The 144,179-nt window shown below is 39.3% G+C and overlaps 1 long non-coding RNA gene and 39 other non-coding genes across 40 annotated transcripts; all 40 read right to left on the bottom strand.

The window, feature by feature from the left end:
* Nucleotides 1–75,361: 75,361 nt before the first annotated feature.
* trnap-ugg (transfer RNA proline (anticodon UGG)) lies at nucleotides 75,362–75,433 on the bottom strand. The gene has a single exon. It is a non-coding gene; the product is annotated as a tRNA-Pro (tRNA).
* Nucleotides 75,434–75,809: 376 nt separating this feature from the next.
* trnap-ugg (transfer RNA proline (anticodon UGG)) lies at nucleotides 75,810–75,881 on the bottom strand. The gene has a single exon. It is a non-coding gene; the product is annotated as a tRNA-Pro (tRNA).
* A 505-nt stretch (nucleotides 75,882–76,386) lies between these two features.
* On the bottom strand, nucleotides 76,387–76,458 carry trnap-ugg (transfer RNA proline (anticodon UGG)). Its single transcript has one exon. It is a non-coding gene; the product is annotated as a tRNA-Pro (tRNA).
* A 529-nt stretch (nucleotides 76,459–76,987) lies between these two features.
* Nucleotides 76,988–77,059, bottom strand: trnap-agg (transfer RNA proline (anticodon AGG)). The gene has a single exon. It is a non-coding gene; the product is annotated as a tRNA-Pro (tRNA).
* A 654-nt stretch (nucleotides 77,060–77,713) lies between these two features.
* Nucleotides 77,714–77,785, bottom strand: trnap-cgg (transfer RNA proline (anticodon CGG)). Its single transcript has one exon. It is a non-coding gene; the product is annotated as a tRNA-Pro (tRNA).
* A 1,111-nt stretch (nucleotides 77,786–78,896) lies between these two features.
* On the bottom strand, nucleotides 78,897–78,968 carry trnap-ugg (transfer RNA proline (anticodon UGG)). The gene has a single exon. It is a non-coding gene; the product is annotated as a tRNA-Pro (tRNA).
* A 1,145-nt stretch (nucleotides 78,969–80,113) lies between these two features.
* Nucleotides 80,114–80,185, bottom strand: trnap-cgg (transfer RNA proline (anticodon CGG)). The gene has a single exon. It is a non-coding gene; the product is annotated as a tRNA-Pro (tRNA).
* Nucleotides 80,186–81,193: 1,008 nt separating this feature from the next.
* trnap-ugg (transfer RNA proline (anticodon UGG)) lies at nucleotides 81,194–81,265 on the bottom strand. The gene has a single exon. It is a non-coding gene; the product is annotated as a tRNA-Pro (tRNA).
* Nucleotides 81,266–82,979: 1,714 nt separating this feature from the next.
* trnap-agg (transfer RNA proline (anticodon AGG)) lies at nucleotides 82,980–83,051 on the bottom strand. Its single transcript has one exon. It is a non-coding gene; the product is annotated as a tRNA-Pro (tRNA).
* Nucleotides 83,052–83,719: 668 nt separating this feature from the next.
* On the bottom strand, nucleotides 83,720–83,791 carry trnap-ugg (transfer RNA proline (anticodon UGG)). The gene has a single exon. It is a non-coding gene; the product is annotated as a tRNA-Pro (tRNA).
* Nucleotides 83,792–86,123: 2,332 nt separating this feature from the next.
* Nucleotides 86,124–86,195, bottom strand: trnap-agg (transfer RNA proline (anticodon AGG)). The gene has a single exon. It is a non-coding gene; the product is annotated as a tRNA-Pro (tRNA).
* Nucleotides 86,196–86,571: 376 nt separating this feature from the next.
* trnap-ugg (transfer RNA proline (anticodon UGG)) lies at nucleotides 86,572–86,643 on the bottom strand. Its single transcript has one exon. It is a non-coding gene; the product is annotated as a tRNA-Pro (tRNA).
* A 529-nt stretch (nucleotides 86,644–87,172) lies between these two features.
* trnap-agg (transfer RNA proline (anticodon AGG)) lies at nucleotides 87,173–87,244 on the bottom strand. The gene has a single exon. It is a non-coding gene; the product is annotated as a tRNA-Pro (tRNA).
* A 376-nt stretch (nucleotides 87,245–87,620) lies between these two features.
* On the bottom strand, nucleotides 87,621–87,692 carry trnap-ugg (transfer RNA proline (anticodon UGG)). Its single transcript has one exon. It is a non-coding gene; the product is annotated as a tRNA-Pro (tRNA).
* An 822-nt stretch (nucleotides 87,693–88,514) lies between these two features.
* Nucleotides 88,515–88,586, bottom strand: trnap-agg (transfer RNA proline (anticodon AGG)). The gene has a single exon. It is a non-coding gene; the product is annotated as a tRNA-Pro (tRNA).
* Nucleotides 88,587–88,962: 376 nt separating this feature from the next.
* Nucleotides 88,963–89,034, bottom strand: trnap-ugg (transfer RNA proline (anticodon UGG)). The gene has a single exon. It is a non-coding gene; the product is annotated as a tRNA-Pro (tRNA).
* Nucleotides 89,035–89,563: 529 nt separating this feature from the next.
* On the bottom strand, nucleotides 89,564–89,635 carry trnap-agg (transfer RNA proline (anticodon AGG)). The gene has a single exon. It is a non-coding gene; the product is annotated as a tRNA-Pro (tRNA).
* Nucleotides 89,636–90,011: 376 nt separating this feature from the next.
* On the bottom strand, nucleotides 90,012–90,083 carry trnap-ugg (transfer RNA proline (anticodon UGG)). The gene has a single exon. It is a non-coding gene; the product is annotated as a tRNA-Pro (tRNA).
* Nucleotides 90,084–91,188: 1,105 nt separating this feature from the next.
* Nucleotides 91,189–91,260, bottom strand: trnap-agg (transfer RNA proline (anticodon AGG)). The gene has a single exon. It is a non-coding gene; the product is annotated as a tRNA-Pro (tRNA).
* A 376-nt stretch (nucleotides 91,261–91,636) lies between these two features.
* On the bottom strand, nucleotides 91,637–91,708 carry trnap-ugg (transfer RNA proline (anticodon UGG)). The gene has a single exon. It is a non-coding gene; the product is annotated as a tRNA-Pro (tRNA).
* Nucleotides 91,709–92,530: 822 nt separating this feature from the next.
* On the bottom strand, nucleotides 92,531–92,602 carry trnap-agg (transfer RNA proline (anticodon AGG)). The gene has a single exon. It is a non-coding gene; the product is annotated as a tRNA-Pro (tRNA).
* Nucleotides 92,603–92,978: 376 nt separating this feature from the next.
* On the bottom strand, nucleotides 92,979–93,050 carry trnap-ugg (transfer RNA proline (anticodon UGG)). The gene has a single exon. It is a non-coding gene; the product is annotated as a tRNA-Pro (tRNA).
* A 529-nt stretch (nucleotides 93,051–93,579) lies between these two features.
* Nucleotides 93,580–93,651, bottom strand: trnap-agg (transfer RNA proline (anticodon AGG)). Its single transcript has one exon. It is a non-coding gene; the product is annotated as a tRNA-Pro (tRNA).
* A 376-nt stretch (nucleotides 93,652–94,027) lies between these two features.
* Nucleotides 94,028–94,099, bottom strand: trnap-ugg (transfer RNA proline (anticodon UGG)). Its single transcript has one exon. It is a non-coding gene; the product is annotated as a tRNA-Pro (tRNA).
* A 1,105-nt stretch (nucleotides 94,100–95,204) lies between these two features.
* Nucleotides 95,205–95,276, bottom strand: trnap-agg (transfer RNA proline (anticodon AGG)). Its single transcript has one exon. It is a non-coding gene; the product is annotated as a tRNA-Pro (tRNA).
* Nucleotides 95,277–95,652: 376 nt separating this feature from the next.
* trnap-ugg (transfer RNA proline (anticodon UGG)) lies at nucleotides 95,653–95,724 on the bottom strand. The gene has a single exon. It is a non-coding gene; the product is annotated as a tRNA-Pro (tRNA).
* Nucleotides 95,725–96,253: 529 nt separating this feature from the next.
* Nucleotides 96,254–96,325, bottom strand: trnap-agg (transfer RNA proline (anticodon AGG)). Its single transcript has one exon. It is a non-coding gene; the product is annotated as a tRNA-Pro (tRNA).
* Nucleotides 96,326–96,701: 376 nt separating this feature from the next.
* trnap-ugg (transfer RNA proline (anticodon UGG)) lies at nucleotides 96,702–96,773 on the bottom strand. Its single transcript has one exon. It is a non-coding gene; the product is annotated as a tRNA-Pro (tRNA).
* Nucleotides 96,774–97,878: 1,105 nt separating this feature from the next.
* Nucleotides 97,879–97,950, bottom strand: trnap-agg (transfer RNA proline (anticodon AGG)). The gene has a single exon. It is a non-coding gene; the product is annotated as a tRNA-Pro (tRNA).
* A 376-nt stretch (nucleotides 97,951–98,326) lies between these two features.
* On the bottom strand, nucleotides 98,327–98,398 carry trnap-ugg (transfer RNA proline (anticodon UGG)). Its single transcript has one exon. It is a non-coding gene; the product is annotated as a tRNA-Pro (tRNA).
* Nucleotides 98,399–98,927: 529 nt separating this feature from the next.
* trnap-agg (transfer RNA proline (anticodon AGG)) lies at nucleotides 98,928–98,999 on the bottom strand. Its single transcript has one exon. It is a non-coding gene; the product is annotated as a tRNA-Pro (tRNA).
* Nucleotides 99,000–99,375: 376 nt separating this feature from the next.
* On the bottom strand, nucleotides 99,376–99,447 carry trnap-ugg (transfer RNA proline (anticodon UGG)). Its single transcript has one exon. It is a non-coding gene; the product is annotated as a tRNA-Pro (tRNA).
* A 680-nt stretch (nucleotides 99,448–100,127) lies between these two features.
* trnap-ugg (transfer RNA proline (anticodon UGG)) lies at nucleotides 100,128–100,199 on the bottom strand. The gene has a single exon. It is a non-coding gene; the product is annotated as a tRNA-Pro (tRNA).
* A 529-nt stretch (nucleotides 100,200–100,728) lies between these two features.
* trnap-agg (transfer RNA proline (anticodon AGG)) lies at nucleotides 100,729–100,800 on the bottom strand. The gene has a single exon. It is a non-coding gene; the product is annotated as a tRNA-Pro (tRNA).
* Nucleotides 100,801–102,249: 1,449 nt separating this feature from the next.
* On the bottom strand, nucleotides 102,250–102,321 carry trnap-agg (transfer RNA proline (anticodon AGG)). Its single transcript has one exon. It is a non-coding gene; the product is annotated as a tRNA-Pro (tRNA).
* Nucleotides 102,322–102,697: 376 nt separating this feature from the next.
* Nucleotides 102,698–102,769, bottom strand: trnap-ugg (transfer RNA proline (anticodon UGG)). Its single transcript has one exon. It is a non-coding gene; the product is annotated as a tRNA-Pro (tRNA).
* Nucleotides 102,770–103,920: 1,151 nt separating this feature from the next.
* Nucleotides 103,921–103,992, bottom strand: trnap-ugg (transfer RNA proline (anticodon UGG)). The gene has a single exon. It is a non-coding gene; the product is annotated as a tRNA-Pro (tRNA).
* A 223-nt stretch (nucleotides 103,993–104,215) lies between these two features.
* trnap-agg (transfer RNA proline (anticodon AGG)) lies at nucleotides 104,216–104,287 on the bottom strand. The gene has a single exon. It is a non-coding gene; the product is annotated as a tRNA-Pro (tRNA).
* Nucleotides 104,288–105,246: 959 nt separating this feature from the next.
* On the bottom strand, nucleotides 105,247–105,318 carry trnap-cgg (transfer RNA proline (anticodon CGG)). The gene has a single exon. It is a non-coding gene; the product is annotated as a tRNA-Pro (tRNA).
* Nucleotides 105,319–117,395: 12,077 nt separating this feature from the next.
* Nucleotides 117,396–118,326, bottom strand: LOC131982066 (uncharacterized). The gene is made up of 3 exons (XR_009395349.1): nucleotides 118,281–118,326; nucleotides 117,619–117,701; nucleotides 117,396–117,531 (listed from the first exon to the last, which is right to left on the bottom strand). It is a non-coding gene; the product is annotated as an uncharacterized LOC131982066 (long non-coding RNA).
* Between the last annotated feature and the right edge of the window lie 25,853 nt (nucleotides 118,327–144,179).

Raw genomic sequence — 144,179 nt, 5'->3', positions numbered from 1 at the left:
ATTAGGACAGCTGTGGCTCGGATGGTAGAGTGGTTGTCTATTGATCGGAAGTTGGTGGTTAGATCCCCGACCATGGCAGCCTACATGTTGAAGTATCCTTGAGCAAGATACTGAACCCCAAATTGCTCCCGATGCTGTGTTCATTGGTGTGTGAATGAATTCCCAATGGTGGCAGGTGGCACCAGTGTGCCCTGGTAGCCTCCGCCACCAATATGAATATGTGTGTGAACGAGTGAATGAGCGTAGTGTGTAGTGTAAAGCACTTTGCATAAAAGCGCTATATAAGTGCTCTCCAAATAAATAATGAGAAAGGGAAACAGTGGTGTGCATCCATTTACTTGTAGTTCTGATGGGTAAGGGGACTTTTTATTTTTATTGTAGTTCATACAAATACACACACACAGGAAATGAGCTTTGACTTGTGAAAAAATAAGTCGGCCCTATGTTCTGCAGAGACAACAAGCTCCTGCAGGCCTCGTCCTGGGTGTTGACTTCAGGTGCTCCGGCTTCCTGAGAGTGAGAATAGCTTGACAGTAGCTGTGTCACACTCTTCACATGTGTGGGTGGAGTATCGCAGCGTGTGTTCACCTCCATCTTTTTCTGTGCTACATGGTGTGTATGTGCACGTGTGTTTCGCTCCATGCCTGGAAGACCTGTGACTCGAAAATAGACATACTTTCCTCCCCCCATTCCCCAATTTTAAATAGCTCTGTCTCTCTACCTTATATCACCTGGTTTGTGTTATGTGTGTGAGATACTGTGGTGTTGGCCCAAGGTACTAAAATAGCTTGACTTAATCCCTCAGGTTTCAATAGCTGTCGCCATACCTTATATCACCTGAGCTGAGCTGAGCAGGGGGAAGAGACGCAGGAAACAAAATAGAGAAGCGTAGCGGTGCAGGCATGGTGAAGAGAGGGAAGACAAAAGCAGATGGGAAAGAAGACGACAGGCGACGTTAGGGCATTGGAAAATACACAACTAAACAAGTGAGTAAAGTTAACAAAGACAAAAAGAAGTTGTTGGAAAGTCCTCAATTTGAATCCCCCTAGTTCTCTTGTAGGAATAAAGAATATATTCGGATTGGCTGAGTTTCTAAATTATGACCAGGTTACTTAAGGACAAGAAAGGTATGTGTATGAAAGCTTCAGCAGACAACAAACACGCACATAAATTGAGAGGTAAATGAGATGTTAAATCCCCAGATGCTCGGTTAAGGGTGGTAACCAAAGCATCCCACAAAAACAAATTGACCAATTGCGTTAAAGAGCCCACCCAAATGTACGGGGTTTTGCCCAAACCCTGAAGAATATACACTACTGGTCAAAAGTTTTAGAACACACCAACTTTTCCAGAGTTTAATTGAAAATTATGCAGTTTAATGGCTCAGTGTACTCTGAAATTAATGCACATTTGCAACATTTAAAATTATTTATTGAGCATGATAGTGTTTTGAAAGTAAAAAAAAGATTCAGAATCACATTTTATGTTGGACTAAAGGACTAAAAAAAGACACAAAATGACCAAAAAAAGACACAAAATGACAAAAAAACACCAAAAGACACAAAATGACTAAAAAAAGACACAAAATGACAAAAAAAAAGACACAAAATGACTTACAAAGACATGAAAAGAATTCAAAAAATGGACAAAAGTGAGTAGAGTTCAGTTGTTAACCCATTTCTTGTTCCCTGAAAAAGGCTTACTTGTATAATTCTGAAATGTACATTATTTTTCAGTTTTGGTTAAGCTTACCTTTTTTTATTTACCTCTGGCAGTTCACCACTTACCTTTGTACCCTTTCAAGCTGTTCATTTGACTTGAACTGCTTGAATTTGAATAAAAAACTGGAAAAATTGGGGTGTTCTAAAACTTTTGACCGGTAGTGTATGTAAAATTAAGGCAGTTTGTAATCACTCTGTCTTGTGGTGCCATCGAGGTCACATTGCAGAGTCCAGCGCTGAGCATTGCATTTGGCTATTATTCTTTCAATAAATGGTTAACCTTATTCATTTGTTCTGAGTGTTTTGTAAGACCAAGTTTAGGAAAAAAAACGCGGGTGAGCGTTGGAGGCTTTAAATGCCCAAGCTCTAACACTCTTGATTCGTCTCCTTTTCTTTCCCTTTGCAGGACAGTCAGTCACTCAATCCTTCAAACAGTGAATCTTCATCAATTATTTACCCTCAGCCCTTGTACTTTCCACTACAGATTGCAGGCTTATTGCAGAGCCCTGTAATCACATCTCCCCTGAGCCAGCGAGGGCTGAAATAGTAATGGAGGATACGTAACATCTAAAGCCTCGGCATGTTGGGATGTCATGCACATTGTCAAGCCATCAACACCTACAGGGTCATTCGTCCAGCTATGACTCACTCGCAGTGGCCTTGCCTTTAAAATAGCTTCTAATGGCCTGCAGAAAGGCCTGTTTAACAATGTCACACACAAACAAGCACATTCTGCTTATGTACAACAGTAAACAGAAGCCAGGCAGATCAGCATGGTTACATCTCTGAGCTGTGGACAGGCAAGGGGAAAAAACACCCTGCAGAATTTGTATTATTTTAACTAAGGACGATGATCCATTCATTAGCTGTACACGCTTATCCTTCAGTGCTGGAGATGATCCCAGCTGACATTGGGCAAGAGGCGAGGTAAAGCCTAGACAGGTCCCCAGTCAACGGAAGCTGTAAGTCTCCACAAAGCAGCAACCTCGGGGCCTGAAAAGTAGTGATGGCCAAATGAAGCTTTATTGACCGTATGTAATTAATTGTCCCCATTAGACAAAACATCTCGTGGGCTCAGGAATTAAAGAAATGATTTGTGAAGCTTCATTTGACCACCTGAAAGGGAAGTCAATACGAAAGTGCCTTAAATCGTTTTTCTTTATAATGACTAGCAGGGGGCCACACCACTGCTGGATAAAAGAAGAATGTATAGAAGTGTATGAGAAAATGACCTTACTCCTCACTTGATTTATTACCTCAGTAAACAATTTCTGAATACATTTCTGATCTCAATCACTATTTTCAATTGAGCATTGTGTTCATTTAGTAAATTATGGTCCCATTTAGGGCTCCACGGTGGTGTAGTGGTTAGCACTATTGCCTCACAGTAAGAGGGTCGTCGGTTTGAATCTGGTCTGCAGCTCTTCTGTGTGGAGTTGCATGTTCTCCCTGTGTCAGCGTGGGTTCTCACCGGGTTCTCTGGCTTCCTTCCACAGTCCAAAAACATGCAGTTTAGGTTTAATTGGTGACTCTAAAATGTCCGTAGGAGTGAATGAGAGCGTGAATGGTTGTCTGTCTCTATGTGTCAGCCCTGTGATAGTCTGGAGACCTGTCCAGGATGTACCCCGCTTTCGCCCAATGTCAGCTGGGATCGGCTCCAGGCCCCCACGACCCGGGTATGGATAATTGGTTAACGATAATGAATGAATGAATAACTAGCAAGGAGCAACACCACTGCTGGCAAAAAAGAGGAGCAAGAAGAATGTATGGAAGTGTATGAGAAAAAGACCTTACTCTCTTACTATTTTCAATCCAGCATTGTTTTCATTATGTAAATTATTGTCCCATTTAGAGTAAAGTTGACCCTTCCAAAATGTGTGTTAACCGTGATATTTTGGTTGCCTAAGACGATGTGCCAACGAAGCCTCATGAACCATTTGCTTTATTTTATGAGCCCACTAGATGCCAGCCTTGGTCCAATAAATAAGCTTTAGCAATGGTAATCAAGTGTGTTTTCAGCCCTTTGTTGATCAGAGAGCTCCATCTAGTGGAGTCAGAAAATTAAGAAAATGGTTCATGAGGCTTCGTTGGCTTCGTTGGCACTATTGTTCAGTGTTCGGTTATACTAAAACACACTTGAAGAAGTTGGCTGGGGAAAAAGTGTACAGCCATTTGATTTTCTGTGGAGAACAGCAGACAGATAATAAAGTGACTGTACATGTAATTTGCTAACTCAAAAAAAAGTGGACTTTGTCAAGTTTCACTGGAACAGAGATTTTGTTTTTCCAACTTTGCCTTAAAGTTGCAACTCAACCCACACAAACAATGTCTGTGCATCATCTCCCATCCAGCCCTGGAACCCTGTAGTGGCTTTATGCTTCTTATCGATAGGGATGGGGAATGTGTGCCAGGCTGAGCTGTGAGCAACTGCAACCATTCAAGCTGAGCTGGCACAGCACGAGTGATTTCCTTCTGGATAGCGGAGCAGATGAAAGGCATTGTTTACCTTGATGACGTGTTGGACGTGTGCTGCTTCACACAAAGTAACAGCATGTGTCCTGTGGATCTTTATCTTACATCTCCCCGCTCGTCTTCTTGTTCCGTTCCCCAATGCAGTTTTTAAAATTGATCCACGGAGTGAATTGTGACGGAGAGCCGGCACGTACACATGTACTTTTAAATACACACATCATTAATGACCATATTGTAGGCAAGTGTGTGTGTGTGTGTGTGTGTGAGTACGAGTCAGCTGATATGGTCAGTGCAGAGTTACACTGTTGATCATGTGTTAAGGTTTTGTTTGAGGTTCTCTGGAAGGAAGTATACTTTTACACAGACAAAAAACTGTGTGTGTGTGAGTGTGTGTGTGTGTGTGTGTGTTCTTGTACTTCCTACATAGTGAGGACCGGGACACGTTTTTAACCGACAGAGTGAGGACATTTTTGCAAAGTGAGGACATTTCACTTCTTTAAAGACTTTGTTTTAGGGTTAAGGTTACAAAAAAATGATAATTACCTGAAACTGTATTTTGTAGTTACAAAACTAACTAAAATTATAGTGAAAATGTCCTTCGTTTTCGTCTTCGTCAACGTTTTTCATACATAATGAAGATGGATAATAAAAGGAAATAAAGGCAAAATTTACTGTGACCTCCTTCAATCTCCCACTAAAGCATCTCAGCAAGCTCACTCTAAAAACTCATTAAAACTAACTGAATTTGAAAACAAAATTAAAACTAAAACTAATGAAAAATCCAAAACTATTATTACCTTGCAAGGTAATTCACTATTACAATGATGGTCCTCACAAAGATAGAAGTACAATAATGTGTGTGTGTGTGTGTGTGTGTGTGTGTGTGTGTGTGTGTGTGTGTGTGCACTTGCTTTACTGTACCCTTATCCTGTCTCTAAATATTATTTAAATTAAGTTGCTGTAGAACAAATTACACTCCGAAGCTGTTAAACTCTCAGCAGATTTGTCATCATAATAGAGGCTCCGTCTCCACCGTGTTGCTTTAAAGGAGGAGCCGCGCAGCTTCCTTTGAATCTCAAATTGCTTCGACAAATCAGTCGGGGAGGCACTCAGACAAACTTCAAAAGCAACGTGAAAGAAAAATGACAGATTTTGAGAAATATTGGAGCAGTTTAAGGCTGAATGTAAATAGGAAAGTTGCTAGATAATTCAGTTGACGTGATTGTCCTTCACCTCCCTCTACTTAAAATTTCAATGAAAAGAGCACGACAGCACTGAAAAGAAAGCTTCCTCCAAGAGCTGAGATTTATCATAAGTATTCCAAGGTGCAAGCTCTTTTAATCTCAAGTTGTGAACCACTTAACAATGACTGCTTTACACAACAGACCTAAGAACCTTCCTATATATTTTATCAGCAAAAGCAGCACAACCAATTATCTCCTCAGCAGAGACACAACACACTGTTGGCTACAACTTTAAATAGAACACAAACTCCCTAGTTTTAATAATCAGTTGTATCATGAATGTTTAATAGCAGAAGAAGAAAAAAACCTGAAGCTCAAATTTATACAATAAATTAATAATAACACATAACATTACAATCAGCCCAATTAATGCCTAATTAATGGAGGGTTCAAAGGTTCAAATTTTGAATATAAATTTACAAGTTACTGCTTATAAATGTAATTACATAGGGGCGGCTGGGGCCTACGTGTTAAAGTATCCTTGGGCAAGATACTGAACCCCAAATTGCTCCCCATGCTGCGTTCATTGGAGTGTGAATTAATTTCCTGATGGTGGCACATGGCACCGTTAATGGTAGCCTCGGCCACCATTATGAAGGGGTGGGTAAAGCTCTTAGAGTGGTCGCAAAGAGTAGAAAAAAGCGCTATATAAATGTCCATTTTTATATATTTACATGTTAGTTTATGGTAGTTTTTGGTCACAAAATAGTAGTGATGTCCAAATGAAGCTTCATGGACCATTCCATGTACTCTTAGTTTAAGAAAGGGCTTGAGTAATGGAAATTCAGTGTGTTTGTTGCCATCTAATGGGTCAGAAAATGAAGAAAATGGTTGATAAAGTTTAATTTGGCCATCACTACCGAATCACCATAGACTGTATGGAAGTTTATATTAGAGTTTGGCATTTTGGGCATCACCATCTTGTTGTTTTGGAGCCAGAAGTGAATATATTTGGATGATGGTGTATCTGATTGAGAACCTGAGGACCCAATGCACATCCACCTAAACAGTAGTGATGTGCCAATGAAGCCTCATGAACCATTTGCTTTATTTTCTGAGCCCACTAGATGGCGCCCTTGGTTCATTGAAAAAGGCTTTAGCAATGGTAAGCAATTGTGTTTTCAGCCCTTTGTTGATCAGAGAGCTCCATCTAGTGGAGAGAAAAAATAAAGAAAATGGTTCATGAGGCTTCATTGGCACATCACTACTAAACAGTAGTGATGTGCCAATGAAGCCTTATGAACCCTTTGCTTTATTTTAGTCCACGAGATGGCGCTCTTGGCTTTAAAAAAAGGGGCTCTAGCAACAGTAATGAGTATATTTTCAGCCCTTTTTTGAACAGAGAGCGCCATCCAGTGAGCTCTGTTCATGAGGCTTCATTGGCACATCACTACTAAACAGGCAACCCGACTGCCTAGCCACTGCTATCAAAGTTAGATTTCATAATTGGAGGTAAACCAAAAACATGTTCACAGTTATTTAACTATCCACTGGATGCAAAGGTCACTGCAGTAGCAGCTTGTCAATCACAAGGTAGCTACACCTGCTTTGTTTTGTCTATTTTACTCTAAATGGGACCATAATTTACAAAACGAACATATTGCTGTATTGAAGTAATACATGAAGTGAGAATGAGGGTCATTTTCTCATAGACCTCTATACAATTGGTAGTGAGGGCCAAATTAAACTTCATGAACTATTTTTTCTTACATTCTGAGCCCACTAGATGGCACTTTATGTTAAAAAAGGGTTGATAGCACAATGAATTGCCATTCCTTTTTTAAACCAAGAGTACCATCTAGTGGGGTCAACAAATACAACTAATGGTTTGGGAAGCTTCATTTGGACATCACTAGTTTTTGGAATATCTGCAGGTTATGAGAAGTTTCAACCCATAACCAAGTGAAACATCTGCTAGAACTGTGGTTCACTGATTGACACATTTAATTTAGACTTGATTACCAAACGTTTAAAAAACGATTGTGCATATTGCATATTTAACGTCATTATTTCCTAATGCGTGTCTAGTATTCTGGAGTAAAAGCAAATATCCCCAAAATACTAGTAATGAGACTGAAAAATGACTATCAAGAAAGTACTGCAGCAATTTGAGAAAAAAACAAATACACCCAGCAATGTGGAAATAAATAAATATGAGTGTCCAGATGTGAAACATGCTCTGAACTGAAATTAATTGCCAGGCAGCTGCAGAAAGTAGAGTAAACCCTCCAAGTGTGCGTCCGCAGTGGCTTCAGGTAACAGGGCCGTGACATTCTAGAAAGTTCAGAGGTGTCTTAATGAGATTGAGGTCTGCACACAGGGCCAGCGGGAGAGGGAGGAGTAAGTTACACACACACACTCACACACACACACACATTCTTGTACTTCTATCTTTGTGAGGACCCTCATTGGAACAGTGAATTCCCTGCTAAGGTTATAATAGTTTGGGATTTTTCATTAGTTTTAGTTTTAATTTTGTTGTGAATTTTTGTTTCCAAATTCAGTTAGTTTTAATGAGTTTTTAGAGTGAGTTTGCTAGTTTTAGTTTAGTATTTTTTTAAAAATGCTTTAGTTTTAGTTTAGTTTTTATTAGTTTCAGTTTTTTTGTAATGGGGTATTTGTTTTGTTTGAGATTAAAAGAGGTCATAGTAAATTTTGCCTTTATTTCCTTTGTCTTATGCATCTTCATTATGTATGAAAAAAGTTGACAAAGACAAAAACGAAGGACATTTTCACTATAATTTTACTTAGTTTTGTAACCACACAATACAGTTTCAGTTAATTATCTTTTTTTTTTTAAAGCTCTCATTTTTATATCAGTTAACGAAAATGTTTTTTCAATTCTAGTTTTCATTGTTTCGTTTTCATTAACTATAATAACCTTGGTTCCCTAGCCCCTTAACCTAACATAAACATAATGTAACCTTTAACCCTAAAACAAAGTCTGAAATCTCAAAAAAGCCTTCAAAGAAGTGTGGACCGGCAGAAATGTCCTCACTTTGCAAACATGTCCTCACTCTGTTGGTTGAAAAACGTGTTCCGGTCCTCACTATGTAGGAAGTACAAGAACACACACACACACATAGTGGGTGGAGGTGTGGCTACAAAGACACAAGATAAGAAAGTAAATTAATTACTCTCCGTATTGTTCAATGTGATCCAACACCTCGCACATACACAATAACAAGAAGACACACAAACACAAGCCAACAGTATCACATGATGCTAGAGGAAGCACAGGTGATCCGCTCAGTTCCTTTTTGGATCCACTTCCACTGTAAAGGATAACTATCAATTGAGCAGCGGCTGGTCAGATCGAATGTTGTTGTTTGTGTGTATGTGAAACCTGCGTCTGTGAACGACCACGTGCTCATGTTTGTGTCTACATCTCTATCTGTGTGTGTTTGAGTATTCATGCTAGCGTGCAGCGTGGGTGTGAACGTGTGGAGACGGGGTCTGGTTGGTCCTGCCTGCTTGTGGTCTTGCAGAACAACCTTATGACAATTTAATGAACTAATCAAAGCTTATGGGTTTCTAGTTGTTGGATCGTGTTCAGCTTGTAGCAGGTGATCTGGGGCCAAGAAACACTGACCTAAAAATAACAAAAGAAGTTGAGCCACTGGCACTAGGCTGGAGCTATCATGTTCAATTGCTGTGGATTGAATGGTAGAGATGGCAGGTGAGACCGTGTGTCGAGGCTATCACGTTAAAGAACAATAACTGGAGGCAATCTTACTGTTTACCTGCTACTAGTGATGTGCCAATGAAGCCTCATGAACCATTTGCTTTATTTTCTGAGCCCACTAGATGGCGTCCTTGGTTTATTGAAAAAGGCTCTAGCAATGATCATCAAGTGTTTTCAGTCCTTTGTTGAACAAAGAGCTCCATCCAGTGGCGTCAGAAAATTAAGACAATGGTTCATGAGGCTTCATTGGCACATCACTACTGTTTACCTGCTACTAGTGATGTGCCAATGAAGCCTCATGAACCATTTGCCTTATTTTCTGAGCCACTAGATGGCGTCCTTGGGTCACTGAAAAAGGCTCTAGCAATGGTAAACAAGTGTGTTTTCAGCCCTTTGTTGATCAGAGAGCTCCATCTAGTGGAGTCAGAAAATAAAGAAAATGGTTCATGAGGCTTCATTGGCACATCACTACCTGCTACTGTCTGTATTTCAGGAGCTTTTTTAGAAGGAGGACCAAAGAATGATAATGTAAGTCTGACCTTTGTGTGTTTCTCAGCAGGATTACGGGAAAAAATCTACTATATAAAATTTCATTAAAATGTTATGGTTTCTTTTATGGCCCATGCTTTAAATGGAACTGAATCACAGGAGTGGATGCACAAATAATTATTCATTTGAACTAAAATTGCGAAATAGGTCATGTTCACTACTTTACAGTGGTGTGTCGTTCGTGAACGTATTGATGTATGAATGAAGCTTCATGGACCGTATTCGTTGTAGTGATGTACCAATATAGTCTCATGAACCATTTGCTTTATTTTCTGAGCCCACTAGATGGCGTCCTTGGGTCACTTAAAAAGGCTCTAGCAATGGTAAACAAGTGTTAATTCAGCCCTTTGCTGATCAGAGAGCTTCATCTAGTGGAGTCAGAAAATAAAGAAAATGCTTCATGAGGCTTCATTGGCACATCACTAATTCGTTGTATTTGTTGACCCGACTCGATGGCACTCTTGGTTTAAGAAAGGGCCTGCGTAATAGCAATTCATTGTGCTTTGAGATCCTTTGTTGAACAGAGATGGGGTCAGAAAATAAAGAAAATGGTTCATGGTTTGAATTGGTTGTGACATTTGTGTATTATACTATTGTCGACTGAAGCAAACCATGTTGCCTTCAGTGTTTGAGAACCACGTCTTTTTATAAATCGCCCTCAAGAAGGCTTCAGCACTATTTAAGATGAATGGAAAGATTTTTGTCAACTTACTGTCCAATAGTCAGAACTTTCCAACACTACTACTTTAAGAATTGTATTTGTTTAACTTGGTTCAAAACTAGACATAGCTTTTCTGTGTTTTGCATGAGAAGCTGCTAGACACAAAGATATATTCATATTGGTATGTAGTCATGGTTTTCAATGGCCCATTGACCCCAGCATTGGCTGAAACGTGTGTTTTTTAAAGATAGTCAAAAATACACCATGGCTTTTTGGTCTAAAATTTGAACTTTCCAACAGTCCTTGAATGGATCATAGGTCAAGAAAGTTTCCGCTAGAAAAAGGAACCAAAACAAAGCTTAAAACTTGTAGAATAAAATGTTTTTGACAGAAACAACACGTCTCATTTGAACCAACCCCTAAAATAAACCTTGTAGATCCCATTAAAAACATTAACTTCTAAAGAACCAGAAAAATGTGATTTGTTTTGTGACACTGTTAGTAAGAAGAAGAATTCTGCTGAACTGGAAACAAAAAAATCCTCCAGTCTAGTCTCAAGCTTTAATGAATGATGTAATGAAACATTTGCAGTTAGAAAAAATAACATTCACCCTGAGAGGTAAAATAAATACCTTTTACACAATATGGCAGCCATTTATGGACTATTATACTAACTATAATCCCATGACAAATTAACAGCTGTAAATTTTAGAACACTTGACATCCTCCAAGTTGTACTATTACTATTTAAATATCTTTCTTTTATTTGTTAAACTTTAATATTATTATATTTGATTTCAAGCATAAATGAACATATACCTATTTTTGTAAGAGAATGAAAGAAAAAAATATTTTGCTGAGATGCATGGAAACATGGAAAATATTTACTGAAAATCAGACTGAACAGCAGAGACTAGTGTTGAGTCACATTGTTGGAAGTCATATCTGGAATAAGAGCCTAATGTCATGTTTGACTGGCTAAATTACATGTGCTGGTAAGACTGGGCATTGGATCAATGCATTGTGAGTCATTTCTCTGCCTGTATGACACATCGAATGACACGCTGCTATGTAACATGACTATTGTGTGTTGAGCTTAACCTTTCTTACCAACTGCTCGTATTATTGCTCATAACATCTGTGCCACACAAAGGTTTATTATCTCCTATTCTCAATCTTTCTTTATACGAACTGTGAAAATGTTAGCTGCAGCTAGTTAACAACACACACGCTCACCACTTTGTACCTGTAAAATTAGAAAAAATGTCAAATCAAGTATATATACTGTCACTCTAAATCTGTAACTCTCTGATTTCCCCACTAACCTACATTCCTGAACAAAAAAGTAATAATTGTATTTACCTGCTTCTGTCATAACAGCTGTCATGGAGGCGGACTTGAAGGCATCATGTGATTCACTCTTCTGACCTTGTTCTGGCATGTGTGGGTGATAATTATCTTTGGATACTTTTGTTTTGCTGTACTTCACTTTCTCTACTGCATGAGCGAATGTTACTGTTGTTAACTGTTGAACAGTGGCTTTAAAAGTGATTCAATCATTTATTAAACGAAACATTTGAAGGCAATTTGTGTATCATTCGTTCTTTCCATTTTCAATTGGCAATCGAAAATCAAATAATGAAAAATTGACTGGTTATTTTTGTTATTTGTTTTTACACACAATTTGTTTTTGCACATCAGACAAGCCTCCTAACTGTTCATTTTTAAAACTCATCTTAAAACCTATTTTTATTCCTTGGCTTTCAACCACGCATGAGACTCTGCTCTTGCTTTAGTGTTTTATGGTTTGCTTTTATTAATTGTTTTTTAAAAGCAATGCAACTATTTATTTTAGTGTGTATTCCTGTTTTATTTATTTTCTTGTTTCTTGTTTGCTTGTTTATGTACAGCACTTTGTTGCAGCTGTGGTTGTTTTTAAAGTGCTTTGCAAATAAAGTTGAGTTGAGTTTATTATAACACAAAAAAACAAAAAAATGCTTGTTTTTTCATATTTCAATATAAGGCTCAGATCAAAAACACGAAATGGAAAAACGGGCACCAGAACTGAATTTGATTTTAATATGTAATTGGTGAGGTTTACATGAACTGAAAGTTTATTATAACAATTTGGTCATTTAAAAATGTCTTGTTCGGTGTTCGGTTGTATTAACAGACAATCCAAGAAGTCAGCTATTCATTTTGTTCTCGGTAAGTAATGTACATTTTGTTTTAGCTTTAACAGTTGTTTTTTTTTAGATACAGAGGCAACAGATGAAGAACAAGATGCCGACAGCCGTAACGCAGAACTCAATGCTTCAAACAGGCAGTCCACAAACCAATGGTCCATTATTTAGTCTATGATGCACATTCATACAAAGACCTGAGTGGACAATGAGGATCAAAATATCAATCATATTCTCATCCCAGCTATCAGATACCAATGCTTACTCGTAGGCCTCAGCATTAGATACAGTACACCAGCTACCGCTGGCATCAGTTTTGGACATGTCCCTTTCTGTTGCTATTTACATACTTTCAAAGGTTCTTATAGAAAAGACAGTTAATGTCTAACAAGACAAATAACTCAATAAGCTAAATGGCATTTTAGCCTCTGTTTTAATGTGTTACATAAAGTCCACACAAAGGTAAACCACCATTGAAGAGTTGAGGAGACCTGTTTTCAACGATTTAGCCTCTATAATAAATACTGTGTGTGTGTGTGTGTCTTTCCTCCTTTGATAATCTTTCTTATATTTTGAAGTGGCTCGATTGCATTCCTGTTGAACCATTATTCTTTTCTACTTGTGTTGGAATAACAAAATTTTACAATAGTCATCCATTGTGCAACATGTTCAATAAGACACCTCATTTTCAAAGCATTAAGAATGGGCTTTTCAAGTGGAGATAGGAGGAGAATACCACTGATCTGAGTCCTAAACGACTAACAGAATATATAATATAAAGAAAAATCTATTTTGCAATATATTTGCTTTGTAACACATTTGCTATTGGAAACTGGATTTTATTTGGAGATGTAGTGAAGTAGCCCCTGAGTGTCTCTTTTGTGTCCCAAGGCCGGATAAGGAGAGAGAGATAAGGACAGAAGACAGTGCATTTGTAGTTTTAAACATATTTACAGCGTCCATTACAATTGCATGCAACATGGTCAATTATGCAAATAAGATGTTGACATTATTTAGTGACTTCTAGTGACATTTAGTACAGCCAATAGCTACTTTCCTTACTGAGGAGCTGGCAACACTGCTCTTTCTCTCTACATCTGCTTCATAATTTATTAAGAACACATTGGTATGCATGGCAACGCTCTGCTCCTGCTTCATTCATTTTCACTACACGGGTACAGCAAGAAGAGGGAGAGAGATTGGGGGGATAAGGGAAGAGAGAGATGGATATATGTACAGTGGGCCCATCAGTGTGTGTGCATATGTTTGAGTGCCATTTACATAAGAGATATACAGTAGATCAGATACTGGAGCTTCTACCTGAGTTGACCTGCAGATCAGAGTGGATGGCAGAATAACTACTCTCATTCTGGTTTGTTCTGGTTTAGTTGGTTCTGCCATTGCTCTACTATGTACTGGTCACATTTTTTTTAATTATACAGAAGACTCAACCTATTTGGTTCTTTGGGTTGGAGGATTTGTTGTTTGTTCCTACCGTCAAATACGTCCCACAGGAGCATTTCCTAAAATTAGCACCCCTAGCTAGTGATGTGCCAATGAAGCCTCATTAACCATTATCTTTATTTTCTGATTCCACTAGATGGCGCTAGAAGGGTTAAAAACACAATTGATTACCATTGCTAGAGCCTTTTCCATTAAACCAAGGACGCCATCTAGTGGGCTCACAAAATGAAGCAAATGGTTCATGAGGCTTCATTGGCACATCACTACCCCTACCACACATTCGTGTACCTAAATGTAACAGTCACAATTTTAAAAACATGGCTAAGGTTGTGAACAGTTACAGTCTGGTTAGGTGAAGGTACCACAAGTACTTGTTTAAGTTTAGGAAAGGATAATGGTTTGGGTTAATGTGTACGTTCATAAGTATGTGACATAGTCATGTACACAACGTAGGTTCCACAAGGGACATGAACAATGGTGTTCTGGGTCAACAGGATCTCCAACCTAAATGACAGAGTAAATAGAATTTTTGTCAATATCACCCAAAACGACACATATGAGTGTTTGTCAAAAGCGGCTAGCGGTACAGTGGAGCATTCAAAAAATAACACACACTCGTTATATACATACATGTACGGTACGCAGTAAAAAATGTCTGCAGTTTCTGTAAATTCAGGCTACAAAACCGCTGACATAATGTTACACAAAAAAACGGGATTCCCAAACCGAGAGCCACGGAAGTTACATTAAAAATAAATTTAAAAAGAGGTAAAAAAAAAAAAAAAAACGTAAGTTACATGAAAAATGTAAGTTGTGTGAAAAAAAAAAATTGAATCACAAACCAAGAGCCACAGAAGTTATGGAAGTTATGATTTTTTTTTTAAAGAGGTAAAAGAAAAACGTAAGTTACGTAAAAAAAAAAAAAAAAAGGTTATCCACAAAATGTGAGCCACAGAAGTTCCGTAAAAATCATAAGTTACGTTAAAAGTCTACTTTTGTTTTCACAAACCCTGTTCCAGGGTTGACGAGAGACCAGTCTGTCTGGGTCAAAGTCCTGTGTTTGTTTAATCCATCTAACCCTGACCTCTTCCCTACGTAGACTTCCTCACTCCTTGTACTCCATCAACTGACTGTCTGTCAGCCCACCTTGGCAATGATAGTGTTAAAATGTTAGCAGTAGACACTCCGGTTGGGTTTGATAGCTGCCAGGTTAGCCTGCATTGTAAAACTCATTTGATCATCTGAGAGTTTTGCACCATTTTGAACCCCATCTGACATGCTTTGTGCCCTCCGGTAATGACAGATACCTGTTGAAAACACAGCCACTCACCCTCTTTGTTATAACCCCAAAGCGCACAGCAGGTACGCTGTAATACACAGCAGTGCTGGGCTCCCTCTGGGGTAGAGGGAGCCACTGGTTCACTGAAGGGGAAATAGATTTGCTTCAGTGCCACATGAGGGAGACTGCACTACCACCCAGGGAGGGCCTGCAGCATTATTAGGACGTGCAGTCCTACACAGTCCTGCCATTAGAAATGGATCCCCCTTTCCCAGTGAGGACCAAAGGCTTTATGACCCCCATGAGCTTCAACAACAGCAGCAGCTATCCAACTGTGTATTACTGCAATGCACCAACTTTAATAGCTTAGGATGGCTAAATTGTATAGCACAACTACCTGGCACGTGTGACCCGTAAAGGACAGGCTTGATTTTAATGCTTAGTTGTGTCTCTCGACCCAACACACTGGTAAACATCATAACCTGCACTTCTTTCAGCTCAATAACAACAACTTTTAATATTTCCCTCTGGTCCCCCATCACAGAATCTGTTGTAAAATGTCCCTGTGGTCAAAAATCTCCATCTGCAGCCAACAGGGCTCATTGGACTACTGTTGACAACCATGGCACCTGGACCAGGACTTGAGTCTTCCAACTTACCTGTTAATTAAACTGAAGTAAAATACTCTAGACTGGCCTGTGATCAATCAGTTATGTGCAAAATCACTGACACAATTCAATGCACATGACAGCAGCTGAAGTCAGGATAAGGAAATGTTATAAGGTCGAGAATTGGTATTAGTTATCTCTGGCATTGGGTTTTGGATCTCCCTTTTGGAATCAGACCAATTTTCTTTTTCTTTTCTTTTTTTAACCTTATTCAAAATCTGAGTGGAATGATTGGCACAAACCCCACTTGGTTAGAGAATGATCACTTCTTCAGACTGTTTGGCTGACCAATGGGCCATTGGAATAATGGCACCTCCATGCAAAAGGTTAGAAGAACATCGGCTAAGCACCCATGGTTCAAATCTATTGTTGCAGGAGGAGGATTTCAAGTACTTGTTCTTCCAGCTTAGCAATGTGCCTCTTTCTTTCTTTCCACTTGTTCTTCTCCAGCCACTTCTCTCTGCTGTATTTAAGAGTCTCTGGTAGTAAAACTACATCCTAGTTGTGCAACACACTCCAGCATTGCTAGGGTTGTATCGGGTCATTTGACTCAAGTCAATTGATGCTTGTAGCCCACACTGGATGCCACATAGAGACAGAAGTAGCGACTGAAAAAAGCCAAACTGGAGAGCTAATCTGATTAAACTAATAACTTTTAAAAATGTTGAAGCATTCTGGTTTGAGAGATGAAAATGGAGGGGACAGTTATTTTCGTTTTTGTGTCGTGAATAAGTTGCAAAAGATAAAAATTTGACATAAAACTGATTAATTCACTTCAATTTCATGATAGTAAAGCACATGATTTATAATGTCACTGAGCCATGTACCTCCTACTTGCAACTTTTGCTTCCTCATCCACTTTTCTCTGCTGCATCTGACAATCCGGTAGTAAAAGTACATATTTTTAGTGTGCACCATGCAGACAGAGGAGGTGGGAAAGTTCAGTAGCTGAGATATATGCCAATCCACAGGGCTAATGTGAAAAAAGACTGCTGTTGCTTGGAGAGCTGATGCAGAAAATAAGCATAGAAAAACTTCACTCCTGTTGCTTTGCCAAACAACGCTAAAGTTAGTTCACTTCAGTGTTCAGTTGATGCGGACATGACCTATTTAAAGTTGCAGCAGTCGTGTTTTTGCTTCAACTTATCATTATGAAGTAAATAGCTCATAATGTAGTGGCTATAGTATGATGACACCATCATTATTTAGTTTATAAGCGTGCTCCTACTCTGGAATTCTATCTATCACCAGGTCAGGAAGATGAAAGATCCATCAATGCAGAAAACAGGAAGAGGATAGTGCTTGAATTGTGCCTGGAGTGATGAAAGTAAAAAATAATAACACAGAGAATCCATAGTCTGGACCAAGAGCAAAATCTCTCGCATATAGTTAATTGCATATCATTAGCATATAGCCTATAGCTTGAGTCCTTCTGTTCTTACCTTTCACTAGTGATGTGCCAATGAAGCCTCATGAACCATTTTCTTTATTTTCTGAGCCCACTAGATGGCGCTCTCTGTTCAAGAAAGGGCTGAAAACACACTCAAAACCATTGCTGGAGCCTCTATTTAAAAACCAAGGCCGCCATCTAGTGGGGTCAAAAATAAAGAAAATGGTTCATGAGGCTTCATTGGCACATCACTATCTTTCACAATAAAATACACAGGCCTATACACTTCATGATAGAGAGCCTTCTACTGAGAGGCAACTTAACAAAATAGCTAAAAACTAGTCAAAATAGCTTCAGTTGCTATCCACAGGGACAGGAAATGGCGGACGGGTGAACAACCAGAGTAACTGATAAACTTTACCTGGCAACAAAAAGAGCCCCATTGAAAAAGGCAGAGAGTGATAAAAACAGTCTATTCTACTAAGCTAAAGTTGGCTGGTAACACAAAATGTTTTCTTATAAATACGATGATTTGCTCTGTATCATAGTTTGGCATTTCTAGTTGTTGGGGGTCTTTCAGTTGATTCTTGTTTTGGACAGTAACGTTAGCAAGGCTGCTAGCAGTAGCCGTGTGCTAACGACATAAAACAAGCAGATAGCCTGACTGTATTCATCTAGTACTTGTTCATATGAAAGTCAAAGGGCAGAAAATATGTTATCATCATTTCCGTTGCACCGGTGATTTGGAAACAAATGCAGTGTGTCTTGTGTTATTGGTAGCTTGTAGGAGAAAGAAAGCAATCCGGTGGTCTTGGTGGCAGCGACACCAAAAACACATGGAGACATTTTCTTCACTTTTAACAGCAAACTTACAGTAGAAGCAACTGAAAAAAACAAAAGCACTTTGCATTACAACAGATTGTTACAGACATTCATCTTCCCCTCAGGATTCATTGTAACAACACTGACTCATCATTAAGTCATTTTTATTTAGATGGCATTCCCCGAGCGGGGAACATAGGTCCCCGGGAACATAGGGATAACCCTCAAATGGGGTAATCACGTTATTTAGCGACTTCAAGAGACTTTTAGGACAGCTACTTTCCTTAGTGAGGAGTTAGCAACACTGCTAGCTAGCATAATAAGCATAATACATGTGCAAGCATCTTGTCAGCATCATGTTAGCATGCTACCATTAGCATTTAGCTTAAAGCACTGCTGTGTGTGAGCAGAGTGCTGCAGAATCTGTCAAGGTTACTTCACTTCCAATACAGTTGTGGAATTCCCTCTCTGGTTTGACATTTTGCCTTCCAAATGAGCTGAATGTGATATTAATAGCACTCAGGTTGATTGAGGGTGTTTCAACATCCATTTATGCCTAATTGTAGGAGTAAACATGAACCGTATTTACATTTGCATAATTCTATGTTGACTGACTCATGCTGTGATTTATTACAAGGAGGTGTACATGGTGTAATAAAAAAATATATGATGTAATATAGAAACTATCTTAGCCTTTAATCTACACAGCACCATTATGCTTTTCAGGCCCTGGATGTTGTTATGCAAATCACACCCACAGAGTCACCAAGCAGAACCAGGACCTGGCAGGAATACAGTCCACGGGGCATTCTTGTCATGCCTCTGAATGGATGTCATAGTCTGGGAAAAGTTTATCTTGAGAAATAATCTGAAATTCTGACACAAGCCCCGGCAACATGAGCACCCCCAAAAAAACATCAACTGTCAAGCAGTGCAACTTTCTGGTTTTATTTTTTAACAATGAGAACAAAATCGATGATACCAACCAGCAGAATACTTTCAATTCCATCACTTCCTGGAACAAGCTGACACATAAAGGAAGGTGATTAAGAGACAACATTTCAAATAATGTTTAACTGCCCCTTTAGTGACCTCATAACCTCATTCAAATGTCAAAAGTCTTGTGAAAAGTTCATCTCTGAAAGTGATGTATGACTTCCTCCGCCAGTGACACTTCCTGTCAAATTCTGTTTCACTCTGTTAGTTTTTATGAATATATTTTTCTCACAATATCTGTCTTACAAGGTCTTTTATAGAATATGTTTCTATGGTTTGGCATGAAAACAAAAGGTCTTTTTTTTCCTAATGTTTATCTAGTTGTATGGTTATAACGTGTGTTAACTCTATGGAGTCTGGGGCTATTTTTTCCATTTTTGAATCCTTTTCATGTCTTTTCGTGTCTTTGTAAGTCATTATTGTGTCTTTTTTTTACTCATCTTGTGTCTTTTTTTGGTAATTTTGTGTCTTTTTTTGGTCATTTTGTGTAATTTTGTGTCTTTTTTGATTATTTTGTGTCTTTTTTTAGTCATTTTGTGTCTTTTTTTAGTTATTTTGTGTCATTTTGTGTCTTTTTTTAGTAATTTTGTGTCTTTTTGCGTCTTTTTTTGGCCATTTTGTGTCTTTTTTAGTCATTTTGTGTCTTTTTTTGATAATTTTGTGTCTTTTTTAGTCCTTTAGTCCAAAATGAAATGTGATTTTGAATCTTTTTTTTAACTTTCAAAACACTATCATGCACAATAATTTTTTTTAACTGTGAACAAAGGTTGCAAATCTAACATATAAGAGGGTTCCATCCAGTTCTATCATTTTATACTAAATCTATTTGAGCTTGTCTCCAGTTTTACTTGGTATATCATCATCAAACTGAAACTGGCCTCATGGAGTTTACAGCCAGAACTTTAGAGGTAAATTTACAGTAGGGCTCCACGCTGCTTTGTTTTCTAGTCTGGATGTCATGAAGAAGTCTGGATTTGGAGCTTTTGGAGACTCCAGCGGGTTAATAACTTGGTGTATTTACAACTTAACAGCAGCATGATGCTGACAGAAGGTTCACTGTCTGCATGTTGGATTTACATGAGCACAGGAAAGCAGGTTATTGGGAGGAAATTGGAGGATTTGCTTACAAGCACTTCAATAACCTGGTTACAAACCCACATTTTCTTGCAGTAATCAGATTTCTCCGACCCCCTGCTATAACCTGGGATATTTCAGTCTCATAGTGATATATGACACTGCAGCCTGAGCTGAATGCCCAGCATGTGTCTGAAGTCTATAAACTTTCGATTTTTAAATTAACATTTACTTTGGGATTTCTTTATTTTAATGCAACTCATATAAAACTCTGATTAGAACTTTTAGTGCAACACTATCCAGCAAAGTGCTGCTAATCCAATAAGTGTTCCTGGTACATTACTTTAGAACATTAACGGTGTATTTTTACTGTTTACTGAGATGATGATTGTCACAAGAGGAGATAGAATTACAAACTCCTGTGCTGTGTTTTGGTGCGTCTAACCTAATGGATTTATTGGAGGAAAGTGGCCTTCTGAACTGCATTACTTCCATTTACCACTTTTCCTTTTACACAAGGTTGTGTTCAGTCTAGATATATCAGCTTAATGCAGAAAACCAACAAAAACAGGCTACATGAGGTGGATGTAAAGGCAGTGGCTGTCTTGTTAATGCATCAATCTTCACCTCTCTCAGACACGGCTCGTCAAGCTGCAGCTTTCCTAAAAACACACTTCACAATTAATTGTATAGTTTAGTGTCATAATACTTGTTAAAAAGTGAATATGAATTCCTTTAAAAAAAAAAGTCCAGTAGGGGTGGACGCCCCCGGTTGCAGAAGAACTCCATCATTTGTGTCCTGCTCAAATGTGATGCAATCACCAGTGATGCTCTCATTTATTCAGTGAAGTTTTTGCAGGAGTGCCCTGATAGTGGCAGCAATGATGAAGTGGTTATAGTGCTTTTTTGATTTCCTTCCCTGGCACTGTTCTGCCAGTCTGGGATTCCAGTCACTGGTCCCGTGGTCCCATTTAGAAGAAAATAGATGATAAAGCATGGTATGATTTGAGGCGTGGCTAACCTGTGATTGACATTGACATTACAAACTCCTTTTCCTGACCTACAAATTAGTGATGTGCCAGTGAAGCCTCATGAACCATTTGCTTTATTATTTGACCCCTTTACATGGAGCTCTTGGCTTTAAAACAAAGGCTGTAGCAATAATAATTGAGTGTGTTTTCAGCCCTTTGTTGAACAAAGAGCTCCTTCTAGTGGGCTCAGAAAATAAAGAAAATGGTTCATGAGGCTTCGTTGGCACATCACTTCTACAAATCCCTCCGTGTGTGTGTGTGTGTGTGTGGTGTGTGTGTGTGTGTGTGTGTGTGTGTGTGTGTGTGTAAACATAGGCAAGAAAGGAAGGTAAGCTGCACAATTCTTCAATTCAATTTGCCAGAAGCAGATATGATGCTATGCAGTGTTGAAGGACAATTTGTTGCACAAATTACTGCACATTGCCAGCATATTTAAAAGGAAAAAATATTGCACAGTAATAAAGTCCATATGAAATCAGTGCATATGAGAGTTCAGGTTTGTTATTGCTTATGGGAAGAAACTGTTTTTGAAACGGTTTGTTTTTGACTTGATGCACCTGTAGCGCCTCCCTGAGGGCAACAGGTCCAACAGGTCAGAGCCGGGTGGGAGCTGTCCTTAGTGATGGTTCTGGTTCTGCGGAGGAAAATGGATGGATGGATGGAACCCTCCAAGCCCTGTCATCAGTGCCCACTTTCTTTATCTTTCAACTACGCCTAATGTAAAGCATTGTTGGGTTTCTTGAAAGGCGCCATATACATTTTTAGTTATTATTATTATTATTATGGCGATGGTGGAGGAGGCTGTAATGATGTACCTCTTGAGGAAAAAGCAGAGGCAGCGTTGCAGAGAGTGGCAGTCTGTGTGGCCTTCAAATACATTCACTATAATTGTTGCGTGCTGTTCTGCTCTTTCAAATGTCTTCTTCGTGTCCTATGGTTGCGTCTAGCTTGTTCCCCTCTTTAAAATGTTCCGTTTTTGTGTCCGGCTTTTTTCAAACTTGAAGTTTTTGCACAAGTGCCCTGATAGTGGCAGCATTTTTAAAAATTGTTTCCCTCCCCACTATTCTGCCAGTCTGGGATTTCAGTCACTGCTGCCCATGTGCTGGTTAATACCAGATATAAATGGTCCTGTTGCTGATGCGTAGTGATACAGATCACTGTCCACTCTGCTCAATTCTCATACAAAAGAAGATATAAACTGTCAGCCAGACTCATCTATCCTGACACTATAATTACAGCACAGTGACGAGTGGGTAAGGGTTGATATATTGAATAATGAACACCAGATAATGATCGGTTATGTGGCATATATATGAAGCTGGAGTGGGGCCACCATCTACAGCGATAAATGTTATAGAAAATATATCTACAACAAGATATTGGGTAACACTTTACAATAACCATCATTTATAAATGGTAAACAGATAGTTTATTAATGTTTAATCATCATTTGTAAACCATATATAGGTCATTTAGGACGGTAAATACATAATTTTACGTTACTAACGTTATGTTAACTAACTAAATAATTTATAAATGGCAAAAATATGGTATATTAATGTAAGTTTATAGTTACTTTGCCATTAACAAACCAATAAATTATAATTAATAGTTAATTGATAGTTTTAGTTGCACTCATTATGACATTTTTAACACCCTATTAAGTATTTTAATGATTTTGAAATGATTCATATACCTTTAAGAAATTGGTTGAAAACATTTAAAGATTAAATATGTATAGCACTTTGTAAATGGTTAATAATTGGTCTATAAACCATCTATAAACATGACTTAGTTGGTTATTGTAAAGTGTTACCAGATATTGACACGTGAACATCAGTGTGACCAAGTGTAAACATCTGTCCTGTCTGTTTAATTCACCATTTTCAAAAATAGTCTTGTGGTTTTAGCCCTTTCTCCAAGATGATGAGTCATGGAGCTAGAGGGCGAGACTTTGACTCTCTCTGTCCATTCACATTTAACCAAACATGACAACCAAATAACCAGACAGTGAAAAACACTTTTTTACTGCATTATACATAAGTGGTAAATATTTGGAAGTCCTGCTAGAGCTGCAGTTTAAAAAAAAAAAATAGTCCTTTGCCTCTGTGCTTCTTAAAGTCATAAAAGGCAAACTAGAAGGGAGTGTGCATGTGTGTGTTTCTAAAAACATGTGCTAGTAATGAAGGGAAGATTAGGTAAATCCTCTAAGGTAATTATTGGCTGTTATTTTGGAAAAAGGTCAGGGATGAGGTTAAGAAGAGCGTTATCAGCATAAACATGCTACAGGACTGTGCATGCATATTTTTGAGAAAAGCTGACTCTATTTTTACTAAATCTGTGTGATCGCTGACATCTGCAGGGCAGCAACACACACACACACACACACACACACACACACAGTCTGAGGATGCTCTATCCAGTCATATTCTGTCTGTGACCCTTGCCATATGTTGTTGAAGTGCAACATATTACCAGCTAACATGATTTAAGTATACACGAGGGATGTGCCAATGAAGCTTCATTAACCATTTTCTTTATTTTTTGGTACTAGTAATGTATAAATCACGCTCCATTAATAAGTTGTATTTGTTGATCCTCTCTTGATTTAAAGAATAATGCTGAAGGAATGGCACTTCAGGGGGATTCCAGCCCGTCAGTGGAGCCGATACTCATTCATTATAATCACTGTGTGAGATTCCACCGACTCCGTATCTGCTGCGTAGTGAGTCCATCGTCACACGGCCATCTATAGATATATATATATATATAAACAATATAACCTTTTATATAACCTTTCTTATATATACCTATAGGGCCATCCGTCAGCCCTCCAACACTTGCGCAGAGCTTCTATTTTTGACGGAGCACGGAGCATTAATTCAGCACAGATCGTTCGGGACAGGAAGTCTTGCACAGACACAAAATAAAACATCCGGTATATTTTCAAAGTAAAATACCTTGGGTTCACGGCGGATCGTATTTCACAGCTTGAAGACGTGATGATGGGCGGGGACAGACCTGGATGAGGAGATGTTGATTCTAGAGGTCCAAAATCATACAATTATCTATGACCCATCACATCCTTTATATAAAGACAACCATAAAAAGAAGTGGCTTGGAAAACCATTGCAGGAGTAATGGGAGTGGATGGTAAGTTACTAATATGGTCCAATAAATGTTGTTTGAAAGCAAATAATCTGTTCTTCTACATTAAATCGGACATTCTCTCGTTATACATGTAGAAAATCCAGTTATATTACTTGATTACGCGTGATTTCGCCAGATCTCGTGCGTCCTCGGGACTCCGCTGTCCGCAACAGCTCGACACGGACGGATCCGGTGTGTGTTGACGCACTGCGGAGATACGCAGCCGTTGCGGATGGACCCGTTTCGGAGTCATATCTTGTCCAGTGGAATCCCGGGGTAAAAGGGGTTTACCAAACCAACCGATGGCTGCCATGCAATGGTTTCGACATCCCATTGGTCCGTAGCCCCAATAGTATGAAGAAGTGATCTTTCTCTAAAACCCTAACCAAGTTTTGTGTGTATTTTTGGACTGCTAACTTATTATTTTCTTAGTAATTATTATCTTAGAATTGTTTGTCTTTGTTTTTTTCACACTGTGTTAATTGATTTCCAGGCAGTAAATCATCTCCAAAATATCTTTAACCTTGCCTCTTTCTGCTGAGGAGTGCATGGGTCCAACACTTCTCTGCTTCTGTGTGTGCTTGGTGATTAAAAGACTATTTTAGGTTGATGATTCGTGACAGAAGCATAAAGACATGTTGTCAGTAGTGTCCTTGGTGCCGAGCACAATTATGTACAATCTTTCTCCGTGGCTCCATCTCTCTCCATTTCTGCACCTCGTCTTTTTCTCTCCATGGAGTCTCTCCTTCACCTTTGCCTCTTTCACTGCAGATTTCTGCAATGTTCTCTCACAGTCTGTACAATCTAAAAGAAAGCATTTGCTTTTCAGCTTTTAACAAAGACATTTTCTATAAAACAGTATTTATTCCAAGGGGTTTCTCTCGTTCAGCCACGTATTGGATGAAATTTCCCAAGGTAAACTGGCAGCCATTACCATGGTAGTACATGAGTGAATACAATGGAATAATGTGCTGAATTTGTACCTTTAGGGGTTCCCAAGCCAATGTGAAGGGTACAACAGCTGTACCTTAGAGGGGACTGCCCCAGTGACACACTGTTTTAGCCTTGACATTGTCTTGGGAACATATATGTACCTTTTTGGCCCTCAGAAAGATACATACCCTGAGGTCCAATACCAGCCCTATCAGCAGTAGGGGTACAGTGTTAGTCCACTTCTGTCCCCTAAGGTACAATCTACATTTAATTTACCCCCAGGGGCTAATTATTGGACTTCAACTCACTATGTGTAAGTTTTTAAGGGTTAAAAAGGTATCCTTGGTTTTGGCTTGGGAACACATACTCTATGTACAACTGCTGTACTTTATGTACAAATTCAGCACTTTATTTCTGACTCAGGCTTACTTTAGTGGTGTCCGTCCTCCAGGTCTTCATGGCCGTGGAAGTAAATGGGAATTCTTTGTATGTTTTTCCTCTTACTTTTTCACTTCAGTTCATTGATCCAAAGCAAGGCTCCAACCCCCAAAATTACATTACATTACATGTCATTTAGCAGACGCTTTTGTCCAAAGCGACTTACAATAAGTGCATTCAACCTGATGGTACTAGACATAGACCATAGGAATCAAGTAAGTACAGAACTTTAAGAGCTAACTGTCATCGATAAAGGAGTGCTATATGTTAAAGAAGAAAAGAAGAGAAAAGAATAAGAGGGTTTTTTTTATTTTTTATTTTCCACCAGGCCCATCATGAGTAATACACAGCCAAACTGAAATAAAAATTAGGATTATTTTTTAGAAACAAATCTTGTTTCTCCTATTGGTCAAGGAAATATTTGATTTCTGCAACTTCTTTCTTGCCTCAACTGGATTACGGTGATCTGCTTTTCATGAATGCAACTAATCCTGAGCCTGAAGAAGTTGGACTGTGTTCATCATTGTGCTCCGCGTTTCATTACTGGTTTGGGAAATCGTACACATCGTTGTACTCTGAAATGCCGTCTTTGTATGTTCGCAGGCTCTCATTGGTTAGTTTTTATCTATAAATGTATTCTTGGGCTGCTCCCCTTTTACATATGTGCGTACATGTGTCAAAACCAAACTCAACATGGTCTACGCTCTCAAGATATTGTCCAGATGCTGGAGCCAATAGTGAGAACTGAGTTAGGTAAGAAAGCTTTTAGTTACTCTGCCCCTTTATCATGGAACAATCTGCAAAATGAATTGAATTTGTCTGAATTGATCACAATTGGTGAGTTTAAATCGATTCTAAAGGAAAAATGAATTATTTCTCTTGGTCATAAATGTGACATAATTTACTCATTTGGAGACATCGTCTCTTAGTGTCACAGATGTGATGAGTTATCCACACTGATGAATGTCTCATTGGTTTGTTGGGGAGAAAAATAAAGAAAAGTTTTTCTTTCTGGTGACCCTCTGACATGTCCGTGTTGTGCTCAGGATGAACATATTCCTTTCGCTAGTTTCATGCTATTCAGTTGATTGACAGTTGCCAAAGGCAGGAGAGAAGAACAACAAATATTCATGTAAATAATGCATTTAAAAAAGGGGCCCTTTATGTGAGTAAGATGTTGTAAAATGCTGTTTCAATATGACATATGTTGTCATGTTTATTTCTCTTTACTTAGAGTTCTAAATATTGTCTATGTCTAATGTGAAATCTGCAATTAGTCAGGCCAGTCTAGTACCTGCACTCTATATATTTTATACTAATTATAATAATCAGTTCTAGCTTTATAATAGAGACCCACATATGTTTATAGACCATTTACAAATCATGTGGTAATCATGACATTATCAATGATTTTTGTAGTAAATAAAATGTAAAATGACATAAATAATATTAATAATAATATTTTTTCTTTTTTATTGTTATTATATTTTTGTTTATTTATGTATCTTTTCCTGATCTTTATTATTTTATTATTATTGTCGTTCTTGTTATCTAATTTTTATTTTATTTTTTCTCTCCTTTTTTAATTTTAATTTTTTAATTTTCTTCTTTTTTATTATTATCATTATTACTATTATCCTTTTTCTTCCCACTCTTGTCCATGGGGAGGGAGGGGGGTTTAATACCTAATGATAATTGTACTGACTCTGAAATGTGGTACTTTGTTTGAAATTTTCAATAAATAAATTGTTTAAAAAAAAAAAAAAAAAAACAGTAAACATTTTTAATGATCAATTATCAGATTGTTGTTTTTTTTCTTTTTTTTTTTTTTACTGCAAAATGACTATTAACCAAGGAATAATTAATTATCAATATGTCATGTTAATGGCAGTTATTAAAAAGTGTTAAATCCCTTTTTTCCATTTTGTCTCTGAGAATAAAATGGAAAAGCTGTGAAATGAATAAAGACCCTCTTATTAAATTTTATAAAGAAAAAGAATGTGTGGATTTATAATATCTTTCTGAGTTTCGCCTCTGGTAATACCAAAAGACACTGCAGCATTAAGTACAACGCTTTTCACTGGAATTGTTTCATTTTTGTACAAACAAATCAGAATGGAATGAAATCCCAATTATTTGCTATGAAATGCTACAGTTATACATGTTGTGGCCTCTTGGGAACAAGCGGTAAACACGGTTGGGGGGCTAATTGCTTATCTCCAGCATAAACATTTCTCTTTGCTCTGAAACACTGGAGCATTGGAGACGCAGAGGCTGTCACTCATCACAAATGGTCTTGTTTACTGTAATTAAAAGAACATTAACACAAAAATTACACTGATGTTAAAAGCTTCTACCAAAATAAGAAAAAAACAAATACACATATTACCTTGTTATATTGTTTTCAAAACAACCACCCATTAATTTCAAGATCAGCCTTCTTCCTTTACCCTCCAAACAACCCCAACAACAACACAAACAAACAAGCAACAAGTGTATTGAACCAAGTGTAAAACTTCACATTAATGATGTGTCAGTGAAGCCTCATTAACCATTTGCTTTATGTTTTGCAGTTATGGATATTCTTTGGGACACAACTGTAGACATGATGACATAGCAATCAGCTAAGTCCCAATGGCTAATCATGATGGCTAACAAAATAGATATTTGCCTTTAATTCACCAAATACTGTGATGTACAGTTGGTGTATTAACTCTACCCACTGGAAATTAAAGCAGAAGTTATGTGACTGCCACAGAGATTAAGCAAGACAAGTTCAGCACCTAAACTTATTATAGCCACCTAAAAGCCCATCTGATAAATCAGCATCAGTTTAAGTGTCCGTTATACTAAAAACAGTTTTGCCACTTTATATTGCCATTGGACAGCCCATTCCATTTGTGTCATGGAACTGAAGCCATTATGTTCATCTATACCAGGGGTCTCAAACTCAAATTACCTGGGGGCCGCTGGAGGCAGTATCAAAATGACCAAAAAAAGACACAAAATGACAGAAAAAAAACTAAATTACTTAAAAAAGACACAAAATGACCAAAAAACTACTAAAAAAAGACACAAAAATGACCAAAAAAAGACACAAAAATGACCAAAAAAAGACACAAAATGACAGAAAAAAACTAAATTACTTAAAGAAGACACAAAATTACCAAAAAAAAGACACAGAATTACCAAAAAAGACACAAAATTATTTTAAAAAATACACAAAATTATTTTAAAAAGACACAAAATGACCAAAAAAAAGTAATTAAAGGGACCATTTTTTAGCAAAGGTAAATAAAAAAAACCACCTCGATTAACATGATTTTACTTTTTTTGCAGGAGATTTTTCTAATTTAGCTTTGTGTATTTAGCATTTGTAATGCAATCTTTTATGTTTACTGTTTTTTTTGTAATTTCATCTATGTTTTTTGTAATATCTTTGTTTTTTGTATTTTTATTGTGATTTTGTAGGTTTTTTTGTAATTTTGTGTGTGTTTTTGGTTTGTCTTTCATGTTTTATGTGTTTTACGTGTGTTTTTTGTGATTTTTTTTTGTGTTTTTGTGTTCAAAATGTTGATCCAGTAAGTCAAAATGAAAAAAATAATCAGGTCATACAGGTGAGGTTGTTTTGAAAACAATGATACCAACACGCCATGGTAAAGATTTTTATGTGGTTTATACAGGCAGAATGAAAAGGAGTCAAAAACCGACAAAATAGCCCCAAACTCCAAAGGGTTAAGTAATGTGAATGCTTAGACTTCTATGGATTAAGGTGTTTAGTTGGTCTTTTATTTCCCAATCGCTCTATGAAAAAGGGTAAGCACACTTTAATGTTATCATGGAAGATGCCAGTTCAGGTTCAGCAGGTCGTCATGCTAATAATTCCTGCAAGGTATCATGGGAGCTCGTCAGAGGTGGATGTGTTTGAATAGAATGTAACTGAACTGAGTCCACAGGCCTTGTTACGGATGATGGAGATGGACAGAAACCAACATATTTCACAGCGTTTATTTCTGTTCAATGTTTGATGTTGGAAAATTGGAAGCAGCCATGGCAACAAGAAGAAAAATTCCTGTCTTCCAAGCTTGGTGTGTGCGATGGACATCCCTCCCTGATCTGATGCCTGTGTGAGCCTTACACACACACACACACACACACACACACACACACACATTCTTGTACTTCTATCGTTGTGAGGACCCTCATTGGAACAGTGAATTCCCTTGCAAGGTTATAATACTTGGATTTTTTATTATTTTTTGGTTTCAAATTCAGTTAGTTTTAATGAGTTTTTAGAGTGAGTTCACTAGTTTTAGTTTAGTATTTATTTTTTTGAAATGCTTTAGTTTTAGTTTAGTTTTTATTAGTTGTAGTTTTTTGTAATGGGGTATTTGTGTGGTCGGGAGATTAAAAGAGGTCACAGTAAATTTAGCTTTTATTTTCTTCGTCTTATCCATCTTCATTATGTATGAAAAAGGCGAAAATTAAGGACATTTTAACTATAATTTTAGTTCGTTTTGTAACCACACAATACAGTGTCAGTTAATTATCATTATCATGTAACCTTTAACCCTTAAACAAAGTCTGAAATCTCAAAAGAGCCTTTAAAGAAGTGAGGACCGGCCGAAATGTCCTCACTTTGCAAGAATGTCCTCATTCTGTTGGTTAAAAACGTGTTCTGGTCCTCACTATGTAGGAAGTACAAAAACACACACACACACACACACACAGACTGATCTAAGGTGTTTGTACTGTAGATTAATACCAGTGACTGGAAACACTCCAATATTTATTCAGTGAAATGTCAAGAGCAGGACATATGGTGGTCCTGACACACACCGCTAGACGTAGTAGCTCCTTAAACCTGGCAGTCAAGCACAAACATGAGTGTGTGTGTTTGGATGTGTGTGTGTGTGTGTGTGTGTGTAATCCTGTAGAATTGGCTCTTTGTGTTTGCTGCTTGCATACAGTATGCCCGTGTGTCTGTTTGTGGCCTTCTATCTGTCAGTAACATTGGTAATGTGAAGTGGCAGGAAGCTCAGAGGTTTCCTCCACTCGACCGCTGACCATATGTCACCACATGATAGAGATGGAGTGGGAATGGAAAGAAAGGCTGAGGGAGCAAAAAAAAGGAAATAATAGTGCTACCATTGGAGGTTTACTACACTCACATGTCAAGATGCCAGTAGAGACTGGGATAGACAGTTGATTGCTCCTTCTCTCTCCATTCCGCTCCTGCTCCCCCTATTCGATATATATGGAGCGGAGTAATGGTGTGTTGAGCTGACAATGAAATCACACTTCCTGTGTGTGCTGGCCTGTTAGTGTTGGAGTCCTGATAAGTGTGTTCGATGTATATACATTGGTTTTTGTCTGAGATGCTGGTGCTCTAGTGTGACATTAAGTTGTTCTGAATGTAGTCTATAGTCAGTTTTAGTCCTTGAAGACCTAAGACCACGTCTAGTGTTGATGTGCTGATGTGGTTGACCAGTTATTGTTTCTCCTATGTGTCCTTGAAGGTACCATTAGCAGATTGCGGATTTGGAGCACCTGGTTCAGGCTCCTAAAAGGATAAAAAACCCTGTTTCACCCAAAAACACACTCTAAAACCTAAGGATTGTTTCAAAACCACCTCCCAAAACCTGAGGGTTTTCAGAAAGACTGTTTTTGTTTCAAGTGTGGGCATGAAGTACAATTTGAAAGCTTAAACCCTTGGCTTTAACTGTAGATAACTGGCTTTGTTCTTAAATACATTGAGATTAAAAAACAAAAATCTATAATCATCATAAAAAGAATAGGAAAAAAAATCTAAATTCTCAGTCTCTGCAGTATGTTGAATATAAAAGAGATAGAAAAATAAAACATCTGAAAGCTTAAACCCTCAGCTGTTAACTGTTAATCATTCCTTTGCCTTAAAGTTCTTTAACATTAAAAATGATAATAATAACAATTAAAAATGTATTACACTGTGTGTCACACCAAGAAAAAGGTGATTTATTTCTTTATTTCATTAAAATAAACTATCAGTAGTATATCACAGTTTGTTCACAGTGAAGCAGTTAGTGTAGGCTCCATCATTGTCCTATCTACAAATGTTGACTAGTGGGTCTGTAGGCACATTATAGTCTGGGTCTTAATCGGGTCTCTCTGTTGCTCCCCTCGCTCACGTCGTCAGTCAGTGTCCAACTTTATTTTTTGTACATTCTTTTTCTTAATTCTTTGACCCCACTAAGGCTACGTTTACACGAGGACGGTCTGAACAGAAGATGCAAAAGTGGCGTCGCGTTTTCACTTTTTATTCCTCGTTTAGACGAGCATTTTCGGGAGGAAATCTGCTGCATACGGTGACGCAAAAGTGTGTGAAATTCGATTGTATGCAGCCAGGCGGCATCACTTAAAGCGCTAAGAGCATCTTTGGGCATGTGGAAGTTTTCACGCCACACATTTTCATCAGCTACTCCTTCCACAAAGTTCTCCACCATCACTAGATCTCCCAGGTCTCGTTCACAGCCGTCTGGCTAGCCTCCCACCAATTGCTGCATCCAAAATGTGATGGAGGTAATTCCAGATCCTTCTCTGTTCACTAATACTATCTGTACATATCCTGTACATTTGGTGGAAAGACTCCTGTAAGTTTATTAGAGCTGCCAGAGCAGCTTGAAGGTCCAACGCATGGAAATAATCCCACATGTTTGTTTATTTTCCTGTACTGGAGCATGTATGTGACGTAAACACCTACGTGACGTGAGCAGATCTGAGCAGAGTTTTGTGTCTTGTCAGTGTAGACGACACGCTACGGCGGAGCGGATTTAACTTTTCCACTTTGGGTGGTTTCAGATTTTTGCGTCTTTAAGCCCCCAAAACGCCGTCACCGTCTAAACGAAAGGCACTTCCGATAAAATATTTTGTCGTTTTTACCCGCGAGCGTCCTCATGTAAACGGGGCCTTAATGGCGCTCTTGGCTTTTAAAAAACGGCTCTAGCAATGGTAATTGATTGTGTTTTCAGCCCTTTGTTGAACAAAGAGCGCCATCTAATGGGCTCAGAAAATAAAGAAAATGGTTCATGAGGCTTCATTAGCACATCACTACCATTCGGTGCTCATGGTACTTAAAACTGTTTCATCAATATGAAAAGGTTCTATGCCCGGCTGCCTTTGTCTATCAATGAATATGAATTTATTAAATCCTTTCAGTAATCTGAAAGCAGCAGGACAGATATTTTGATAAATCTGCAGCCTCTGATTTGAGAGGTGCTGTTATACACTGTGTCTTCTCTAAATCACTTGCAAATGACACCAGGCTGCCAAAGAATAACCACACACACCTCAACACATCATGGACAGAATTTAAGTGAGGTGATATTGGATTATCAATCCTGTGCATCACTGCTTTTTTTCCAACTTTCTTTCCAGCAAAAATGGCATTTCCTGCTTTATTTTTTACATAAAACGCTGCAAACGCCGTCGTGTCACATTTAACGGTATGATGTGACCATTTAAAATGTAAATACTGACTGATTGATACTGATTAATGGGATCATATAAACAGCTTCAAAAGCATTTATATTTATTTCTGTCATCATTATGCTAATTAACTGCTAGATAAACACCCACACCATCTGCCTCTGGCTGCAGATTAGCGCTGCTGTGAAACATCCACACAACAATATGATTTCCTGAAGAAGAGCCTTTCCATTTGTTGAGCTGTTGTCGTCGTGCTTCGCTGTGATTGGCTCAGCTGTTTCAGAGCAATAAGGCCGGTGATGTGATTGGCTGAGGGTGTATTTAATTATCATCAAACCTTCTGAGCTATATTTCACTTCAATCACACTTTGCCCTGCTGCACATACATGAACCAAAATAGCAGGAGAGCTTAAATGTGCCGTCACAGTCTGTGCACCCAAGACCCACCACTGTGCACTCACATGATTATAATAGTGCCCACTCTGGAGGTTTTAGCATATAATGCTTCTGTGATCTGGATGGCACCAAAACCAGGCTGGTATCATGGGACGCTTGAGAACAAAGGGCTCCAATAATGTTCTGGGTCATATTAATGGATCTAAATATAAATTAAAACAACACAAATACACAGATCAGCAGGAAAAGGATAGAGCCTGCAATATGTAGCATATCCTTAAAGAGACAGTACACCCCAAAATATCTTTTTCTCCTATCTATTGTTCTATGTATCAATCAAGATTGTTTTGACTTGAGTTTCTAAGTGTTGGAGATATCTGTAGAGATAGTCGCCTTCTTTTGGAAATAACAAATCTAGATGGCACTTCAGTTGTGGTGCTCAAAGCAAAAAAAATGCAGCTTAAAACCTGAACAGCATGAAATCAGGACCTGGTAGCTCAAGACAATGGACAGAAGTTGTTGTTAGATATAGTAATGTGCCAATGAAGCCTCATGAACCATTTTCTTTATTTTTTGAGCCCACTAGATGGAGCTCTCTGTTCAACGAAGGGCTGAAATTAGTGATTTTATTTATTTTATTTGTTTTATTTGATTTATTTGGCACAGTTTTCAAAGAAAGAAAATAACGTAATAACAACAACAATAATACCATTTATATATTCCATATACATATTGAAGTAAATTAAAGACATGCCAGGAAAACCCAAAAAACCCTCATGGGGCTTTAATAGTGCCCCATAGTTTAATAGTGCATTTTAGGACAAAGGCAATTCTTTATTGTACGTGGTGATATATCGCTAAAACAAAGTCTACCAGGACAGTGTTCAGAAGCTCAGACTGGTCATAACACTTAAGCCACCTATTTATTTTGAGTAAATGAACCCAAATTGTCTAACCTTCAGCATAGTGCTCTCGGTCAAACTTGAACCAGGAGTGTGATGAATGTTTACAACAGACAGTCTGGATGATAATTTTGCCATTCATCTTCTTAAATGATCTTCCATATGAAGTCTACAGGTTTGTTTAAGACCTTTAAGAACGTGTGTGTTTTGCACAGTCTGACTTCTTTTTGGTGGCGTTGAAACATTCACATATCTCAGCAATTAATTTATTGAGTACAGTGGTATCATCACAGATGGCAAAACCTACCAAACTAATTAGCTTAAATAATTGCTTGCTATTTTGTCACCACTGGTGCACTGCTGGCCAGTGTTAATGACGATTACATGTAATTTTGCTGGAGTTCAATGGCCATGATGCAGCATGACTTTATCAAAATTAATTTGGTATTTTTGTAAGGTTGCACACAAGGCAGTTAATCCTTAGAAGTCTAAGCATTCACATTACTTAACCCTTTGGAGTTTGGTGCTATTTTGTCGGTTTTTGACTCCTTTTTATTCTGCCTGTATAAACCACTTAAAAACCTTTACCATGACGTGTTGGTATCATTGTTTTCAGCACAACCTCACCTATATGACCTGATTATTTTTTTCATTTTGACTTACTGGATCAACATTTTGAACACAAAAAAAAACACAAAAAAATTACAAAAAACACACGTAAAACACATAAAACATGAAAAACAACCAAAAACACACAAAATTACAAAAAAAAAACACATACAAATAAAAGCTCTCACCAATGACTAACAGCCAGTCTGTGATTTACTCTTGTAAAGCAGCTTCTTACTCGGTCACTTTCTCCTTTTCTCTTCTTAGCTTAAAAACACATACAAACACACTCAAAACACACCAAAATCACAATAAAAAAAATTACAAAAAATACACATAATAAACGCAAAGATATAACAAAAAACACAGATAAAAACACAAAGAAATAACAAAAAAAACCCAGTTAACTCAAAAGATTGCATTACAAATGCTAAATACACAAAGATAAATTAGAAAAATCTCTGCAAAAAAAGTAAAATCATGTTAATCGAGGTGTTTTTTTTAACCTTTGCTAAAAAATAAGGGTTAATGCATTAAATTGGACATGGAAACTTGTGGAAAAGCCAAAACGTAGAGAAAAGCTGACAGCAGGGCTCCATGCTGCTGAAGTTTTCACGTTGTGACATCATGAAGAAGTCGTGCTCCGGAGCTTTCCTGGACTCCAGAGGGTTAAGGCTTTATTAGTAAAAAGGCTGAGAAGCAGTCGGACCAGAGAGACAGGGAAGGGTCCAGCATTGTAATTGCAGTGCTTGCTGGTAAAAAAAGAAGGATTGGTGGAGAGAAAGAGCAATGAGACAATCAGAAATAAATACACAAGGAAGGTACCAATGCTGAGAAAAGAGATGTGACTGCCTAAAGAAAAATAAATGAGGTTCGGAAAAGGTTCCGTCATAATCTCCAAACTACACCCAGGTTCTTGTTTGGTGCTGTCACAATCACATTCATTTCCCTGTCCTCGCTGTCTATCATTTTCTGTTACGTCTTCTCCCTGTGTGTCATCTCTTTCTCACATTTGTCTTTGTTGTTCATCCCTATTGCTTTCTTCTTTCCCTTCCCTCTCTGCGTCTCTCACACACAGTCCTAATACCCCTTCCAGACAGACGTTGTTATAAATCCAGCTCGGATGAATGAATGCACAGCTGGTTTTTGTTGTCTGAGACCTCAGACTAGCGAACCATTGTTTGTATTATTTCTATGTCCATGCACAAAATGAATTCCTCAGCATATGAAATGTTGATTGGCATAGAAGTCTTATATTGTGACTAACCCAACATGTTTATATTTGCAAGCTGAAAGCTTTTGAAGGCTATTTTTGAAGGTGTATGGACTTATATTAATACACAAATACTACTATGTAATAAAAAACTGGAGTAAATCTACTAATCTTAAAGCAACTATGCATAATTTTGTTTTCATGATTGACAGTTTCAGAGTACAATTTACTTCTTCATCTGTACACATGCTTTTGTTAAAAAGCTTTTTGACTTATTAAAAAATCTAGCCACAACTTTGCTAACACAGCTTAAAATCAAGCTAGTCCTGCAACACAAGACATAGCAAGCCAGCTTATATTTCTTACTAGTCCAACAGCAGGAAGACCAACTCAGCATATGTTTGCAGCTTTTATTTGCAAAGCCCTCACCAATGACTAAAAGTCAGTCCGTGATTTACTCTTGTCCAGCAGCTTCTTACTCGGTCACTTTCTCCTTTTCTCTTCTGAGCTTTATTTAATGTCCTTTTAATAATGTCAACGATGGCCCAGTTTTCCATGTAGTAGCATCAGAATTGTTCCAAAGCTGCAATTAATAGTTAAAATATTAGGTAATGTTGCTTTAAGATGCCTTAGTTTTAATCTCAACTTCCAAAAACTCAAGTGTTCCCAAGAAGTTCTCTTTCTTTGTAACAGATCCTGTTTGTTTTGGGAAACAAGACATCCTTTGCACCGCATCAGGTGATCCGTAAAAACACCTATCACATTTGGCATTTCAAACAAGCCGCTTCATTTATGTTGTCAGTTCCACAATCACCCCTGCTGTTCCTGCTGTGCTGCTGTTGACTGTTTGTTCTGCCTGTTGTCAAACTCATATTTCAATGAAGATCCAACATTTCTTCATTATGTGTCATGGCAACTGTTGTTTGTGGTGCCTTCAGCTCTCTCTTGTTCTCAGGACGTCTTGCTTTAAGCCTGTTGTAGACTGTTCCAAGGCAGGAGAAGTTATTTTAGGTACTTTGGTGAATGAAAAACCTGCTGTTACAGCTCTCGTCTGGCAAATAAAAGTCCCCTCCTACCGTCTGGAGAAGGCTCTGTCAAAGCAAAGCGCTGCAGTCTCGCTGATTCCGCTGCTGCTACTGCCACTGTTGCTGTGACACCCGCTAAGAGTGAGAGTCCAAACTTTTATAACTTGAACCCTGAGAGCTGTCATAACATCCAGACCTCACATGGTCATGCATTCAATCCGTGGAAAAATGCTTTTTACACGGCGCTGCTCCATTTCCAGCATCTTTTCACACCATGGCATTCCAAAGGAAGACTTACATTTGACATTCTCATCCAGAGCCTTTCTATCCTGTGCAAAGGATATCAAGTCATGCTGGAATCTGCAGTCCAAGCTTCCCAAGCTCGAGCCCAATGCTTCCACCACTACTGAGTATTAACATTGAATTGTTGGGCTATTGTCTATTTATAGCGGAGAGCACTTTTGACTCAGTCTAAATCATTCATATAAGGTCGGCTTCATTTTCAGTTCCAGCTACTTCTCGACAGTCGGTGTGTATTTTGGCCTTTTCAATGGATATTCTGACAACCCACTTGTTGTCACCTTAGTTGAAAGCTTGTCCATTAAGACTGCAGCTCCCTGGGCTGTCCTGAAGGCCTGTCTGTGTGTAGGGCACAGCATTTTACTGTGAAGGTCTTGTTCAAAATATGGCCTGTGATGTTAAGGGGTGTAAGCACCCTGCCTGCTCACCTCGTTGGCTAAAAGCAGTATTGAAACATTGAATGGCTCTTTGGGTGCATTCACACCAAATTAGGTGATGCAGCAATTAGCAGTGATTTGCCAATGAAGACTCATGAACCATTTGCTTTGTTTTCTGAGCCCACTAGATGGCGCCCTTGGTTAATTGGAAAATGCTATAATGGTACTCAAGTGTGTTTTCTGTAGTGATTTGCCAATGAAGCCTTGTGAACCATTTTCTTTGTTTTCTGACTCCACTAGATGGAGCTCTCTGATCAACAAAGGGCTGAAAACACACTTTGCTAGACCCTTTTTGAATAATTCAAGGGTGCCATCTAGTGGGCTAAGAAAATAAAGCAAATGATTCATGAGGCTTCATTGGTACATCACTAGTTTTCAGCCCTTTGTTGATCAGAGAGCTCCATCTAGTGGAGTCAAAAAATAAAGAAAATGGTTCACAAGGCTTCATTGGCACATCACTAGCAATTAGCGCAATGTTGTGTAGCTTTGTGGGGGTGTCACTTAAAATGGTCCATTTTTGTGACATCATGTTGTTAACCCTGTCTATATAAATTTTGCTATTGAGTGTTTTGAGTTGATTTGTTTTTGCCCCCCATCCAATGGAGGCTTAAAACAGGGATGTTTAGGGTTAGGGTTAGTACTTTCACCAACTTGCTGAATATACGATTGGCCACAGCTGTGTGACATCAGGCTGCTTTTCTCCAAAAGTTGAGTTTGTTCAACTCTTCCGTGGAAGGCTTTTAGATTTTATTCCAGCCCAAATGTTCCACTCCTGGTCACATAAATAGGAAGAGCAATGTGAATGCAAACTATTAAGAATGCTTGCCACCAACGCTGATTGTATAGGCAAAGCGTTTTAGCTAGTGATGTGCCAATGAAGCCTCATGAACCATTTGCTTCATTTTTTGACCCCACTACATGGCGCTCTTGGTTGAAAAAAAAGAAAATGGCTCTTGCAATAGTAATTGAGTGTGTTTTCAGGCCTTTGTTGAACATCTAGTGGGCTCAGAAAATAAAGAAAATGGTTCATGAGGCTTCGTTGGCACATCACTATGGCATATTTTAGCAATGCAAGTATTTGATAATCAAGTCTTTGTCAGAAGTGAACATCAGCAATAACATTTTCATTGTGAGCCCACTAGTATGCTGACATTAGTACTTTGGTCAAAGCAGGATTGTGTTTAGCATCTAATTGTAGAGTCACTAGCATAACTACTTTGTCACAAACCCAACTAGTGCAAGCAAAAACACCCCTCAGCATGAATGTGGTTGTATCTCCCTTGCTGCTTAAATCAAGATGTCAAAACATGAACAAAAGTCAACCTCCAAACACTAATGCTGCTGGTGGTAAAATTACTGAGCACAAAGAACCAAAACACAACACGAGTTCACATCACTTAAACAAGGTGTTTTATTTAACCTGTCAGCATCTCCTTCTTCCCTGCCTGCTGCAGCGCTGCTGCCTGCCTGTTGTTTACTCCCTCCTCCTCTGCTGCTTGCTTTCTTATCCGTCAAAAATATACCATATGTTTCTGTAGGCTTGTCTCTTGAAATGATGTATTTTTCATATCTCTGTGATTAATGCTTGTCTTCTGGAAATCCCTGGGGGTTTGATTGCTCTCCCCGCTGAATCTTTAGTATGCTTAAGCATTGTGAATGCAGAAACTGTGCCACCAAAACAACTGCATGACTATTGGAGCACAATCTTGCACAATGGTTTACTTATATGTACCATGAAAGACACATTACTACAACAAATACATAACGCATAACATAATAATATACAAAATATATAGAACTTTTCTGTGTTGTTTTGAAGGAGATGGGGAAGGAAGTGATTATTGAGTAACAAGCCAATAATCAAAAAGATGCTGCAGCCAGATGCAATTACATAATTGCAGAGGCTTCTGGTAAGCAGAGGCCTGAGCCTTAAAAACATGCTGAAAAAGAGATTAAAATAGATAGCAGCACTGAATGTATTGTAAACAGGGTTCATACGGATGCTTGAAATCCTTGAAAATGCTTGAATTTTAATGTTGAATTTAAAGGTTTGAAAATGCTTGGATTTTGGATTAAGTGCTTGTAAATGCTTGAAATTCTTACTGTATTTCTCTTGCAATCTGACTATATTTCAATGGAAAAATATATATAAACTGAATAGCCTATAGCCTATCTGAAATGAAGACCGCTCCGCCTGCGTCTTCTTGTTTCAGAGATGGTCTAAGGAGCTGGTTCTGTGGTTGGAGCCAGGTTGGACACACTGGAGGAGGTGGTGGAGACAGCCACTGTCAAGATGTTCCAGGCCATCTTGAAATACCCAGATCATCCGCTACACAAAACCTTTATGGACCAAAAAAACAGCAGTGGACGGCTCCTCAAAAGATCCTTCTCTCCTACAGTCATCAGACTGTCTCATTCTTCCAGATTTACCATACTAACTGAATTAAATAAAGTGATTTTGATTTGATTAGATTTGGAATTTGTCTTCTAGTCCTATTCTGTTTCTACGGTGGAAACCATGAATGCTTGTACCAGATTTTGTACCGACCTAGATGATGATATATTTCAGTGTGAACCAAAGTGGTGGATCAATCAACCTTCATTACCAACTCTAGAGTTGCTATGAAACTTTTAATAAATTCAACCTCTGCATTTCCAAACAACAAAAACACAAGGAGGCATATGGCACTTTATTGGCAACTAATTTGCTCCAACAATCAGAAAGAAAATCACAGCTGTTGCAAAGTTTTGTATTCTCAAGTTAAACTGTTGGAGTTTCTGAGAGTTTAGGAGTAGTGTTTGCTGATCGTTGCAAGCTCAAGTTGTCCTCATATGAAAAGAAACTGCTTGGCTTTACATGATCAGCACAAAATGTGATGGAGGCAGCTTCTTTTTCCCTTTGCCTCTCTTTTGGCAAAGTAGAGTGTTGTGGACATGCCCCATGAGACCTAAGTCCAACATATCTAAAATAGGATCTTTCAAATTTGAGACGTTGAGATCAAGGTTGGATTTGACCGCCGCCACCACCTCACCTCTTCTGGACGTTCTCCCATCTCAGGAAAGTCTTGGAGCCGGTAGCTGCTCTATCTCCCCTGTGACAGCAGCAGGAGTGGCTGCAGTAATCCAGTTAGAGGGAAACTCGCTCACTCTAAATAGCAGCCACAGAGATTATTCCTCTGGGTAAAATGGCACTGCGCACATTTTTGTGTGTGTGTGTATGTGTGTGTGTGTTGCGGCATGTGTGTGTAGGTCTCAGGGGAACATGCAATGTAATCACAGGAGGCGATTACTTGGTAGCAGTCAGGTGTGTGTCGGTGTGTGTGTGTAAGTCCTCGGAGAGCAACACAATGTAATCACAGGAGACTGTTACTCAGTGGCATTCAGGTGTGTGTGTGTGTGTGTGTGTGTGTGTGTGTGTGTGTTATTTGGTTGCAGCGATAAGAACGTATGCACTAAGATAAAATTACTGCTCAGAAGATGGGTCGGAGAGGCTACAACACTACACACACACACACACACACACACACACATTCTTGTACTTCTATCTTTGTGGGGGCCCTCATTGGAAGAGTGAATTCTTGCAACGTCATAATAGTTTTAATTTTGTTGTGAATTTTTGTTTTCAAATTCAGTTTTAAGAGTGAGTTTGCTAGTTTTAGTTTAGTATTTATTTTTTTGAAATGCTTTCATTTTAGTTCAGTTTTTATTAGTTTTAGTTTTTGTAATGGGGTATTTGTTGGGTGGGAGATTAAAAGAGGTCACAGTAAATTTTGCCTTTATTTCCTTTGTCTGATCCATCTTCATTATGTATGAAAAAAGTTGACAAAGACGAAAATGAAGGACATTTTCACTATAATTTCAGATAGTTTTGTAACCTCACAATACAGTTTCAGTTAATTATCATTATCATGTAACCTTTAACAAACAAAAAAATGTCCTCATTATGTTGGTTAAAAACGTGTCCTTGTCCTCACTATGTAGGAAGTACAAGAACACACACACACACACACACACACACACACACACACACACCAGATCTACCCCCATCAGCACTTTGTGTCTAAAGTGCACTTCTGTTTGCAGTTTGGATTGAAACTTTCTCTTTGAACATTTTACTGAAATGACTCAAAATGACTCGTTCTGAATCCCGGTTGCATAAGGTGCGATGTGTGCATGATCATCAAAAGTGACACAGCCCTTCTGTTTGTCATCAGAAAAGCTTTTCTGGGATTTTCAGATTTCACCTTTTCATAAAGACAGAAATTGGATAGCACTATAGTGTTTGAAGCGGCTGGATTTGTCAAACAGTTCTCAACTAGAAACAGCAGCTCTGGCATCACATTTCTACTATAATTTAACTCTTTGTACAGTGATGTTCAATGAGAGGCCGGAAGAAATAAAAGAAAATGCATTTTCAAAGATATTCAATTTACACTTTCTGCTTTATTTTGATTTATGGTGATGCATTTGTGTTATACTGCACAAAAGACTACAACTAGTCGTGGTTGTACTGTTTCCATAGAGAAGCAGCACTTACTGTATATACTGCAGTGAAACATGGGGCCACAGCGAGCAGAAAACTGAAACTGCTTGTGATTCAGAGGGTTGAATAAAATTATTCTAGAGTTTTTTATAAGTATTTTATAAAGACAAAGACTCATGCGTGCATCAAACAGGCAGTCCATTAAAAAAAAGTGGATGACATCACGATGACTACTTCCGTTAATTATATACAGGTGCCACTCAATAAATTAGAATATGATGAAAAAGTCAATTTCCAGTAGTTCAAGTCAAGTATTGAGTCATATAGATGGACATACTTTTCAGAGGCCAACATTTCCATATTAAACATACTTTTTAAAATTGGTATTTTGTAATATTACATTATTTTTTGAGACACTGAATTTTGGGTCTTGTAAGCCAAAATCATTATAATTAGAACAAATTAAATAATTCAAGACATTAAATGTTTCATTCTGTGTGTAATGGATCTATATAATGTGTTATTTCCACTATTTGAATTGAATTACTGACATAAATAAACTTTTCTATGATATTCTAATTGTTTGAGCTGCACCTGTACAGTCTATGGTTTTATTTTAATGCCGTCATTGCTCCAGAAAACATCCAAAACATGTTTTTGGGAAACGTGATGGACTGAAAGGCTTGTAGTTTTTATTTATCGGCATTATAAAAACCCAAACAGTTTGTCAAACTGTTTTAGTGGCTCTTCTGTTACATGAAAAATACAAAACATTCTTGTGGCTTTATAACATACCTTTGTATGTAATAAATTGCCTGGTAAAAATGGGCTTTATGTTCTGTGAAGTTGAAAAGTTAGGAGAAAGTACCAGAATGTCAATAGTTTCTATAAAAGCCTTTTCCACCACCTACGGCCTCTGTAACCAAAAAAAATGCTACAAATTCATGGATTTGTCTGTGAAATTTACAGCTCATTCTTCCTCCACCATCACTACTTAGCAACACCTGAAATTCTGCTTTTTTTTCTTCTTCTGCATTTCTTTCTGTTTGCTTTTTGAGAGCACGAATGTCAGTTATTTTCAGTTTGCACGATTCAAAGCCTTGAAACGTGACTCTGAGAAACGTGGTTTTCACTCGTGTTGTCTCCTGTGTGTTGTTAGTTTGGGGTCCTTTTCTCTGAGCGAATCACAGCGCTATTTTTGATATCAAATAACATGAATAGCTCTCGGTTGTGGCAGTGACTGACGTGTAAAAAGCCCTTTTTCTTTACTTCTAGCTGTCGACTTTCATCTCGACTTTAATATCTCATTTTTATCAAACTTTCTTGCTTCTATTCTATTCTTTCTTTTCCTTTCTCTCTTCATTTCTTTTAATGAACAAGCAATAACACATCCAACCATCTTCATCATAAATAGAGAGTATTTTCTTCCCTTAGAACAGTTTTTACTCTCCCCAGATGAGTCCAAAAAGCACAAAAAGCTAAGGACAACTATTCACTCTGTTGCTTCCAAAAAAAAAGTAATAAAAGTCAGAAATAAACCAAGAGCCCCAGTGAAAAATAAGGAGATTGCACAACTTAAAAGGACACGCTGTGGGGCAGAACACAAGTGGAGGAAAACAAAACAGCAGCTGCATTATGACATTTTAAAGGACATCCTTGCAAATTTCAGCATTAGTGTATTAGAGCTTGCAGGCAGAACATTCTTCACCTCGGTGGCAGAGTTTTCCTTATAACAATGTGTCTGAAGTCTTGTTTTATTACATTTCCTGTCCATCTTTTACACTCCTTTTTCAGGGAAGCTTTTAAAGTGTTAACGTAGATCCTGGAAACATCTTGGCAGCTCAGGTACAAGAAGAAAATCTACTCTGCTGGGACTTGGTGTGCCTTTATCAGAGGCAGGTTTAGAAACTTTTCAATGGCTTTCGGGACTAAACTGTCACACAATTTTAAAGAAGCTGAGTTGTGGGAAAAAATATCTGTAAGACTCATTTAAAGTCCTGTTCTTTGGCAATATTAAATATACATTATCAATAGTCCAAATGGACACACCAGGGTGTCTTCAGGGGCATTTTGCATCTTTTTATGGTTGTTTTTTGTCTTTATTTTCTTTTTGTTGTTGGTTTGTGGTTGTTTTGCATCCTTTTGTAATACATTTTTGTGATTTTGTGGTCGCATTGCTTGTCTTTGTTGTCTTTTTGTGTCATTTTGTGTCTTTTTTTGTAGTTGTTTTGCATCTTTTTGTGAAAATGTTGTGTATTTTTGCACTAGTTTTATGTCTCTTTGGGATAGTGTTGCTTGTCTTTGTAGATGTTTTGTCCAATTGTACTAATTTTACATATTTGTGTTGCCGTTTTGTCTTTTTTTGGTCTTTTGCATCTCTTGCTCGTTGTTTTGCTTCTTTATGTCATCATTTTGCTTCTCACTGGAGTTGATTAGACCTCTGTCATTTCCAAGATATTTCTTGTATACATTTAGAAGAAAATGAACTGTATATATATACTCATATTATACAATTATGGAACATGTCATACTTGTTGTTATCCAAACTTTATCAGATCTGGAGGACTTAAGGGTAGGAGTTTACAGAAAATGAAAAATATATAACTTGTTGACATAACTAGTGTTATGTAAAAGATGAAAACAGAATATAAAGACAGTAGGCAAGAGTGTGAGTGTTTCCTGTCACAATGCTTTATAGAAGCAATCACAATAACAAAGCCAACAATAGTTTAAGTTATATCACCAATTATGACTCATTATGGGTGGCCGTTGGTACAATTATATGTAATGAGTAAAGGCAATTCCAGAACACCTTTTTAATCAAATTAGTAAAAGCTTTTGTTGCGCTGTTGCATTATGTGAAACAAATGTATTATATTTAGCTGAACTACATCAAAATGCCTTGACTTATCAAGTTCTTGCTATGTGTCATGCATTAAGTATGATTGAATATAATTGTTAGAGTACAAATTAAAACTAAAGTTTCATGTAACTTGCAAACAAACACCTTGTTTGATATCTTAAAAGACTTTATGCAGTTACTGTTTCTACAATGTACATACAGGTAGTGATGTGCCAATGAAGCCTCATGAATCATTTGTTTTATTTTCTGACTCCGCTAGATGGCGCTTTCGCTTCAATAAAGGACTGAAAACACACTAGAGTACGATTGCTTTAGCCCTTTTCAATAAACCAAGGGCGCCACCTAGTGGGCTCAGAAAATAAAGCAAATGGTTCATGAGGCTTCATTGGCACATCACTACTAGTAAAGCATTCCTGAAATACCTGTTGGTACATTACTTTTTTGTAGAAGATCAGTCTGAAATATTATATTAATGTAATTAATATATTAATTAATTTTGTATATCATAGATCATCTACCGGATTTGTTGCAACAAAAAAAAATTAAAAATTTGAAATTTCCAATTGGGTCCAGCTAGTGATGTGCCAATGAAGCCTCATGAACCATTTTCTTTATTTTCTTACTCCACTAGATGGAGCTCTCTGATCAACAAAGGGCTGAAAACACAGTCAATTACCATTGCTGGAGCCTTTTTTTTTAAGCCAAGAGCGCCATCTAGTGGGGTCAAAAAAATAAAGCAAATGGTTCATGAGGCTTCATTGGCACATCACTAATAACTACGTGTCTAAGAGTAGCTATGTAGGTTTTGCACCCAATTTCAGTATGATCTAGTCTAGGACAGAAACGTTTTAGCTGATATCTATTAAATCCCCTGTTTAAAGAGACACTATTCAGTGGCCTGACATGTTACTTTGTTCATCCTTCTCTGATAGAAACAAAGTATTTTCTTAAGATAGAGAAAGGCATCCTCTGACATATAGGGGGTCTGGAGGACAAAAGACAGAATACTCAAAAGTAAAGGATTCCACTTGACCTGTGTCTCTTGGCCCATATGACAATAAAGCCTCTGAGCTTGGACAAAGCAGCGCAGCATGGAAGATGGATTGGTGTGGAAAGATATTTGGTTTATTTCAAAGCAATTCACTGCCAATTCACAGGTACCCAGAGAAAGAGCCACGCTGACCGTCCGATGGCAAGCTGAGAAATTCCCATCGGAGCAAGAAATTCACACTCACACATTTACTCTTGATTGCCCTTAGTCATCCATGCGAGAGCAAACACACACTAGAGGAAATACACACAGACACACACACATTTGTCTGTTCATCCTGGTGCAGCACGGCCCTGAAGGCATTCAGGAAACACACATACACACTCTCCCCCCACCTACACCATCTCTGTTGGTATCTCCAGACTGTGGGGGAGTCTGTCTGACAAGGTGCCATGAGTTCACTTGTCTCACATCTGATTGGGTATCGGGGGTGGCGAGGGCTCTGCAGTGGTTGTTAATTTGTCTGGAGAGCTGCACATGAGTGCTAATAATCTCCTTTGAACCTAAAACAAGTCTAGTTTAATGTCAAACCCACTGTAGCCATACATCTGTAGCAGGGGTCTCAAACTCGCGGCCCGCAGGCCAATTGCGGCCCTCGTGATGATATTTTGTCGCCCTCACCTTGATATGAAAGTTTAATGTGAGTTTTATATGAATGGCACTTTACCGTGTTGTGTGTGGAAAGTCTCTTAAATTACCTTTTTGGGGTAATTTTGTGTCTTTTTTATAAATAATTTTGTGTTGTTTTAAATAATTTTGTCCCTTTTTTAAATAATTTTGTGTCTTTTTTAGTAATTTTGTGTCATTTTTTGTCTTTTTGGGGTAATTTTGCGTCTTTTTAAAATAATTGTGTGTCTTTTCTGGTAATTCTGTGTATTTTTGGTCATTTTGTGTCTTTTTTTGGTCATTTTGATACTGCCTCCAGCGGCCCCCAGGTAATTTGAGTTTGAGACCCCTGATCTGTAGCAATAAAGTTGAAGAATAGTATTCCTTTATTATGTTAAACGAAAGTAAGTCGTCTATATTTAAAATCCTTTGGAAAATACTGCCCATACAGATAGATATATACACAATGAAAGAAAGACACAATGAACTTACCTGAAGTGGACAATAAAGCAGAAGCTTTTAGCTTTTAGCACAGCACTAAAATCTGAAATAGGCCCACTTATCGTGACTTCAACCAATGTCTCCAGTTAATCTATCAGAAGTACTTAATGGCCACTTGATACTTGGGCATTGATTTATTTACCTTATCTTCTTAGTTTACATAGGCTACATAACTTATTTTACTTAACAAATTGACTTATTTTAACCAAAACTATTATCTTTTCCCTAAATATAACCATTCGGTTATACCAAGTAATTTTGTTTGAATTCTTATTAGTGATGTGCCAATGAAGCCTCATGAACCATTTTCTTTATTTTCTGACTCCACTAGATGGAGCTCTCTGATCAACAAAGGGCTAAAAAAAAACACACAATTGATTACCATTGCTAAAGCCTTTTTCAATTAACCAAGTGTGCCATCTAGTGGGCTCAGAAAATAAAGCAAATGGTTCATGAGGCTTCATTGGCACATCACTAAATCTTATACAGTGTTTTACTTAAATTGTATTATTTCAAATATTTTTTGTACTTAGCCTCTGATTGAATTTCTGCTTTTATTGTAAATTTATGTTTGTTTTGCTCAATAATTTCTCACAACTAATAAGTTTGCAGCCTCTAACTTGGTTTCACTTGGCAATAGCAAGTGCTCTACTTTCTACTTTCTTCTCCCTAATCGATCGCTGTGGTTATAAATGTACCTCATGTTCGGCCAGGTTGGCTCACAGCTGCTCACACCTGCATCTAATATTTGTCCAGCTGTGGAACGAATCGATACTGTCAGGTTCGAGCTTATTTCACAGCACTGTGTCACTCTGTGCTGTAAGACACGATCACTCAGAAAGCAGCATCAGAGCAGTTATAATGGCACAGTTGTGTGATCCAGTGCACTGGTCTTGTGTCCACATGATCAAGCCAAATGATGACTGTTATCACTGTTGGAGACTTGATGGGTGTGACACTCTGCTGTGTGAAAGACTTAACTGGCCACTAGACTGCTCTGTCACCCCCCACTTCCACTTCCTGGAAGACATGCTATTGTAGGAGTGAAGAGGTTCCATGTAGAGCTACAATTACCAGCCTGATACATCCATAGTAGTTCCCCCAACTGCCATTAAAGTAAGAGTTGTGGGATATAATGGTCTACAAATGGTCAGAGAATTTATTTTTAAACGTGAGGATAGAGTACACTATTTTAAAGCTTGAAATGAGTAAATTAGTGATGTGCCAATGAAGCCTCACGAACCGTTATCTTTATTGGCGCTCATGGTTTAGACAGAGGCAATTCAGTGTGTTTTCAGCTCTTTGGTGAAAAGAGAGCATCATCTAGTGAGCTCAGAGATATAAACAAAAATAAAACAGTTCATAAGGCTTCATTGGCAGATCACTGGTAATTACTAGTGATTTGCCAATGAAGCCTCATGAACCATTTGCTTTATTTTCTGAGCCCACTAGATGGCACCCTTGGTTCATTGAAAAAGGCTTTAGCAATGGTAAGCAATTGTGTTTTCAGCCCTTTGTTGATCAGAGAGCCCCATCTAGTGGAGTCAGAAAATAAAGAAAATGGTTCATGAGGCTTCATTGGCACATCACTAGTAACTACTGTCAAAATTGTGTACAGGTGCAAAAAAACTTTGCAGTGTTCTCAAAAATGTATAAGAAACTTAAAAAATTTAGATTAAGGCCTACACCCATGCCGATATTTTACATTTTAAGAAACTATTGCAGTGGATGGGTCCCTGGAAAGTCTGTTTCCATCCCAGGAGAGTTTATTTGCTCAGTGGAGGCACAGAGAGCAACAGCCCAGCAGAGAGGGGTCACAGGCGGGTGCAATGTGGAGTCGGGTGTGGGGATGTTGCTGCCTGGTCTCCGATATCACCATGTTGTCTTTGGTGGTTCATAGTCTGCAGTCACATGGAACAGTAACTCCCATGTCATGTTAAATACATTTACTGTTTCTGTCAATAGAGTCTGGTTACTTTGTAAAGAACATAGGTAACAGCTTCAGTTCTGGAACAGGGCTGTCTGACAGCAAGGTAAAGTGGTGAAAATTTTAATTCTCTCTGTGCTTTTTCTTTCTTTTTCTTTTTTAAGCTGTCCACAGCAGTACATAGCTACTTAGCTTCTGTGTTGGTACTCCTGCCCACCAGGAGCAATAACCGCTATCTACTGTAGGTAATACACTGACTATAAGTTTAAAAAAAAAAAACATACAATATGGCCAGATGCAATTCTGACTTATTTCCCCACTGTCAAAATCTCCTGTTCTATTTTCACTACCCATTTACACTTAAACCATTAACAGTTACAGTTTTTATTCAGAAACAGTTAAGAACTACTTTTAATATTTGAAGGTTTGGTGGAAATGCAAATCATGCTTTATATCTTGATTAATTTACATAAATGATTAAATTATTATGTTAGTCTACGTCCTTTGAGTGGCCAAACTTAGAAATTAACATGTTGGAAGTGAAAATTGCATCGTGGCACAATTTAGCAGAGAAAGTGAAGCAGATTACATCATAATTAACAACGCCTTTACTTCTGGTATGAATGTGAATACAGATATTTTTGTGCAGGAAACACATACAGATTAGTGTTGTTTTCCCTCCTTTGTTTTATTTGCATAGTGTTTAAAAGCCTGAAGAGATAAGACAGTTGAGTAATGCATGAGAGAAGCACAAAGATTTGAGAAAATTGAAAGTCAAACACATGTTAGTGAGAAAATGCAAGTTAGATATATGCAGTAACAGATCAGTATAGTTTATCTTAGTGGGGGTTATCCCCAAGTTCCCTCAGCTCTATGTTCCCTCAGCCTTATGTTCCTTCCGCCCGTTTCCTCAGCTCTGTTTCCTTAGCCTACGTTTCCTTGGGCCTATGTTCCCTCAGACCTATGTTCCCTCAGCTCTATGTTCCCTCAACCCTATGTTCCCTCAGCTCTATGTTCCCTCAGCCCTATGTTTCCTTGGACCTATGTTCCCTCAACCCTATGTCCCCTCAGCCCTATGTTCCCTCATCTCTATGTTCCCTAAGCCCTATGTTCCCTCAGCTCTATGTTCCCTAAGCCCTATGTTCCCTCAGCTCCATGTTCCCTCAGCTCTATGTTCCCTCAGTCCTATGTTCCCTCAGCCCTATGTTTCCTCAGTCCTATGTTCCCTCAACTCTATGTTCCCTCAGCCCTATTTTAGAAACATAGGCCCTACGTTACCTTGGGCCTATGTTTCATCAGCCCTATGTTCCCTTGGGCCTACGTTCCCTCAGTCCTATGTTCCCTCAACTCTATGTTCCCTCAGCCCTATTTTCCCTTGGGCCTATGTTTCCTTGGGCCAATGTTCCCTCAGCCCTGTTCCCTCAGCCCTATGTTTCCTTGGGTTAATGTTTCCTTGGGCCAATGTTCCCTCAGCCCTACGTTCCCTCAGCCCTATGTTCCCTCAACTATATGTTCCCTTAACTATATGTTCCCTCAGCCCTATGTTCCCTCAACTATATGTTCCCTTGGGCCTATGTTTCCCACAGCACATAACCTACTGTTAGGATTAACCCTAAACATAGGATTGAGGGAACATAGACACACTCATACTGCGCCTATGAACACACATGTAGCCAGTAACTGAGCATCCATAATATTTACTTTTGCAGAGAAAAACATAAAAGTCACAGTGATTTATAACAATGGACTATATGAACATTAAACTCCCTTCCACGGAGATTTGACTTGGGAAGGATTTAACAAATCTATGTTCTGACACAAACGATATTATCTCATCTTTGCATCAGTATTAGTACAATCTGTAATCCTTTTTCCCTGTCTATCATCCTTCTCTCGGCTTGATCTGTTTGAATTTTCCTCCCACTGTTCGCTTTGACTCTGTGGCTTATTCAAAAACTCACTGCCAATTATAAGAGATAGCGTAGGAAAAGAACACGGGAGTTATTTGCTTTGCACAAAATGAGCAGAGAAAATTCTCACTGATATGTGAGGGGCTTGGGATTGATGGGGAGGGCAATTATGGCAAGGCAGGTGGTGGAACAGCATTAGTCAGGGTTTAAGTACAGTAAACATTGTGGCTTGACATATAATTACAATGGACGAGACAGGGATGGTTGGAGGAGGTGTTTGAGGTGGCGGTGAGAGATGGGGAAAGGTCATTAAGGGATGGAAGCAGGAGGAATTGAGTCAATAATAAAGAAGGGAGATTCATGAAGAAATATTAAAAGAGAAAATTGGAGTGGGAGGGAGGGAGGGGAAGGGATTAGAGATGGAGGACATGCAGTAAAGATATATATAAAAAGAGATTAAGACCCTGCATTGGCTTCTGTGTAGTTTTTTCTTTATATTAGAAGTCAGTTCGGCAAATTCAAGAGAGATGACATTTTTATTTTAGGCAATTTGGTGTACTTTGAGATGAAAACAGAAGGGTAGGTTGCAAAAGGTCAAAAGAACATGGCAGTAGCACCCACCAGCTCAGTATTGAGCTGCCTGAGAGCATTTCAGTTCAACTGTTTTAAGTTCAAGTGTCTTCTGTCTTTTGTCTTGAAGCAGGATTTCAGCCACTTGTTGCTGTCGAAGCACATGTCTTTTACTTGTTACTTTTTCATCCTCCAGCACTTCCCTCTCTGCTCCAGTGAAATTACTTTTAGTTTCTCTCCAGTGGCACATGCTCGATACAGACAAAGGAAGAAGTCAAGGTAATGGGAGCCAGAATGTGTTGATCTGGAGAGCAACTTTTACACGAGCAGGAGAATACCCTGAAAGGCAACACGTTTAAAGGTCACACATCAAGTTTTACAGAGTTATTCAGAATTCACAGACATTATAAATGCTGCTTGAAAGGCCCACCTGAGCTCATTCAGACTATTTAGTAGTTTTCTGCAGGGGATGGTGACTACCTTACATTTACATGCTTATCCTGCTGCCCCCGCGACCCGGCCCCGGGTATGCGGACAAGAATGGATGGATGGATGGATGGATGGATGGATGGATGGATGCTCCTATGCACGTAGGTGTTTCCATCAGGACATGATCATTATGTTAGTGCTGAAAAACAAGTATATTATAATTTGTAAGGGTGTCAGGATTCTTAAAATCACGGTTACAATTAGGCTTTTAATTTTAATGTCACAATTCAATCCAATTTTTGATTTGAATGTTTTATTTCAGCACTGGATATTATTCCATGATCAAGAGATCATTGGTTTTAGGCCCTGACAACTGTCATTTATAGTTTGATATACTTTAAAAATATAGGCTAATATAATCGCCATCTGTTTAGGAAATGTGCACTTAGGCCACATTGCAAAATTAATTTTTTTTTAATTTAAATAATTTAAAATGTAATTACAATTACAAACTTTTTGAGTCAATTAGTAACAAATTCTTAAACAACCAAAAATATCTAGATGGCAGAAGGATACTTAACAACAACAGCCTGAGTGTTCACAAGGGTCACCTGAATGCACCATGAAGTCCCTGTGGTTGTTGTTTATATATGGTAAACTCATGGAGAAGGCAAAATTGTTCAACACTCCTGTCTTCAGGGAAGCAGGAGGCTTCTCAAGTTTTGTTTCTGTCGGCTACCAGTAAGCTGTGCTGTGTCGTCTTTCAAGTGTTTTTCGTTTCTTTGGAAAATTGAATGTTGAAAACCAGGACATTTGTATGTTTTACACTTTTGTATGGACTCGGGACACTCATTTTAAAAACGGGTAATTTGGCCCAAGTCTCATTTAAATAATTTTAAGGTAATGTTCTCTTATTTGGCTTTGCTTTTTGAGTTTTTTTAAAAACTCTGCTTGATTCTGGTCTGCTTTCCTGTGACCCATACCCTTACTTCAATGACTTTTTGATTCTCCCAGCCTTTGCCTCTTCTGTCTGTTTATACCACCGCCACAGGTAACTTTTCAGCAAGTCCTTATTTCCTTATATTTATGGCTGTGTTGTGACTCAGCTGACTCTTCAGCAGCAGAAAATTTCAGAAGGAACTAGGACAGAACACACCTGTGTCACAGTGACCTAATTTTAGACACAAATTTGCATCATCGGAGGATTCACTTCTACTAAGAAAAGGACTGAATTGACTGGCATCTGTACATCTAGTACGAGTATCTGGCTTTTTCCTTGCTCTGTGTTTTTTTTTTTTCTTCTCAAAGCCATTATTCTGTAATGAACCTCCATGATGATCCTGGCTGTGGTTGCTAGGACACTGTGATGCAAGTGCAAGGCCTCCATAGTGGGCTTCTCAATAAATAACTTGGTGGAGTGGGTGTCTGCAGCCAGCCGTCCACTGTGCTGTGTCATGTCTTTGCCTTGGCTGGTTGGAGAGAGTCAACTGTCACATCAACACGGTGCCCACTCATCCAGAGAAAACAACTGTCATGTCCTTTCAAATAGAGGAAGGGGGTACACACTGTATAGGTGTGTGTGTGTCCAGTAGTGGATGGATGTGATTGAGACACTCTGGTGTCAGAAGAACTGCTGGACTGTATGATTATGCCTTCAATCTGCTGTCCAGCTGCACTTCTGATAACAGATGTGGTGCTGCCTTTGTCACTGTGTGTTCATCTCTGTCTTCATCTGCCTTACTGATTCATGAAGCGCAGTGTGACTGCATCTATTTGTCTTCTCAGTAGTCCGTCTTGTGGCTTTATCTTTCCTGGAATATTTTATTTTCCTTGACAAAAAATACAAAGCTGCTAGATGCAAGTTTTCTCACCCAACTCTCAAAAAAAGGATTTATTGTACAATTCATTTCAGCAAACACAGTCATGAACAAAAATAATTGAATAAATAACTAGTGAATTAGTTGAATTTATTTATTTATTCTGAGTTTGTAAACTGTCTTCCAGTTTTCTCTTCCATGTAGGAAAACATGTTGATACGACGAATTTTGGACAAATAATGAAGCAGACAACAACTAAAACATCTCTCTGTCTGTGCATTTATATATTTTTTTTATTTTTTATTGTGACTTTTAATCTAAGTCCTTTGCTATAAGTTTAAAGGTCCATTCTGACCTCCTGAGTGTGTAACAGTCAGCTTCAAGCCAGAGACTCCTTGGAAAGTAACAACTTGATACTTTGGGATTTGTCAGAAAAGACACAAAATTACCCAAAAAAGAATCAAATTGACCACAAAATTACACAAATTGACCAAAAAAGACACAAAATGACAAAAAAAAGACACGAATTTACCACAAAATGACCAAAAAAAAGACACAAAATGACTAACAAATGGAAACAAATTGACCTAAAAAGACACAAATTGACCAGAAACAACAAAAAATGACAAAAAAAGACACAAAATGACCAAAAAAAGACACAAAATGACTAAAAAAGACTGATTGACAGCTCACACTGTGTTCTGATTAGGTCTTGTGTGTGTTTTGGGCGGGAACTTGGTACCATTGGCTCACTACTGTGCAGACTCTGGCTCCAAATGATGTCACCAGTGCAATATGACAGCTTCCGTATCGGGGGAATTTTGGCTTCATTTTTTGCACAGTGGGGAGAAACTCTTTACAGTCTATGGTTCCATTATTTAGAACAAAAGCAAAAAAAAACAACATTTTTGTGTCATTACCAAGCACACACATTTCATGTCAGCTAACAACACATTTGCATAAGAGTGACGACTAAAATAAATTAGAACCTTTTCGTCCTTTTCATTGACATATTATGAAATTATAAATGATTTACACTGTTTTCACTCATACCAGAAACAAAATGATCCTAAAACCAATGTGTGAACTGCATGTATTCACAATGGTGGATGTTTCAAATACAAAAAGAACAACAGAAAACATATATAGCATTGTGCAAAATGCACAATCAAAGACATTTCATTTCCAGTTCTACTACACACCATGTTGTGTTCAACCCCCAGCTGTTATCCTTTTATTTGCTTTCAGAAAGAGTTGAAACTTGCACTAAACCAAACTTCTAATCCCCTTCACCTCCGTGTTCGGAGGCAGTAGGCTTCTCATTTTCACTGCACTCATTAGAAGAAACACTTTTTGGCTTTGTAAAAGTAACTTTGAGTCGATCCCAGGGTATTTATCCTCCTTCACCTCTGTGCCATACGGGGACTCACAGCATGGGAGTAGAGCTTTAATGAACCAATTAATTCATCAGTTAGAAACATGATACACTTTAATTGGATCTTTGAAGTTTACTTTTTCCTTTGTCGCATGGCCTTTTATGTCACAACATGTTTGTGTGCTTGCTGGGAGCTGATAGAATTTGCATTTGTATCCCAGAAAAGGCAAAATTGACAACAAATAAAACATAAATACATAAAATACAGAGGACAGTATAAAAAAAAAACTGAAGCTGTCTCATCTTATCGACTCCCTCTCTATCCTCATCCATCAGACTGATTCATTTGGGTTCATGCACTTGGAACTCCAGATATAAAACTTAAAAAAAAATAACAGAGGAATAAATGCATTTAAACAGAAATGAAATGCAACTTCTCTTCAAAACAATTTGCACTCCAGAGTCATTTCAGCTATGCAGCTTTGGCCCTGGGGCATAGCGTGCTCTCAGTGAAAAATAACCCAAGAAGAGAACTCGGTCTCAACTCAGCTATTCCAGCAACCCGATGCATCCACATTAAGTTCAATCCACAGACTGTATAAAAAATGGGCGACATGAAAGCACCTCTAAAGTTAAGCTGAGACACTGTGATCGCACTTGGTGACTGGCTGCAGCAAAGGTCATGGTTTTTGATAAAGATGTGTTTTTGTAATTTTAAAGGCCCCAACACACCGCCCAGACGGAGACGAGCTCTTGTCTGACGATTCTGTCGCCTCTTGTCGGACACAGTCGGGTGAAAAAAATCAAATCAAATCAAATCAAATCAAATAGTCTTTATTGTCATTATATAGTTCACTATACAACGAAATTGAAAGTGCCACTGCATAAGGTGCATAGTTATGACAATCATAACACAAACAACATGAGTAAAAACATTTTTTTTAAAATACGGAGCTAAACAAGGACAAAAACAAGAACAAGGACATGTGATGTAATAAATAAGTATAAAAATAAATAAATGGCTACTTAAAATGCTATAATTTATACATGAGGTAAATTGAGTGTTTTGCACATATCAATTGTATTGCACATGCCCGTTTTATTGCACTTTTTAATTAATTTATCCTGTGTTGGTGTTGAGAGTTCTGAGTGTTAAGAGTTCTGACAGCCCAGGGAAAGAAGCTGTTTTTCATTCTGTTAGTTCTTCATTTAAGGCAAAAAAGCAGTGAAACACGTCGCCACGACGACTGCCGACTACACAGCAGCCTGTACGTTCTGCACTTGCGCGAGATGCAATAAGTCTCCCTGACAACGGGTGGCGCTCGTCTCGTGACTGTAATCCAAAACATGAAAACAGGAAATGACATAACGGAGAAACCATAGAAGTAACCATGGAGATTAAAACCAAAGCGCACACAGCATTAAGCTTGTTATTCGTTTTGAGAAGACGTTTCGGACGTTTTGGAAAACAAAGCTTGCTGTAAAATGGTCGCAGTGGTCTCACTTCCTCCAGTGCTTCAGTCCACGTACCAAAGCTCCTGAGCAGACTATGGCTCCAAATGACATCACCAGTAGTGATGGCCAAATGAAGCTTCATGATCCATTTTCTTTATTTTCTGAGCCCACTAGATGGCACTCTCTGTTCAGGTGGGTGTTGAAAGCACTGAATTGCTTCATTTTTGTACAAGTGGAATGAAGTGGAGAACTCTCTGCTTAGTAGGTCTAAGAGCAAACTTTAACTGAACATTTGGAAAGTTTTAAGGAGTTTATTATATGTTTTTTTAAGGAACATGTTTAACAGTTGAGACTTGGTAAACCAGTTCTTTTTTCCTTTTCAAAATGTTTGTATTTTTGGTTCTTTTCTTAATTTTTTTCTCCAAAGGAGCTCACCATTAAATGTAGTTTTTAGACAGGCATGTCCACTTTCTTTCACTTGTTGTAATTAAAGTGTTGGTTTATAACAATGTTCTGAAATTAAAATAAATCAGATCTTCTGACTACTGAACAGGGTAGGAGAGTTTTTGTTGTGGTAATTAATAGTGTTGCATTAGGCCGCCTTGGTGCCAGTGACTAAAATAGTGCTGGTTGATCATTTCCCAGAGAAAAACTGTTAATATTAATTGCATTGTCATTGTCTTACTGGTAAGAAGAGATCAGGAGCTTTTAATTTCAGTTTGCTGATCATTCAGGATGAACAGTGTTTGTGCCAGCACTGGGACTTCAGTAAGGCCTTTTTTTTGGTTGAAATGATGCCTTCATTTGAGACTTAAAAGGCAGAAAATGTGGGGAGTGACAGAGGGGAGGACATGGTGACAAAAGTCCCCAGCCAGATTCAAACCAGGGAATGATGCATTTATGTGTGCAAATCTTAGACCAGTAGGCCACCATGGTGCCTGCGGGGTTCTTCTGATGATTGACTGTTGGAAACGAGCGACAGAGAACCTGAGGGGAGCTCGGTTGAAGAGAGTTATTATTCAGAATAACGTTTCAGAGTCATGCAGGGCCGGGGTGAGACCAGACAGAATGGAAATATCTCCAGGGAAGCATTAACATGCCATGTTGGATGTGATCTGAGTTTGATCTGGAAGACCAAAGACTTGTTTACATTGTCTGCATTAATCAGTTTTGACATTGGTTTGTTGGAATGTCCTGCTACTAAATTCTTTTTTCTACTGTCAAATGTTCTGTGAAGGCAATTTACAGAGAAAACGAACATATTACCAGATTACTGGTGTTATCAGATCAGGCATACAGCCCAGTATCCTTAGGAACATATCTGCATATTCACATCCAGGGACAATGTTCATTGCCAATGCAGGAGCTAGTGGAAGTGTGCACTATATCATTATATGCAGCAAGGCAGGAATAAGTACTGAGGTTTGGGTTTTACACAGTGTAGCCCCTCTAGCTGCCAGCAGGAGGCCATTTAGAATGGAGAACCACAAACAAGATTCAAACTCGCAACCCTCTTGCTGTGAGGTGAAAGTGCTAGCCACTACACCACCATGTGTGCCAAAATCACAATATTTCCATAACCTGAACAGCCAGTTATTAGCTTCATGTCATCAAATATTGCAGCTTGGTCAGTGGCCCCCAACATTATGATTACTATTACCCCTTTTCGACCAAGGCAGTTCCAAGGCTTGGAGCAGTTTCAATGGATTTACCATCATTATCACAATACTGACGCTCTACATTATATAGGGGCGGCTGGTTTGACTACAGAGAAGCGAATTGACCACAGTCAAACTTCCGGGTCACGTAAACCCGACCAATTAAATATTAAAATCAAATTCGGTCCTGGTGCCCGTTTTTCCATTTTTCCATTTCCATTTTTGATCTGAGCCTAATATTGAAATATGAAAAAACAAGCTTTTTTTTTTTCATTTTTTGTGTTATAATAAAAAACAAATAACAAATAACTACTCAAATTTTCATTATTTCATTTTTGATTCATGTCTGATATGTTGACCTTTTCACATTTGTCCATCACTTTCTGTTTTGAACTTTTGTATATGCCGTTACCACAGTCTTTTACCTCATTTTAACTTATCTTTATTGTCACTGTACAAATACAATGAGTGCAGAAAGAACATATCTTATCTGTATTTACAACAGTGGAGACTCACAGCAAAAAAGAAAAAACTTACTTGAACAATCACAGATGAAGTAGTGCATTATGAGTGTTTATTATGGTGCGAAGAATGACGTAACGGTTAAATTTGGCTTTGGTTAAATGATGTAATACTCAGTGAACAGCAAGTACAATAATTGATGCCAGGAAGAACTTTCGACAAAGAGACACGGGTCACTGCCTTGAACAAATGTTCACAGAAAATATTAAACGTTTTTAAAACATGTGAATGCCCTCATAGTTCAGTGCAACCCAATGGTCCATGACATCGATTTAAAGCATTAAGGAGCAGACAGTTCTCTCTTGAAAAACATTTTTTGAACTGAAATAACACAGAGGTTTTGTAGATTTGCTAAATCAGGCATTGGTGTTAACCCTCTGGAGTCTCCAAAAGCTCCAAATCCAGACTTCTTCATCACATCCAGACTAGAAAACAAAGCAGCGTGGAGCCCTACTGTAAATTTACCTCTAAAGTTCTGGCTGTAAACTCCATGAGGCCAGTTTCAGTTTGATGATGATATACCAAGTAAAACTGGAGACAAGCTCAAATATATTTAGTATAAAATGATAGAACTGGATGGAACCCTCTTATATGTTAGATTTGCAAACTTTGTTCACATTTGCAACATTTAAATCAATTTTTATTGAGCATGATAGTATTTTGAAAATAAAAAAAGATTCAAAATCACATTCACATAAAATCACAAAAAAAATACATAAAAATGACCAAAAGAAGAAACAAAATGGCCAAAAAAAGACACAAAATGACTAAAAGAATACACAAAATGACTAAAAACAGACACAAAATTACCAAAAAAAGACACAATGACTAAAAAAATACAAAAAATTACCAAAAAAATACACAAAATGACAAAAAAAATTACAAAAAAGACACAAGACCAACAGACAGAATGACCAAAAACAACACAGAAGACACAAAAGGACCAAAAAAGACACAAAATGACTTACAAAGACACAAAAAGGATTCAAAAATGGACAAAATAGCCCTATAAGGCTCCATAGAGTTAACAGCCGTCCAATAAGTAGTGCAGATAATGTCTCATCAGTCTCATCACTAAAAGCAGTCAAATAAACCACACCATTATGTTGTTTCATGGCACAGTGGCATCATCTGTGTAATCAGTGTTATGACTTCTTCACACATACAGATACAAATCTATGTCTTCCTTCTCTGACACCCACACAGATAGTGCTCCTTTACTACTAAATAATAAAGATTTCTCTCCAGTGAGTGAGATCTATACGTCTCAAACTAGAAAACCACCATTAGACCGCGTGTGGTGCTACATCATAGACCACTTGTACGCCCCCAAGATATGAAACTCGCAAGAAATACAGACACGATCCAATTACACATGTGCTCACGCCTGATTACAAGCGCTCATGGAGGCGTAAGAGCACCTAAATGGTACACGGGCATCAATATCATGTGTTAAATATGTCATGTGGTGGTTAATAATTGAGTGTTTTTTAAATGCACTTGATAAATAATGATTATTGTACAGTGACAAGGGAGTAGCTGAGATGAGTACAGAAAGCAGACAGGCTTTTTCAAATATTGATCAGGGCAAAGATGCTTACAGCATGGAGCAGATTAGCTTCTATAATTGAGTAGAAATATGGCGTGCATACATATACTGTCGCTCTTCCAATATTCATATTCATGATATCTGTTTATTTATGATCTGCATTTGGATGCAGAATCTATAAGCAATAGGACAAGATTGTGGTGTCAGAAGTGTTATAATTGTAATCCAAGCCTTAATGACCAATTATGTTCGTATATATATATATATATATATATATATATATATATATATATACATGATCTAAGGCAGTCAGTTGGTGAGAGAAAAATGAGAAAAAAATACAATCCACATTTACATTGCAACACTATGGTATATAACAAATTAAACTCAATATTGACGAAATGTGTAAATGTAGAAATACTAAAAAAATAAATTAATTTGATGTTTTTTAAAATGAAGTAATTGGTTAGTATTAGATTTAAGTGGACTTATACATATAATATTTATAATTTTTTTGTGGTTACACCATTTGACATCATGCCGACCCTTATTTGTCACTGACCACTGTATATATATATATATATATATATTTATATATATATATATTTATATATATATAGAGAGAGAGAGAGTATATATGAGATGTATATTCCTTATAGCTTTGTTTTCATGCCAATAAAGTAATTTTAATTTAGACTGAAAACTAAATACTGCCTATGAGGCCGTTTTGTTAATGCCAATAAAGTTATTTGAATGTAATGCCAGCTCTGTACCGCCTTCAGAGGTAATAACAGACGCATTAAATTGCCAAAAATGTTAGAGGCCGGATCAATGTGAACAGTGGGGGGCAGGAAGACCGAAAATATGTGACGTTCCTTATTTGGTCGACCAACATGCGGGTAATAAAAAGGAAGTGGACTGTATCATGAGAAACAGCCTCTTACTTGAGTCCAACCGTAAACTAATAATGTTCAGCAAAATGCAGAATAACTTAGCTTGAGTCTGTAGAATCTCTACAGCTAGAAACAGTTCTTCCGCCATCTTTGTTTTGAATGCACTCACCACTGCTGTCACTTATTTCACACATACTGCTCTGTTACAAGGGCTACTGCGAGGATGGGACCTAACATGCATGGTGGAAGTAATATGGGGAACCCAAACCAAAGTATTTTTTATTATAAGAGATGATCTGACCATGATGTTGGTCCATTACAGAAAGTAAAAACAAATGGCAAAAGAGAACAAATCCAAATTAAAACCATGCTAATGGACTAGAGTGAATGTGGGTTATTACCACAGACAGCAGTAGTCACATCATACTTAACATCCACAAAACATTAGTCAGTGATTATCAGTTTACAGCTGAACCTGCAGAAAGGACTCAGCACCACGTGGTGAAGCTTGTATAATTCCATTAGTACAAACATTATGCAAAGTGCAACAAAGCTAAAAGTAAACACAGTAATGGCTGGCGCATCGGCACAGGTTACACTCTGTTTGTGAACTATAGATTATTACCATCAAGGTTAATCATTTGGCTTCCACATTACTGGAATAGACTGAGCTGACAAACTGTGGATGTGCATTAGTGTTTCCTAAAAGACCAACTGATTATCATACAGAGAGCCCACCAGTGGAAATGCAAATCTGCTGTGCTTATGGTAGGAAAACACATACATTTTAACAAATGTTGGTCATAAAAATGTATTAATAAATGGAAGGACACAAATTCTGCATTGTCTGGTTGTTTTTCTGCTTTTACGAATGAATCACCCAGCCTTGACTTTCTCAGCTGCTGTCTCTGGTTTGAACAAAGCACTGTTATGTGTCCAGTGCTTATTAAAATTGTCACTTTAATATGAAGTTCTCTCTTTAGCCCATAAAGCTTTTGGCAGGTCCTTCATTGGACTCGTCCAAATAAAGCTTTATTGTTCAACCATTTTCTTTAATTTCCGAACCCACTAGATTGCACTCTCTGTTCAACAAAGAGTTTAAAAAACACTGAATTGCCGTCCCCTGAACCTTGGTTTTTGTTAACTGAACTAGATGAAATGCTTGGTATAAAGACCGCTAATGGTTGTGTAGTTCTATGTAATGATGTGCAAATGAAGCCTCGTGAACCATTTTATTTCTTTTCTGAGCTCATAGATGGCGCTCTTGGTTGAAAGAAAAAGGCTCTAGCAATGGTATTTCAGCCCTTTGTTAAACAGAGGGCGCCATCTAGTGGGCTCAGTGTGTGGTGGTGTTTTTTTAATGCATGTGCCTGAGACAAATTTCCATTTTTATGCAATTTTAACAGACAATAAAGTAATCTGAATCTTAACTGAGATGCTCAGTAAAAAAGGCAAAATTTGGTACAATTCCACAAACAATCTTTTACTTTAAGTGTTTTTGCTAGTGATGTAACAATGAAGCCTCATGAACCATTTGCGAGTGTGTTTTCAGCCCTTTGTTAGACAGAGAGCACCATCTACTGGAGTCAGAAAATTAAGAAAATGGTTCATGAGGCTTCATTGGCACATCACTAGTTTTTGCCTTTGTCAACAAACAGTTGATGCGTTGATCCCTTAATGGGATATAGAAACATTAAAAAACTCAACTGTGACCTATAGTGCCAACTTATTGCAAAACTACGCTGTAGCCTAGTTTATTCACTCCAAAGCAGTTGATGGAAATACATCATCAACATTTCAAAAGTTCACTTAAAATTCATTTGACGAGTAAATATGAACACAGCTACTCCTTACAGACTGAAGTCCTGGTCCAGTTTTTACCAGCTGTACTTGCCGTAGTTGTAGCAGAAGCTTCCAGTGTAATGAGAGATAATTACTAGTGATCCAAATGAAGCTCCATAAACCATTAGTTGTATTCGTTGACCCCAATTAATGGTAGTGATGTGCCAATGAAGCCTAATGAACCATTGTCTTTATTTTCTGACTCCACTAGATGGAGCTCTCTGTTCAACAAAGGGCTGAAAACCGCCCAATTACTATTGCTAGAGCCTATTTTTTAAGCCAAGAGCGCCATCTAGTGCCATCTCTTTGATTATAGAACAAAGATCAAGCTTAACTTGGCCATCACTAGTTTAAACCATAATGACTTGCCATTCATCATTATTTAACCAAGAGCGCCATATAGTGGACTCAACAAATATAACCAATGGTTCATGAAGCATCATTTGGAAATCACTAATAACCAACATTGTTTCAGTTTTTACTTTTAATGAAAGTGGTTCCAATAACCTGGCTGTTTCAGTAACAGACATTAACTTGGTGAGTACAACACTGATACAGCTGATACAAAAAAAGAGAAAAAGAAAAGAAAACCAGTATGTATGTTTCCAGTCTTTGAGAGTTCACTGAAATGTGAGAAGGCCACAATACTTCATCAGCCTGGAAAGATGGATCAGTTAAATGACAGAATAAAAAACTCTTATCGCCAAATTTGAGCTTGGTCTCTCACTCAAGCAAGTGAAGTGAGATATTGGACAGTTTCACAGCAGAGGAACTGTATCGGAGTGGATTAAGAAATATCATACTCACCTCTCCAACCTCCTTCCGTTATTCTCTCTGGGTTTTTCCTCTATTTCTCCCTCTGAATCTTTCCATTTCTTATTATGTTTCTTTCTGTCTCTGGGGACCAGGTGCAGAAAAAGTTCATGACACTGGCCCTGTCACTCTCTCTTTCATATAACAGAACCCCCAAGTGGATCATAGGCCTTCTTCTCATAATAGCATGTACATGTTTTATCATATACGGATTGATATTGTGCCTCAAGCACGGCCCCATAGTGAGGCCCACACTGGTCACTAGCTGGTGAAGATAATTGGTTTCATCAACCTGCTGTGGTATCCCCCATCTCTACAAGATGTTAGATCCTGGGACCAGCTTTTGCTCCACAATGGCCTGAGAAATATCAGTATAAAAAACAATTTAAACCATGGGTCTCAAACTCGCGGCATGCGGGCTAATTGCGGCCCTTGTGACGATATTTTGTGGCCCCCACCTTGATATGAAAGTTTAATGTGAGTTTTATATGAATAGCACTTTACCGTGTTGTGTGTGGAAGGTCCCTTTAATTACTTTTTTGGTAATTTTGTGTCTTTTTAAAAATAATTTTGTGTCTTTTTGTATTTTGTGTCATTTTTTTGGTAATTTTGTGTATTTTTTGGTCATTTTGTACCCTTTTTGTTATTTTGTGTCTTTTTTTGGAATTTTCTGTCTTTTTTTGGTTATTTTGTTTCTTTTCTCAATAATTTAGTTTTTTTCTGTCATTTTGTGTCTTTTTTGGTTATTTTGTTTCTTTTTTATAAAATTTTGTGTCTTTTTTGGTAACGCTGTTTATCTTTTGGTCATTTTGTGTCTTCTTTTGTAATTTTGTGTCTTTTTTAAGAAATGTAGTGTTTTTTCAGTCATTTTGTGTCTTTTTTCTTATTTTTTGTCTTTTTTGGTCATTTTGTGTCTTTGTTGTAATTTTTTGTCTTTTTTGGTCATTTTGTGTCATTTTTTGGTCATTTTGACCGCCTCCAGCAGCCCCCAGGTAATTTAAATTTGAGACCCCTGATTTCAACTTTTACATAAACATAAAAAAATAGACTGAGAATGAATGAGACTCCATTTAATAATAAAAAATACATATATTTTGACTTTTACAGGACTATATGTGCCGTTTTTTCCTTTGTCCAATGAGTCTTCAGTGTTATATATCATATAACGTATCCGTATCACCCAAAGGAATAGCATGAATCAGTATGAGACATGCCAATGCATTAGTATGGAAATGAAAGACCTACAGAAGTGGTTTGAATTCTATTAGTGCCACAGTCAGGATCAGGGGCCCGTCACTGAGATAACATGTCATACACATTACTGCATTCAGAAAAAATGGAGAAATATTCAGTAGTCAGTATTCAGTGACGAGATTGCATGAAATTCAGAAGAGAAGTCAAAATACAGTTCTGTTTTTATCATTTACCTCTTTATCAATAAATCCAACATAGGTGTTAATTGCTTGGCAGATTAGAACTGTATCTGAGCAGTTATAATACACCATGTTTTAGCTACTTCTCTTCCTTTATTTGGTAAACATATTACAGACGCCCACGCTTTCTACCTCGCTGAAGTGAAAACAGCACAATGTTAGCTTTAAGTATGCTTTGAAGGTGACCGTGATTTGTTAATAATTTCATACAAACAAAGCGACATCTGTTTTGTTCCTTGGACTTTCTGTTGCGTAGTGAAATTAACTAAATGTGTCAGTAATTTTTAGCAAATAAATCCCCAATGACAAGGAGTCACTGAAAGGATTTGCACACACATTACACTGGTTCCTAGCAGAATATTTTCCCACATAGCACTCATAAAAGTTGGTATATATTTGAGTGCACAATCCTTTAAGGGGCTGTAAGCAAAAACACACTCAGAAACCAATCATACCAATCATAAACTGGAGTTTTATTTATAACCACTGCACAAGAAAGAGCTTGAAGTCAGATTAAATTCAATTCAATTTGCACATTTATAGAAAACTTGACACATGCATACACACAGTGTGGAGTCAGAGGGAAATAGTAGTGATGGCCAAATTATGCTTCATGAACCATTAGTTGTATCTTGTGATGTGCCAATGAAACCTCATGAACCATTTTCTTTATTTTTTGACCCCACTAGGTGGCGCTCTAGGTTTAAAAAAAAAAAAAAGGATCTGGCCATTGGAATTGAGTGTGTTTTCAGCCCATTGTTGAAGAGAGAGCGCCATTTAGTGGGGTCAGAAAAGAAAGAAAATGGTTCATGAGGCTTCATTGGCACATCACTAGTTGTATCTGTTGACTCCACTAAGATATTCCTTGATTGATCCCCCATGGGGGAAATTCAGTAGATGGAAAACTTGGTTTTAAGATAAAGAAATTATGTCAGATCATGTGGGGGGAAAAAGTGTTTAGAAAGGATTGGGAAAGTAGCATTTATACCCTAAAACGTGTACTTAGGAACGCTTAAGGAATACTACTGGGAAGCTACCGATTGATATAAAAGCAAGGGTCAACTTCTGGGCCATATTGAAGTGCCTTAAACCTGCATTATTGTAATGACCAGCAGGGGGCGAGTCCACTGGTTACAATAAGAAGTCAGTTTGTATGTAAGTCAAGAGGAAAATCATTGATTTATTACCTCAGTAAACATTAGTGATGTTCCAATGAAGCCTCATGAACCATTTTCTTTATTGTATGACTCCACCAAATGGAGCTCTCTGATCAACAAAGGGCTGAAAACACACTTGATTACCATTGCTAGAGCCTTGTTCAAAGAACCAAGGGCGCCATCTAGTGGGGTCAGAAAGTAAAGCAAAAGGTTCATGAAGTTTCATAGGCACATCACTAGTAAACATTCTAATAATGAGTTTATGGTCTCAGTCAGTAGTTTCGAGTCTTCTTTAATACAGCATGATGTTCATTTTGTAAATTATGGTCCCATTTAGAGTGAAATATACAATAAAGTAGGGTATGTTTTTGGGTGGGGCTACCTTATGATTGTGTATTGGCATTGTTACTGCTTAAAATGTCTTGTTCAGTGTTCAGCTGGACTAAAAGACTTCAAAACCAGGATCCACCAACCTTTGACTGGCCTCACAGTGACTATAACCACTACTTTTATACAGTCAGTGTATAAACACCTCAAAAAGCCCCCCAAAGAAGTAACTACCCTCCACTCCACTTGTTTACTTTAATGCTCTTTCTCAGCTGCCGTACACCGCTAAAGCAGAAAACAGTCTGGGTGAAAACTTTTGACAAAGCACATATGCCCTGATAATTGTTGTATATGAGCTATATACTGATATTACACCCATGAGGCCAGTCTGTAATGCAGCTTCATAACCCACTTGCTGATACTAATGTATGAGACCATACCATTGTAAATCACCAGCAATGCAGGGGCAGACATTCCATAAAGTAATGAAGGAAATTCCATACGCTTCAACATCACAGCCACAGCTACATATGGCACAGCTCCATAATACCATTTACATCCATCATTTATCCCTTAAGAGCCAAATGGTAATTATTGCAATGTTGCGGTTTAAAGTGTCATACACAGCTGCAGTCACATGTGTTGTCTCATGTACGCAACAAAGGATAATTAGAGGATCATATTTCAAAGATGATGAATGGCTGATCGGGTTTCCAAGTCTGCCTTGTGGATTCCTCTTGAAATATGTGCATGAAATGTCATTATTAAGTAATTTGGTCTCATAAATTAGATAAATCTTTAGTGATACAAGTTGCCGAAGCACCACAGAATATCTCCTTTCCCATTGTCTTTGGACAGCCAACACCACTGCTGTAGATACAGTTTTATTAAAATCTTTAACATCTCAAACTTTGTTTTAACAAATCTGATAATGTGGATAAAATATTTCAATTATTATCAGGGCAATTTTAGGATTAATTGTGCATTGAGCACCATTGCACTGGCTTCCTCTATGTTTTAGAATCAGTTTTTAAAAGTTATGACTCACTTTTAAGGCACAACTTGGACCGGCCCCAGAGAATTTAATGGTCCTCTTAACACCTTATGAGCCTGAACGCAATCTGAGATCAACTTGTCAGCTATTCCATGCTGTTCCCAGGTCCAACTCTGTCACGAGTGAGGATCTGGAGGCTTTTGACAGGGCTCTTAAATTCAATGCACATCCTGTGAAGACACCATTATCCACATCTGTAACTAATAGTGATGTACCAATGAAGCCTCATGATCCATTTAGTTTTTTTTTCTGAGCCCACAGATGGTGCTTTCTATTCAACAAAGGGTTGGAAAAAAAAAGACTCAATTACCATTGCTTTAGCCTTTTTCTTTCAACCAAAAGAGCCATCTAGTGGGCCCAGAAAATAAAGAAAATAATTCATGAGGCTTCATTGGCACATCACTCTTAAAGTGATAATAAAAAAGAATCATATGTCATATAAGGTTGCCTATTTTGGAATCATCCCTGTGGGCTGTATTTAAAGGCATAGTTCAGATTTTTTGAAGTGGAATTGTTCTAAAAAAATCCAAACTATCCCGTTAAGGCATGGGTCTCAAACTTGCAGCCCGCGGGCCTATTGTGGCCCTCGTGATGGTATTTTGTGGCCCCCACCTTGATATGAAAGTTTAATGTGAGTTTTATATGAATAGCACTTTACCGTGTTGTGTGTGTAAGGTCCATTTAATTACTTTTTTGGGTAATTTTGTGTCTTTTTTAATCATTTGTTTCTTTTTTAATAATTTGTGTCTTCTTTTAATAATTTTGTGTCTTTTTTTAAATAATTTTCTGTCTTTTTTAAATCATTTTGTGTCTTTTTTGGTCATTTTGATTCTGCCTCCAGCGGCCCCCAGGTAATTTTTGAGACCCCTGATTTAAGGGTTACACAAATAACCTATGTGGTATTGTGGTTGTATGGCTTGCAGGATTTGTTGGGGGAAAAAATCATAACTTTCAATTTGGAGGTGAACTGTCCCTTTAAGACTATGACATCAGTAACACTGATTAAGAATCCAGTGAAGAACGAGATCAGGAACGACAGAAAGCAGCCGTCATGCAGCCTTGTAGGAGAAGCTGGATTTCCTAAATCATAATGTTCTGTGCCTGTACAACCCTGGATTTAAGACGTAAAGCTTTTCTTTCCAGTTCTTTTTAATTGTCCCTGATTCAGCTGGGATTTCACATGATCAGCTGACTGTCTCCGTGTCACATGGGTGAAATAAACTTAGGTTGGCAATGCAAATGTAGCGTGTCACTCCGGAGACCGAGGGAGATGAAGGGAAGGAGATAGAATATTTGAGCTGACAGGCTTTCATGTCATATACTTTCTTCATCAAGTGAACGATCATCTAACCCCCCGAACACACACACACACACACACACACACACACACACACACAGTCAACTGCCTGATTGTCTAACCCCCCATGGTTTAAGGCCCCAACCACCCTCAATATCCATGTAAATCTGCATAAGCCCACGGTAATGAAAGAACAACATGGATATGGCACAACTCTCAAGAGCCCTGTGATATGATATGACACACACACACACACACACACACACACACACACACACACACAGACACCACAGAGAGAAATAAAAAGGCAATGCTTATTCGAAAAGTTAATGACTATATAACCCTGTGCTGTGTGTGTGTGTGTGTGTGTGTGTGTGTGTGTGTGTCTGTGTGTGTGTGTGTGTGTGTGTGTGTGTGTGTGTGTGTGTGTGTGGTACCTACAAACTGAAAAGCCACCTGTCTTTACTTAAAGTCCCTAAGCTTTGGCATTAACTAACACAGGATCGCTCGATTGTATTAAATAACCGGCATAATTAGCAGTGAGGCATCTATTCTATTGTTCTTTGCATCACCACCAACATGCAAAGGCTGCTCCTTCAGTTAGGGTATAATTCAGGAGGGCTTTGCAGATTTGAGTTGGGTAAACAGGTGGGCAGTTAGGATGAGGCGTTGTTTACCTTTTTGTCGGCGGAGTAAGGAGTAGAATTAACTTTACCCACCAGGCTGGAATAAATCTTTATGAATTAAGTATATGGAATAATAAGTCAGCAGCAGCTAAAAATGAGGGGGTGATAACGGCAGAAATAGAGACTCAAGAAATAGAAAACATCTCTTCTATCTGTTTGTTTTGTGTCTGGTGGTCGGAGAGTGAAGGTCACACTGCAGCCTGTTTTATTTACCACCAGAGACCCATCTCATTAAATCAGATGCACTAGTATGTCAAAATGCTTTCAATGTATTTCAATTACTCACTGTGGATATCATACAAATCATTGATACCTTTTAAGAAGCATACAATATCATATTTCTCCTAAATTCACTAAAAGCATTCAATAACGCCTCATTTGCATATTTAATAGTGATGGCCAAAGGAAGCCTCATGAACCATTTGCTTTATTTGATTAATCCACTAGATGGCGCTCTCTGTTTAACAAAGGGTTTTTGAGTTTATAAACTAAATTACTATGTGTTATACATACATATATATAAATATTATTGTTATATAACTGAATATAGTAAATTAACATAGGGAGAAGGGGTGGGATTTCATAACCTTTGGCTTCTTCCCACTCCTTTTGAACACAAATAAGTGTTGAGTCTTGTTGTTGTTTCATTTTGTGTTGTTGTCTTGTATTTATTGTTGATCGTTTGTTTTTAAATGTTCATCTTTTATTTTGTGTTTAAATAAATTCTCAATAAAAAAAAAATCAATCAATCAAGGGGTTACCACTCCAGGAGCCTTTTTCTTTAAACTACAATCTAGTGCGCTTAACTAATACAACTAATGGTTCAAGAAGCTTCATTTGGACATCACAAATATTTAAAGTTAACATTCGGAAAATTTGTAATAGAAAAAAGGATTTTCTTCAAGTAATCAACTGGGGAAGTTTCATGGTGATATCTGTAGGTACTGTTTTTAGTCTTGTCTATACCTGAATTGTTCAGGACATATATTTTTTTCTCAAACTCTGAGCCAGAAATCTCCACTTCAGCAGCAGTTACATACACCCAACTTTCCAGTTTCATTCCTATCTATATTCTGAAGGATTTTACAGAGGGGTTTGTTCAGATATTATTCATAACCTGATTTATACAGCATCTTATTCCTGAAAACATGGCGAAAATTGACACTTTATGGCTGTTGACAGTATTTTCTGATTTATAGAGTGATTTAAAAAGAAAAAAATCAAACATTCCTTCTGTCGAAACCTTTGACTCTAATATGTCAACAAAATAAAACCAGAATTTTTAACCTGGCTTCTTTCCAAAAGTACTGAATAATGTTGAATTCAAGCTCCGAAGGTTAAAAAATGTTGTTAGCCTCCCACTCCTCCTGGGCAACATCAACCACCAAAACATGTTAAAAATCTTGCATGATGAGGCTGAAATACTTTGGTTTGGTTTGACTTATATTACCCCAGAAAAGGCTTACCACTAGTGAAGAGCCTGTGAGCCAATATATTACATATTAATACCAATAAAATAAGTGCAAAAGGGCTGAAGGGTGAGGAGGAACTGCAGCCACATCTATTAGTTAAGTTTAAAAGTAGTTATTTCAACCCAAATCCTGGTCTTTTTTCAATTTACAACAGTAGTTTTGTAGCTTAAACTGAAACTTAAGCAAGTTGTTGCATGTCACAATGTAAAAGACGTATTTAAAACCACAATTGTGTAACTTTTTCCAATGTTAAATAGAATGGTCATATTTCTTTTTAAAAGATACAATATCATATTTGTGTGCTTAAAAATCTCTCCTGAATTCATGAAAAGCATTTTATAACGGCTCATTTGCATATTTAATAGTGATGGCCAAAGGAAGCCTCATGAACCATTTGCTATATTTGATTAATCCACCAGATGGCGCTCTCTGCTTAACAAAGGGGTAAAAGCACACTGAATTACCATTCTAGGAGCCTTTTTCTTTAAGCAATTAAATTAATTTAAACCATCTGGTTCAATCAACTATTACAACTAATGGTTCACGAAGCTTCATTTGGACATCACAAATATTTAAAGTTAACATTCTGAAAATTTATAATAGAAAAAAAGGAGGATTTTTTTCAAGTAATCACCTGGGAAAGTTTCATGGTGATATCTGTAAATACTGTATAAGTCTAGTCTATACCTAAATAGTTCAGTACATATATTTTTTTTCTCAAAATTAGTTATTTTTCAAACTCTGAGCCAGAAATCTCCACTTCAGCAGCACGTACACACACCCAACTTTCCAGTTTCATTGTATGTCACAAAGTTAAAGATGTATGTAAAACCACAATTATGTGACTTTTTCCAATGTTAAATTAATATTTCATGTTTTATCATATATTTCACATTATTATTATCATTATTATTATTATTATTATTATTATTATCATCATATTCATATATATCATATTTGTCTGTAAATTTCTCCTAAATTCATGAAAAGCATTTAATAACGGCTCATTTGCATATTTAATAGTGATGGCCAAAGGAAGCCTCATGAACCATTTTCTTTATTTGATAAACCCACTAGTATTTTCTGATTTATAGAGCGCTAAAAATATATATCCAACACTTCTTCTGTAGAAACCTTTCACTCTAATATGTCAACAAAATAAAACAACAATTTTGAACCTGGCTTCTTTCCAATAATAATGAATAATTCTGCATTCAAGCTGCCAAGGTTGAAATATGTTGTTAGCCTCCCACTCCTCATGGGCAATATCAACCACCAAAACATGTTAAAAAATGGAATAGTCTTAAATTATGAGGCTGAAATATTTTGGTTTGGTTTGACTTATATTGACAATTAGAGTTAGGTAAGAAAGCTTTAAGTCACGCCGCCCCTTCATCATGGAACAATCTGCAAAAAGATCTGAAGTTGTCTGAGTTGCTCACAATTGGTGAATTTAAATCGATTCTAAAGGATAAAGAAATAATTTCCCTTTGTCAGTGTGACTGGTCCTTATTAAATCTCTACTTGAGGCTCTTTCATTGATGTTGTGATGGCTGTATTTGTATTTAATTGATTATGTTAATTGTGTTTTAAATGTTGTAACTTGTCACTTTTATGCTGCCTGTATTCTTGGCCAGGTCACTCTTGTAAAAGAGATTTTTAAAATCTCAACGAGACTTTTTTACCTGGTTAAATAAAGGATATATACAATTACCCCAAGAAAGGCTTACCGGACACCAAATGTAGAGAAGTGGCCTTAGGTTGAACCACTGTTGTGCTATCAGTCTGTGATGGATTGGCACTGCTGACATTTATTTATATGAAAATGTCAGGGATTATTAGCTCCAGTTTAAGCCATGATTATGTGTCTTGGACCCATCTCAGTCAACAAACTTTATATATGGAAGGAGGGCATCAAGCTGAATGACTGAGTGGAAATGATTCATTTAGTGTGAATGAGCGAGTTAACGAGTCCTTGAGATCTCCGTTAGACAGTATTTATGTTGTGATGTTACAGTTTTTGACTCCCATCAGTCTGAATCTGCGTGCCACCTCCGCTGTCACCTCCATAGATTGACCTGATTGTGTGGCACTTACTCACTGATTAGGTCTATTTCAGGTTTTATCAGCACACATCACTGCTGCGCTTTCCTCGAACAAATATCCTACTTGACAGTTTGTCTGAAAACATCATCATCATCATCAACACTTAAGTCAGGTAGTCAGATTGTAGGGTGGAATGATTTGTGCTGAGGTTTTCTCTAGTTTAGAGCTGTGTGATTTTATACGCATGAAAGACAAGGACATGAGCAGAAAGTGTGTGTGTGCGTGTGTGTGTGTGTGTTAGAAACGGGCCCCAAAAGTGACCAAAAAACTAGCAGGGGTGACACAAGTTTAAAATTTTGTTAAATTTAAGTTATTTTTGTGATTGGGATTTTTTTGGAATATTATCTGATTTTTTTTTTTTACAGCAGTGTAGAACCACTAGAAAGGGTGGATCCCATAAATGGGTAAAAAAACTGGTGGGCCCCCCGAGGCGCAAAGATGAGTATTTGTGTGTGTGTGTGTGTGTGTGTGTGTGTGTGTGTGTGTGTGTATGTGTGTGTGTGTATTCTTGTACTTCCTACATACTGAGGACCGGAAGACATTTTTATGAGTGAGGACATTTTTGCAAAATGAGGACATTTCGGCCGGTCCTCACTTCTTGAAAGGCTTTTTTGAGATTTCAGACTTTGTTTTAAGGGTTAAAGGTTAAATGATAATGATAATTAACTGAAACTGTATTGTGTGGTTACAAAACTAACTAAAATTATAGTGAAAATGTCTTTTGTTTTCGTCTTTGTCTGATCCATCTTGACTATGTATGAAAAAAGTTGACAAAGGAAATAAAGGCAAAAATTAATGTGATCTCTTTTAATCTATCCATTACAAAAAACTAAAACTAATAAAAACTAAACTAAAACTAAAGCATTTCAACAAAATAAATACTAAACTAAAACTAGCAAACTCACTCTAAAAACTCATTAAAATTAATGAAAAATTGAAAACTATTATAACCTTGCTAGGGAATTCACGGTAACACTTTGTATGAAGACTACATCTATAGTGCATTATGAGCGCATTCATAGTGAATTATAATGGTCATTATAATCGAACCCGGGACCTCTCGCACCCTAAGCAAGAATCATACCCCTAGACCAACGAGCCGAGGTACTTTAATGTTATCGGAAGGCCGCGCAACACGGTCCATCGTACATCAGAGCAAAACCACAACGTTGACATGCAAACAGGGTTTGGACTTTTTTTTTATGATACCCCTAGACGAACAATCCGAGGTACTTTTATCCCATAGGTCCATCGTAGATTAGTACGTACTCAAGAATTTACATTGTTTGGGTTGTGACTCATGCAATCTTGGCTTTGAAATCAAAACACAGCGTTTACTTGCTGAAATCTAGAACATGGCTCACGTTTTGTCACAACACATGGCTTTGGCAGTACTTCTGTGGCCAACATTCAGTTCTATCCTTCTGTTCTCTTACACAGAGAGCACAGGACAAGCTTTGGGCTCGTCCGGGATTTGAACCCGGGACCTCTCGCACCCAAAGCGAGAATCATACCCCTAGACCAACGAGCCGAGCTACTTTAATGTTATCGGAAGGCCGCGCGACGCGGTCCATCGTACATCAGAACAAAACCACAACGTTGACATGCAAACAGGGTTTGGACTCTTTTTTTTATGATAGCCCTAGACGAACAATCCGAGGTACTTTTATCTCATATGAAGCCCGCACGACGGAGTCCATCGTAGATTAGTACGTACTCAAGAATTTACATTGTTTGAGTTGTGACTCATGCAATCTTGGCTTTGAAATCAAAACACAGCGTTTACTTGCCGAAATCGAGAACATGGCTCACTTTTTGTCACAACACATGACTTTGGCAGTACTTCTGTGGTCAACTTTCAGTTCTATCCTTCTGTTCTCTTACACAGAGAGCACAGAACAAGCTTTGGGCTCGTCCGGGATTTGAACCCGGGACCTCTCGCACCCAAAGCGAGAATCATACCCCTAGACCAACGAGCCGAGCTACTTTAATGTTATCGGAAGGCCGCGCGATGCGGTCCATCATACATCAAAACAAAACCACAACGTTGACATGCAAAATCCTCAAAGTTGGCCCAATCTTTGCCTATACAGTACATGATTGGTGATCTTCGAGAACTTAAAGTTCTACCCTGTTTGTTCTCCTACCCAGAGAGCACAGGACAAGCATTGGGCTCGTCAAGGATTTGGACCCGGGACATCGGGCACCCTAAGGGTGAATGATAGCCCTAGACGAACAATCCGAGGTACTTTTATCTCATAGGGAGCCCGCACGACGGAGTCCATCGTAGATTAGTACGTACTCAAGAATTTACATTGTTTGAGTTGTGACTCATGCAATCTTTGCTTTGAAATCAAAACACAACGTTTACTTGCCAAAATCTAGAACATGGCTCACTTTTTGTGACAACACATGACTTTGGCAATACTTCTGTGGCCAACTTTCAGTTCTATCCTCTTACACAGAGAGCACAGAACAAGCTTTGGGCTCGTCCGGGATTTGAACCCGGGACCTCTCGCACCCAAAGCGAGAATCATACCCCTAGACCAACGAGCCGAGCTACTTTAATGTTATCGGAAGGCCGCGCGAGGCGGTCCATCGTACATCAGAACAAAAGAATTCACATTGTTTGGTTTGTGACTCATGCAATCTTGGCTTTCAAATCAAAACACAGCGTTGACTTGCTGAAATCTAGAACATGGCTCACTTTTTGTCACAACACATGACTTCGGCAGTACTTCTGTGGCCAACTTTCAGTTCTATCCTTCTGTTCTCTTACACAGAGAGCACAGGACAAGCTTTGGGCTCGTCCGGGATTTGAACCTGAGACCTGAATGATACCCCTAGACGAACAATCCAAGGTACTTTTATCTCATAGGGAGCCCGCACGACGGAGTCCATCGTAGATTAGTACGTACTCAAGAATTTACATTGTTTGGCTTGTGACTCATGCAATCTTGGCTTTGAAATCAAAACACAGCATTGACTTGCCGAAATCTAGAACATGGCTCACTTTGTCTCACAACTGGCCAACTTTCAGTTCTATCCTTTTGTTCTCTTTCAGAGAGAGCACAGGACAAGCTTTGGGCTCATCCGGGATTTGAACGCAGGACCTCTCGCACCCTAAGCGAGAATCATACCCCTAGACCAACGAGCCGAGCTACTTTAATGTTATCGGAAGGCCGCACGACGCGGTCCATCGTACATCAGAACAAAACCACAACGTTGACATGCAAACAGGGTTTGGACTCTTTTTTTTTATGATAGCCCTAGACGAACAATCCGAGGTACTTTTATCTCATAGGGAGCCCGCACGACGGAGTCCATCGTAGATTAGTACGTACTCAAGAATTTACATTGTTTGGCTTGTGACTCATCCAATCTTGGCTTTGAAATCAAAACACAGCATTGACTTGCCGAAATCTAGAACATGGCTCACTTTGTCTCACAACTGGCCAACTTTCAGTTCTATCCTTTTGTTCTCTTTCAGAGAGAGCACAGGACAAGCTTTGGGCTCGTCCAGGATTTGAACCCGGGACCTCTCGCACAGCGTTTACTTGTGAGGTACTTTTATCCCATAGGAAGCCCGCACAACGGAGTCCATCGTAGATTAGTACGTACTCAAGAATTTACATTGTTTGGCTTGTGACTCATGCAATCTTGGCTTTGAAATCAAAACACAGCGTTTACTTGCCAAAATCTAGAACATGGCTCAATTTTTGTCACAAAACATGACTTTGGCAGTACTTCTGGGTCCAACTTTCAGTTCTATCCTTTCGTTCTCTTTAAGAGCAAGCATAGGACAAGTTTTGGGCTCGTCCGGGATTTGAACCCGGGACCTCTCGCACCCGAAGCGAGAATCATACCCCTAGACCAACGAGCCTAGCTACTTTGACATTATCAGAAGGCCGCGCGACGCGGTCCATCGTACATCAGAACAAAACCACAACGTTGACATGTAAAATCCTCAAAGTTGGCCTAATCTTTGCCTATACACATGACTTTGGCAGTACATGATTGGTGATCTTCGACAACTTAAAGTTCTACCCTGTTTGTTCTCCTACCCAGAGAGCACATGACAAGCATTGGGCTCGTCAAGGATTTGGACCCGGGACATCTGGCACCCTATGGGTGAATGATACCCCTAGACGAAAAATCCAAGGTACTTTTATCTCATAGGGAGCCCGCACGACGGAGTCCATCGTACATTAGTACGTACTCAAGAATTTACATTGTTTGAGTTGTGACTCATGCAATCCAAACACAGCGTTGACTTGCCGAAATCTAGAACATGGCTCACTTTTTGTGACAACACATGACTTCGGCAGTACTTCTGTGGCCAACTTTCAGTTCTATCCTTCTGTTCTCTTACACAGAGAGCCCAGGACAAGCTTTGGGCTCGTCCGGGATTTGAACGTGGGACCTGAATGATACCCCTAGACGAACAATCCAAGGTACTTTTATCTCATAGGGAGCCCGCACGACGGAGTCCATCGTAGATTAGTACGTACTCAAGAATTTACATTGTTTGGCTTGTGACTCATGCAATCTTGGCTTTGAAATCAAAACACAGCATTGACTTGCCGAAATCTAGAACATGGCTCACTTTGTGTCACAACTGGCCAAATTTCAGTTCTATCCTTTCGTTGTCTTTCAGAGAGAGCACAGGACAAGCCTTGGGCTCGTCTGGGATTTAAACCCGGGACCTCTTGCACCCTGAATGATACCCCTAGACGAACAATCCAAGGTACTTTTATCTCATAGGGAGCCCGCACGACGGAGTCCATCGTAGATTAGTACGTACTCAAGAATTTACATTGTTTGGCTTGTGACTCATGCAGTCTTGGCTTTGAAATCAAAACACAGCATTGACTTGCCGAAATCTAGAACATGGCTCACTTTTTGTGACAACACATGACTTTGGCAGTACTTCTGTGGCCAACATTCAGTTCTATCCTTCTGTTCTCTTACACAGAGAGCACAGGACAAGCTTTGGGCTCGTCCGGGATTTGAACCCGGGACCTCTCGCACCCAAAGCGAGAATCATACCCCTAGACCAACGAGCCGAGCTACTTTAATGTTATCGGAAGGCCGCGCGACGCGGTCCATCGTACATCAGAACAAAATAATTCACATTGTTTGGTTTGTGACTCATGCAATCTTGGCTTTGAAATCAAAACACAGCGTTGACTTGCTGAAATCTAGAACATGGCTCACTTTTTGTGACAACACATGACTTCGGCAGTACTTCTGTGGCCAACTTTCAGTTCTATCCTTCTGTTCTCTTACACAGAGAGCCCAGGACATGCTTTGGGCTCGTCCGGGATTTGAACGTGGGACCTGAATGATACCCCTAGACAAACAATCCAAGGTACTTTTATCTCATAGGGAGCCCGCACGACGGAGTCCATCGTAGATTAGTACGTACTCAAGAATTTACATTGTTTGGCTTGTGACTCATGCAATCTTGGCTTTGAAATCAAAACACAGCATTGACTTGCCGAAATCTAGAACATGGCTCACTTTGTGTCACAACTGGCCAAATTTCAGTTCTATCCTTTCGTTGTCTTTCAGAGAGAGCACAGGACAAGCCTTGGGCTCGTCTGGGATTTAAACCCGGGACCTCTTGCACCCTGAATGATACCCCTAGACGAACAATCCAAGGTACTTTTATCTCATAGGGAGCCCGCACGACGGAGTCCATCGTAGATTAGTACGTACTCAAGAATTTACATTGTTTGGCTTGTGACTCATGCAGTCTTGGCTTTGAAATCAAAACACAGCATTGACTTGCCGAAATCTAGAACATGGCTCACTTTTTGTGACAACACATGACTTTGGCAGTACTTCTGTGGCCAACATTCAGTTCTATCCTTCTGTTCTCTTACACAGAGAGCACAGGACAAGCTTTGGGCTCGTCCGGGATTTGAACCCGGGACCTCTCGCACAGCGTTTACTTGCGAGGTACTTTTATCCCATAGGAAGCCCGCACAACGGAGTACATCGTAGATTAGTACGTACTCAAGAATTTACATTGTTTGGCTTGTGACTCATGCAATCTTGGCTTTGAAATCAAAACACAGCGTTTACTTGCCAAAATCTAGAACATGGCTCACTTTTTGTCACAACACATGACTTTGGCAGTACTTCTGGGTCCAACTTTCAGTTCTATGCTTTCATTCTCTTGAAGAGCAAGCATAGGACAAGTTTTGGGCTCGTCCGGGATTTGAACCCGGGATCTCTCGCACCCGAAGCGAGAATCATACCCCTAGACCAACGAGCCTAGCTACTTTGACGTTATCAGAAGGCCGCGCGACGTGGTCCATCGTACATCAGAACAAAACCACAACGTTGACATGTAAAATCCTCAAAGTTGGCCCAATCTTTGCCTATACACATGACTTTGGCAGTACATGATTGGTGATCTTCGACAACTTAAAGTTCTACGCTGTTTGTTCTCCTACCCAGAGAGCACATGACAAGCATTGGGCTCGTCAAGGATTTGGAGCAGGGACATCTGGCACCCTATGGGTGAATGATACCCCTAGACCAGCGGTTCCCAAACTTTTTCAGCCGTGCACCCCCTTCTATGTCCCAACCGGGTTGACGCACCCCCAATCCCCCTAACCTTCAAAAAAAACAAAATGCAATAAGAGTTTTTATAGCTATATTAAAGGTGGAGGATGATGACAGGCTCAGGATCAGAGGCAGAAAGCAGATCAGTTGGGACAAATGTTATAATATTGAACAAAAATATTGCGTTGAACAAAAATTGCAGCAAATTTAAATGAGCGTGGAGTGAACACAACCCATTCATCATAAAACAGGTTGGAAAAATGATACAAGAACAAGAAGCTAACTTCTTCTACGCTTCATTATAAGATCAAAAACAACCAAAAATAGATGCAAAAATGACCAAAATAGATGCAAAAATGAAATGTAATTGTGTCATTATCAGACCGCCATTACATTTTTCATCTCGCGCACCCCCTAGCAGCAGCTCACGCACCCCCAGGGGTGCACGCACCACACTTTGGGAATCCCTGCCCTAGACGAACAATCCAAGGTACTTTTATCTCATAGGGAGCCCGCACGACGGAGTCCATCGTACATACTCAAGAATTTACATTGTTTGAGTTGTGACTCATGCAATCCAAACACAGCGTTGACTTGCCGAAATCGAGAACATGGCTCACTTTTTGTCACAACACATGACTTTGGCAGTACTTCTGTGGTCAACTTTAAGTTCTATCCTTCTGTTCTCTTACACAGAGAGCACAGGACAAGCTTTGGGCTCGTCCGGGATTTGAACCCGGGACCTCTCGCACCCAAAGCGAGAATCATACCCCTAGACCAACGAGCCGAGCTACTTTAATCTTATCGGAAGGCCGCGCGACGCGGTCCATCGTACATCAGAACAAAAGAATTCACATTGTTTGGTTTGTGACTCATGCAATCTTGGCTTTGAAATCAAAACACAGCGTTGACTTGCTGAAATCTAGAACATGGCTCACTTTTTGTGACAACACATGACTTCGGCAGTACTTCTGTGGCCAACTTTCAGTTCTATCCTTCTGTTCTCTTACACAGAGAGCCCAGGACAAGCTTTGGGCTCGTCCGGGATTTGAACGTGGGACCTGAATGATACCCCTAGACGAACAATCCAAGGTACTTTTATCTCATAGGGAGCCCGCACGACGGAGTCCATCGTAGATTAGTACGTACTCAAGAATTTACATTGTTTGGCTTGTGACTCATGCAATCTTGGCTTTGAAATCAAAACACAGCATTGCCTTGCCGAAATCTAGAACATGGCTCACTTTGTGTCACAACTGGCCAAATTTCAGTTCTATCCTTTCGTTGTCTTTCAGAGAGAGCACAGGACAAGCCTTGGGCTCGTCTGGGATTTAAACCCGGGACCTCTTGCACCCTGAATGATACCCCTAGACGAACAATCCAAGGTACTTTTATCTCATAGGGAGCCCGCACGACGGAGTCCATCGTAGATTAGTACGTACTCAAGAATTTACATTGTTTGGCTTGTGACTCATGCAGTCTTGGCTTTGAAATCAAAACACAGCATTGACTTGCCGAAATCTAGAACATGGCTCACTTTTTGTGACAACACATGACTTTGGCAGTACTTCTGTGGCCAACATTCAGTTCTATCCTTCTGTTCTCTTACACAGAGAGCACAGGACAAGCTTTGGGCTCGTCCGGGATTTGAACGTGGGACCTGAATGATACCCCTAGACGAACAATCCAAGGTACTTTTATCTCATAGGGAGCCCGCACGACGGAGTCCATCATAGATTAGTACGTACTCAAGAATTTACATTGTTTGGCTTGTGACTCATGCAATCTTGGCTTTGAAATCAAAACACAGCATTGACTTGCCGAAATCTAGAACATGGCTCACTTTGTGTCACAACTGGCCAAATTTCAGTTCTATCCTTTCGTTGTCTTTCAGAGAGAGCACAGGACAAGCCTTGGGCTCGTCTGGGATTTAAACCCGGGACCTCTTGCACCCTGAATGATACCCCTAGACGAACAATCCAAGGTACTTTTATCTCATAGGGAGACCGCACGACGGAGTCCATCGTAGATTAGTACGTACTCAAGAATTTACATTGTTTGGCTTGTGACTCATGCAATCTTGGCTTTGAAATCAAAAGACAGCATTGACTTGCCGAAATCTAGAACATGGCTCACTTTGTGTCACAACTGGCCAAATTTCAGTTCTATCCTTTCGTTGTCTTTCAGAGAGAGCACAGGACAAGCCTTGGGCTCGTCTGGGATTTAAACCCGGGACCTCTTGCACCCTGAATGATACCCCTAGACGAACAATCCAAGGTACTTTTATCTCATAGGGAGCCCGCACGACGGAGTCCATCGTAGATTAGTACGTACTCAAGAATTTACATTGTTTGGCTTGTGACTCATGCAATCTTGGCTTTGAAATCAAAACACAGCATTGACTTGCCGAAATCTAGAACATGGCTCGCTTTGTCTCACAACTGGCCAACTTTCAGTTCTATCCTTTCGTTCTCTTTCAGAGAGAGCACAGCACAAGCTTTGGGCTCGTCCGGGATTTGAACCCGGGACCTCTCGCACCCTAAGCGAGAATCATACCCCTAGACCAACGAGCCGAGCTACTTTAAAGTTATCGGAAGGCCGCGCGACGCGGTCCATCGTACATCAGAACAAAACCACAACGTAGACATGCAAACAGGGTTTGGACTCTTTTTTTTATGATAGCCCTAGACGAACAATCCGAGGTACTTTTATCTCATATGAAGCCCGCACGACGGAGTCCATCGTAGATTAGTACGTACTCAAGAATTTACATTGTTTGAGTTGTGACTCATGCAATCCAAACACAGCGTTGACTTGCCGAAATCGAGAACATGGCTCACTTTTTGTCACAACACATGACTTTGGCAGTACTTCTGTGGTCAACTTTCAGTTCTATCCTTCTGTTCTCTTACACAGAGAGCACAGGACAAGCTTTGGGCTCGTCCGGGATTTGAACCTGGGACCTGAATGATACCCCTAGACGAACAATCCAAGGTAATTTTATCTCATAGGGAGCCCGCACGACGGAGTCCATCGTAGATTAGTACGTACTCAAGAATTTATATTGTTTGGCTTGTGAGTCATGCAATCTTGGCTTTGAAATCAAAACACAGCATTGACTTGCCGAAATCTAGAACATGGCTCACTTTTTGTGACAACACATGACTTTGGCAGTACTTCTATGGCCAACATTCAGTTCTATCCTTCTGTTCTCTTACACAGAGAGCACAGGACAAGCTTTGGGCTCGTCCGGGATTTGAACGCAGGACCTCTTGCACCCAAAGCAAGAATCTTACCCCTAGACCAACGAGCCGAGCTACTTTAATGTTATCGGAAGGCCACGCGACGCGGTCCATCGTACATTAGAACAAAAGAATTCACATTGGTTGGCTTGTGACTCATGCAATCTTGGCTATGAAATCAAAACACAGTGTTGACTTGCCGAAATCTAGAACATGGCTCACTTTTTGTCACAACATATTACTTTGGCAGTACTTCTGTGGTCAACTTTCAGTTCTATCCTTCTGTTCTCTTACACAGAGAGCACAGGACAAGCTTTGGGCTCGTCATGGATTTGAACCTGGGACCTGAATGATACCCCTAGATGAACAATCCAAGGTACTTTTATCTCATAGGGAGCCCGCACGACGGAGTCCATCGTAGATTAGTACGTACTCAAGAATTTACATTGTTTGGCTTGTGACTCATGCAATCTTGGCTTTGAAATCAAAACACAGCATTGACTTGCCAAAATCTAGAACATGGCTCAGTTTGTGTCACAACTGGCCAACTTTCAGTTCTATCCTTTCGTTCTCTTTCAGAGAGAGCACAGGACAAGCTTTGGGCTCGTCCGGGATTTGAACCCGGGACCTCTCGCACCCTAAGCACGACGGAGTCCATCATAGATTAGTACGTACTCAAGAATTTACATTGTTTGGCTTGTGACTCATGCAATCTTGGCTTTGAAATCAAAACACAGCATTGACTTGCCGAAATCTAGAACATGGCTCACTTTGTGTCACAACTGGCCAAATTTCAGTTCTATCCTTTCGTTGTCTTTCAGAGAGAGCACAGGACAAGCCTTGGGCTCGTCTGGGATTTAAACCCGGGACCTCTTGCACCCTGAATGATACCCCTAGACGAACAATCCAAGGTACTTTTATCTCATAGGGAGACCGCACGACGGAGTCCATCGTAGATTAGTACGTACTCAAGAATTTACATTGTTTGGCTTGTGACTCATGCAATCTTGGCTTTGAAATCAAAACACAGCATTGACTTGCCGAAATCTAGAACATGGCTCACTTTGTGTCACAACTGGCCACAACTGACCTCTCGCACCCTAAGCGAGAATCATACCCCAAGACCAACGAGCCGAGCTACTTTAATGTTATCGGAAGGCCGCGCGACGCGGTCCATAGTACATCAGAACAAAACCACAACGTAGACATGCAAACAGGGTTTGGACTCTTTTTTTTATGATAGCCCTAGACGAACAATCCGAGGTACTTTTATCCCATATGAAGCCCGCACGACGGAGTCCATCGTAGATTAGTACGTACTCAAGAATTTACATTGTTTGAGTTGTGACTCATGCAATCCAAACACAGCGTTGACTTGCCGAAATCGAGAACATGGCTCACTTTTTGTCACAACACATGACTTTGGCAGTACTTCTGTGGTCAACTTTCAGTTCTATCCTTCTGTTCTCTTACACAGAGAGCACAGGACAAGCTTTGGGCTCGTCCGGGATTTGAACCTGGGACCTGAATGATACCCCTAGACGAACAATCCAAGTTAATTTTATCTCATAGGGAGCCCGCACGACGGAGTCCATCGTAGATTAGTACGTAATCAAGAATTTATATTGTTTGGCTTGTGACTCATGCAATCTTGGCTTTGAAATCAAAACACAGCATTGACTTGCCGAAATCTAGAACATGGCTCACTTTTTGTGACAACACATGACTTTGGCAGTACTTCTGTGGCCAACATTCAGTTCTATCCTTCTGTTCTCTTACAAAGAGAGCACAGGACAAGCTTTGGGCTCGTCCGGGATTTGAATGCGGGACCTCTCGCACCCAAAGCAAGAATCATACCCCTAGACCAACGAGCCGAGCTACTTTAATGTTATCGGAAGGCCGCGCGACGCGGTCCATCGTACATCAGAACAAAAGAATTCACATTGGTTGGCTTGTGACTCATGCAATCTTGGCTATGAAATCAAAACACAGTGTTGACTTACCGAAATCTAGAACATGGCTCACTTTTTGTCACAACATATGACTTTGGCAGTACTTCTGTGGTCAACTTTCAGTTCTATCCTTCTGTTCTCTTACACAGAGAGCACAGGACAAGCTTTGGGCTCGTCCGGGATTTGAACCTGGGACCTGAATGATACCCCTAGACGAACAATCCAAGGTACTTTTATCTCATAGGGAGCCCGCACGACGGAGTCCATCGTAGATTAGTACGTACTCAAGAATTTACATTGTTTGGCTTGTGACTCATGCAATCTTGTCTTTGAAATCAAAACACAGCATTGACTTGCCGAAATCTAGAACATGGCTCGCTTTGTCTCACAACTGGCCAACTTTCAGTTCTATCCTTTCGTTGTCTTTCAGAGAGAGCACAGGACAAGCTTTGGGCTCGTCCGGGATTTGAACCCGGGACCTCTCGCACCCTAAGCGACAATCATACCCCTAGACCAACGAGCCGAGCTACTTTAAAGTTGTCGGAAGGCCGCGCGACGCGGTCCATCGTACATCAGAACAAAACCACAACGTAGACATGCAAACAGGGTTTGGACTCTTTTTTTTATGATAGCCCTAGACGAACAATCCGAGGTACTTTTATCTCATATGAAGCCCGCACGACGGAGTCCATCGTAGATTAGTACGTACTCAAGAATTTACATTGTTTGAGTTGTGACTCATGCAATCTTGGCTTTGAAATCAAAACACAGCGTTTACTTGCCAAAATCTAGAACATGGCTCACTTTTTGTCACAACACATGACTTTGGCAGTACTTCTGTGGCCAACTTTCAGTTCTATCCTTCTGTTCTCTTACACAGAGAGCACAGGACAAGCTTTGGGCTCGTCCGGGATTTGAACCCGGGACCTCTCGCACCCAAAGCGAGAATCATACCCCTAGACCAACGAGCCAAGCTACTTTAATGTTATCGGAAGGCCGCGCGACGCGGTCCATCGTACATCAGAACAAAAGAATTCACATTGTTTGGTTTGTGACTCATGCAATCTTGGCTTTGAAATCAAAACACAGCGTTGACTTGCTGAAATCTAGAACATGGCTCACTTTTTGTGACAACACATGACTTCGGCAGTACTTCTGTGGCCAACTTTCAGTTCTATCCTTCTGTTCTCTTACACAGAGAGCCCAGGACAAGCTTTGGGCTCGTCCGGGATTTGAACGTGGGACCTGAATGATACCCCTAGACGAACAATCCAAGGTACTTTTATCTCATAGGGAGCCCGCACGACGGAGTCCATCGTAGATTAGTACGTACTCAAGAATTTACATTGTTTGGCTTGTGACTCATCCAATCTTGGCTTTGAAATCAAAACACAGCATTGACTTGCCGAAATCTAGAACATGGCTCACTTTGTCTCACAACTGGCCAACTTTCAGTTCTATCCTTTTGTTCTCTTTCAGAGAGAGCACAGGACAAGCTTTGGGCTCGTCCGGGATTTGAACCCGGGACCTCTCGCACCCTAAGCGAGAATCATACCCCTAGACCAACGAGCCGAGCTACTTTAATGTTATCGGAAGGCCGCGCGACGCGGTCCATCGTACATCAGAACAAAACCACAACGTTGACATGCAAACAGGGTTTGGACTCTTTTTTTTATGATACCCCTAGACGAACAATCCGAGGTACTTTTATCTCATATGAAGCCTGCACGAAGGAGTCCATCGTAGATTAGTACGTACTCAAGAATTTACATTGTTTGGCTTGTGACTCATGCAATCTTGGCTTTGAAATCAAACCACAGCGTTTACTTGCCAAAATCTAGAACATGGCTCACTTTTTGTCACAACACATGACTTTGGCAGTACTACTGTGGCCAACTTTCAGTTCTATCCTTCTGTTCTCTTACACAGAGAGCACAGGACAAGCTTTGGGCTCGTCCGGGATTTGAACCCGGGACCTCTCGCACCCAAAGCGAGAATCATACCCCTAGACCAACGAGCCAAGCTACTTTAATGTTATCGGAAGGCCGCGCGACGCGGTCCATCGTACATCAGAACAAAAGAATTCACATTGTTTGGTTTGTGACTCATGCAATCTTGGCTTTGAAATCAAAACACAGCGTTGACTTGCTGAAATCTAGAACATGGCTCACTTTTTGTGACAACACATGACTTCGGCAGTACTTCTGTGGCCAACTTTCAGTTCTATCCTTCTGTTCTCTTACACAGAGAGCCCAGGACAAGCTTTGGGCTCGTCCGGGATTTGAACGTGGGACCTGAATGATACCCCTAGACGAACAATCCAAGGTACTTTTATCTCATAGGGAGCCCGCACGACGGAGTCCATCGTAGATTAGTACGTACTCAAGAATTTACATTGTTTGGCTTGTGACTCATGCAATCTTGGCTTTGGAATCAAAACACAGCATTGACTTGCCGAAATCTAGAACATGGCTCACTTTGTGTCACAACTGGCCAAATTTCAGTTCTATCCTTTCGTTGTCTTTCAGAGAGAGCACAGGACAAGCCTTGGGCTCGTCTGGGATTTGAACCCGGGACCTCTTGCACCCTGAATGATACCCCTAGACGAACAATCCAAGGTACTTTTATCTCATAGGGAGCCCGCACGACGGAGTCCATCGTAGATTAGTACGTACTCAAGAATTTACATTGTTTGGCTTGTCACTCATCCAATCTTGGCTTTGAAATCAAAACACAGCATTGACTTGCCGAAATCTAGAACATGGCTCACTTTGTCTCACAACTGGCCAACTTTCAGTTCTATCCTTTTGTTCTCTTTCAGAGAGAGCACAGGACAAGCTTTGGGCTCGTCCGGGATTTGAACCCGGGACCTCTCGCACCCTAAGCGAGAATCATACCCCTAGACCAACGAGCCGAGCTACTTTAATGTTATCGGAAGGCCGCGCGACGCGGTCCATCGTACATCAGAACAAAACCACAACGTTGACATGCAAACAGGGTTTGGACTCTTTTTTTTATGATACCCCTAGACGAACAATCCGAGGTACTTTTATCTCATATGAAGCCTGCACGAAGGAGTCCATCGTAGATTAGTACGTACTCAAAAATTTACATTGTTTGGCTTGTGACTCATGCAATCTTGGCTTTGAAATCAAAACACAGCGTTTACTTGCCAAAATCTAGAACATGGCTCACTTTTTGTCACAACACATGACTTTGGCAGTACTACTGTGGCCAACTTTCAGTTCTATCCTTCTGTTCTCTTACACAGAGAGCACAGGACAAGCTTTGGGCTCGTCCGGGATTTGAACCCGTGACCTCTCGCACCCAAAGCGAGAATCATACCCCTAGACCAACGAGCCAAGCTACTTTAATGTTATCGGAAGGCCGCGCGACGCGGTCCATCGTACATCAGAACAAAAGAATTCACATTGTTTGGTTTGTGACTCATGCAATCTTGGCTTTGAAATCAAAACACAGCGTTGACTTGCTGAAATCTAGAACATGGCTCACTTTTTGTGACAACACATGACTTCGGCAGTACTTCTGTGGCCAACTTTCAGTTCTATCCTTCTGTTCTCTTACACAGAGAGCCCAGGACAAGCTTTGGGCTCGTCCGGGATTTGAACGTGGGACCTGAATGATACCCCTAGACGAACAATCCAAGGTACTTTTATCTCATAGGGAGCCCGCACGACATAGTCCATCGTAGATTAGTACGTACTCAAGAATTTACATTGTTTGGCTTGTGACTCATCCAATCTTGGCTTTGAAATCAAAACACAGCATTGACTTGCCGAAATCTAGAACATGGCTCACTTTGTCTCACAACTGGCCAACTTTAAGTTCTATCCTTTTGTTCTCTTTCAGAGAGAGCACAGGACAAGCTTTGGGCTCGTCCGGGATTTGAACCCGGGACCTCTCGCACCCTAAGCGAGAATCATACCCCTAGACCAATGAGCCGAGCTACTTGAATGTTATCGGAAGGCCGCGCGACGCGGCCCATCGTACATCAGAACAAAACCACAACGTTGACATGCAAACAGGGTTTGGACTCTTTTTTTTATGATACCCCTAGACGAACAATCCGAGGTACTTTTATCTCATATGAAGCCTGCACGAAGGAGTCCATCGTAGATTAGTACGTACTCAAGAATTTACATTGTTTGGCTTGTGACTCATGCAGTCTTGGCTTTGAAATCAAAACACAGCATTGACTTGCCGAAATCTAGAACATGGCTCACTTTTTGTGACAACACATGACTTTGGCAGTACTACTGTGGCCAACTTTCAGTTCTATCCTTCTGTTCTCTTACACAGAGAGCACAGGACAAGCTTTGGGCTCGTCCGGGATTTGAACCCGGGACCTCTCGCACCCAAAGCGAGAATCATACCCCTAGACCAACGAGCCAAGCCACTTTAATGTTATCGGAAGGCCGCGCGACGCGGTCCATCGTACATCAGAACAAAATAATTCACATTGTTTGGTTTGTGACTCATGCAATCTTGGCTTTGAAATCAAAACACAGCGTTGACTTGCTGAAATCTAGAACATGGCTCACTTTTTGTGACAACACATGACTTCGGCAGTACTTCTGTGGCCAACTTTCAGTTCTATCCTTCTGTTCTCTTACACAGAGAGCCCAGGACAAGCTTTGGGCTCGTCCGGGATTTGAACGTGGGACCTGAATGATACCCCTAGACGAACAATCCAAGGTACTTTTATCTCATAGGGAGCCCGCACGACGGAGTCCATCGTAGATTAGTACGTACTCAAGAATTTACATTGTTTGGCTTGTGACTCATGCAATCTTGGCTTTGAAATCAAAACACAGCGTTTACTTGCCAAAATCTAGAACATGGCTCACTTTGTCTCACAACTGGCCAACTTTCAGTTCTATCCTTTTGTTCTCTTTCAGAGAGAGCACAGGACAAGCTTTGGGCTCGTCCGGGATTTGAACGTGGGACCTGAATGATACCCCTAGACGAACAATCCAAGGTACTTTTATCTCATAGGGAGCCCGCACGACGGAGTCCATCGTAGATTAGTACGTACTCAAGAATTTACATTGTTTGGCTTGTGACTCATGCAATCTTGGCTTTGGAATCAAAACACAGCATTGACTTGCCGAAATCTAGAACATGGCTCACTTTGTGTCACAACTGGCCAAATTTCAGTTCTATCCTTTCGTTGTCTTTCAGAGAGAGCACAGGACAAGCCTTGGGCTCGTCTGGGATTTAAACCCGGGACCTCTTGCACCCTGAATGATACCCCTAGACGAACAATCCAAGGTACTTTTATCTCATAGGGAGCCCGCACGACGGAGTCCATCGTAGATTAGTACGTACTCAAGAATTTACATTGTTTGGCTTGTCACTCATCCAATCTTGGCTTTGAAATCAAAACACAGCATTGACTTGCCGAAATCTAGAACATGGCTCACTTTGTCTCACAACTGGCCAACTTTCAGTTCTATCCTTTTGTTCTCTTTCAGAGAGAGCACAGGACAAGCTTTGGGCTCGTCCGGGACTTGAACCCGGGACCTCTCGCACCCTAAGCGAGAATCATACCCCTAGACCAACGAGCCGAGCTACTTTAATGTTATCGGAAGGCCGCGCGACGCGGTCCATCGTACATCAGAACAAAACCACAACGTTGACATGCAAACAGGGTTTGGACTCTTTTTTTTATGATACCCCTAGACGAACAATCCGAGGTACTTTTATCTCATATGAAGCCTGCACGAAGGAGTCCATCGTAGATTAGTACGTACTCAAAAATTTACATTGTTTGGCTTGTGACTCATGCAATCTTGGCTTTGAAATCAAAACACAGCGTTTACTTGCCAAAATCTAGAACATGGCTCACTTTTTGTCACAACACATGACTTTGGCAGTACTACTGTGGCCAACTTTCAGTTCTATCCTTCTGTTCTCTTACACAGAGAGCACAGGACAAGCTTTGGGCTCGTCCGGGATTTGAACCCGTGACCTCTCGCACCCAAAGCGAGAATCATACCCCTAGACCAACGAGCCAAGCTACTTTAATGTTATCGGAAGGCCGCGCGACGCGGTCCATCGTACATCAGAACAAAAGAATTCACATTGTTTGGTTTGTGACTCATGCAATCTTGGCTTTGAAATCAAAACACAGCGTTGACTTGCTGAAATCTAGAACATGGCTCACTTTTTGTGACAACACATGACTTCGGCAGTACTTCTGTGGCCAACTTTCAGTTCTATCCTTCTGTTCTCTTACACAGAGAGCCCAGGACAAGCTTTGGGCTCGTCCGGGATTTGAACGTGGGACCTGAATGATACCCCTAGACGAACAATCCAAGGTACTTTTATCTCATAGGGAGCCCGCACGACGGAGTCCATCGTAGATTAGTACGTACTCAAGAATTTACATTGTTTGGCTTGTGACTCATGCAATCTTGGCTTTGGAATCAAAACACAGCATTGACTTGCCGAAATCTAGAACATGGCTCACTTTGTGTCACAACTGGCCAAATTTCAGTTCTATCCTTTCGTTGTCTTTCAGAGAGAGCACAGGACAAGCCTTGGGCTCGTCTGGGATTTGAACCCGGGACCTCTTGCACCCTGAATGATACCCCTAGACGAACAATCCAAGGTACTTTTATCTCATAGGGAGCCCGCACGACGGAGTCCATCGTAGATTAGTACGTACTCAAGAATTTACATTGTTTGGCTTGTCACTCATCCAATCTTGGCTTTGAAATCAAAACACAGCATTGACTTGCCGAAATCTAGAACATGGCTCACTTTGTCTCACAACTGGCCAACTTTCAGTTCTATCCTTTTGTTCTCTTTCAGAGAGAGCACAGGACAAGCTTTGGGCTCGTCCGGGATTTGAACCCGGGACCTCTCGCACCCTAAGCGAGAATCATACCCCTAGACCAACGAGCCGAGCTACTTTAATGTTATCGGAAGGCCGCGCGACGCGGTCCATCGTACATCAGAACAAAACCACAACGTTGACATGCAAACAGGGTTTGGACTCTTTTTTTTATGATACCCCTAGACGAACAATCCGAGGTACTTTTATCTCATATGAAGCCTGCACGAAGGAGTCCATCGTAGATTAGTACGTACTCAAAAATTTACATTGTTTGGCTTGTGACTCATGCAATCTTGGCTTTGAAATCAAAACACAGCGTTTACTTGCCAAAATCTAGAACATGGCTCACTTTTTGTCACAACACATGACTTTGGCAGTACTACTGTGGCCAACTTTCAGTTCTATCCTTCTGTTCTCTTACACAGAGAGCACAGGACAAGCTTTGGGCTCGTCCGGGATTTGAACCCGTGACCTCTCGCACCCAAAGCGAGAATCATACCCCTAGACCAACGAGCCAAGCTACTTTAATGTTATCGGAAGGCCGCGCGACGCGGTCCATCGTACATCAGAACAAAAGAATTCACATTGTTTGGTTTGTGACTCATGCAATCTTGGCTTTGAAATCAAAACACAGCGTTGACTTGCTGAAATCTAGAACATGGCTCACTTTTTGTGACAACACATGACTTCGGCAGTACTTCTGTGGCCAACTTTCAGTTCTATCCTTCTGTTCTCTTACACAGAGAGCCCAGGACAAGCTTTGGGCTCGTCCGGGATTTGAACGTGGGACCTGAATGATACCCCTAGACGAACAATCCAAGGTACTTTTATCTCATAGGGAGCCCGCACGACATAGTCCATCGTAGATTAGTACGTACTCAAGAATTTACATTGTTTGGCTTGTGACTCATCCAATCTTGGCTTTGAAATCAAAACACAGCATTGACTTGCCGAAATCTAGAACATGGCTCACTTTGTCTCACAACTGGCCAACTTTAAGTTCTATCCTTTTGTTCTCTTTCAGAGAGAGCACAGGACAAGCTTTGGGCTCGTCCGGGATTTGAACCCGGGACCTCTCGCACCCTAAGCGAGAATCATACCCCTAGACCAATGAGCCGAGCTACTTGAATGTTATCGGAAGGCCGCGCGACGCGGCCCATCGTACATCAGAACAAAACCACAACGTTGACATGCAAACAGGGTTTGGACTCTTTTTTTTATGATACCCCTAGACGAACAATCCGAGGTACTTTTATCTCATATGAAGCCTGCACGAAGGAGTCCATCGTAGATTAGTACGTACTCAAGAATTTACATTGTTTGGCTTGTGACTCATGCAGTCTTGGCTTTGAAATCAAAACACAGCATTGACTTGCCGAAATCTAGAACATGGCTCACTTTTTGTGACAACACATGACTTTGGCAGTACTACTGTGGCCAACTTTCAGTTCTATCCTTCTGTTCTCTTACACAGAGAGCACAGGACAAGCTTTGGGCTCGTCCGGGATTTGAACCCGGGACCTCTCGCACCCAAAGCGAGAATCATACCCCTAGACCAACGAGCCAAGCCACTTTAATGTTATCGGAAGGCCGCGCGACGCGGTCCATCGTACATCAGAACAAAATAATTCACATTGTTTGGTTTGTGACTCATGCAATCTTGGCTTTGAAATCAAAACACAGCGTTGACTTGCTGAAATCTAGAACATGGCTCACTTTTTGTGACAACACATGACTTCGGCAGTACTTCTGTGGCCAACTTTCAGTTCTATCCTTCTGTTCTCTTACACAGAGAGCCCAGGACAAGCTTTGGGCTCGTCCGGGATTTGAACGTGGGACCTGAATGATACCCCTAGACGAACAATCCAAGGTACTTTTATCTCATAGGGAGCCCGCACGACGGAGTCCATCGTAGATTAGTACGTACTCAAGAATTTACATTGTTTGGCTTGTGACTCATGCAATCTTGGCTTTGAAATCAAAACACAGCGTTTACTTGCCAAAATCTAGAACATGGCTCACTTTGTCTCACAACTGGCCAACTTTCAGTTCTATCCTTTTGTTCTCTTTCAGAGAGAGCACAGGACAAGCTTTGGGCTCGTCCGGGATTTGAACGTGGGACCTGAATGATACCCCTAGACGAACAATCCAAGGTACTTTTATCTCATAGGGAGCCCGCACGACGGAGTCCATCGTAGATTAGTACGTACTCAAGAATTTACATTGTTTGGCTTGTGACTCATGCAATCTTGGCTTTGGAATCAAAACACAGCATTGACTTGCCGAAATCTAGAACATGGCTCACTTTGTGTCACAACTGGCCAAATTTCAGTTCTATCCTTTCGTTGTCTTTCAGAGAGAGCACAGGACAAGCCTTGGGCTCGTCTGGGATTTGAACCCGGGACCTCTTGCACCCTGAATGATACCCCTAGACGAACAATCCAAGGTACTTTTATCTCATAGGGAGCCCGCACGACGGAGTCCATCGTAGATTAGTACGTACTCAAGAATTTACATTGTTTGGCTTGTCACTCATCCAATCTTGGCTTTGAAATCAAAACACAGCATTGACTTGCCGAAATCTAGAACATGGCTCACTTTGTCTCACAACTGGCCAACTTTCAGTTCTATCCTTTTGTTCTCTTTCAGAGAGAGCACAGGACAAGCTTTGGGCTCGTCCGGGATTTGAACCCGGGACCTCTCGCACCCTAAGCGAGAATCATACCCCTAGACCAACGAGCCGAGCTACTTTAATGTTATCGGAAGGCCGCGCGACGCGGTCCATCGTACATCAGAACAAAACCACAACGTTGACATGCAAACAGGGTTTGGACTCTTTTTTTTATGATACCCCTAGACGAACAATCCGAGGTACTTTTATCTCATATGAAGCCTGCACGAAGGAGTCCATCGTAGATTAGTACGTACTCAAAAATTTACATTGTTTGGCTTGTGACTCATGCAATCTTGGCTTTGAAATCAAAACACAGCGTTTACTTGCCAAAATCTAGAACATGGCTCACTTTTTGTCACAACACATGACTTTGGCAGTACTACTGTGGCCAACTTTCAGTTCTATCCTTCTGTTCTCTTACACAGAGAGCACAGGACAAGCTTTGGGCTCGTCCGGGATTTGAACCCGTGACCTCTCGCACCCAAAGCGAGAATCATACCCCTAGACCAACGAGCCAAGCTACTTTAATGTTATCGGAAGGCCGCGCGACGCGGTCCATCGTACATCAGAACAAAAGAATTCACATTGTTTGGTTTGTGACTCATGCAATCTTGGCTTTGAAATCAAAACACAGCGTTGACTTGCTGAAATCTAGAACATGGCTCACTTTTTGTGACAACACATGACTTCGGCAGTACTTCTGTGGCCAACTTTCAGTTCTATCCTTCTGTTCTCTTACACAGAGAGCCCAGGACAAGCTTTGGGCTCGTCCGGGATTTGAACGTGGGACCTGAATGATACCCCTAGACGAACAATCCAAGGTACTTTTATCTCATAGGGAGCCCGCACGACATAGTCCATCGTAGATTAGTACGTACTCAAGAATTTACATTGTTTGGCTTGTGACTCATCCAATCTTGGCTTTGAAATCAAAACACAGCATTGACTTGCCGAAATCTAGAACATGGCTCACTTTGTCTCACAACTGGCCAACTTTAAGTTCTATCCTTTTGTTCTCTTTCAGAGAGAGCACAGGACAAGCTTTGGGCTCGTCCGGGATTTGAACCCGGGACCTCTCGCACCCTAAGCGAGAATCATACCCCTAGACCAATGAGCCGAGCTACTTGAATGTTATCGGAAGGCCGCGCGACGCGGCCCATCGTACATCAGAACAAAACCACAACGTTGACATGCAAACAGGGTTTGGACTCTTTTTTTTATGATACCCCTAGACGAACAATCCGAGGTACTTTTATCTCATATGAAGCCTGCACGAAGGAGTCCATCGTAGATTAGTACGTACTCAAGAATTTACATTGTTTGGCTTGTGACTCATGCAGTCTTGGCTTTGAAATCAAAACACAGCATTGACTTGCCGAAATCTAGAACATGGCTCACTTTTTGTGACAACACATGACTTTGGCAGTACTACTGTGGCCAACTTTCAGTTCTATCCTTCTGTTCTCTTACACAGAGAGCACAGGACAAGCTTTGGGCTCGTCCGGGATTTGAACCCGGGACCTCTCGCACCCAAAGCGAGAATCATACCCCTAGACCAACGAGCCAAGCCACTTTAATGTTATCGGAAGGCCGCGCGACGCGGTCCATCGTACATCAGAACAAAATAATTCACATTGTTTGGTTTGTGACTCATGCAATCTTGGCTTTGAAATCAAAACACAGCGTTGACTTGCTGAAATCTAGAACATGGCTCACTTTTTGTGACAACACATGACTTCGGCAGTACTTCTGTGGCCAACTTTCAGTTCTATCCTTCTGTTCTCTTACACAGAGAGCCCAGGACAAGCTTTGGGCTCGTCCGGGATTTGAACGTGGGACCTGAATGATACCCCTAGACGAACAATCCAAGGTACTTTTATCTCATAGGGAGCCCGCACGACGGAGTCCATCGTAGATTAGTACGTACTCAAGAATTTACATTGTTTGGCTTGTGACTCATGCAATCTTGGCTTTGAAATCAAAACACAGCGTTTACTTGCCAAAATCTAGAACATGGCTCACTTTGTCTCACAACTGGCCAACTTTCAGTTCTATCCTTTTGTTCTCTTTCAGAGAGAGCACAGGACAAGCTTTGGGCTCGTCCGGGATTTGAACGTGGGACCTGAATGATACCCCTAGACGAACAATCCAAGGTACTTTTATCTCATAGGGAGCCCGCACGACGGAGTCCATCGTAGATTAGTACGTACTCAAGAATTTACATTGTTTGGCTTGTGACTCATGCAATCTTGGCTTTGGAATCAAAACACAGCATTGACTTGCCGAAATCTAGAACATGGCTCACTTTGTGTCACAACTGGCCAAATTTCAGTTCTATCCTTTCGTTGTCTTTCAGAGAGAGCACAGGACAAGCCTTGGGCTCGTCTGGGATTTAAACCCGGGACCTCTTGCACCCTGAATGATACCCCTAGACGAACAATCCAAGGTACTTTTATCTCATAGGGAGCCCGCACGACGGAGTCCATCGTAGATTAGTACGTACTCAAGAATTTACATTGTTTGGCTTGTCACTCATCCAATCTTGGCTTTGAAATCAAAACACAGCATTGACTTGCCGAAATCTAGAACATGGCTCACTTTGTCTCACAACTGGCCAACTTTCAGTTCTATCCTTTTGTTCTCTTTCAGAGAGAGCACAGGACAAGCTTTGGGCTCGTCCGGGACTTGAACCCGGGACCTCTCGCACCCTAAGCGAGAATCATACCCCTAGACCAACGAGCCGAGCTACTTTAATGTTATCGGAAGGCCGCGCGACGCGGTCCATCGTACATCAGAACAAAACCACAACGTTGACATGCAAACAGGGTTTGGACTCTTTTTTTTATGATACCCCTAGACGAACAATCCGAGGTACTTTTATCTCATATGAAGCCTGCACGAAGGAGTCCATCGTAGATTAGTACGTACTCAAAAATTTACATTGTTTGGCTTGTGACTCATGCAATCTTGGCTTTGAAATCAAAACACAGCGTTTACTTGCCAAAATCTAGAACATGGCTCACTTTTTGTCACAACACATGACTTTGGCAGTACTACTGTGGCCAACTTTCAGTTCTATCCTTCTGTTCTCTTACACAGAGAGCACAGGACAAGCTTTGGGCTCGTCCGGGATTTGAACCCGTGACCTCTCGCACCCAAAGCGAGAATCATACCCCTAGACCAACGAGCCAAGCTACTTTAATGTTATCGGAAGGCCGCGCGACGCGGTCCATCGTACATCAGAACAAAAGAATTCACATTGTTTGGTTTGTGACTCATGCAATCTTGGCTTTGAAATCAAAACACAGCGTTGACTTGCTGAAATCTAGAACATGGCTCACTTTTTGTGACAACACATGACTTCGGCAGTACTTCTGTGGCCAACTTTCAGTTCTATCCTTCTGTTCTCTTACACAGAGAGCCCAGGACAAGCTTTGGGCTCGTCCGGGATTTGAACGTGGGACCTGAATGATACCCCTAGACGAACAATCCAAGGTACTTTTATCTCATAGGGAGCCCGCACGACATAGTCCATCGTAGATTAGTACGTACTCAAGAATTTACATTGTTTGGCTTGTGACTCATCCAATCTTGGCTTTGAAATCAAAACACAGCATTGACTTGCCGAAATCTAGAACATGGCTCACTTTGTCTCACAACTGGCCAACTTTCAGTTCTATCCTTTTGTTCTCTTTCAGAGAGAGCACAGGACAAGCTTTGGGCTCGTCCGGGATTTGAACCCGGGACCTCTCGCACCCTAAGCGAGAATCATACCCCTAGACCAATGAGCCGAGCTACTTGAATGTTATCGGAAGGCCGCGCGACGCGGCCCATCGTACATCAGAACAAAACCACAACGTTGACATGCAAACAGGGTTTGGACTCTTTTTTTTATGATACCCCTAGACGAACAATCCGAGGTACTTTTATCTCATATGAAGCCTGCATGAAGGAGTCCATCGTAGATTAGTACGTACTCAAGAATTTACATTGTTTGGCTTGTGACTCATGCAGTCTTGGCTTTGAAATCAAAACACAGCATTGACTTGCCGAAATCTAGAACATGGCTCACTTTTTGTGACAACACATGACTTTGGCAGTACTACTGTGGCCAACTTTCAGTTCTATCCTTCTGTTCTCTTACACAGAGAGCACAGGACAAGCTTTGGGCTCGTCCGGGATTTGAACCCGGGACCTCTCGCACCCAAAGCGAGAATCATACCCCTAGACCAACGAGCCAAGCCACTTTAATGTTATCGGAAGGCCGCGCGACGCGGTCCATCGTACATCAGAACAAAATAATTCACATTGTTTGGTTTGTGACTCATGCAATCTTGGCTTTGAAATCAAAACACAGCGTTGACTTGCTGAAATCTAGAACATGGCTCACTTTTTGTGACAACACATGACTTCGGCAGTACTTCTGTGGCCAACTTTCAGTTCTATCCTTCTGTTCTCTTACACAGAGAGCCCAGGACAAGCTTTGGGCTCGTCCGGGATTTGAACGTGGGACCTGAATGATACCCCTAGACGAACAATCCAAGGTACTTTTATCTCATAGGGAGCCCGCACGACGGAGTCCATCGTAGATTAGTACGTACTCAAGAATTTACATTGTTTGGCTTGTGACTCATGCAATCTTGGCTTTGAAATCAAAACACAGCATTGACTTGTCGAAATCTAGAACATGGCTCACTTTGTGTCACAACTGGCCAAATTTCAGTTCTATCCTTTCGTTGTCTTTCAGAGAGAGCACAGGACAAGCCTTGGGCTCGTCTGGGATTTGAACCCGGGACCTCTTGCACCCTGAATGATACCCCTAGACGAACAATCCAAGGTACATTTATCTCATAGGGAGCCCGCACGACGGAGTCCATCGTAGATTAGTACGTACTCAAGAATTTACATTCACAAGCTTTGGGCTCGTCCGGGATTTGAACTCGGGACCTCTCGCACCCAAAGCGAGAATCATACCCCTAGACCAACGAGCCGAGCTACTTTAATGTTATCGGAAGGCCGCGCGACGCGGTCCATCGTACATCAGAACAAAAGAATTCACATTGTTTGGTTTGTGACTCATGCAATCTTGGCTTTGAAATCAAAACACAGCGTTGACTTGCTGAAATCTAGAACATGGCTCACTTTTTGTGACAACACATGACTTCGGCAGTACTTCTGTGGCCAACTTTCAGTTCTATCCTTCTGTTCTCTTACACAGAGAGCCCAGGACAAGCTTTGGGCTCGTCCGGGATTTGAATGTGGGACCTGAATGATACCCCTAGACGAACAATCCAAGGTACTTTTATCTCATAGGGAGCCCGCACGACATAGTCCATCGTAGATTAGTACGTACTCAAGAATTTACATTGTTTGGCTTGTGACTCATGCAATCTTGGCTTTGAAATCAAAACACAGCATTGACTTGCCGAAATCTAGAACATGGCTCGCTTTGTCTCACAACTGGCCAACTTTCAGTTCTATCCTTTCGTTCTCTTTCAGAGAGAGCACAGGACAAGCTTTGGGCTCGTCCGGGATTTGAACCCGGGACCTCTCGCACCCTAAGCGAGAATCATACCCCTAGACCAACGAGCCGAGCTACTTTAAAGTTATCGGAAGGCCGCGCGACGCGGTCCATCGTACATCAGAACAAAACCACAACGTAGACATGCAAACAGGGTTTGGACTCTTTTTTTTATGATAGCCCTAGACGAACAATCCAAGGCACTTTTATCTCATATGAAGCCCGCACGACGGAGTCCATCGTAGATTAGTACGTACTCAAGAATTTACATTGTTTGGCTTGTGACTCATGCAATCTTGGCTTTGAAATCAAAACACAGCATTGACTTGCCGAAATCTAGAACATGGCTCACTTTTTGTGACAACACATGACTTTGGCAGTACTTCTGTGGCCAACATTCAGTTCTATCCTTCTGTTCTCTTACACAGAGAGCACAGGAGAAGCTTTGGGCTCGTCCGGGATTTGAACCCGGGACCTCTCGCACCCAAAGCGAGAATCATACCCCTAGACCAGGGGTGTCAAACTCAAATACACAATGGGCCAAAATTTAAAACTTGAATAAAATTGCGGGCCAGCATTGAACAAATAAACCTTTTAATATATACCAAACATGTTTTGCTTTAACATTAAATATGGAACCAGCAAAGCTTATAAACATACAATATATAACTAAATAGTGCAGACATGCAAAATCAAATTTCAAATAAAAAACACATCAATGTCATTAATTTATTAAATAAAAATTAAATAAAAATTGTATGCCTCTTTTCTATTTGCATCCTTCTGATTTAAATATCAAAATAAACTTTTTCAACAGGTTAATACATTTAAAAATAAAATAACAATAATAAATCTAGTATTAGCGGTAAATGCGCCGTATAACATTAATATAATAATTTGGTATTGCCTCGCGGGCCAAATAAAATTACACTGCGGGCCAAATTTGGCCCGCGGGCCAGAGTTTGACACCCCTGCCCTAGACCAACGAGCCAAGCTACTTTAATGTTATCGGAAGGCCGCGCGACGCGGTCCATCGTACATCAGAACAAAAGAATTCACATTGTTTGGTTTGTGACTCATGCAATCTTGGCTTTGTTATCAAAACACAGCGTTGACTTGCTGAAATCTAGAACATGGCTCACTTTTTGTGACAACACATGACTTCGGCAGTACTTCTGTGGCCAACTTTCAGTTCTATCCTTCTGTTCTCTTACACAGAGAGCCCAGGACAAGCTTTGGGCTCGTCCGGGATTTGAACGTGGGACCTGAATGATACCCCTAGACGAACAATCCAAGGTACTTTTATCTCATAGGGAGCCCGCACGACGGAGTCCATCGTAGATTAGTACGTACTCAAGAATTTACATTGTTTGGCTTGTGACTCATCCAATCTTGGCTTTGAAATCAAAACACAGCATTGACTTGCCGAAATCTAGAACATGGCTCCCTTTGTCTCAAAACTGGCCAACTTTCAGTTCTATCCTTTTGTTCTCTTTCAGAGAGAGCACAGGACAAGCTTTGGGCTCGTCCGGGATTTGAACCCGGGACCTCTCGCACCCTAAGCGAGAATCATACCCCTAGACCAACGAGCCGAGCTACTTTAATGTTATCGGAAGGCCGCGCGACGCGGTCCATCGTACATCAGAACAAAACCACAACGTTGACATGCAAACAGGGTTTGGACTCTTTTTTTTATGATACCCCTAGACGAACAATCCGAGGTACTTTTATCTCATATGAAGCCTGCACGAAGGAGTCCATCGTAGATTAGTACGTACTCAAGAATTTACATTGTTTGGCTTGTGACTCATGCAATCTTGGCTTTGAAATCAAAACACAGCGTTTACTTGCCAAAATCTAGAACATGGCTCACTTTTTGTCACAACACATGACTTTGGCAGTACTACTGTGGCCAACTTTCAGTTCTATCCTTCTGTTCTCTTACACAGAGAGCACAGGACAAGCTTTGGGCTCGTCCGGGATTTGAAACCGGGACCTCTCGCACCCAAAGCGAGAATCATACCCCTAGACCAACGAGCCAAGCCACTTTAATGTTATCGGAAGGCCGCGCGACGCGGTCCATCGTACATCAGAACAAAAGAATTCACATTGTTTGGTTTGTGACTCATGCAATCTTGGCTTTGAAATCAAAACACAGCGTTGACTTGCTGAAATCTAGAACATGGCTCACTTTTTGTGACAACACATGACTTCGGCAGTACTTCTGTGGCCAACTTTCAGTTCTATCCTTCTGTTCTCTTACACAGAGAGCCCAGGACAAGCTTTGGGCTCGTCCGGGATTTGAACGTGGGACCTGAATGATACCCCTAGACGAACAATCCAAGGTACTTTTATCTCATAGGGAGCCCGCACGACGGAGTCCATCGTAGATTAGTACGTACTCAAGAATTTACATTGTTTGGCTTGTGACTCATGCAATCTTGGCTTTGAAATCAAAACACAGCATTGACTTGCCGAAATCTAGAACATGGCTCACTTTGTGTCACAACTGGCCAAATTTCAGTTCTATCCTTTCGTTGTCTTTCAGAGAGAGCACAGGACAAGCCTTGGGCTCGTCTGGGATTTGAACCCGGGACCTCTTGCACCCTGAATGATACCCCTAGACGAACAATCCAAGGTACATTTATCTCATAGGGAGCCCGCACGACGGAGTCCATCGTAGATTAGTACGTACTCAAGAATTTACATTGTTTGGCTTGTGACTCATGCAATCTTGGCTTTGAAATCAAAACACAGCATTGACTTGCCGAAATCTATAACATGGCTCACTTTTTGTGACAACACATGTCTTCGGCAGTACTTCTGTGGCCAACTTTCAGTTCTATCCTTCTGTTCTCTTACACAGAGAGCCCAGGACAAGCTTTGGGCTCGTCCGGGATTTGAACGTGGGACCTGAATGATACCCCTAGACGAACAATCCAAGGTACTTTTATCTCATAGGGAGCCCGCACGACGGAGTCCATCGTGCATTAGTACGTACTCAAGAATTTACGTTGTTTGGCTTGTGACTCATGCAATCTTGGCTTTGAAATCAAAACACAGCGTTGACTTGCTGAAATCTAGAACATCGCTCACTTTTTGTGACAACACATGACTTTGGCAGTACTTCTGTGGCCAACATTGAGTTCTATCCTTCTGTTCTCTTACACAGAGAGCACAGGACAAGCTTTGGGCTCGTCCGGGATTTGAACCCGGGACCTCTCGCACCCAAAGCGAGAATCATACCCCTAGACCAACGAGCCGAGCTACTTTAATGTTATCGGAAGGCCGCGCGACGCGGTCCATCGTACATCAGAACAAAAGAATTCACATTGTTTGGCTTGTGACTCATGCAATCTTGGCTTTGAAATCAAAACACAGCATTGACTTGCCGAAATCTAGAACATGGCTCGCTTTGTCTCACAACTGGCCAACTTTCAGTTCTATCCTTTCGTTCTCTTTCAGAGAGAGCACAGGACAAGCTTTGGGCTCGTCCGGGATTTGAACCCGGGACCTCTCGCACCCTAAGCGAGAATCATACCCCTAGACCAACGAGCCGAGCTACTTTAAAGTTATCGGAAGGCCGCGCGACGCGGTCCATCGTACATCAGAACAAAACCACAACGTAGACATGCAAACAGGGTTTGGACTCTTTTTTTTATGATAGCCCTAGACGAACAATCCAAGGTACTTTTATCTCATATGAAGCCCGCACGACGGAGTCCATCGTAGATTAGTACGTACTCAAGAATTTACATTGTTTGAGTTGTGACTCATGCAATCTTGGCTTTGAAATCAAAACACAGCGTTTACTTGCCAAAATCTAGAACATGGCTCACTTTTTGTCACAACACATGACTTTGGCAGTACTACTGTGGCCAACTTTCAGTTCTATCCTTCTGTTCTCTTACACAGAGAGCACAGGACAAGCTCTGGGCTCGTCCGGGATTTGAACGTGGGACCTGAATGATACCCCTAGACGAACAATCCAAGGTACTTTTATCTCATAGGGAGCCTGCACGACGGAGTCCATCGTAGATTAGTACGTACTCAAGAATTTACATTGTTTGGCTTGTGACTCATGCAATCTTGGCTTTGAAATCAAAACACAGCATTGACTTGCCGAAATCTAGAACATGGCTCACTTTGTGTCACAACTGGCCAAATTTCAGTTCTATCCTTTCGTTGTCTTTCAGAGAGAGCACAGGACAAGCCTTGGGCTCGTCCGGGATTTGAACCCGGGACCTTTAGCACAGCGTTTACTTGCGAGGTACTTTTATCCCATAGGAAGCCCGCACAACGGAGTCCATCGTAGATTAGTACGTACTCAAGAATTTACATTGTTTGGCTTGTGACTCATGCAATCTTGGCTTTGAAATCAAAACACAGCGTTTACTTGCCAAAATCTAGAACATGGCTCACTTTTTGTCACAACACATGACTTTGGTAGTACTTCTGTGTCCAACTTTCAGTTCTATCCTTTCGTTCTCTTTAAGAGCAAGCATAGGACAAGTTTTGGGCTCGTCCGGGATTTGAACCCGGGACCTCTCGCACCCGAAGCGGGAATCATACCCCTAGACCAACGAGCCTAGCTACTTTGACATTATCAGAAGGCCGCGCGACGCGGTCCATCGTACATCAGAACAAAACCACAACGTTGACATGCAAAATCCTCAAAGTTGGCCCAATCTTTGCCTATACACATGACTTTGGCAGTACATGATTGGTGATCTTCGAGAACTTAAAGTTAAAGTTAAAGTACATCAGAACAAAACCACAACGTTGACATGCAAACAGGGTTTGGACTCTTTTTTTTATGATAGCCCTAGACGAACAATCCGAGGTACTTTTATCTCATATGAAGCCCGCACGACGGAGTCCATCGTAGATTAGTACGTACTCAAGAATTTACATTGTTTGAGTTGTGACTCATGCAATCTTGGCTTTGAAATCAAAACACAGCGTTTACTTGCCAAAATCTAGAACATGGCTCACTTTTTGTCACAACACATGACTTTTGCAGTACTTCTGTGTCCAACTTTCAGTTCTGTCCTTTCGTTCTCTTTAAGAGCAAGCATAGGACAAGTTTTGGGCTCGTTCGGGATTTCAACCCGGGACCTCTCGCACCCTAAGCGAGAATCATACCCCTAGACCAACGAGCCGAGCTACTTTAATGTTATCGGAAGGCCGCGCGACGCGGTCCATCGTACATCAGAACAAAAGAATTTACATTGTTTGGTTTGTGACTCATGCAATCTTGGCTTTGAAATCAAAACACAGCGTTGACTTGCTGAAATCTAGAACATGGCTCACTTTTTGTGACAACACATGACTTCGGCAGTACTTCTGTGGCCAACTTTCAGTTCTATCCTTCTGTTCTCTTACACAGAGAGCACAGGACAAGCTTTGGGCTCGTCCGGGATTTGAACCTGGGACCTGAATGATACCCCTAGTCGAACAATCCAAGGTACTTTTATCTCATAGGGAGCCCGCACGACGGAGTCCATCGTAGATTAGTACGTACTCAAGAATTTACATTGTTTGGCTTGTGACTCGTGCAATCTTGGCTTTGAAATCAAAACACAGCGTTGACTTGCCGAAATCTAGAACATGGCTCACTTTGTGTCACAACTGGCCAACTTTCAGTTCTATCCTTTCGTTCTCTTTCAGAGAGAGCACAGGACAAGCTTTGGGCTCGTCCGGGATTTGAACCCGGGACCTCTCGCACCCTGAATGATACCCCTAGACGAACAATCCAAGGTACTTTTATCTCATAGGGAGCCCGCACAACGGAGTCCATCGTAGATTAGTACGTACTCAAGAATTTACATTGTTTGGCTTGTGACTCATGCAATCTTGGCTTTGAAATCAAAACACAGCATTGACTTGCCGAAATCTAGAACATGGCTCACTTTGTGTCACAACTGGCCAACTTTCAGTTCTATCCTTTCGTTTTCTTTCAGAGAGAGCACAGGACAAGCCTTGGGCTCGTCCTGGATTTGAACCCGGGACCTCTTGCACCCGAAGCGAGAATCATAAAGTTCTACCCTGTTTGTTCTCCTACCCAGAGAGCACAGGACAAGTATTGGGCTCGTCAAGGATTTGGACCCGGGACATCTGGCACCCTAAGCGAGAATGATACCCCTAGACGAACAATTCGAGGTACTTTTATCTCATATGAAGCCCGCACGACGGAGTCCATCGTAGATTAGTACGTATTCAAGAATTTACATTGTTTGATTTGTGACTCATGCAATCTTGGCTTTGAAATCAAAACACATCGTTAACTCGCGGAAATCCAGAACCTGGCTCAAATTTTGTCACAACACATGACTTTGGCAGTAGTTCTGTGGTCAACTTTCAGTTCTATCCTTTTGTACTCTTCCCACTTCCCACTGGACGGGCAGCCAAAAAGACATTGCATCATGTTTCTTCCTCTCGAAGGGCACCCTAGAAGGCCCTGCATCATGTTTTCTCCATTCAACAGAATGAGAAAACATGGAGGGGGGCCCAAATAATTTCTTCACTGAAAGAACACCCAAGAGGGCACTGCATCATGTTTTCTCCATTCAAGAGACACCTTCAGAGCACTGCATTAAATGTTTGCCACAAGAAGATCCAGCATGTTTTCTGTTAGGGCAAATAAATGTCCCTACATCACATACGTATGCTACACCGGAAGGGAACCCTAGAGGGCATTTATCATGTTTTCTTACACATTTGGCCACTGTAGAGAGCAGTTTATCTGCTACTTTTATCTACAACAGGAGCACTCAAGAGGGCACTTTTGATGCATTTTGCTTTTCAAAAATGGCAACCTCTTCAAATACCAGTGTAAGGACAGACAGTGTTTGTTAGAAGAGGGAGAATAAGGACCACATCATTTAACATCTCTGACCAATGTTGTCATTTTCAGTAAGGTTTACAGCTATCCAGCGTGCAGCTGACAAGCCGAGACAACTCGTGTTAGAAGTGGCTTGTGCCCCGGTGGATGTTTACATGGTCGCTTGTTCTGCAAGCCAAGATGTAACACAACATATGCTCTTGTTTGTAGATGAGAAATTGGGCAGGAAAGTGTGTGGCTCTTGTGTTAAACCTCAGGCTGCTGTCTGGCTGTGATCCATTTAGCCAATGATGGAACTGTGATGTTACTACTTTATGCAACAAGAGATAAAAAATGAAATTTTCTTATTGCACATGTGAAAAGATCCAGGCACAGCCTTTAAAAAAATAAAGCATGTAAAATATAAATGTTTCTTTTGGTTAACTGAAAGAAAGAAAGAAAGTGCTGAAATAAAAAAAACCCCTGCTATTTAATTATTGTTGGTCTTTAATTAATATATTTTAAGGGAACCTTGATTAAGCTTTGCATGTACTTAAGATATTCCAGTGTTGCTGCTTTTCTCTTGAACAAAATGAGAAATTATCACCTTGGGCGCTTTTCGCCCAACATTTTATTGAGTAGAAACTCAATTCATTCATCAATAAATAATAATATAGAATACAAATGAAGGCCTTTAATTGCAGGCCTTCAATACATGCTGTGTGTATGTGCTCCCCTATGTAGGCAGAGGTGACATCAGCCTTAGAAATATGCTGCATTGTCAGTAACATCAGGGCTTCTGCTCCAAGAAATGCTGCATAGGAAGTGTGCTTTTGTGTCCTCGTGTATGTGTGTGTCAGTGTGTGTGTGTTTGTATGTGATTAAAAGGGCTCTTCAGTCTAAAACTCATTATATCCTCAAAAATTCGAGCCACTGGGTTTTAGATTAGCGGCGGTGATTCTGTCTCGCTCATTATTTCCACGTGTTTGCATGAGTGCTTGTGTGTTTGTGCAGATGTGTGTGTGTGCACGTGTGCATTTTTGTGTGTGTATGAGAGAGAGAGAGAGCGGAAGAGAGAGATCGCTGTAGACTTTATTACACTGATAAACCCTGTGAGTATGTGTGCGTTCTTCATTATGTTTTCATCTGTGCCGACAATCATTTTCACCTTTCACCTGGAGAGGGTATTAAAATAAGTGTGTTCTCCATTTATGTGGGTGTGTGGGCGGATTTAAACTGTCATTGATTACAGCATTCATTACGTACACAATGAGAAAAGTCATAGAAGTAACATTTGCACAGTGTGTGTGTTTGTATGCACAAACCAATGTAGTGTGCGTTCACATTTCCGTATGCATTCGCGCTTCCCTGCAGTTATTTCAGCATTTCCTGTAGAGTCATTTGTCAGGACCCAAAGAGAACAGACTGGTTGAGCAGATGTGCAGGAAACGCCACCATTTCCATAATTACCTACAGAAAAAACACTCCCTGCAAAAATCAATTTACCCCTCTAACGAATGCGCTCGTAAAGCGACTAAGACAAACACAATGAGCTGCAGGGAGCGGCTGCATCTCAGCCAACCGGTGGAACGGCAAAATGTTCCAGTGCAGCAGCAAACTACTGCACAAATCAGCTTCTCTGCATGCAGCATCATTCTCAATGTAATCCACTATGGTATCTGTATATGATAAATGTGCTTCTGTAACCATGCAGCATTTTCAGTGGCATTTCTTGAGTTTGCAAGGGCCCAAGGCAAAAACTCACAGGGGGCCCCTCGAACCAGCGTCCATCATCAATATATTATAACTAGTGGTGTCCCAATGAAGCCTCATGAACCATTTTCTTAATTTTCTGACTCCACTAGATGGAGCTCTCTGATCAACAAAGGGCTGAAATCACACTTGATTACAATTGCTAGAGCCTTTTTTTAATAAACCAAGGGCGCCATCTAGTGGGCTAAGAGAATAAAGCAAATAGTTCATCAGGCTTCATTGGCACATCACTAATTATAACAAAAGTATTCAGATTTCTTACTCCAGTAAAGGTACTAATACAACACTGTGAAATTACTCCACTACAAGTAAAAGTCCTGCATTCAAACTTCCTTAAGTAAAAGTACAAAAGTATCAGCATCAAAATGTACTTAAAGTAGTGATGTACCAATGAAGCCTCATGAACCATTGTCTTTATTTGTTGACCCCACTAGATGGAGCTCTCTGTTCAACAAAGGGCTGAAAAACACTCAATACCATTGCTGGAGCCTTGTTCAAAGAACCAAGAGTGCCATCTAGTGGGCTAAGAAAATAAAGCAAATGGTTCATGAGGCTTCATTGGTACATCACTACTGAAAACACACTCAATACCATTGCTGGAGCTTATTTTTAAAAACCAAGAGCGCCATCTAGTGGGGTCAGAAAATAATGAAAATGGTTCATGAGGCTCCATTGGCACATCACTATGAATTAGCAAACATAAAAGCTCAATTTGTCACTTTTTGCCACAAACAGCCAAATACAATTAGTCTAAAATTTTAAACAGCTATATATAAAACCAAACATGTAGTGTGTGTCTAAGTGTGGAACGTAGCCCCTCCATGTTATCTTAAACCCCAAATTCCAATAACGACATGACCACGGCGTCCTTAATGAAAGCTACAGCCCTGCACCAACGCAGCTTTGTCTGAACTACTTTCAGGAAGGATATCTACATAACCTCCCCATTTAATTAACTGTGTTGACTAAAAGGTCTTTCATTGTTGGCTCTAGCCATTGTATCAGCAGCCATTCAACATTAAATGTTTTCCGATGTCGGACCTTGACAGAAGATTTTCTGGTAAACTTGTTGAATTCGGTCAAAACTTTAAATTGAATGTTATTTTTCTTATTCTTTGCCAAAAGGAAGACTTCTGTGGTCGCCTTTCGAATGCTTTTATGAACTGGCTCGGAGAGAATGAGCTACAGGCAGTGACTGCATCTCATCCTATTAAAACAGATAAAAAAATACTGTTTTCCTTCAGTGTCAAAGCACTAATAGCCTCTTCTCTCTGAATAATAAAAAGGCCAGGTAATTTGTGTGTTCTGTTCACTTTTCAACACAGATTGAGTCCTTGTACACTCCAAAAAGAATTTAAATTAAATTTGGGACCTTGTCCTTTTCTATTATTAAACAGAAAGCATGGACAAAAACTCATGTCAGCCGACATAAAATAGCTTTGAGCGCAGGAGAAAATAACTTTAAAAGCTAAGCTTTTATCATTCTAGTGCCTAAACCAAAACACAGATGAAGAGCCAATTAATCACATTTTGTGTCAAAAGGTCCTAAGTATGCACATAACTAAGTACTTTGTCGGATTGTCTGACTTTTAGATTGTCTAACTTTGTAACTTTCTAATACAGTCTGACAGTGATTGGCTGGCTGTACAGAGATGTGAAATTAGGCAGGATTTTAACTCTCTAAAGTTCTCTCAAACATTCAACAGCATACAGATTTTAATCCAATGCTCTCATACAGTCCACAGGAGCATTTCCTAAATTAGCGCCCCTACTGGTGGCAAAAGAATACAACGTCCTTATACCTAAATGTAACAGTCACAGTTTTAGACTCACAGTTTGGTTAGGTTTAGGCAACCAAGCTACTTGGTTATGTTTAGGAATAGATCATGGTTTGGTTAAAAATCATAGACTGTGAAAATAATGTAAGTAGTCACCACCAATTCATTTGCAGACTACCATTTTGAAGCCACAAATTCAGCATGTTGACCATCTCCATATTGGTTTTATTTTATTTTTTTTGCAACCAGTGCATGTACAGGACAGACTGGGAGCCAGAATGACAAGAATGTACAAGCCTGCTTGGTTAGCAAGGAGCTATCATTATTTACAATGAACAGCTGACTTCTGTAATACCCCTTTTCGACCAAAATCGTTTCAGGGTCGGTTCGGAGCCAGTGCCTAATCTTGAACCAGTTCCTCTCTTTTTTTCGACTTGCAAAGAACTGGCTCTCGGCCAGAAAAACTGGTTCCAGATCGGCACAAACCACTTAAGTCAGGGACTGGGGGTGGGATTATGGTGACAAAGACCAACTCAAACGTGTACCATTCATTTTATTTGTTTAACTGCAATGTGGCAGGCTCGAATTAGCAGAACAAATGTGTTGTACCAGTTGTGTTTGGATGCCAATGTAGGCTCGCAAAGCCAGGAGCAACAGTTTGAAAGAGACGATGTAGTCTGCCGTTGTTGTTATTATACCTACTGAGAGAGCGAGGCGTTTCCAGATGTACACAGTGACATAATAACGTGGCTCTCGTCAGCTTCTCAGATGGTTTGCAAGTTGAACCAACTTCAAACCAGCACCAGCAGAGCAAAAGTGCTAGGTTTGCATTGGTCGAAAAAGGGGTGTACATGTCGCCTGGTCAAACTGAACACTAAAGAAGACATTTTTTTAAGCAACCAAAATGTAACTTTGATGAACTGAGAACACCAACATGTCTGCAACCTGTCAATCACGAGGTAGCCCCACCCTAAACCATACCCTGCTTCATCATCTATTTTACTCTAAACAGGACCATCATTTACAAAATGAACATCAAGTTATATTGAAAAAGACTTGAGACCATAAAGTAAATGAAAAGATGTTCACTGTCTGTAATAAATCAAGTGAGAAGTAGGCAATCTGACTTGTATTTACAACCAGTGGAGTCTCCCCCTGTTGGTCACTTTTCAGGCCCATAGGTTGCTGCTTGGTCAAACATTTGTAAGGAAAAGATGTACTTACTCAAATTATATAAAATGTGACGTAGGCAATTTAATAGAAATATGCAGAAATACTTTATATCCAGAAATCCAAGAAATCAATGGAAAATAATCAAATTTAGAATTTACAAGACCAGTTGTCACCTGGTCAGAAATGTCAACATTGGGGATGGGTTTCAGTTTCTGCAGGATGCTGATAATATATGAAGGCAGAGGCATCATGTGCAGCATGTACAGACTGACATCTTATCTCACTTTACCACAGCCTAGGATTTAGATTTATAATGATTAAACTAACAAAGTGGATCTGAAGCAGCACCTTTGAGGATAGCCATGGTCACTGAATCAGAGGGGGGAGGGGTATTTCTTCATTTACAGGCCTGGAACTAGTTTTATATGACTGGATGTAAATGTTGATTCAATGTTAATGGGCCAGTATTGTACACAATATCACAAGCTAAATGCAGTTGTTGCAGGAACAGCATATTTAAATAAAGACACCTTGGACTTATCCTTTAAAAAGGATGTCATACAGTAAAATAACCCCTCTAAACATTGAATGTAACCAGTGTTAGAGTTCGTTTTTTTTTTGCAGAACAGATGAGAGGAGAGGAAAATCCTTTTGACAATTTATTTAAGACAATAATGAAAGAGTGAGCATGTACATGGACCTTCTCTGTTCAGAAATCACAGGCTGCTAAGCAGTTAGCTGTAACCACCTCCCAGAAAAGGATGCCTAACTTACTTTTGTGAATGTGCGACTATCTGATTGGTCAAAACTGTTGGGGCAGCACCATGGTTTAGACTCAGTCCGCCCATTACGTTAGCATGCAGGCTAGTCCTAGCCTCTTGGTGCTTCAGCTTCTGGGCTCCGCCCTGTGGAAAGAAAAAGCTAACAGCACACTTTTGTATCTTGTCTAGTGTTGGTCAGTGCCTATCTCCACCTGGTCAGTGCCTATCTCCATCTGGGCCTGTGGCCTTGAATTGGAGCACAAAGAGTGCTTTAGTTTTTATCTGCTTGCCCTCAAATAATGTGGCGATGTGCAAAGCGTTACCAGTGTATCCATTCTGTTGATGCTCCTTATTTCTGTGTGTTGCGCCTGGCACATAACATGTATATTCCATGCCCCGCCAGATACACCTCTAAGCAACATTTTACTAAAGGTCATAATGCAGACCATTGCTAATTTTATTAATCTCTAACACCAGCCATGTTGATTTTAAAAGCAATTTTTCATCTCCTTACCAATATCATAAATTGCATTCCTGCCAATCGCATTGACTGATTTTCCCAAGGTCTAAACTAAAGCATCACACTCAATCAATCAATTACATGCATAACACAATCCAAGTACATCTGGAAGTCAAATCCATAAGCACTCTCCCACCTATGTAAATGACATGGAAATCTGCAGGTAATTCCGCTTTATTTTCGCATTTTAATTAAAACCCCTCCGAGCTCTTCGCCTCAGGTGAATTGGAACACATACCTCCTGACATAAAAAGCAATTATCTAAAACCACATGAACTTAATAAGGAGCTGACAATGGCTGCCGCATGCCCCGTGGCTCCATATTTGTGTCTCCATGTTGCTCCCCATCTTCCACTTCTACTATATACTGTATATAATGAACATAAGGTGGCTTGTGTATAATAATTCAGCTTTTTTTATGGCTTTTTCTTGTTACAGGAATGGCAAGCTATTGTTAAATGGATGTATAAATTGGTGATAATAAAGCTTGTTATTGTTACAGCCAATAAGATTTTTATGGCCAATTACTTGGCACGGTGCATTATCTTTTTTAGGTGGTGATTCTTCCCTTTATATCAAAATGATTACAAACTATAATTTGCATGCGTGTACTAAAATGAATATATTAGTTGGGTGAGGAGGCGGCACATTTGCAAACAGGCCTGTCTGCTTTTGTGTTTAGTTTGAGCTTTAAGCAGAAATGTGATATCATCAGACACACTGACGTTTGCATATTAATACCTATAAACTGTGGGTTCAGTGTTAGTTCAGTTTGAAGTGTTTCAGTGTGAAAGTCACCTCCAACACCACCTCCTTTTAGCGCTACACTTTTATCAGTGTGTTCGCCTTTAGCAGGGATTCAGCTGTGTTCAGTGGTTAGACATTTACTGACATTTAAACTGCATTCATTTCATTCTCTTCAATTCAACTCATCCCAATGCTTACACTCTGACTGATACTATAAATTCTTTCAGGTCTTAAATGTGAAGTCTACTATTCTGGAGAAAGATTGTTTGACGGTTGAGTTCAGATATCAACAAATACACCCATCAATGCTCCTTAAGATTGTTGACATGTGCCTGATTTACCATCCCTTTCACTCACACTGCCTTCTTCTTTTTCTTTCTTTTCCTTTATTTTCTCATCCGTGGCCTTTCCCCTGTCCTGTGCACAAGCATCTATGGAATATTGTTTTTTTAAGCTTAGTCCGAGTCTGACTGTGTATGGAAAAGCAGATTTTTTTCACAAACACACAGAACAGACAGCTTGTTGACTGTGAGGAGATATTTGCTGTATTTGGCAAAACGTGAATTAGAACCATAGATTCCACCTTGAATTTTTGAACAACAAAAACAACAAGAACAAAGATGTTATTCATTATTTCTAACTCCCACAACTTCTACTGTTCACACACAATTTTCTTGCACCTCTTTCAGGGCTAACTCATGAGCTGACACTTTAATTGACAGCATCTTTCAGTAAATACATGTGGACTGCCACCACTCTATTTCAGAAATTCAACACACACATATAGTGCTTAACTTATTTTGTTCTTTGTATTTTGTCACTGACTTTAACAATGATGTCAGTATTTCAACTATCTTAAAACATTTAACAATACATTTTCAACTATCTAAGGCATGTTCTAGTTTTCAAAATGTCTTCACAGCCAAATAAAGCTCAGTGAGGCTTCATGAAACATTTTCTAGTGATGTCCAAATGAAGCTTCATGAAAAATGTGAAATGTATTCGTTGACCCCACTATATGACCACCTTGGTTTCAAGAAAATTGGCCAAAACTCATGCCATAACTACTGTTTTCTTTATATTCTGAGCCCACTAGGTGGCACTCTCCGTTCATCAAAGGGCTGAAAGTATGCTGAATTGCCAGTCCTTGCAAATATATGTTCCTGCTGTCCCAAAGGGCCTCATTCCTGGGTCTGCATCTCTTACGATCCCAGCCTCAGAGCTAGTGATGTGCCAATGAAGCCTCATGAACCATTTTCTTTATTTTCTGACCCCACTAGATGGAGTTCTTGGTTAAAAAAAAGGCTAAAGCAATGGTAATGAGTGTGTTGTCAGCCCTTTGTTGAACAAAGACCTCCATCTAGTGGGCTCAGAAAATTAAGAAAATGGTTTATGAGGCTTCATTTGGATATCACTACCCGGGATTGTACTGGGCCAGAGCCTCTGTATTAACATTCCTTGTTCAAAGTAGATCTCGGTACAGGGTACATATCCACGGTCATACCACAACTTCAAGGCACATTACAGTCACACTGCCTTTTACAGTTTATGCCATGTCAAACAGAATCACAGGTGATCATTCTACCTTGGGGGACATAAAACCATGTTGTGTAACCTTTGGTCCAGGCTGTTTACTGTGGGACTCTGGAACACAATGTCTTCATCAAAGGATGCCAGTGTGGATTTCAACCTGTTGGATCATCTTTTACCTCTGAGCAATATTACATTTCCAGGAAATAATGTATTACCAAGTCATGCATGTGATGTTATGTGAGGACATGTTAAAATTGAAAACGTATTATGTGTCTGTCACATTTTTCTCTACAAACTCTTCTTCCTGCTATTCCACTGTTTTCTTTTTTCCAAAGACAAATAGGCTAATCTGCAGAATACTAAAGTCACAAAACCACAATATTAGCCAACATAATGACTATTGGAAACAAAAAAATGTAGGTAAATGAGGTAAAGAACCCTAAAATCTGCCCCTCAAAACTTCCATCCGTCTCGTCTTTCCAGCCATCCATCTTTTCTTTCATGCTTCAGTCCCTCCCTCGTTCTTTTGTTTTAGAGAAAACTAGGTTAATCTCCTGACTCTGTGGGCTGAGGCAATTTCAGCCAATTTTCATCCAAAGACGTCATACCCTTTGTGTTTGTTCAGGCACTTTAATTACACATATGCAAGGTAGAGCTCCTTGGGATGCCCCAACCACACGACAGGCACATCAGTCTTCCTCTATTTGACAATTTCAGATCATTTTGCCCATTATTATTATTAAAGAGAAAACTTGCTATAGCTCATTAATTATTCTCTTATCTACAAATGCCATAACATTCTTCTCAACATTAAATCCACCTGGTATCTGTTTGCCCAGTAAAATCTACGTATAAATTGTTGCATGTCAAAAGTGCCAGACTGAGGCCCACTGACGCTCATGCTGCGTTCGATTGCACTCTGAACTCGGGAAGATCCGACCTCAGAGTTGGAGAAGTGCAATAGAACGGCCCTTGAACTCGGGATTCCGACTCGGGAATTAGGGTAGGATCCAAGCAGCCGGAGTGGGTCGGAAATACGTGGAAAACGTCAAAGCAAAATGGCGCCACACACCGTGAGAGGTAAACACTCACAATCACTTTATCTTCAACATTTAGTCTGTTATGTGTCATTTAATTCAGCATTTGTGTTACTAAAAGTGTAGGATTACTTTGTAGTGGTATTTGCACTCCCACTCTGTTAATTAAAGAGTTTGTGTGAGCATAGTGGGGACAAAAAAGCACAGTAAAAGTGTCAAAAATATTATAGTTTTTCCCATATTAGGTAGCTGATGTACTTCCCTAGAATAATTTTAAAATGCTCGAAAGACATCCAAACAAACATAAATTTGCTGTGGCCGGCCATGTTTTCCAAGGTTGAGCAATGAAACGCATTTTCCTCGGAAGTCGGAATTTACAACTCAGATCTTTCCGAGTTCCGAGTGCAATCGAACGCAGCATCAAACCAACCTTGAGGTCCAGGAGCATTGCATATCCATGAGTGGGACCAACAAACAATAATCTCATGGTCGTCCTCTCCATCGATCTATCCAGTCTTTTTGGTTGCTTGTACAACAACATGCATTGCCAGAGAAGCGGCCCCAGACAACATGTGTGAAGTAGGCTGGGACCTCATTATCTTCCACTTTTCCTTGACTCTGGCCTTTTGTCCTTGGATCTCTCAGAGCTTAGCCGTGCTGAAATACATGTTTTTACATAGTCAATATTATTTGTCATGACTCATAGTGGTGTACTTCTCAACAGTGAGTTAACATTTTCCTCACCTCCTGCACAAGTAAAAAATACAAAACAGGTCTTCCCTCTGAAATTCTTGAAACTGCCTGGGCGATATCACGCACCTTTTACCCTGAAGAGGGAATTGTGATTTATGTAAATTTATAATGCAATATCTCAACACAACAATTAGAGACAAAGATAATCAAAAAACAAAAAAGGTAGACTTGGTGAATTCAAATCAACGAAAAGTAACACAATAACACAAACTACACAACTGAGGCAGCAATAGACCACGAACAATGCAAAAACCAACTGACAAAAAATGAGAAATAAATAACTAGAATTAAGCAAATACATGCTTGAAACAAGTAAAATTATCTGCCAGGGAAGAAAGTAAATGTTTCTTTGTAAGAAAAAAGTAAGTAGAAATATCTCGGCACTGGAAAAACAATGATGTGTTGAAATAAATCCAAAAATACTTATTTCGAGCAATTGTGGCTTGAAAAGTCCAACTGTAGTAACATTAAAATAAGCCAGTAATACTTGAAACTAGCAGTTTTTTTCCTCATTTCAGTATCTGTGGGTAGATACTAGTGGGTAGAAAATGCTTTTGGATAATAGCATTTCTTGGCATTTCTTGTGTAATAGCATTTAAACTACATGCAAATAAAACTCTCAATTGGAACCAATGTTTTAGGAAAAAACTCACCATATTCAACAGTTAAATAGCTTGAAAAGCATGAAAAAGACACAAGACTGAAATCCCTGTGAAGTGGGGTTGTTGACCCATTTTTGTTACAAAAAGACACATGTTCTTAAAATAAGCACATGCAGCTATGGTCAGGTAAATTATGCTCAAAACAAGATAATTAAGATACTATTGGTAGATATAAGAAGAAAATACTTGGTAAACTTAATGTTTTTTGCAGTGAAATCGCGTGCTCTGCTAGATTAAATTACTGTTTTTGTCAATGGAGTTTGGTGGCTTTAATGAGCGCTTAGAAAGGTACAGCCCCCTCTCCATAAATTTAAACAGGCTGTCTGACAAGAAGGTAAAGTCAACATTTTCTAGATATAGTGGCACTAAAAGTGATATTGACTGATATTGCTTCTTGCTCAAAGGCACTAAAATTGAAGTGGTTAAGGCGGACGAGAATAATCATTTTCTCCACAAAGACCTCACAAGCTTTTTTAATTAACCTCTGCCTGAAAATGAATTCCCAAACATTCCATTGGTGTCCTTGATAAAAGCTAAAACAAAGCATGTACTTGATTGTTTAAAGTCGTAAGTCTGATTGAATAACTGATTTGTTGCCCTGGAGGGTCACCCCATTATCCCTTTCATTAAAAAAGCAGGAACTGCCTTGAAATCAAGGGTACTTTTGTCTAAAATCTAGTTTTGTATGTGGATTATACTTTTGTAGAGTTCTGCTGCATAAATCCTTGGAACACAACTTTTAAAAATCTTTTAATTTTTAGGCTGATGAAAGTTTTAAATGTCGTTTTGCTGAAGATTTTAAAAAATGCATACATATTGTGATAAAGCTAACAGGAAGTGAACCAGTCCACCACTAGTCTCCCCGAGCCTGGGTATACCCATACTATACTGCCTTGCACGCTCGATTTCATTTCGAACTGCAACAGTGTCTGGTGTCTATAGCGAATTCTTAGGCCTGTTTTAGGGATCCAATCACAGAACGGGGAGGGACTGCAAGACGATGATGCGTTCTACTCGACAGATGGAAGCTTGTAGTTTTGTAGTTTTCTTATAGATCCAACATGGCTGCAGCAGACGCGAAGCTCTCTTTGGATCTAGCTGTAGACGGTGTTCTAGATAGTTTAGAGCCAAAGTTTATTTTAAAAGAAGAACAACGTTTGACTTTACACTCCTGTTTCACCACCAAAAAGAATGTTTTAGCCTTGCTTCCGACAGCTCACTGCTGTAACCACGGTGATCTGGCTACGAGCTGGGGGACAGCGGAGCCCCCAGAGACCCCCAGCAGCTCGTCTATTGACCATAAAATCAGTGGATGTGTGTGGCTGAATGACATGAGGGGGAATAAGACGTAAAAATAAATAATATTGCAGAAAGCGAGAACTGGAGAAGCAAAGCAGCAAGCAACACTCTCTCACAGACACACACACACACACACACACACCAACTCACCCGGTAGACTGTGAGCTGAAACTACAGATCAGCAAGAGTCAGAACATGCTGCAGAAAAACGTTGCAGAAGCAGAATTTAGCATTTTAGTCTCAAAGTAGAAATGGGCTAGTCTGGCTATGTAAACATCAATTTCTGTCGCTCTACATACGTCATCTGGTATAACTGATACAGACGCTTATGATAGACATCTGTAGCGCCCAATAAACGGATCAGGACGATCGTAAACCACGCCTCCTCTACGGAAAAATGAATAGGTGGTCTCCAGACTAGATCTCATTTGTGATATAGTCTGGTGTTAGCCAGGCTAAGTCTCCCCACCAGTTCGTCTGAACTTTAACCAGCAGTCCACTAGCTTATTTTGACAACCAGCCAGCTTGCTCCAATTTCGGTTTGTTTTTTTTTGTGTTCCAATTTGATTGGCGTAAGAAATGGTGTACCATTAAACTTCCATTTAATGCAGACCACCAAATAGCAGCATGTCTCTTATAATCACAAGGGAAATGTCATAATTTGGCAGCTCCAGCAAATGTTTGAGCTCCAAAAAAATACCGAGTCAAATTTTATGTTATCTGCTTGTCATAGATAGACCATGCGAGGCAGCCAGCTGTCTCCTGAAATAAATGGCTGTTTTTGTTAAGCATTGGATGACCTTCATTGTCAGAATAAAAAATAAAAGGCTGGCCGACTAATTGAAGTTATATGGTGGGTTATATGGACTGTAATAGAGATAAGCTGTAGAATCTTGGCATGAATCAGGAGGGGGAAAAGACCATCACGAACACTTTTAGCTTAATTTCACATTCTCTGTGTTGTCACACCGCAGCACGATGTTCATTATTCAGGCTGATTCCTTGAAGGATTTGATTTTTTCCAAAGCATTTAAAATCACATCAGCTGTCAGATACATAATTTGCTTTCTCACAAATCCCTCGGAGGAACTCACACATCCGAGCGTTTCACCGCAGGCCTGCTGCACCGCCACTCTGCTGTTTGAAGCGCTCCTCACATGATGGATAGCTGGGATCAGCAGCAGTGTGACAGTGAAACAGCACAGAATAAGCAGGTAGAGGTGTCCTGGTGGAACAGGATATGTATTTATTTTACCTTTAAGGCTGCCAAGAAACTGTTTGGAACCATTGTTTTTGCTATTTTGGGTGACCATGACCCCAAAACTACCCTTGACTTTGATTTAGCAACATTTTACAACACGTGCTGCTGCCCTTCATTTGTTTTTTTATTATATATTTGTGTGAAATAGTGGTTGTGGCACTTCTCCTTTAGGGGACTTATTCATGGACAAAGACACAACAACAACAGGAAACAAAAAAAGCATCCTGTTTACTGACAAGGGCTTTGTATGTCCTGACAAGAACATTTTGTTTTCACTAAACCAGTTTGTCACTGTGCATGGGTGTCTTTCTTTTAACCCTTTGATGCACTACATGGGTCTAAAGTGACCCGACAGAGTTTTTATGTTCTATATCTTTGCAATAAATTATTTTCATCATTCAGTATTCCAGATTTTCATTAATTAGTTTGTTTTTGATCATCATACATCCTAATTTTATGTATTTTGAATAAAATCCCATTTTGTGTCACTACTCTTCTAATGCACAACATGGGTCAAAAATGACTCATATCCATTTTTTAGCTAAGTAGCTTGCTAAGCTAACTACTTAGCTAACTTCTTGGCTAAGTAGTTAGCTTAGCAAGCTACTAGCAAAGTAGTTAGCTTTGTAATAATACAAAACCTTTTTTAAAAGTATGAGAAGCAAAATGGTTAGAAATTGGGCTTGTAACTGGAGAGTCGCCGGTTCGAATCCTGGTACTGACAGGTCTAGGACTGAAGTGTCCTTGAGCAAGGCACCTTAACCCCCTGCACAGCTCCCCGGGCGCAGTAATGTACTGCCCACTGCTCCTTGCATGGTGCATTCACTTGTGTGTAAAAAAGATGGGTTAAATGCAGAGGTTGAATTTCCCCATTGTGGGATTAATAAAAGTAATCTTCTTATTATCCTTTTGTATTCCTATTTATACTGTTATACATGCATTTAAGCATTAAATATGTAAAGTTACTGCACTGTAAACATATTTAAAATTGCAGTTTCATCATATCTGGTTAAGTGCAAAGCCCTATATGTGGCCCTGTGGTAAAAAAAAATGGCCCCCTCCAGCATTTAAGTTGCCCATCCCTGTTCTTGAGGCTTAAGAAAATTGGGTTAAAGACAGAAATCCAGAGGAAAACAATTTGTAAAAGCAAAGGAGAAATTAATTTTTATCCTCTCTGCTGAAGGGTTCAATAAAAAGATTGACACGTGTATCATTAAATGTAAGGCTATAGCCAACAGCTAGCCTGGGTCTCCGGCTATCAGCAAACAGTCACTAATGAACGCTGAAACTGTTTCTTGGCCGTCTTAATGCAGTAACTTTTTGTAATCTCCCATGGTTGCTTGGCGACAGCTCCCAGCCAAGAAAGTGGGGCCCACACCAGCACATAAAACAGCAAATTGTCATTTTTTCACTTTAGTTTTTCCACGGACAAAACAAATAAGATATAATGTGTTAATTAGTGAGCTCTAGAGGTGCTGGTAGGCGGATTTGCTACTAGTGTTCTGGTTTGTCCAGTAAAGCAGTAGTTCTCTACCTTTTTGAGTCCCGCCCCAATTTAACATGCATGTTATCCTTGACCCCTGCTCACTGAACACAATGTCACACGCACAGTTCAGATAATTCAAACTCAGTTGATACGACGAATTTTGGACAAATAATGAAGCAGACAACAACTAAAACATCTCACTGTCTGTGCATTTATATATATATTTTTATATTTCATTGTTACGTTTAGTCTAAGTCCTTTCCTATAAGTTTAAAGGTCCATTCTGACTTCCTGAGTGTGTAACAGTCAGCTTAAAGCCAGAGACTCCTTGGAAAGTAATAAGTTGCTACTTTGGGATTTGTCAGAAAAGACACAAAATGACCCAAAAAAGAATCGAATTGACCACAAAATGACACAAAATTATCTAAAAAAGACACAAAATGACCAAAGTTAAGCAAAAAAGGACTCAAATTGACCACAAAATGAAGAACAATGACCACAAAAAGATACAAATGGCCCAAAAAAGACAGAAAATGACCAGAAAATACACAAAATGGCCAAAAAAAGACATAAAATGATCAAAAAAAGACACAAAATGACCAAAAAAGAATCAAATTGACCAGAAAAGACACAAAATTACCCAAAAAATACACAAAATTACTAAAAAAAAAGAATCAAAAAGACCACAAAATGATCTAAAAAAAAGACACAAAATTACCAAAAAAAGACACAAAATTACCAAAAAAATTACATAAATTCAGCAAAGAAGGACACAAATTGACCACAAAATGACCACAAAAATACACAACTTGACCAAAAAAGACATTAAATGACCAAAAAGACTATAACACATTCACACATGAACACTTAGAGAATAGCTGCAGTAAAGCATGATGGTGATGTGGTTCTGTGGCATGGTCATTATCAGCGGGATACTGGAATAAATGTTAATTCAGACAGTGTTAATTTGAAATACATAATTAGGATCTGGCTTCTGTCAGATCTCTCTATCACAACATCATGACTCTCTGTACTTCCTTGAGGGTATTTTTGTCTTTTGTGATTCCAAAAGCTGTGACAAATGCTGAAATGTTGTAAATTAAGATACCAGAGAGATTATTTTTACTCTTTCTGGCTCCCCTGCAAATGCAACGACACTTTACATATTGCTGACTTTTCAATCAACAAGCCTCACTGTGTTGCCTGCCTATGCTCTATGCCAAGTCCCAGCAATATGAAATTGCCTCTCAGTGGTTATGGGTCTAAATTTCCTTTTACAATTTAGCGCTTTCATTACAACACTTGGGTTCTGAGCGAGGCATATAATAAGTGCATTAGCTTTGTGAACTTTTATACATTTATAAAATAGGCATTTTTTAAGGAAATGGGATGAAAAACGGTGAGCTGAAACAAGGAACGGTTTGCATTAATGCACCTTTTGCTGGCTGTACGCCGTTTGAAGTCTCTTAAATCTTCCACACAATGTAAAGTTTAGTGTTGGTTCCGCTGGTTTCCAATGCTTTGACCAATGATTAAATGCTGACAGTAAGGTCTTTTGCTTCACATTCACGATTTAAAGTTGCATTAATCACTGTCAGCATCAAGGCAGAACGAGCAAAGCTCACTGTCCTAATACTTGTGATTGTATTTACCATCACCAGGCCTATTGGTTTTCTCTGAACCGTAGAAGAAGACATATGCCTCTGTCAGCTGATGACATAGGCTCATTATTAAATGCCTATGGATTTATGGTCACTTTATGAGCAAGTCAATATGGCAGTAAAGGAGCTCAAAGCAATGCTCTCACTGGGCTGAATCACTGACTCGCTTGGATGTTATCCCACTGTTCAAGAATTTATTTGGGCAATAAAATCATGTAAGTACACTATATATCTGCATCGGTACCCGGAAAATGCGAAATAAGCTTCTTTTCAATTGTCAAAACTTACATGACGGACGTGGGGTTTTATCTGGGAGTTTGCAGAACCAGAAAGATACACCACGTTCCTTTAATACAAGAGGTATAAATCATTGGTTTCCTGACACACCTAACAAGAGCTATACAGCATGCATAAGGCAGCATAGCTCTTAAATGTCTAGTAAACATTTAAACAGGTTTCTTTCACACCTGTAGTTTGGATAATACCATGGGGAGATAGTTAGAGTGGAGATATTATGTTTCTTTTAGTTGGGAACTTGCAAAAACATGGATTTTAGCTCCTTTTCACACATGCTGACATATTTACACAGATAACAGGGTCTTCTACTAAAATATGCATTGCTTTCCTGATGATTTAAGATAGACAGCAAGATTTCAAGGCCTTGTACACCTTTTTTTCCTCAATCTTCCTTCTTGCTTTTAATAATGGAGCCCTACATGAAAGTACTATTTTCGGCAAAAGTTAGAACAGCTTTGGTTGAGTTGAGTTGGTTGGACATCAATCAGAATTTAGCAACATTTTAATCAGTATATGATGATTTTTTATGTTGCCAGGTAATTGTCAAGTAAATCTTCTCACCCACACATTCCAGATGAAGCAGGTGGGTTGAGTTTGTGAGTGTGAGGCTGCTGTGCATTCAGTCTTAAGGCTACAGAGAAGATATTGATGTATGTAACTCGAAGATTTAAGGAATCCAGTGGTACCAGCCGATGTTGAAATGTCTTGTAGGGAAGGGATAAAATAAGACTCCTCTGATCTTAAGATATGTGAATGAAATGGGGTCTGTAGGAACCCACAAGTCTCCCCTCCAATGACATGCCCTTTTTTGAGCTTATCTCATCATCATCATGCAGTTTGAGGCAAAAATCATATTGTTTTTCTAATGCATGTCTAACTTGTTCTTGTCGCCCATTGCATTTCAGTTCAGTTCAGCTTTTATTTTGAACATGTGTGAGTAACACAACACAGTAAACTCAAAAACAAATACATCCAATGACAATAATAAAAACAAAAACAAAAAACAATAGTCAAAACAAAAGCTATAATGTGAACGCAACATGTCCGAAAAGGAGTAGGATGAAGCATATGCTTATTTAAACCTACCCCTTCTCCACAACTCAATTAACACTTTTTTCCCCCTAAACATACATATTTAAATAATACATATTTACAAAAAAATAGAAAATAAATAGATTAAATAAACAAATACATGAATAATTTATCATTTATGAAAACACCCGGTTGTTAAAGCCCTTCTTCCTCCCTGTACCTCGTGAAAACGTGTTTGTACCGCATTTGAATATTTCTGCATACTGGGAATGGTTAGGGTTAAAACTAAACAGCATAAATTGGGTATACCTGGAAAATGCTGGTGCATGAGAAAAGGCTTCATTTTAGCCAGCTGCCTAATCTGAAAGAAGCTGGGCCTAACAACAGCACTAATCTGACCATCTAGTTTAAAATCACTGTCCATCTTAAAACCTAAATTTGAGACAGTCAGCCTTACAAAATCTGCCAGAGGTTTTTTCTGATTAACTTTTTCTTTTTTTTTAAACTTGACCTCACAGTATAGAATAACCTATTGTGACCTCTACAATAAACCAAAAGCTCATGAAACTTTAGAACCTCAAACTAGAGACTGCAGTGGTATCAGAGGCCAAGGGACGTGACAAAGTGATAGTATCTGAAGAGTAGAAAGTGATCTTGGGGTTGTTAATCTCATTGACTTCCATGGGTGTACAGTAGTGATGGGAATTTGGGCTCTCTTTAGTGATCCGGATCATTTGTCTCAGCTCACCAAGAAGAGTCGGCTCTTTCGGCTCCCAAATGTCTCTTCATTTTACCACTCATACCTTTTAAAATTCAGCCAAATTTAGCGCTGTTTTGACTTGTGGTTTGTATTTGAACACATATGTCACTTAAATTTGTAGCCAATTGCATTTACAGTTTTAAAACCCCTTGTTAACTCTCTGACCTACTGGAAGAACCACTCTGCTACACAAAGCAGATAGAAATCCCAATAAAAACCTAAGCATAGAAATTAAAAAAGGACAGATATTGACTTTTTTTTTATTTAAACACACACACACACCTAACAAAACAAGTTAAATACTGAAAAAATAGAAATTAAATACAGCAATCAAGTAAATATGCTTTGTTAATGCCAACTACTGACATCTGGACAAAAAAAATATATTTTTGGTATAGAGTAAAAATAATAATAAATAAGCAACATAAGAAAAATAAATATAATACAAGGTTCAAAACAGCAGCATCCAACAGTTTTAGGAGTCTCAGCGGGATGATCATGCATTGAATGTTGTCAGGAAAGTTCAAAAGACTGACAAACAGTGACTCCTTCTATTTTAGTGAGACTTGAGTATTTCTTCATAACTTTAAATTTGACTTTAGCATGGTTGGTCATGAATATTTAATGCTGTAGAGAAACACTTAATATTTGAAACCAAGCTGTCGGAGCTTCAAAAGCACCCTGGAGTTTTCTTAAACAATGTTCTTTGGTGATAAATTGTGAATGTAAATGTAAGTTTTTGTGAGACCTTGAGGCCCAATAAATGTGTTAAATGCATTTTCTTATGAAACATTTGAAACAAAGCTGCTTTGAATAAACACTAATCTACATTGTTTACATCCCTGTTAGCTTGCAGTCTTCTTTCTTAGCTTTAGTGCACTCGAAAAAAAATTGACACTCGTTCAACTTTAAAGAATTGTTGTAACAATTTGCATTTATCTTTTTAATCCTTAGAAGTCTAAGCATTCACATCACATTAACCCTTTGGATTTTGGGGCTCTTTTGTTGGTTTTGGACTCCTTTTTAAACATCTTTACCATGATGTGTTGGTATAAAACACCAAGACACAAGAAATTACAAAAAACACACACAAAAAAACAGTAAACACAAAAGATTGCATTACAAATGCTAAATGCACAAAGCTAAATCATAGAAAATCTCTGCAAAAAAAGCAAAATCATGTTACTACACTTGGTCAAGGTGTTTTTTACCTTTGCTAAAAAAGGGTTAATGCATTAAATTGGACATGCAAACTTCTGGAAAAGCCAAAACTTTAGAGAAAAGCACAGTTTTTTGCATTGTGACGTCATGAAGAAGTCGTGTTCCGGCACTTTAGTGGACTCCAGAGGGTTAAGTAATTCCAACAAAGACATTATTGAGTATTTCAAATGAGACTTTTATAGCTGGACTAACTCAAATAGTCTAATACAACCAACATGATTAGTTTTGTCCTCTACAAGCTTCATTATGTTGAACCAACTCAATTTTTATATCAACGTTTTAGTGTTAATAAGTGGTCAAATTACTATTTAAGCTGCTATAACTCCTTTATTTTACTTTCTTTCTACTCAGCAAAGTCCATTAAAATTGTTACCTCAATTTTGTTGAGTATAAGTAACTTATTTCACTTAAGTCAGACATATTGTAATACAATATTAAGTTTCATTACCTTAATACTTTCCCTTGTTAAGTGAAGGCAGAAATGCTTATCCAAAATCAATATATTTCTGAGTTAAGACGTCTTTCTTCATTTTTAATTTTGATCAACTTCTTGAAATAATAATATAAAAAATTAAAATAATTATTAAAATAATATTAAATAATATTAAAATAAATATTAAAATAATAATATACGTTTTTGGTTACAAATTTGAGGTTTTTTTCTCACAAACTTGTAACTTTTTTTACCGTTAATTTGAGTTTTTTTTCTCATACATTTTTTAACTTTTTTTACTGTTAATTTGAGATTTTTTTCTCATAAATTTGTAACTTTTTACCGTTAATTTGAGATTTTTTTCTCATAAATTTGTAACTTTTTTACCATTTATTTGAGATTTTTTGGTCACAAATTTCAGTTTTTTTCTCACAAATTTGTAACTTTTTTTTACCGTTAATTTGAGATTTTTCTCTCATAAATTTGTAACTTTTTTCTCAAAATATTACCCCCATCCCCCGGGTCCGTATGTTTTTTTTTTTTTTACACATTCTGGCTGTATGTAATATCCTCCAATATTCTCTAGGGTTGAAATTTGGAATTTGCAAGTATTTCAATGAGTGCCCTATTAAGGGTTAAGTCATACTAACTACCCTCCTGAATCTTTTCTTTGCTTTAGTGGTGCATTGTTGCACATAATCACTGCCAGTAAAATGAGTCCTACAGGAAAAATATTCTGTAATATTCTCCATTTTTGAAAGTCCAATGAGGGGATTTTCTTATTCCTGCTGCTATGAAATGTGACGTAGAAATCCCAACACTTGAGAAGCTAAATTTAGCAGGGATACAAAAAGTCTGGGAGGATTATATCACAAGCTGAGACATTTCAATTCAGCACGCTGTGGTACGACTCTTGTAATATTAAAAAATTAAGTCCACAGACATCTGCTGAGGCACAGCGAGTCGTACCTTGAAATCTACTGAAAAAGCCTGTCATGCTTTTCATTTTCCAATCAGCTGCAATGTCTGGCTACATTTTATTGCATGCAAAAACATGACTATCAGTGTAGCAACAGTAGCAGGGATCTGCTTTGGGCTTTCATCTGGGGTGCTTAAGCAATTTACATGGTGGACTAGTAAGTAACACTTTAAAAGCATCAGACAGGGGAAATAATGGAAAATGCAAATGGAAAGCAGATCATGGCGGCTATAGAAAGTGCACATGGACAAATCTAAGTATAGTCATTAGACTGATACATTAATGGAAATCCTACATGTTGAAGAACCATTTACACAGTGTGTGTTAAATTATGGCTTCGAACAGCGTGCTGCAGAAGTCGTTACGCTCTATTCAATGCTTTGAACAACTGTTTCTTTCAAATGAGACAGAATAAATGTGGACACCAGCAGAGAGACAAGTGCATAAAACTTTCATTAGAAAAGTACAGAGTTATTGCAGAAGTGCTCACAGAATGTTGTTGTGAATTCCCATTTTAAAAGGATGCTACTTTTTGAATATAAAAAAAACTTAAGTTTGGGTAAGTTGGTACCTTGAAACTGGCAAAAGGTTGGAAAGGTTGTCAGATAATCTCAATGCATCAATAAATGGAGGCCACTAAAGTCAAGTTGGTTATTTTAAAGTGTTACCGTACTAAGACTGTAAATGGTTAGTAATTGGTTTATAAACCATCTATAAACATCACTTAAAGTGCTATACATATTTAATCGTTAAATGTTTTCAACCAATTTCTTAAAGGTGAATATGAATCATTTCAAAATCAATATGGTGTTAAAAATGTTATAATGACTGCAACTAAAACTATTAATAAACTATTCATTGTTTGTTAATGGTAAAGTAACTATAAACTTACATTAATATACCATCTATTAGCCATTTATAAATGATTTAGTTAGTTAAACATTAATAAATTATGTATTTCCCATTCTAAAAGGCCTATACACGGTTTATAAATGATGATTAAACATTAATAAATCTGTTAATATATCTGTTTACCATTTATAAATGATGGTTATTGTAAAGTGTTACCCTTAGTACTAGTGTTCAACAAACGTGTGTGAATAAACATTAGTATGTATCTTTTCCGACCACATCTCGTCTTACTGGTTGGAAATGCGTGCACCGGGAACCCAGGCTGCCAGCACAGGAGTGAGATCTGTATCTGATTTCGGACCACATGTTGAGCAAATAGGAATTGAAAAAATCAGATTCCTTTAGATTTATGTCACATCCGAGCAAAAGTTTGGGGCACTTTTAATTGCAATGTTATCATGGCCTAAGAAACAGAGCCTGTCATTTTTTTTGCTAGCCACCTAGCCATCCTGCCATTGTGATAAAATCACAACTTCTCCACTCCAGTTTTTTCTTTTTGTTTGATTAGGCTAAGTACAATTGGAGATAGAGTCAAATATATTTTGTATAAACATATCGAAGAAGATGTTATCCTTATTTTACCTCTTACATGTTATATTTGCATCTTGTGTTCACATTTGCAACATTTAAAATTCCTCATTGAGCATGATTGTGTTTGAAAGTTTAAAAAAAACGTAATGTTCTTTGTATGTTTTTTGGAGGCTTCAAAACATTGATCCAATGAGTGAAACAATAATTATCAGGTCATATAGGTGAGGTTGTGCTGAAAGAATTGACACCAATACAGCATGGTAAAAATTTTTTAAAGATGTAAGATTGAAAAGCATTCAAACAGGGTTAAACTACACCAGTAATCTTTATACTGCATACTGCTGGTTGGCATCACTGTATAAACTTTTAAGACAGAAGCCAAAACATTTTAGCCAGCAAGCTAACAACAACGTTAGCTAGTTAATGCTACAAAGAAGGTTCAAGGAATGTGTAAAACTATATTTTTGTTTATTTTGTAGTACAATAGTTGAAATATAGTTATGTCATCACTTATTTTTGACTCACCTGACAAACTCACTGCCTTGTCTTTCCATATCAGGGCTTCAAAAACGGCTCTGAAAAGTTTGTAGCTTGCTTTGTGGAGGATGAGAGCTGCAGTCAGCTTGGACTCCAGATGGTTAAAATGGATTCAAACAGTGACCCAGTTTCAGTGAAAATAAAAGTATTAAAAATGTCCATACAAACTTTTCAAACCACTCCAGCTGCCTAATCTACTTCTCCACCGTCCCTCTCTACACTCAGCATGTTCCAGACGCTCCAAACACACACAACATTTAGCTAAACACAGTTCCCATTGGTTCCTAATGTGGTGAAACTGGGTCGCCATGGAATCTGGTTTTACATTGGCACTCGGAATTATTTAAAAAGGGCCTATTGTTTGTGGCTGGAATGCTTTAATTTCTGGAGAGAATAAAGGCGAACAGACTGCAGACAAACTCTGGTCCCCACAATCGCCATATGTGGTTCGGATCACTTTTCCCACTAACTGTCATTGACAACCATAACCACACAGTGTTTAAGGTTAATTGATGTCTTCATGTGGAGGCTCACTGAAGTGTGCTCGGACATAATTGATGTGCTGCATGCGGAGCACTGATGGGTGTTTGTTACTAATTGATATCTTAGTATGGATTCACTCAAGTGGATTCAAGTGTGTGTATGTATATGCACATGCCCAGCCCTGTGTGTGTGTGTGGCCGGTGTGATGTGTGGGATATATTAATTGATGACTCGCTATGGGAACTGTAAGAAGGCTTGAGTGCTTCAGTAGCACTCGAATGGATATTAATAAGATTGGTGGTGACAATGTTGAGTACAAACACACTCAAGCACTAATAGTTAAGTTGTGTCTAAGAGCATAAGTCTGTCACTCAAATTCAAATGGCTAAGTGGTTCATTAAATAAAACTTTTAAATTATATTTTATTATTTGGAATAATGAATCAATATTTTCATTAACACGGTGCAAACATAATGTGAACACTAAGAAGGGGCCTAATGAGCTATTAATGGAGCACTTCTTGTTTTCAGGTGAACCATCAGTGCATTACTTTCCAATTAATGTGACTTTTCATGACCCTGAAAGGAAAGTGTTGTTTATTTAGAAGCAAATTAATTCTCATGTGTGTATGACAATAAATGTGTCATATTAACTTGTTATGCATCTGTGCTGTCAACAGCCGTACTTACGCGTACTGTTGCCAGTTCGTACCTATGTCTGTACTTACTATTCAGGTGCCTTAAGGGAATTTCTTCAAATTTTGCATGAATGTCCGTTTGGACTCAAGGATGAACTGATTAGAATTCAGTAGTCCGGGTTGCCTCATGTCCATCTCATCCTCATGAACGTGATATCTTAGGAATGCCTTCAGGCGAACTTCTTCAAGTTTGGCAGGGACATCCATTTGGACTCGAGGATGAACTGTTTAGAATTGTGTGGTCAAAGATATAGGGTGAATTTTACTGTGTTGTTCGCATCTGTTTTGTTCTTGTGGTATCTCAGAATGGCCTGAAGGGAAATTCCTTCAAATTTGACATGAATGTCCGTTTGGACTCAAGGATGAATTGATTAGAATTCAGTAGTCCGAAGTCCGGGTTACCTCGTGTCCATCTCTCCTTGTGAACGTGATATCTTAGGAATGCCTTCAAGCGAACTTCTTCAAATTTGGCAGGGACATCCGTTTGGACTCGAGGATGAACTGTTTAGAATTTTGTGTTTAAAGATATAAGGTGAAGTTCACTGTGACCTTGTGTCTGTTTTGTTCTTAGGCTATATATCAGAATGGCCTGCAAGGGAATTTTTTTCAAATTTGGCACAAATGTCTACTTGAACTCAAGGATGAACTAATTTGATTTTGGTGGTCAAAGATCAAAAGTCAAGCTCACTGTGGTCTTACTAAGCACATTTTTGGCCATAACTTACGCCTGGATTCCACTGGATGCGTAACGACTCCGACAGGGGTCTGTCCGCAACGGCTGCGTATCTACGCAGTCCGTCAACACCCACCGGATCCGTCTGTGTCGGAGCTGTTGCGGACAGCAGAGTCCCGAGGACGCACGAGATCTCGCGAATTCACGCCTAATCAATTGATATAACTGGAAGATAATCAACATCTCCTCGTTAATGACTGGAGACAAATCCAGCGACTCCGTCTTAACGAGCTCTAACGAGGTCGGCCGGCTTGTTAACGAGCCGGCCGTTAGCGAACCGAGGTATTTTATTTTGAAAATATACCTGTGTTTTATTTTGTGTCTGTGCAAGACTTCCTGTCCCGAACGATCTGCTCTGTGCTGAATTTATGCGTAGTGCTCCGTCGTCAGACAAAAATAGAAGCTCTGCGCAAGTGTTGCGAGGGCTGTCGGATGGCCCTGCGTTGTCGGACTCATTACGCAGCGGATCTGCAGTTGGTGGAATCTCACACATTGATTATAATGGGTGCGTAACGGCTCCGACGACGGATCTGCAGCCGTTACGCATCCAGTGGAATCCAGGCGTCAACACAACACAAATGTATATACTACTTACAACACAATTTCACACGAATGTCTGATAGGATACAATTATGATATCCAGATGTCAACTTTACTGTGACTTTATGATGTTTTTCTGTGTTGAAAAGAGCTAATGCCACACATTTTAAATTCCCAGCTTAAAAATGTTAATATATTATCAGATTCTATAAAATGTAACACACAGTTATAAATGCTCTTCAGAATCTTGGGCTGCCATGGATAGTGCAATATTTTTCTTCAGTCCATATATAAAACTCTATACGTTTATTACTGTCACTTTAAATGCATTCACAGAATTCATGTTCAAAAAAGATTTTGCAAGGTCACTCCAAAGGAACTTTTTATTGGAACAATGGGAATGTTATTCCTTAAGACTGCCAGTACTCATTGATTTTTGTTTGTGTGTGTGTGTGTGTGTGTGTGTGTGTGTGTGTGTGTGTGTCTCGCAGTTAACTGAATAGAGTGTGTGTACAGCATATGTTACACAGCGGAGAAGCAAACAGGGATTCAACTACAAGGCTTCAAAATCCTTTCAACAATTGTCTCCCACCACTGCTACCATATGGATCTACAACCCTGAAGGCTTGTGCCATCTCTGTGTGAATGTGTGTGTTTCTGTGTGTGAGTACTGTACGTGTGAGCTAGAATAAGTCTGCATGAGGTGCACGGTGGACTGGATGAATGTCAGTTTTTACACTTGGCAAAGCTCGGGTTGACACCAGCTTGTAGACATCTGCATCCACACGCTCCTTGACGTGACCTTATTATCATGCTGGGTGATAGTCATCTTCACCAGCAGCTAAACATCTGCTAGACCTGATGGTTGGAGCTACACACACACACACACACACACACACACACACACACACAAGCACAAAAAGGCAGAAATGGGAAAAGAAACAGCACTCTGACAATCACACTTGTGTAACAAACACTGTGGATTTGTATTCCAGGCGTGATCGTTTCAACAGGAAGACTTATTACAGGAATCTGTTAGCGTGAAGCAGCCCAGGGACAGAAACCCTCAAGCCCCAGAACACCCAGTCACACATTTACACCTTCATTACACAAACTGACATATTGATGCAGTTGATGGTGACCCAACGGATGTCATACCCTACCCCATTGACGGCACTTAACCCTTTGGAGTCCACAAAAGCACCGGAGCATGACGTTGCAACGTAAAAATGAAGCTGCATGGAGCCCTGCTGTCAGCTTTTTCAGAAGTTTCCATGTCCAGTTTAGTGCATCAACCCTTTTTCAGCAAAGGTTAAAAAAACCTTGACCAAGTGTACGTTTTTGCAGAGGTTTTTCAAATTTTGCACTTTGCATTTAACATTTTTAATACAATATTTTGTGGATAATGTTTTGTGTCTGTTGTCTCTTGTCTGTTTTTTATATGTGTTTTTTGTCATTTTTTTGTGTCGTGATGATGGTGTGCCACAAAGGTCTATTCTAGGCCCCATTTTATTTTTATTTTTGTACACAGTCTCAAGTCACAGGCAAGTTGCATGTTGCTTGTCTTGTCTTTGGCAAGTCAAGTCATGTCACAGGTGCTAGTTATTCAATTGAAACAGCCATTTAATGCAGCATTTAAACACACCGATTTTTGTATTTACCATTTTAACATAACATAACTTAGAGACTGGGTTTCAACAAATCAGTGGTTTGCAGAAATATAACATTACAATGGGATTTGGGTTGACTGGTGATATTAATCATTATAAGGTTAAGGTTATTGGTTAGCCAATAAAAGCCTAAGACCAATATAAAATCTGAAACAACTGGTGAGAAGAGGTCAGGAACTGTGTTGCGATCAGAGCACTTCGTGGGGGTGCATGCAGGAAAACACCAATAAACAGTGGAGCATAAACACAGGTTCTCACTGGAAACACCTATAAAATAAATGTAATGGATAATGTACAGATTGATTTTACGCAAATGTTTAAGATAATAATAAATATAAGCTAAGAAAACAGGTCTAAAATACTCGCCAAGTGGCATCTTACCCTCCAACTCTAATCCATTGTCTCTTATCTGTAGTACACACACACACACACACACACACACACACACACACACCAAATGTGCCCTTTGAGAACCAGCAGTAATTTAAAGTTGTTAAGATAGTGATCTGTCTCTCAGGATGGCAAGACAGCAGGATGCAAAACACAGTCTGACCCTTAAATCTGTGTGTGTTCTGTATCGGTGTGTGTGTGTGTGAGTGTGTGTGTGTGTGTGTGTGTGTGTGTGTGTGCGTGTGTGTGTGTGTGTGTGTGTGTGTGTGTGTGGTGTATATAAATCTCTGAATAAAAAGAGATAGTGCATGAAATAAAAAAGTAAGACAGATAATGTTTTCGTGTGTGTGTGTGTGTGTGTGTGTGTTTAGACTCTTAACATGGCAGGCAGTGTGTGACAGAGATGGATGTGGTGGTCTTTCTGCGATTAAATCACAGTGAGGGAGAGAGAGCTATGTATTATTGCAGAGTTAGTGGGAGTATAGAATAAATGCATTAGTTGGTGCGTCCTTGGTAGCTCTATTGATTTTTACCTTTTACCACAAGGGCATCTTCTGCTGGTTGTTATGACAGCAGAGGGGGCACTGCAACAATCCATAGACTACATAATTCAACAATCCAAACTTCAGACTACATTTTAAAGTAAATTCAATCACTGATCAGTGAAGAAACCCATGAACTTCCCTCTCATCGATGACTTTTATTAGTAAAGTCGTTGTTATGTATTCCAGGCATCTTGAACCTTATGCTTGTTTTTGTCATTAGCTTGTATGCTATTACTGTTAATGTTCAACATGCTGTACATTACACTATATCATGGGTCACAAACTCGTGGCCCGCGGGCCAATTGTGGTCCTTGTGACAATATTTTGTGGCCCCCACCTTGATATGAAAGTTTAATGTGAGTTTTATATGAATGGCACTTTACCGTGTTGTGTGTGTGAAAGGTGTCTTTAATTCCTTTTTTTGGTAATTTTGTGTCTTTTTTTGGTAATTTGGTCTATTTTTAATAATGTTGAGTCTTTTTTAAATAATTGTGTGTCTTTTTTTTGGTTATTTTGTTTCCTTTAAGTAATTTTGTGTATTTTTTTGGTCATTTTGTGTTTTTGGGGGGTAATTTTGTGCATTCTTTTCTTTAATTGTGTATTTTTGGTAATTATGTGTATTTTTTGGTGATTTTGTCATTTTGTGTCTTTTTTTTATTATTATTTTGTGTCTTTTTTTGGTAATTTAGTTTCTTTCAGTCAATTTGTGTCTTTTTTGGGTCATTTTTTGTCATTTTTAAATAATTTTGTGTCTTTAATAATTGTGTCTTTTTTGGTAATTCTGTGTTCTTTTTGGTAATTTAGTTTTTTTCAGTCATTTTATGTCTTTGGTCATTTTGTGTATTTTTGAGAATAATTTTGTATATTTTTTGTAATTATTTGTATCTTTTGGGAATTATGTGTATTTTTTTTGGCATTTTTTTTAAGCCAAGAGCACAATCTAGTGGTGTCAAAAATGAAAGAAAATGGTTCATGAGGCTTCACTGGCACATCACTAGTGTAGAGTGCGTTAGTTTAAGAAAAAAATACCTGGAAAACTAATGACATTCTCATAAGCCCCGGGTGTATGTTGTATTAAGTGCACATTAGCAGATGTTAGCATACTAACAAGGTTAAATTAGATAAACATGCAAAACATCAATATAGCATTACCATTGTGAGCATTTTAGCATGTTGATGTTAGCATGTAGCTCAAAGCACATTTGTGCATAAGTACAGCCTCACAGAGCAGCTAGCATGGATGTAGATTGTTCAGTGATGCTTTTCATGTAGCTACATTTCAGCTCCATGCCTGTTTCCCTCAGGCTTTGCCCTTTCACTCTCTACTTGCTTCTCAAGTGACATATGGTGCTACATATTGTGAATTGCAGAGGGGGAAGTGAAGACAGAAATGTCAAAACAATATTATAACACAAAATCAGCTTTCTCACACTCAATTGTTGAACCTTTGTCCACCTTCAGCTCCACTGGCTGGTGAAGCACAACTTGTGATATCTGTCTGCAGATTCATAGTATCCTTTCAGTGCCTGTCTACACTGTGTTGATAGTGTTTATGCTTGAGAAACTGCATTTTAAAAGCAAAAAGAGCCAAGAGGCAAGTCCATGGAGTAATTGTAGGTAGTTAACTGTTGTAAACCAGGGGTTTCAAACTCATTACCTGGGGCCACTGGAGGCAGTATCAAAATGACCAAAAAAGAGACACAAAATTACAAAAAAAGACACAAAATCACACAAAAAAACCCCACAAACTGAAAGAAAAAAACTAAATTACTTAAAAAAGACACAAAATGACCGAAGAAACACTAAATTACTTTAAAAAAACACAAAATGACAAAAAAGACACAAAATTACCAAAAATGACCCAAAAAAGACACAAAATTACAAAAAAAGACATAAAATGACTGAAGAAACACTAAATTACTTTGAAAAGACACAAAATTACCAAAAAAGACACAAAATGACCAAAAAAGACACACAATTACCCAAAAAAGACACAAAATGACAAAAAGACACAAAGTTACCCAAAAAAGACACAAAATGACAAAAAAGACACAAAATGACCAAAAAAGACACAAAATGACCAAAAAAGACACAAAATGACAAAAAAAACACAAAATGACAGAAAAAAAACGAAATCACTTTTTTTTTAAAATGACAAAAAAAGACAAAAAAAAAACCCAACACAAAATGACAAAAAAGAGACAGAAAATGACCAAAAAACACACAAAATTACCAAAATAAAGTAATTAAAGGGACCTTCCACACACAACACGGTAAAGTGCCATTCATATAAAACTCACATTAAACTTTCATATCAAGGTGGGGGCCACAAAATATCGTCATGAGGGCCGCAATTGGCCCGCGGGCCGTGAGTTTGAGACCCATGTTCTAGAGAGAGCAGTAAAACTATCTGAATGAACAATCAAGTAATCCTGCTCTCAAACTAAAAAAATAATCTTTGCTCTTGAATTAAGTAAAGACTTAAGTTTAAAAAAAAACCCTCAGTAGAAGACTTCCATTGAGTCTAAACACATAAGAAACAATAAGATAAACTTCCAAGTCTTATATGCTGTTATTTCTTTTCTCACTTCTCTGAACAAGCTTTAATAAATGCACAGCAGCATGCAGGTGAGAAATGGTAATGAAAAACAGAAGCTGCTCTCTTTGTTTCATTTGTTTTGCACTTCCAACACTGTCTCAGCTTTAATATCTTTAAAACAACCTTTTGCTCAGACAAAGACCCTCATTTGCAAGCAACTGTATAATGGATCAAGGAGCAAAAAATCATAAATGCTGCGGTGTTCTGTCTGACATGAATATACTTCTCTGATGCTGTGAACCTAAATTACTCTTGAGGGAGCAGGACAAACTGTTGGTATTTTATACCAGCTGTTCTCAAACTTGGGGTCCCGGCCCCAATCGGGGTCGCAGGATGATTTCTGGGGGTCGCCAAGTCATTGTAGAAGTCAGCTCCACTGTGTTAAAGTGTTCATGAGTTAATGTGTTTTAGTCTTTTTGGTCATCTTGTGTCTTTTTTGGTCATTTTGTGGTTAATTTGTGTCTTTTTTGGTTATTTTGTGTCTTTTTCTAATCATTTTGGGTCCTTTTTTTTGGTCATTTTGTGTCTTTCCTGGTCATGTTGTGTCTTTTTTGATCATTTTGTTGTAAATTTTTGTCTTTTTAGGTCATTTTGTTTCCTTTTTTGGTCATTTTGTAGTAAATTTTTGTATTTTTAGGTCAATTTGTTTCCTTTTTTGGTCATTTTGTGTTTAATTTGTGTCTTTTTTGGTCATTTTGTGGTTAATTTGTGTCTTTTTTGGTCATTTTGTTTCCTTTTTTGGTCATTTTGTGTCTTTTTCTAATCATTTTGTGTCTTTTTTTTGGTAATTTTGTGGATTTTTATTTGTCATTTTGTGTCATTTTGTGTCTTTCCTGGTCATTTTGGGTCTTTTTTGATCATTTTGTAGTTCATTTTTGTCTTTTTAGGTCATTTTGTTTCCTTTTTTGGTCATTTTGTGGTTAATTTGTGTCTTTATAGGTAATTTTGTTTCCGTTTTTGTCATTTTGTGTCTTTTCTGGTCATTTTGTGTCTTTCCTGGTCATTTTGTGTCTTTTTTTGATCATTTTGTGGTTAATTTGTGTCTTTTTTGGTCATTTTGTGGTTAATTTGTTTCCTTTTTTGGTCATTTTGTGTCTTTTTCTAATCATTTTGGGTCTTTTTTTTGGTCATTTTGTGTCTTTTTTGTCATTTTGTGTCATTTTGTGTCTTTCCTGGTCATTTTGTGTCTTTTTTGATCATTTTGTAGTTCATTTTTGTCTTTTTAGGTAATTTTGTTTCCTTTTTTGTCATTTTGTCTCTTTTCTGGTCATTTTGTGTTTTCCTGGTCATTTTGTGTCTTTTTTTGATCATTTTGTGGTTAATTTGTTTCCTTTTTTGGCAGTTTTGTGTCTTTTTTTTCTTCATTTTGTGTCTTTTTTTGGTCATTTTTGCGTCTTTTCGGTCAATTTGTGACTTTTTGTGGTCAATACGATTATTTTTTGGGTAATTTTGTGTCTTTTCTGACAAATTATTACTTTACAAAGGAGTCCATTCTGACCTCCTGAGTGTGTAACAGTCAGCTTCAAGCCAAAGGACTTAGATTAAAAGTAACAATAAAATATAAAAAATATATAAATGCAACGGCAGAGAGATGTTTTAGTTGTTGTCTGCTTCATCATCTGTCCAAAATTTGTCATATCAACTGAATTTATCTGATCTGGTGACTCAAAAAGGTTGAGAACTACTGCTTTATACAATACATTTCCAGCAACAAAAACTCTAACTCTGTTATGAAAATACATTTTAGTGTGAAAGATGTTTAATAAAACAACATCATGAACCAAAAAAGCTAATGTTTTATACATCAAATGGTGCAATATATTCACAGGGGCACATAGAATGAGTTTTGATAGTATTGTGGTATTGTGTGTGATTGTTTCCTTGTTCCTATTTCCCTCTGTTGGCTGATATTCACATTAAATCTAAGAGGTAGGGCTGATTGTGATGCAGAGAGAAATATATTGGCTTCTCTCTCTCATTTTCTCTTTCTCTATAACAGAAGTACTCTGTTCCTTGTGGCCAGACAAAAGGGTTTCTGTTGATCCATTACTCCAAAATGTCACTAATCTCTTTAACACGTAGTCAGCACAAAGTAAAAGAAGTTTGAAAAGAAAATATATTGCCTGCATCAGGTGAACAAAAGTACAAATTCAATTTTCCACTGTCCCCTGTAATTTAGTGAATTGCTCATAAGGAACACATTGTATTTCAGGTGTACAGGAACATTTTGTAACTGTTCTGTCGTGGAAAATGGATTTGTATGTTCATAACAAACACTTACTATCATATAACTTTTACATTTTCTCCAAATCTGCATCAGGATACAGAATTATCTCTCACTCAGACAGATGTTAAAATAAAAATAGACTGTTTCTTCATTCCCATGCATGTTGCTCAGAGTAAACACACAAAAAAAGACAAATTGCTTCGTTTTTGTAGCACCAAAACATGTCAGTGTAACATCTGAATCATGTGCCTTTTATTCCCCCATATCTGACTAGGTTATAACATTGCTGTTTGTTTGTTTTTAATTTGTATTTTTATTTTCACTTTTCGAACAATTGACTCACAAATAAGATCTCAGTCCTCCGGTTTTGTGAGTGTATTTTTTTAAAATTACATTTACTTGTCAGAGACCACGTAGACCAGGTCTTACTTTTTTTGGTAATTTTGTGTCTTTTTATTTGAATTTTGTCTTTTTTAATCATTTTGTGTCTTTTTTGGTAATTCTCTCTTTTTTTCGGTCATTTTGTTCATTTTTGAAGTAATTTGGGTTTTTTTTTTAAAGTAATTTAGTGTTTTTTCAGTCATTTTGAGTCTTTTTTTGGTCATTTTGTATCTTTTTTTGTAATTTTGTGTCTTTTTTTGGTCATTTTGATTAAGATTAAGATTAATTGCTTTTTATTAATCCCACAATGGGGAAATTCAACCTCTGCATTTCTATCTGCAATCTAGAAATAAGCATGTTGAACGCTTAAAATAAGAAATTAACTCTTAAAACAAGATAAATATGTAACACTTCTAAATCTGAACTTTTTTTTTATCTTGGTAAGAAACAAATAATTGTCAGGTCACTCTGCTCGGGCCAGTTCATCGCTGCTTGCAGCTTTAATTTATCTTGTTTTAAGAGTTAATTTCTTATTTTAAGCGTTCAACATGCTTATTTTTAGATTTAATAATCTTAATTTAAGAAATCTTGTCAAGGTAAATTATCCGTCCATGCAGCAAGATCATTTCCCTCAGATTTACTGTTTTTATCTCGTTTTTAGACACACCTTTTTTGCAGTGCACCAGCAGTGTTGCCAACTCCTCAGTAAGGAAAGTAGCTATTGGCTGTCCTAAATGACGTCATCGCCTAATTTGCATAATTTACCATGTGCATACTTGTAATGGCCGCTGTAGGAGACAGGAATAATGTTGTGGGGAAGACAAAAAGTGAGTAAAAAAAGACCTTAAATGTGTTTAGTTAGTCCACAAATAATAGTAAGCTAAAATATTACAAGCAATGCCCATAAATAATTTATACTTTAGTCAAAGATGAAACTATTTTGCTAATGGTTCATCACTCTGAATAGCTGATTTTACGGTGTTTCAGTATCTATTATTCAGCTTTTATTCACTACAAGATACATCTGTGCTAAAGACATCCCAGTAATTAGGCTTCTGTTTGGTTGTTGTAAGAGGAATCCGAAACAACAGGCCTTGAATTTAGTTTCGTCTAGCTCTGGTCCTCTGCTGCTGCTTTGATGTGCTTTTAATGATGGTGCACACAAATAGATTGCAGTCTGCTTTTAAATGTCACTCTGGATGGCAAAATAAAGTGAGATCTTTACTGTCTCCCTGAATAGAGAAAAAATAATTTCCAAGGCATTCAAACACACACAACACTTGTCTCAGCATATACCTAAATATCACACCATCAGCATTGATTAACTCTATGGAGTCTTATAGGGCTATTTTATCCATTTTTTAATCCTTTTCATGTCTTTTCCTGTCTTTGTAAGTGTTTTGTGTCTTTTTTTGGTCATTTGTGTCTTTTTGTGTCTATTTTTAGTCATTTTTTTTGTGTCTTCTGTGGGTTTTTTTTGGTCATTCTGTCTTCTAATTTTGTGTCTTTTTAGGTCATTTTGTGTCTTTTAGTCATTTTGTGTATTTTTTTGTCATTTTGTGTCTTCTGTGGGGTTTTTTGGTCATTCTTTGTTCTCCTTTTGTGTCTTTCTTGGTCATTTTGTGTCTTTTTTTAGTCATTTTGTGTCTTTTTTTGGTCATTATGTGTCTTTCCTGGTCATTTTGTGTATTTTTTTTGTCATTTTGTGTCTTCTGTGGGGTTTTTTTGGTCATTCTTTGTTCTCCTTTTGTGTCTTTTTTGGTCATTTTGTGTCTTTTAGTCATTTTGTCTTTTTTTAGTCATTTTGTGTCTTTTTTTGGTCATTATGTGTCTTTTTTTTGGTCATTTTGTGTCTTATTTAGTCCTTTATTCCAACATAAAATGTGATTTTGAATCTTTTTTTACTTTCAAAACACTATCATGCTCAATAAAAAAAATGTATTTATAAAAAAGGTATATATTTGGCCTTGTCTCCAGTTTTACTTGGTATATCATCATCAAACTGAATCTGGCCTCATGGAGTTTCAATTGGATGTGATGAAGAAGTCATGCTTTGGCACTTCTGTAGACTCCAGAGGGTTAAACACACCACACATACACTTCTACTCTAATCAAACCCTTAAGCACTATTACATCACAGTCCAGACTCAGAAACAGTCAATTACACTATCATTATTAATCATTATTCCCTATTATGTACATATATTAGTTACTAACAAGCAGCAACTTCAAGAAAACTAAAACTAGAGCCGATCCCAGCTAACATCGAGTGAGAGGCGGGGTCCACCCTGGACAGGTCTCCAGACTATCACAGGGCAGACAACTATTCACGTTGTCATTCTCATTCATACCAATTTAATGTTTGGTTGTACTAAAAGATAGTGATGTGCCAATGAAGCTTCATGAAACATTTGCTTTATTTTCTGAGACCTCTAGATGGCGCCCTTGGTTCATTGAAAAAGGCTCTAGCAATGGTAATCAATTGTGTTTTAAGCCCTTTGTTGATCAGAGAGCTCCATCTAGTGGAGTCAGAAAATAAAGAAAATGGTTCATGAGGCTTCATTGGCACATCACTACTGAAAGACATGCTTGAGCAATCAGCAAATTTTGTTCCCAGCTAACCAAGCAAGCTAACGTATCTCCATCCTCTCGTCCAAATACGGTCACTTCTGACTCCAAAAAACAAGATTGAGACGCTTCAAAATGGTAGTTCACAAACCAATGCATGATGTCCCAGTGACTATCTCCACCATATATACATCCATCCATCATCATTAACCGCTAATCCTAACGGGGGGCTGGAGCCGATCCCAGCTAACATTGAGCGAGAGGCGGGGTCCACCCTGGACAGGTCTCCAGACTATCACAGGGCAGACAACCATTCACGTTGTCATTCTCATTCACACCAATTAAACCCAAGCTGCATGTCTTTAGACTGTGGGAGGAAGACAGACCCAGAGAGAGCTAACCCCTTCACCACCATGTAGCCCCCACCATATACAATCTATGGTTAATTATCGTTGATGTCTGAAGTAAAGTTGACCTTCGTCCTACCCAACGGACTGTTAATATTGCTTACCGTGATGGTTGATTATCAAAATCAGAGCGTACTGACATAAATATTCACATCCTCATGCCTTAACATTAGCCGCTATCCCAAACTGGATGCTAATTACTCAACAAATATGTTACACTACATAAATGTTAAAGTGGCAG

The sequence above is a fragment of the Centropristis striata genome, chromosome 12 (assembly GCF_030273125.1).
Source record: "Centropristis striata isolate RG_2023a ecotype Rhode Island chromosome 12, C.striata_1.0, whole genome shotgun sequence".
NCBI lineage: Eukaryota > Metazoa > Chordata > Actinopteri > Perciformes > Serranidae > Centropristis > Centropristis striata.
The sequence above is the reverse complement of the archived record's forward strand: the minus strand, read 5'-3'. Positions and strand labels throughout refer to the sequence as shown.